We start from the raw sequence: 130,465 nt of genomic DNA on the forward strand, positions 1-130,465 counted from the left end.
GTAACTTGTAAGAACTTGTAAGAATTGATCCATCAGTGTGCCCTTGTGGCCAAGAGGGCCAATGGCATTCTGGGATGCATTAAAAAGAGCGTGGCCAGCATGTCGGGGGAGGTGATCCTCCCCCTCTACTCTGCCCTGGCGAGGCCTCATCTGGAGTACTGCGTCCAGTTCTGGGCTCCCCAGTACAAAAAAGATGGGGATCTCTTGGAAAGAGTCCAGCGGAGGGCCACAAAGATGGTGAGGGGCCTGGAGCATCTCTCCTATGAGGAAAGGCTGAGTGAACTGGGTCTGTTTAGCCTTGAGAAAAGAAGGCTGAGAGGAGACCTGATCCAGGTCTATAAATACCTAAGGTGTGGGGAGCAGAATGGCAAGGATGGACTCTTCAGTGGTGAGTGGAGACAGGACAAGGGGAAATAGCCAGAAACTGCAACATAAGAAGTTCCACACAAATGTGCTAAGGAACTTCTTTACAGTGAGGTGACGGAGCACTGGAACAGGCTGCCCAGGGAGGTCATGGAGTCTCCTTCTCTGGAGATGTTCAAGACCTGCCTGGATGCTTACTTGTGTGACCTGGTGTAGGGAACCTGCTTTGGCAGGGGGGTTGGACTCGACGATCTCTGGAGGTCCCTTCCAACCCCTACAATTCTGTGATTCTGTGAACTCAAACTCAGATATGTCTGAATTACAGAAGATTTAAGTCTTAAATTTTTGGTATGGCCAAAACTTGCAAAGAGCTAGGAGTCTTGTAATCTGGAGATATCTTCCAGGCAGTAGCATTAAATATTACTTGAATTTCATGTTACTGCTCTGGGACATCTAAAATTTTTCCTATGTGATCAAAGATGGAACTTAGTATATAGATCCTATACATGGGCACTGTCAGTGAATTTATTCCTACTGACTTATAAGAATCAAGACTGGAGATTGCAAGGCACTTTAAAGTCACAAGAAGAGCAGATAGAGTCAAAACAAAGAAGGTGAATCCTAGTTGATTTTTCTTCCTGACATTCATGGAAACATGGCAATGTTGGCAATGGCAATTCCACTTGACCGGAATGTAATTTCACTTATGGTCTATATACAACTTCCAGAAACTGAACTTTGATTCCTTTATGTCCTATGTCCTGCTTTGTTTTTTGTTTTTTGTTTTTTGTTTTTTTTTAAACTGCAGAGAGGTAACATAGGCAATGTCTTTTCTAACTAATTTTGCAGACAAGTTCCACTTTTTATCTTTTAGATTTATTAGACTCCTCTTCCTTCTTTACAGATATCAATTATCTTCAATCATTTAAGTAACAAACTAGCAGGGGTTAAAAACACTGGCCAACATAACTGCCCTAATAAAGAAGTTACATAAAAGTACAAATTCAAGCACAGCCTAATCAGTTTGAATTAAGCACATCAGGTTTTTTTTTTTTGTTCACTCAACTGGAAAGCTAACATTTGCTCAGCTTGGCAACTCTCTGTGTTTACTGGTGTCTGAACGTAATGTACAGATTTCTCCAGCATGTTGTTTGTTCAGTACCTGTGCAAGCATCCATTGGTTGGTTAGAGTAAGCTGACAAACTTCCAAAGGTATTTGGTATTCCCAAAGAAAATGATTTTTAAAAAATCATTAATGCTTGGAAGAATTCTGTTTTCTTCTATTTCAACTGTGTAAACTGATGTGCTTTTATTGTTCTTGAAGTTTTGATCCAGCCTCATTTTTCTTTGTACAACTCTTATTAGTTAAATTGCTCAATAGCTGTGGGTAAGCCTATCCAAAAAGGAAAGTCAGACAAGCTTTATGTTGGCCTATTTGGGAAGTAACCTACTTGGTTCTGATCTTGTCCCTGGTAAGGTTTTGGTGTAGGTTTGGTATGCTAGAATGAAATCTTGCATTTAGTTTCCACTAAAAGAAGCCTTGTTTTCTTATGAGAAAAAAACAAACAAACAAAAAAAAACCACCCCTAATCCAAACAACAACAACAAAAAACCACAACCTGCTAACTGTTCTAGTATTTAACAAGTTTTAAGCTCTAGAGAATTAAACTGACCTTGCCTTGACCAACAGATATTTGATATAAGTTCATGGCAAGATATGGCTGTTTTAAAAGAAAATGTCCCTCCTATTTCAAGCCTAATATCTAGATCCTCAAACATGCACAACTGGCATTAAATATTCAAAGAATTACTTGCAACTCTGTAAAGTACCCTGAAATTCTGAGATTTATGTTTTTAAAAATTAGTGCAGAACAGCTGGCTGTGCATCTGTAATACGCTGAGGTATCTAAAATTTTTTTAGTTTAACTTTAATCATCCTTAGTAACATGGAATATTTCTTCTCATTCATTCACAAATGATATCCTACTCTGAAGCACATCTGGCAATCTCTGTGTGAAAATAGAAAAAGCCAAAGTTACAGCAATTGCTCCACTTCTACATTCTCCGTGGAAACAAAGTTCAGCTGGAAGCACTGTGGAAAAGGCAGTGTAATCATCATGGTATTTTAGATTACTCACAACATTGTGTAACCCAATTAGGTTACAATCCATTTGAAGAAAATGTTTTTATAAGACAGTATTTTAAAGACAAAGGTGAATAAGAAAGTCTTAGTGAAGAATAAATATCATAACTAGAACTACCAGCGATCTTCTGCTCTTGTGTTTTCAAACCAGCATAAATTGTATTTCTCCTTGTGGTTTTTTGACAGGATATGTGCCAATGGAAAGTCTGTTCAGCTTTGAAAAACAAATAGCTTTGTGTGGCTGCAGCTGATGTTCACTGGCCAATTCTTAAGAAACATCTGTGACATTTTGGGAGCTGAAAAATAATACCATTATTTTTTAAGAGTTCTAATTAAGATATCAGACTAGGCAATATTTAGAATCCCATGTTATTTGATCACGTTGGCCTATTTAGACAAACTGCTTTGCAAAGACAAATAAACCAGCTACTTAAAATGTTCAGGAAACTCAGGTTTTTTTTTCCAGTGTTTCAAGCAATAACCAAAGCAACGGTCTTTTGTAACTAACAGCCAATCCAATGGTAGATATCCAAGTACCAAAGTCAGATATAAAGAATGATACAAGTGCCTGGACCACCATCACTAATAGCATAAACAGTACACAGTGTTACTTAAGCACAAATGCTTTCTTCCCTCCTTAAACTACAGACGTTTGGAGACTTGTGTTAAAGGAAATGAACACACAAAGTTTGAAGCATCTGAAGTTGAGATAGCGTCCTCCATAAGCCCCTGGCTTTACTTGGGTTTGTTTAGTTCATATGATTTTCATTCAGTAGATGTACTATATCTGTAAGACAAACTCAAAATTTGGAACATAGTAATACTGTGCTGTCAATAACCTGAGACATTTTAAAATTCTGTGCCATTTATTGAAAATTTAAAACAGATTCAGAACCAGTAACATACAGAGCCAGTTTATCAGTTAGCACCACAATGAACTTTACACTCTCTGCTGTCTTTAGCTTTTATCAGCACTGAATGTTAGGAGTGGAAAAGGTTAGAAAATAAAACTATGTTTGATTTCCAGAGGAGAAAGAAACAGTACTTTCTTGTCTTTGTAAATCTTGTTGTAGAGTATGTTTGGGCATGAACAGATCTCCTTTTGTGAGATCTTTCTAGAAATCTATCACAATTGCACACTTTTGGTGCTTTCAGTGCAGCTTTTTTTTCCACGGTCACTTATTTTATTTGCTGTTCCTATGCAATGGGCAACATACAAGCGTGTGATAGCCCTTTAGCTTCACTTGTGTTTTGGGATTTTTGTGCAGTTTTCCTAGCACAGCATATCTCCTTTGACTCAATCAGACTTCAGTTTCAGAAGGGGAATTGTGAAGTTGCCAGAAGAGATGGAACAAAACTTTCCCTTTAAGGTGGGGGCACGGAGAATACAGTAGTGCTCTGTGACAACTTGGCATAGCAGCAGGAGCGCTCTGAGTCCCCAGGCCCACTTCCTGTTCCCAGGCCGTGCTGTGCTCTGAACTCCCTCCAGAGTAGCGAGACACCCAACCACACTCATGCCAGGCAGCACCAAGGAGGATAAGGAAGGCATTTGCTCTTACTCGGGGAGACCTTTGATATTTTATGTTGTTGTTAAAGGGGGAAAGAATGCTTTCCTAGCTGGAAGGCAAATAACATACAGAAACAATTTTGCATGTCTTTGCAGCTAGTGTAGCTACTCTGACACTACCTGAACACTTCACTCTATTCCTGTTCCTATTCACATCTGATCTAGGGCTTAATGAAAAAAGTTAGATTAAAACTCAACCCACTATTCCTCTCCTTTCTTTGAAGATAACAGGAAGAGTAAGGCGCTAGGATCTAAGAAAGCTGTACAACTATTAATTTTATGTTGGTACCTTAACTCAACTTCCAATTCATTACCATTAATCAGGTTTAAAGCAACAAGAACAGAATGTTATGGCACAAAAAGAAAATAATCCCAAAGCCTTGAGGAACGGCAACTCACATGACAGGCATGTATAGAAGTTCGCAGCCAGGGCAGCAGGCAAGTTCTGTTAAATATTAGATACAGGGTCAGCTCTGGCATGCTCAGCTTCTCTGGCATGTTATTTTACATAATTAAAATTAAATTATTCAGATTTCTTTTCTTTCTTTAAATAGAGATGGAATTAGGAGCAGATCTGATGTTTCCTGATAGCCATAACAAATCTCAGGCATGTGCCTTTTGAAGTACTGTTTTCCTGCCACAATTTGTACATTTTCTTTCAGAATCTTCCTGTGCTGATTTACTCCTTTGTTCCCCTAACTCGTATCTAATTTTCCTCTATGCTTGGCATGGCTATGCTCCACCAATGTTCAATTACATGGATTCAAAATTAGCAATGCAAATCTATGGAGGTACTGCAAGCATCTTGCCATTTTCTTTTCTTAATAAGAAAAATGAAAATTGAACAGTAGAAAGATATCTTACATTTTCTGGTGAAAGTGTGCCACTGCACACTTTCTCTCTGCTTAGCCTACTAACAATGGCAACTTGTTATATTAGTTAATGTCATTTTTAGTGCAGCTAAAGAACTTTACCCATAAACACTGTAAGTAGATTACTACAGAATTTTACAGCTAGAGCAAGGAGACTTGGGACTAGGATTTTTCCCGGTTTAGCCACAGGCTTGTAGCTTTATTTTGGCCAAGGCACTTAATTTCCCTGGAAATTAAGCCAAAAGTGGATATCACTGTCTACCTACCACATGAGTTACAAGAGGGCAGATTTAATTACAGTTTTGGCATGTAGGAAAAAAAAAGCTGCAGGAAAAGTGTGGATAGTAAAATATTTTAGAAAAGTACCTGCTTACTGAAGTAACTTATTCTGAGTGGCCAATTTTCAGTAAACTCTTCTTTTGCATAATACTAACTCTGTTATTTATCAACCATCTTCATGTGTGCTCAGTATTTGGCATGCAGCATTAAAAGTAATAAATAATAATTAAAATTTCATCAAAGACACAATAGAGAAGGCAAGCAAATACTAAACAGAGTAATGGAGCATTGAAAAACAGGCTTTTACATCTCAACCCCAGTGTAGCTTCCAGCCTCATGCTGGGACATTGTTTCGGTACCGACACGGATGGAAGAGCAACTGCTGTTGAGTCACCCACATCAGTCCGTCTGGCACCACATAGGATCCTGCTGTCAGCACTGGCTTTAGAGAAGTACAGCTCCTCCCTGCAACACCCTCTCTTCTGCCTGTAGCATAGATACTGCTAGCAGCAGGCCAAGACTCTGGTGGTCACAGCAATTGTTAAGGAAAAACACTCCTGTATCCCTTCAAACAATGGACTTCCCCCAGAATTACCAGCCTTTTAAAAGATTTGGATTTCTCAGGGTCAGACAAGAAGGAAAACACTTCCAGACAGAGCTGAGCCCTGTTGCCTGCAGCAGTGGCCAGTGTTTTGCAGCTTACGTTTTGTATATGCTTGAACAAAACTGTGGAGGTATTGCAGGTTTACCTGCAAAGTAATATCTCACAGAAGGAAACTCCTTCTACAAATATTATTTTGTAGAAATTACATGGGCTTTGAATCTCAGTGTAAAACAAAAATTACATGGGCTTTGAATCTCAATGTGAAACAGCTGAACAGAAATCAGCAGTCTTTTACTGATGCATGAGAGGACACAGTTACACACCTGACTAGACTGGGCCTTTTCATCCCACCTTCATTCAGAAAATTCACTTTGAAGAAAATGGTTTTGCTAGGATTCAGCTGTCCATTCACTCCCTTTCAGCTACTAAATCAGCCAGTCTCATCTGTTTTATTTTCTGAACTTATCTTTCACCAGAGCAGCCTAAGTGGGAAAAAAGACACACAAAAAATACCTAACTACTACTTCTAAGAAAAACGTACTTGTTAAAAAATCCCCATCCAGATGGGATAATTGCTGCTGGTGCATTTCTAACACTGAAGAGCCACAATAGAGGTTGACCAGGAAACACACAACTTATATAGTGTACTTCCTGTATTAATTTTAAATGAACACATTTTAGGATGAAAGAAGGGTCATCTGAATACAAATTATCATTTATTCCATTAAGAATTACATCACTGGAATCATTAACTTGAAGGAGGCACATTCAGAATGGTAACTGTATGCATACAGCATGGTCATGTAGCAGAATTCTTATGGATATATTGATATAAACTCAAAATATGTCAGCACAATTTCACGGAAGAAAGAAGAAAGCCTGAGAACATTATTAAATGCAAAGCAATTACCACAGGTGCAGGACGTCCATGAAACAAAAAGTGTTAGATGCTAGGAAAAAGCATGATGAGAAATCTGCACAGTTCTCAGTACTGTTCCTTCACCTTCTGAGACAGGATTCTATAGTAATGAAGTCTTTGCATAGAACTATAGCACTTTTCTTGCTGTTTACTTTCCTGAAAGTGTACTGCCTTGCTTTGCAGTAAGTTTCTTTTTCTTTATAACTTTGTTTGATCCTTGAGTAGTTTTCTCTGAGGTCAGTGCTTGCCAATAAATGTATGATGAAATTTGTATTGATCAGAGGTTACTGCCAACCAGTGCCAACTGCAGTCATACCAGGAAAGTATGAACAGGCAGTGATCAAACATACGGGATAGCTAGAACTGGGCAAGAAATCTTCATGAGTCTAACCACAAAGTATTCAAAAAGAGCAGGGATATGCAAATTTCCCTGGATTAATAAGTAATTTCCCTGCCAGTGAGAGTATGTGAAAACTAAGTAATGATGTGAATGAAAAAAATAATCTCTAATTGACTTGTGATTAGTTGATTGACTGCTCATAAAAGAAGAGTAGCTGGCTTCTCCAAGGGCAGAAGTTGCAGCTAATAACAGGGGGCAGGGAAAAGAATTAGGGAACAAATTAGAATGGCTGACAGATAAGAAACAGGAAAAAGCAAATGAGTGTGCTGGCACAGGTGCAAGCAGACAATGCTGCTGAGCAGGAAACCTGTGTACTGCGGTGCTGAGGTAAAGGGTAATAAGCAGTATAGGACTTGGATTTCAATTCTTCTATGGGAGACAGAAATTTGAAAAATATCTTGAAGAGACAGCATGATGGGGCCTTAACCCGTGAACCTCAAGTTAGAGCTAATTCCCCTTCAAGCTCTACACAGGTTTTAAGCAGGAAAAAAAGGTTTGACAAAGCATAGGTTAGATGAATTCTCTCTCAGGAAAAAAAAAAAAAAAAAGAGATCTTAAAATCTTTAAGTAAAATAGGGGAAGATTAAAATTATCTATAAACAAATTTTTTTACTCCTGCCTTCAAATGGGCTCCTTCTTCCAAAGCTGGTCTAATACCACCAGCAATATGGTGGATTTCTAAGTTGCAGCAAATGCCAAACACTTCTCTCTAAGTCCCCAAAACTTCAGCTTGGCTTGTTCACTGCTTCTCTCCACAATGTCTCAGCTTCTCCTCTTGCTGAGCTCTCCTCTGAAAGCCCCATCCCGCATTCTGAAAAGGCTCCCTACACACATTCAGTTACTCAGTTACTTAGGGAGAAGCATTCCTGCCTTTCTCAAAGGTTCCTGACCTCCTCAGTTTCTTTTTAAAGAAGCATGACATATAACCTCAAACAAATAAAGCAAATATGACCCATTGCACAAGAATTACATGACAAAAAGATTTTGGTAATGGAAAGTTGCCTGTGCCCTGAGGTAAGATCAAGAAATGCAAATGAGCAACGCTCATGAACTCTGAAAAGATGATTAAAAGCCTAGATATAAAACCTGAAAAACTATTCTCCTAACTCGATTAATGCTGGCAAGTTTTGTTACATCTGTATTTAGTGGAATGGTTGAATTATTCAACAATTTCTACCACAAAACAGAGTTTACATTAGACTAAGAGGAATAACACTGATGTGGGGTAATCTTTTTGAACCATACCTTACAAAAAACTAAGACAGGCTTTACTCCTCTTGCTAATGCTGGTTGCAGCAGCCTGTGCTAGCTGTAGTGCTAACACGTATCATCGCCTTTTTGAAAGTCATCACTTCAGAGGCTAAGAAAAGTCATCTCATTACTTCAGGACAATACATGAGGCCACTCCACAATGCTACAGAGCAGTCATGTTCAAGGCTGCCCCAGTTAATGCAAAAATTAAAAAACTGCCAGTAGTTCTGACAATGTTTCTTCCACACTATTGACAACTGGGAGAATCCTATTCTTTAAGAAAGATGAGCTGAAACAAATTAATACAACATTTGGAAATACATTTCTACTTCTGAAAGCTTTCTAAAGACAACTATTGTAAGCTTTCTTCTTTTTGTGGTTTTAAAACAATGTGAGTCCAGCAACTAACTGATTTAATAATGTAAACACTGCATAATGGGATGCTCCTAGATTTTTATTTCTTTTTCTTTTTTTTTCCTTCCCACTGTGGCCTCTTAAATCATTTATTATTCATTTTGTAACCATTTCTTCTTATAACATGCCAGTAAAATTTCATCATACTCTCTGAAGCACCTGTAGATTCAAGTAAATACTGATCATAAACATCATTTTAAAATGTAATGTAGCCGCTTTGCTCTTAACATGAATGGTAGAACCTACAGATGGAAATAGGGAACATTCCAGCTCATTTGCACGTGCATGAAACATCCACTGAAATTATGTACCACTAAGAAATATATATATTAATATATAATATATAATAATATAATATCTTATAAGCATAAAAAGCATAAAGCATAAAAATCACTTAAGAAGTTACAGCATATACGAAGGGAATATGTAACAATAACATCTTTTAATTTTTATCTCTTTAAAAATACCTGGAAAAATCAAGTATCTGAGAACTGAAGCTGCATCTTGCTCTATTGCAAAGTAAAAATACCAAACACACATTACATAAAACAAAAACAAAACAGCTTTGCACTTGAAATCTGACTTTCAGAAGCACTGGGAAGATTTTGAAAATAATTATTTGAGCAGAGGTTTTTCCCCTCTTCTTTACAAGCACTTAAAAACAGATTTATGCTCACATGTTCATTATCAACTACAATCTAATATTAGAGAAAATATTCTAAAAAAATTCAGGCAATTCTGGCATTAATAAAATCAGGTTTCCTACAGCTCTATGCCTTACAGTTGAAATGCAACATCCTCATCTTCTTCTCCATATGGCTACTTCTGTAAGACCATATAATTTATATGTAAGTAATGTGATTAAAATGTAGGCCAACAGATACAACTACCGATTTTATTATAGAATATACATGTTATAATAGATGTCAACATTACATTTGGTTTTATAACCAAATTAATGTTCCTGTGTTTCAGAAATCAGTTCTGTGAGTTGTAAAAAATTATATTAAAAATTATGCTTTTGTCAGATATATAGGGCATAGGACAGCTCTAAGTTCACATCTCTCAGATTTTCTGTTGTATTTTCCTGCCCTGATCACCTTTAATCTATTTTTTTCTCCCACAAAAAAAACAATAGCACAAAAAACGTGACACAGATAAGAACAAAGAATTCCTTATCTCAGAAAAATGCCAGGGGGTAGACAGAACAGATGCAGCAAATTAAACCAGAATTCATCCAGAACTTACAGGTTAAATTTTAGAAACTGGTGAAACCTCAAGAGAAACCTGTAAAGAAAAGAGATTTATTATTATTTTTTTAATAAGCTCAGATGAGAGTCTTTCCAACTCAACATCTAGGCACAGCCCACCCCTAGAGCTCCATAAAATGGGATTAGCAGTGAATAGTAGCAGCCAGAAGTCACTTTTTTGTATTCAATTAAAAGATACCATTAGTTAATGTCAGTTGCTAAATGTTCCTTTGAAACATGCTTTTAATGTAAGAATGTTTTTAAAATATATTCTGGTAAAATAGCATCTATCTGCTCAAACATATTCCAAAACATAGCATAATGAGTCTGCTATGCTGTTTCTGTGGCTACTCCTACTGTTGTACAGCTCATATGAATGGAAACTTGTAAATTCATAATTTCAGTGAACATCACTAAAGGACACAATGAACTAATAACTTTGTTTTCAATATTACCGTATTTCTGCAGATAGAACTGACGTACTGACGATAGATAACAAGTGGTCTGTAAAGCAAGCAAGATGTTTGCCATGAACAACCCCATAGATCACAACCATGTAAAAAACATGCAAAAGCTTGTAAGTTCAGCAGGCAATGGAATACACAATTGAGAATGGAATTAGTAAAATAATTACAGGCTTTCGATGACTGATTTCTTGGGATATTAAGTAACTGTATTTTGGCCACCTTGTCATGAGAAGTTTTCTTTGTATAGAATGATTCAGTGATAAGAAACTCTCTCTCTCTATTTTTTTACTGTATATTAGAAAATTGTTGTATTTCTGCTGGAGTAAAGGTAATTTTTTTCCTAGTATCTGGTATAGTGCTATATCGTGGATTTAGGATGGGAATAACTTTGATAGCCCACCAGTGTACTAGTTGTTCCTGAGCAGTGCTTATAGAAATTATTGAAGACAATAAATTGTTTACCATTGTTTACCCTGGAATTGAGACACTCCTCAGGTGGACATGGGCACCTGACTCAAGTGCCTATAATATTGGCCTATGAATGGAAGGTAGTCAGCTGGTTTCCTCTTTTATCTCCAAATGGAGATCCAGTCAATAGAGTTAGTGCCGTTGGCAACAATTTTATCAAACCTTAGGTATTTACTTTGGGGCAAAATTAATTATGACATGGGTCCCAGGTATTCTATTGAATATAGATGTACGTTTGTTTAGATGGAAGCATGTATCCTGCACAAACCCAAATGTAGTCAGATGAACCTCATTCATATTCACTAGAGGGCTTGTCCCATTCATTCAGGGACACCTCTGAAACCATTCAGTGCTTAATGGCAAACATAAATATCCATGCCTATTGTAAGGCTGTAGTACCTTGCTAGATTTTTTTTTTTAATCAATAGAAGTAAACAAATCTTTTAACTGAATATGTGCTTTAAACACACACTTTTGAAGAAAACTATTAAGCTTCACCTCAAAAATGCCGTTTTAGTTTTTGAGCAAGTTTTATAGTAGAAGAAGGAAAAGAAATAAAAAATCCAAGAGCATTTATTGTTCTCAGAAACAGACTAAAAAGCAGAATTGGACAAAAAAATTCACATCAATCGTATAGTCTTCACACAAAACAAAAAAGATCTATTACATCAAACAGGACTTTAAAAAAAATGACAGTGTCTCACAAATGAATACAAATGCTATGTGCTGCTTAGAAAAATAATTTATTTAGCTTAAGAAATTTACAGTTTATGTTACACTAAACAATGAGTAACACTAGCAACTTCGAACCTGCAAAGAGACTATCTCCTGAGATATGATAAACTTGAGAGCTTACTTTTGTGAGTAGCTTGGAATACATCCCTAGTCCACAAAAATTAATGATTGATATTTTTAGTACTTCATTTGTACTTAACATTTTGTATTCCGATTGGAGAAAGTAAGTACAAATGTTGACACCAAATTATCATATGAACTATCCAGGCAGAGCCTTAACCGAACTTATACATTAACATACCTTCAGACTCAATGTCAAGGCGTCAGTTTGCAGCAATGTACTCGAAGCTCAATACACTGCTTTCATATATTTTGTAATCTAGATGATCTCAGCATTTAGTATTCTGACTGGTATTCAAAGCAAGAGTTGATTCCTACTTCACATTGGCATAAATTAGACACAGGCATGCTGAACTCAGTGCAGCCACACACAATAAGATTGGTATGCTAGTGTGACGTGAATCAAACCTCATGCATGTCACAGCAACACAAACTTCACAGATTGACAAAGTTCCATGCTCTGGAATATCACGGTAAGAAATTTCTACACATCATAAAACTTTGTTCCTAAATGTGTGAGAGGTGTTCTGAAAATCAAATTGTAGGCTTAGTTGTATGTGTATCCACGCAATTTGCAAAAGTAACAGCTAAGCATAATTCATTATGTAGTTCTCAAAACTGTGTGTTTTCTCATTATGAAAGGTAGCTGCTAGGAAAAAAAAAAAAGGAATAAAAACATCTTGGTAAGTTATCTTGGAATGAAACTGCCATATGATAAAAAAGCTGAAGGACTTGCAGCAGAAGTTGAGAATATCTGACAAGTAGTCAAAGCGGTACGCCTCGATATATTTTTAAGAATAAAATAAATCACATTATTGAAATGAAAGATACAATGAGCTTCTGCCTACATGTATGAAAATTCTCACTTCTGGTACTTTATTAAGTACATGATTTTGTGGAAAAACTAATCTGAAACAAAACATTTAGCAGTGAGTGTGAAATACAGCTGATACATCTTAACAGGTGAACCACTATTTGAAAACACCATAGTGGCCAACATTAGAGAGGGCCAAAGAGGTGCAATAACTCTGAATATCACAAATTTCATAATTTTCTGGTAAAGCTATTTTAAGTTAAAAACTTTTCATTATATGCAAGCTACTCCAAAAGTAATGACTCCTATAAGGACAGTCTGCCAAAACAGCGTCTGACATGGAAGTACATATGAAGAAAAGCTGTGTCACATTGCTTGCTGAGTATTTATGGTAGCCAAACAGTGGATGTGAGTACAGTGAGGTGATGGGTGGTGTGTTTCAGCTGTGGACACAGCGATATGGAAGATAAAACACATTCTGGACAGCCACGCATAGCTGTAACACCATGGAATGAAGAATGTCTCAATCAGTTCATTCTGTGAGAAGTGTTGAATTACAACCAGGGAACAGTGTGTGGAGGTGAATATCATCTTCAATGTGTTGGAAACAATGGTGGCAACATTGGAATAATGCAAAATTTGTTCCAGGTGTGACAAATGCTCACATAGGAACAGAAAGAACAGCACGTGTGAGTTTGTCAGGACCTATTGAACCAGTACAAGCCTGAAGATTATAGTATATATTTACATGAGGCCAAATAAACCTCAAATCCTAATTCTGAGAATTTTTGAGGAAAATTCTAGTTTTGAAAAAAAATCAGAGCTGAAGTACTGCAAACATTAGCATTTAGTTTGCTAAGGAAATACTACAATAAAATATGTATTTGTTAGTATGTATTTGTCTGCTCACTAGATGAACACATATAGTAGACTTGGAGATCTACAAAATGCAGTGAAAATATACCTTGAGAAAATATTCCTTCATCCTTTCCTCAAACTCATCATTAAATGCTGACTTCATTGATATTGGAGATGCCTCTGTCATCTAGATTTCAAAGCACACATCTAGCTTCAGTCATATGTATTTCAAAGCACAAAGGGTTAATTTTCTGTTAGATCAGTAAAGTTTTACAGTGTATGATCATACATGTTTATGCATGTCTATGACTGTAAGATATGTACGTATTTATGTGAATGGGACGATTCACATAATGTCTGTACAGCCATTAAAAGTCTGAACGCACCTTTACCATTTGGTAATCAAATTCGGAGGAACCTGCAATATCTCTGCTAGTTCAGCAATATCACATTCAGCAAGCTGCCTCTCTGGCACATTTTAGAGGAATGAAAAATAGCAATATGTTTATACAGACACACAAAATAAAACCTATGAGGCAGGAAAATTAAGAAAAGACAGATATACAGTTTTTTTGCATAGATATTCCTTTTCTCTGCTGAAAGTTGAATTTATATGGGAACGTAGTCAGTGAGCCTTTTACATTAAATCAGGGGATGGACTCCTTGCTGAACTGCTGGAAAAGGTCTTTCAAGATTTAATGTCTGGAAATAATCACATGCTGAGGAATTTCATTCCTGTATACCAGTCTCCATTTCATTTGCAGGTAGGCAGTTTAGAGGTATCAAACTGACCTTTCTGACTTTAAACCAGTACGGAGCATCTTGCACACATTCAATTCATTGGAAGCCTGAGAGTTTTGTAAAGTCATTTTACAGTGAACTGCAGCAGCAACTGTGGACTGGGAAATATGATGCAATATGTCCACTGACACATGTATTAGATGCCAAGGCAACCTGAGTTTGAGAATTTCCCAATCAAAATGTTACATCACAAGATCCACTTTGTTTCAGTTTTAGAATGCTAAATGGGAAAGGCACTGTATTTTATTTGAATTAAATAAAAATAAAAGATCTGGGTGAAAATTACTCATGCAGTAATTAACTTAGAAATGCTTTTAAAGAGGTATTGGGATTAGCTGGTCTTTTAGTTATCCCTAAATTAAGCAGGAACCGGCGGCATGAAATGATAAAACAGAACTCCAGTGACTGATTTTTTCTCACATTCCCAGGGGAAAACAAAACAAAAACAAAAACCACCCAGCATTTACTAGTAAGCACATACAGAAATTTCAGCTTCAGAAGAGATCCACCTTCAAAAATAGCATTACACAGAATAGATGCCCTTCTATCACATATAGGCTAAATGCCTATTTATTACTTTCTTCCACTAAGGCCATAGCAAGGTTGAAATTTGAACATCTGATGCATTTATTAAAATGCATCAAGCCAGCCAGCAGTATGTATGAAATTTTTTCAAGTCTGATATTCAGTCTATATTGCAAATAAGAGAATTTCCAAAGTACAGGAGAAAACTAAGCAAATCTCTCACAATAAGAGATGACTTGAAATGAGATAGGTAGATTTTTTCAGGGGCTTCAAAGACAGTTTGTATAAGGCAGCCACTCTCGTGAAGTTTCAGTAATGACTCTCATTCTGGAAAAATGAAGAGTTTCTTGACTTGGATACTTGATTGTTCTGTTTTCACAGAGATTTTTTTTTACCTATCTCTGGTGAAGACAAAACAAACAACTCCATGGTTTCTGATGGATTTACAGATACTCTGAGAGTCAAAATACATGACAAAAAATCTGCAAACTCCATAGTTACAGATGTTTGGATGAGATTGTGTTGTCTGTGCTGGAAATAGCACTGAAGGCTTCTTTTAAAATGGTGCACATATTGAGCTGCATAGATGAAATAGCTTATGCGAAAGATGCAAACTGTTCTCTTGGCCAGCAGTAAAGCACAGCTGATGCTGATCTTTTTCCACAGTAAGTCCAAAAGTGGGTTACTGGTGGTTTCTGTGAAAAGCCTATTGCCAGGACGTAATTTGGGCTGACATCCCAGTTCAGTGCTTATTTAACAAGGTGAGTGACACAGAAATCCAGGTTATCAGAATGATACCATGTGACCATCTTTAGCAAATTTCAGTATTACTTCTCAGAAGTATTTTAGATATCAGCAACTGTTTCAACTGAGGGTAATTTGAAGAAATACACTTCGTAATACTTGATTTTTTTGTTCCACTGCATATTTCAGCAGATCTCCTAAATCAGTTTGTAGCCTTTTCCTCTGCCTGAAGTTTATAATATTTCAGCATTACTGCAACAGTACTTATCCTTTATTATTTTCACTACGGACTCATAGTAGATTGAGTAAAAGCAATTAAAACATCCGAACAAACTTAGTTAGATAAATTTGCCTTTGCAGGAGCAATAATCGTTACAATTAGGCACATGTGATCTGAGGGTAGCTTAGCAAGTAGGCTTTATTTTAATAAACAAATTAAGAGTGGCAGAATTCACATTAAAAGAGATTATGTTAGTGGCAACAACTGCCTTCATAATTACTGTCATTCACTGGGCATATCAACTACTAAAATTATTAATGTGGAGTTAAGTGTAGAAATGCTTTTTGACACCCTAGTGCAATGTAGATGACAGATGAGAAAAGCAGTCTAAGATAAAAACGATTCTGATCTGAAGACAGATGAAATAACAGACGGCAAAAGAATCACTGTGCCTACTGAAGAAAAACACATACTGAACAGCCACTTGCCTAAATAAAGATAGCAGAACTAAACCTAAAACAGGCTTATTTATGCAGCTCTTGTATTTAAATATAGTACCTTAATGAAAATACACTAATAATTGATTTCCAAGAATATTTAGCTCTAAATAGCAACAAGAAGGTGCCTCCTTGATACTAAAAAAAATCGTCACATATTTTCTCACATACACGATACCAAAAATTCCTATGGTATTAAGGCAAGAAAACAGGTATCTCCTTCTTACAGGCTGAGTAAGGGCAGATTTGCAACTTTAGCTTTGGAAACATGGTCGCTATTGTTGTTAGTACAAATGATAAATGCTGAATGATGCTTTAGTTCAACCACAGTAACCTCTTTCAATGTTGTCAGCATTCCCAGAGACATTAGATTACAGATTTTTGAAAGATTGAGGTTATCACATTCTGTTCTGCTGTACCTCTGCATACAGCGCTAATATGCATTTCAGATTTAAAATCTCATTTAGTTCTTTACACAGAAAAGCAACGTACTCCTAACAGCCCAGTTATGCTTCCAAGTAAAGGGCTGCAATGACTTCTGCTAGAGTGAAAAATATTTTTGTATGTAATAAACAAATAAATAAATAAAGCCCAAGATGGACTTTTATTTAGGGATTGCTTTGATTTAGATGGAAATACCAACGTTTTGAAATTAAAACACCAAAAATAAGCTGTTCTGAAAAACAGCAAAAATAGCTGTTCCTCCTATTCCTCCTAGGAAAAACCTACCAGATTTTTTCTACATCTATTTCTAAATTTTACAGTTAGATAAAAATAAAAATAAAAAACAAACACCTCAGGAATCTGTGTTGCATTCCCCTCCATTTCCAGATAACTGGTCTGCAACTGACTTCAGTACTGGGAATATAGGCCTTAAAGAGGCACAGATATACTAGGTATGCAGTTTGAATGTGAGGAGATTTAGAGAACCACGGTTAACATTTGACTGTAACAAATAAATGGTATCAGTGTTACAATAATAGCTAGTTCTTTACTGTAATGGTAGTATTGGCATTTTCATTCATGAAAAATATATTCAGTGCTCCTTGGTGCAGCCACTATGCCTCTAAGCCAGAGATGAACTGATAAGTAGACTTTTTACCTCACAAATGGATTTCGAAGAATATAAGAAGAGTATTTTCATTGTTCTATGGAATTTCATCTTCAGCTGTCAATGAGACAGCTGAAAAGAAAGACCAATAATGTGACTGAGCTCTGAATATTCAAGGAATACTTTCACCATCACCAAAACATGGCTTTCACGAAAATTTTGAGAAAAATAAGAATATTGCTTTGTTTTGCTTTGTGATTCAGTTCTGCTCTATTCCACTCCACAAAGGGATGGAAACTCCTTGTTACACTGAGATTTATTTTTAATTTGAAGTGCATATAATACAAATCTACTCTCTTGAATATTTAGTAATTACCTTCTCCAAAGTAATTCAGATAAATACTCTTCTGTTTCCTGTAAATTATTAAAAAACTGAAGGACATTACAAAATGTGAAGGTTAAGTGAAAATTATTTGATGCCAAAATAAAGGCCCAGTGCATTTCTGAAAGCCCTATATTTAAACCCTGTATTCCAGAACAGCTTTATAAGCACAGATACTTGGTCTTAGCTGATTATAGCCATTATTTAATATATACAAATAAAGTAGCCTGATTTACCAAATACTAAACAGAACAAAGAAATAAAACAAATTTAGGTGGGGTAGGACATTTTTTTCATTATTGAAAACTTCTGTTATAGGAAAGAATGTAGGAATGAGTCACTGAAGGGTTAAAATCCATCCTGATAACCAGAAAGGACAGTAATTTTTAAGATATGACATATACAGTATGCTTTATACAAAAATAATCTGGTTTTCTACTTTAAAAAATAAAACTGGTCAAAGGAATATTATTTCAGGCCAATATGGAAAAAACATCGTTGCTTAAACCACAAAGGGACAGTTTCACATAATGTCATTAAAGGAACTTTAGCCTTCAGTAGAAAGGAAACAAAATTCACTTTGTAATATGAACCTCTATCAAAGGTGGAAGAGAGACAAATATTACATGCTATCTGAACTGCCATGCCAAGAGGGTAAATTTAAGAAACAATTTCCTGGCTTTGGAAACCATAACCCCTCTCATTAATGTGTGTCTGTGTGTGTGTGTGTGGTTTTATTTCTTTTCTTCTGTTCCCTCAACCCTTTTAGAAAATGTTAAAGAAGGAAAAAGAATTCTACTGTAAACCCAATCACACAGTCAAAGGCCAATATACTGAGCACTAAACTTACTAAATTTATTCACCTGCACTTTTAAAAAATAATCCAGAATTTTATGTAATAGCAAGGGAGATTAGACTGCTTATCCATCATTGTTAAATACTGTAAAGCAGAAGTGACGCTGCTTTAAGGAAAGACACCAGATTTCTGAGTTGCAAGTGATGAACAATGTACAGATACATAAAATGGTAAAAACAATGAACATCCAGATTTTTACAAATACCTTAGGAAATAGAGAGGATGTTATTTCTCAACATATTGCTTCTCAGCTGAGACATTTAAGTTCCATTGATTTTCCAGCAAGTGATTTACTTCAAAAAACATTCCAGCTTTAGTAAAGTGAGTAGAGCACACATTTTTATCCATCAGCAGCAGACTCTTTCCAAAATGATATACATAGCTTGCTCCAAAAGTAATGCCTCCTGTTTATTTTCATGGAAACTACAACAAAGATCACAATGACACTACTTCATAGAGCAAATTCTTGGCTATAAAACACTATTCTTCAACATGGTCACCACCATCAGTCATACGTTTTCATCAGCAATGAACACGAGCCTGCATGTCACACTCATAAAAACCTGCACCAGTGTAAGGTGATGTACAGTTGCTGTCACTACTGCTGAAACACAACACCCACTGCCTCCCTGTGCTCACACCCAGTTTGGTCTCTCTGAACTTTCAGGAAGTATCCATGAATATGAATGGATGCAGTTTTTTCTCCATAGAGGAATTCTGTGACACCCCTTTACTTCATCCACATTTCCATGTCAGACACCATCCTGTCAGACTGTCCCTCAGCTACAACATGGAATGGAATATTGGTGAAAAAGTTCAACATCTACTGCCATACCACCAATATCCACTTCTGACATTATGGGACAACATAATAAAATAGGAGGCATTACTTTCAAACCATCCCTCAGACTTAAGAGAGCATGATTTCTGTTTTATAATATATTTTAAAATGACTTTTTAAAATATTTTTGTCATAATTTTTAAGTATTATAAAATCTGCAGGCTGGAGACTTTCTTGCAGTTTTCTAATGTTTAAACAGAAGAAAAAAAAACACTTTAAACATTTCTAACTGTGCTCTGATCTAATTAAAAAAAATAAATTACAAATGTTGGATATACCATACACTTGGTTTAGTTTATGGTTCCTGTGGCCTGAGTTAAGCACAACTTCATTACGTCCATAGTCTTTGTAGACAATGACAGAAATTGGATTCCATTTGTCCTGTCTTCTCCAGAAGGGATTATTTGGCTATATGTTTGTCCTGCCCTTCCATCGCTGTTGAGATTAGAAGAGATGGACATGAATGCATTGCTTTCCAAACCTTTTGAATTAACAGACGTATAAAAAGCCAATGACAACACAACAATGCACATGCATTATATACATATGGAAGGTAAAGAAAACTTTACAAAATAAATAAGAAAAAAATCAAGTCCATAGAAAATGAAAGCAAATTTTTTTTTTCTCTACCATTTTAATATTCTCAGCAAGAAGTTCTATTTGAAACAGAAAGAATCCATATGGACTCTGTAAAGGCTATAGAGTCCACTGGGATGTCAGAAAACTTCAGAAACTTAAAAAGAAAAAAAAAAAATTCCTGTTTTAAGGTGGCACATAATGACCTGAGATGCCTATGGTGCTAAAAAACAGTGTTCTAGAGAAACACTTCCTAAGCATGAAAGAAGTGTACAAAATAATTATTGCAATGGTATTCATGTTACACAGTACTCTAATAGATTTGGTAAATTTTTAAGGCACAGCAGTAGTGATTCAATCAGAAGCACTAAAAAAAATGGAAAATAAAATCAGGACCATCAGAAGAACTGTTATTTCTTTTGACAGCAAATTCTTCTGTGATGTGCTGCTTGAGATCACAGTAATGCAGTATTGTACCATTACTGTTTAAAATAGAATCATCCAAACAAATACAATCATGCAATACTGCCAGCATGACATGTCTTTTCTAACTGAGAAGAAAATAGAATAAATAAGTGATCATTAAGCCCTGCTAGTAAAACTTTCACAGCCACTTAGCAATGCCCTTCTGTACACTTAATACAGATGAGTTGAGATTCAGGTGCTATGAGTGCTTTACTAGAGGTCCCACAATAACAAATTCGCCACAGCATCTGATGAAACTATTCAGAAGAATAATTCTAAACCGCTTGCAAGTGACACAAAATGAGCTTGAAAACATGATATGATTTAGAGGAAATTAGGCATTAATATTTATTGCTTCTTTCATAAATAATTGTTGCGAAGTGAAGGACTAGATTCATAAATGTACTTGTATAACACTATAATAACTCAATAAATATTAGGACAAACATTTTTTATGAATACTTCTGATTGTTAATATTATTAAATCTTTTTAAATAACACGTCAGCACAAGTCCGGTACGTGGGTAAATAAGCTCATATCAAAGATTAATGTCACAGTTCTTTAAATTCATAATATTTCAGGGATACAATAAATTTAGTTTAGAACTGCAGAGCAAAATGCAAAAGAATATCGCAGTCTCAGAAAACCTTTGGTGTACAGGTTACAGGAGCTGATCAGAGTCTCTTTTGGGACTCTTCATTGAAGTGTTTGGCAATCATTGAATTATTACGGATGTTTCCTCCTACAGTGGATGGAATTACCAGTTCAAAAAAAGTCTTCTGAGTTTTTGTAAAATGTCCTACTGCTTCCCTCTTCCTGCTTGCAGCTTCATTTCACTGATGGCAGCATTAACAGAATCTTCCTTGGTAGCATTTGTATCAAAAGGGATTATTCTCTGCATATGTGCTAAAAAATCAGACAAAAATAGAAACAAAAAAAATTACAACAATTAAACACCTTCAGAAAAAGACGTACTTTGCAGAGCATGACTATGTTTCATGATGCAGTAATATATTTTACAGAGCAGAATATATGTCATTAATAAGTATTCAGTACTAGTAATGCTACAAATTGACAAAACAGACTCATTTTTTCAGAGAAATACAATCCAAAGCTGTTTAATATCAATGTGGACAACATATCTTACTCATACAAAAAAACAAAAGAAACCAAACCATAAACTTCTGCATTTTCTGATATTCAGAACTTTTAACAACATCCCATTTCCATCTAATTTTACAATGCTTTCATTTATATAAGACAAAACAAACCACTCAGAAAATTCTTGAGGAAATGCCATATTCAATAGCATAAAGTCAGCAAGTGACTCTGACTCTGAACATTCACAGGATGCCATACCATGTATATTCTTTTGCAACTGGCCACATATAAAATGCTAAATATATTATATTGTATCAAAATCTAGAAAATATAAATTGGGAAACCATCTTATAATAAAGTGCTGGACAAAAAAAAATCCAAATATCCAGACAACTGGCAATTATTTGACAAAGGCAGAAATGAAGGGGAACAAAGTAGATGTTACATACAATATAATTTTCTTCAATGGCCTCTCCTCTATCATACAAATGTAAGAATTGTGGTACTTCTTGATTGTTTATTACAAATACCAAAGGGCAATTTCTGAAGAGTGCAGTAAAATTGTAGACATATATAATCACTTAGTAGGGATCACGTCCTCATACTTTAATTAAGAGGAGTGAGATGTTTTCATGTCCAAATGGAAAACAAAATCACTGTGTTTGCAACATCAGTAAAACAGTGAGTAAACATTTTTTGAGCATAAAACCTTCAGCATTTGTCCAGAATTACACTACTGTATGGCCTTTCAAATTAAGAAAAAAATGAAAAATCATACATAGAATTGCTGTACTGAATGAATTTTCATTTTACAGTTTCCAACCGTCCATGCTTCTTACCATTGAGCAACACAAGGTTGTCTTACAGCATCATGACATTATAATGTCTTTTTAATTTTAATTAAGCTACTTATTTATAAATCTCAATTCAAATTGTCTTAAAAGCTTATGAAAAAGTATATATAGAGGGATAAAGACAGGCATCAGGATACATTGCAGGAATTAGTTGTCATGGCAATAAAAATCAACTTTTAGGACAAATTGCTTTTATTCAACCATGATATCAATTGTACTATAGACCACGTCAAAACAAGAGTATTGTTTATCACTAGATCCAAAGAGTCAGAGAAGACTGTGATCTTAGCTACAGATTGGGAAAACTGGTGGCTATTTTATTCTCTATAAAGTCATAGCTAATGAAGCCCTGGAAAATGAATTCCCAAAAACAACAGAAAGCCAGAAAGACATGTGGCTGCTGGGAAACTATCCAGGCTAAAGCCTTGAAGTGATGAACTGTACAAAGAGAAAGGCAGGATCCAACTTTCAAAGCTAATGTAAAGCATCTGCAACTCCTGGGACCTTCATAATATAAAATTATAGAAAATTACAGTGATCATGAAAAACAGTTTCTGAGGATTATTCTTTAGATAACAACCAGTGCTGAGTTTTTAGACCAACTGTTTGGTCTGATAATATTGCAGACTGCAAGCTGTATCTAATGAAGTCCCTTGTATAAATTATATTATAGCTTACACATCTTCCTTTTTAAATACATGAGTATAGAAATAAAAGCTTAAATTTCCACAACATTTTTATATTAGCTTTTTTTCTTTTTTAAAGAAAAATCATTATAGTTGTAGTAATCCTTCAGGTAGAAAGATGTAGACCAAAGAAAACAGAATGCTAATTACTTTTCCTTTCACCTGCATGCTGAATTGGCAACACTATGTTACATACATAGAGAGAGAGATGCAGATTGTTTTTTTCTTACTTATTCTTTCATATTTTTTCCCTTTCTTCAACCAATTTTGAACCTAACTCCCAGGTTTCCCTCCAAAGATAAATTAAAGTATGCATCTGCCCTCTACCCTGATGCTCTTTAAATGTCACACAAAGCTGGTGTTAGGAAGTAACTTTTTTGTACTAGCTATTGACTATAATCTGTTAGTTTTCATGTGTCTAAGAGAGTAGGGATCCACTGTAACACAAAGGCTTGCAAACTGTTCTGGAAAAATGAATTGAAAAGAAAGGTCTTCTATTTCTGAAATAAGATGAATTAGTCATAGCAAATAGCTGATGACACTTACAGGTAGATTTATTAAAAGCTACAGGAGGTTTGGGAGCAAAAGACCTCGATCTAGACTTCACTGTCAAAGCCTCAAGTTATAATTAATTAATATCATTACTGAAATTAAAAGTTCATGGAGTTTATGTGACTAAGATGAGTGAAGTAGTTGATTTTATCATTTAACACTTACTAGTAATTACAAGAAAAGCTCCCAAATGTTAGAATCACTGCAAAATTTTCACTTGAAACTACATCAACAACTTCAAAATATACTTCAAAATTTGACTGGTGGAGAAGTGGTTCAGCATAAAACATTCAATCACTAGTAAGTGTTCGGGGAGTAACTCAAATGCATTAGTGCTCTGAGGCATCACAAAGGGATGCAAAATATGTGATGAAACCTATGGGAAACCTCTGCCTCCCTGCAATGACAGGTAGAAGCATACACTAGGACATCTAAAATGACATGAAAAATCTTAGACAGGCACCTGACTTGCTCTCCTACTTATTAATTAAGCATAAGTAATATCTAAAAGCACTTGTGCAAAAAGAATTAGCAAAATGAGAAATTAAAAACACTTTCATTCCATCAGAATCAAATAAAATCAGGGATAGAAATATCTTTAGACTACTGCCCGGTTTTAGCTCCCAGAAAATCTGACAAATGGATTTATAATAGAATGCAAATAAGGAAATAAAACACCAAGTATTTTCATAACCAGTTTCTTTCCCTTAAAAATTAATAGAAAAAGGTAAAACACATGTGCTGTAAAACCTTTCCAGCACCATTGTGAGACTTGGAATATATGAACTATGAAGATATGATTAATTTATGATTTAGAAAACACTTTCCAGAAGAAAAAACACAACAATCCCTTAATCACATCTAAACATGGTTTCAGAAGAAGCCTTTCGGAACTTTTGAAGATTTTGCAAATATTTCATAATGATCAACACTGAATCATTACTGTCTTCCATAATTTATTTTTCATCTCCAGAAAACTTTTCCAGTTGAGGGAGAGAAAAAAATATCCAAAACTGGCTTGCTAGATTGGTATTCAGGTTCCTCATATATTCCCTATCAGAACTGGAGCTCTTCTCTTTCCTCCCCCAGTGTAGAAATATTAGACTATTAGAAGACATATTAGAAATATGCCTCTTTCAAGGGCTTTTTCAGTTTATGTCTTAGCCAAGAATGCTCTGCAAGTATTGCAACTTTAAGAGTTAGGAGCATCTTACCTATAGAATAAGATAGAAAAGAAGTTTTAATCCTACTACCAGGCCTCAATATAGCATTAAGTCTCATTAAAGCTATAAAAGCAATGTGGGTAATTGTGATTACTTTTAAAATTTGAAAGAAAATAAGCAAAATAATAATTGACTGCATACACTACAGCATTCAACCCTCAGCCGCATGCCTGTTCTTGATAATAATAATAATACTGTCTCCTTTGTTAAGAAGATGCCTGAGAAAGATAATCTATGTTTTATCCAAATACAATCCTCTTTCAGTTTCAAAACTATAACCTACCATCATCCACTCCTGTGTGAGGCAGAACATCTTTAGCATTTGTAAGTCACTGGCATTAATTCTATCAAATATAATGCTCCTTGCTAGAAGAAAATTGAAATAGAATATAGTAGAACAGAGTAGAACAGAACAGCCTTAGTTGAAATGGAAATTATTTTTCCTTATTCAATTAATTCCTTTAAGTGATCAGCTGTATAAAAAATTAAGTCTAACAACACTATTCCTTAATTGACTAATTTGAACATGTTAGAAATATGTTGCATGGAGCTTACTGCACCTCATTCAGCACCTCTATTCTTACAAACTTCACTTTTACAACAATGCTCCTTCACCCACCATGTTCTCACTTAGTGCACGCCAGTTGCAACAAATGGAGTTTCTCCGTATGTTCTGCATTCTTCTTCAGAAGTGGAAGAGCAAAAACTGAGATCCAGCCCAAAATAAATTTAAAAGTACTGAAATCCCATCAAGTTTCATTCAGATTAAGCAATATAAACATATTTCTAGTATTTTGTGAGCATTCGTGCTGCATCTTCAAATTTCAACAAGTTTTTGCAGTGGAATTGCAGAAAAGCAGCAGGAAGCTGCTAAGGTAGATCTTTTGGAGATGAACTTGTTCAACATGCCTGCAAGGTATGGGTTGTCCTTTTTTTAAAACATACCCTTAACAATTGAGCTGTATTTAACTTGGAAAGACATTGACAGGTATTAAAGAAAAATGGGAGAACAACTTTGAATCAGGGAAAATTGTTCCTGAAGTACAGATGAGATCAAGGCTTTCACCCATATGCTTTGTTTCCACTGTTGTTATTCAGAAAGTTCTGCAAAAAGGTATTTAATCACAAGCTACAGAATTTGAGAGGAAAAGAAAGCAACTGTCTTCAACCTTACCAGATCAACTCAGGACTTACTGTTGGTGAGCAGTGATTTACTACAGTATTCATTCCATGACAAAGATGTTTGGAAGTGCAATGAAGCCTGAAATAGGACTTTCCATTACACAGAATGCACTAGGTTGCCAAAGCACAAACTGGTTATATTGAAAAGAAATGGAAGGTAGTATCCTTCAGAATAAAAGTTTTTGACATCCTTATGCTGATATCTGGTATGCTGAGAATTGTATATATACACATATAGGTATATGTGTGCTTATATATATGTATATACATGTTTTCTTTTCTGTATGTATACTCATTTTTTTCTAAATCAGTTCTGACACTCATGGAAAGGTATTCTTGCACCAGATAAAGATCTATTATATCTTATCTTTTATTGTGCAGTTCCTATCTGTATCAGAGATCAGGTAACCTCTAATGACCACAAGTTATACACATGCACTAGAAAGAATTGTTAAAAACTTTTGAAGTAGAGGCAAAATTAGTGAATTCAACTCTTATTATTAAGTTGCTGCACAGTCATGAGACTTAGAACATATCTTTAGCCTCTGAGAAGATGCACAGCTTACACATGCATGATTGTTCACGTAGAGATTGCAAAACCAAATTCTTTGGAAAAGGTCTGGCTGACAAACATACATATTTTATTTTCTAGTTAAAAATAAAGGTATAATTATGATGTTACAAAGTTATTCATAGAAACAGACATCTATCTGGTACCTAATGCTGAAATATAGAAGAACTCTTCAGAAAGTTCTAGCACTTTTTCTTAATACTTGTTCAAGTAAAACAACTTTAAAAGAGGAAAATATATTACCTGTTGTGGGTTGGGTTTTTTTTCCCATGAAACAATACTTACAACTAGAATCTGAGAGCAGTGAGCTGGACAAAAAGTTGTTTTGAGTTTGCCAACTAGAAGAAGAAGCAGCCACTTGTATACCAGAAATTTCGGCATCCATTTCCACATGGCTGCTGCATCCATCCTATGGCCAATTAAACAAAATACTATTTCATATCATTAAGCTGTAAAATTTTACAAAATACATGCTGTTATACATATCTATGCTCTGATTTCACACATTCTGGAGAATACTGATTTGAATTCTCCGATACGTGTTATAATAGATATTTGCTTATGAATTCTGTAGGCAGACAATAGGTTTTATCACTGCAAAATCTTTGAAAATCTTCAGCTGAGAAAACCACTGGGAGCACTGTTGTTGTTACTATCATCAGTTGCAATAATGTTCTTTTCTCTATCTACCTCACATCCACAGTGCAAGGCAAAGCATATTGGCAAGGCAGGCATCAACAAATAATGAAGTTTCCACCAATGAATGGTCTACATCAATTTACTAAAGTTCAACAATTTAGTAATAATAAAATTTAAATCCATTTTCCATGCCTCTGAGGAAACTCCAACTTCACTGATTTTTCATATCAAAGTACCTGAAGATGTTTTTTTCACTTTTGTTTTCTTTTAATCATTTAATAAAGTTTGAAGTCCAATGTTAATATTTATGGCTAGACCTGTACAACATAGCTTTTCAGTGAGAAAAGTCATTTGGTTTGCAAGCTATGAAAAGAATGTATTTTTTAAAAGCCTATTTGAATCCTTATTAACAATGCAACAGGTAGTCCACAGTTGTAATCAATAGCTTCTAATATAAGATTAAAAGCTTGCTTTGGTATCCTAATTACTCAGTTTCTTGAAATGAGAAAAGATAATAATGCACAAATGCATCAGTATATAAACCATACAGTTTTGCTTCTGAATTCTTATGATAAACACCCCAAGGGAATTTTGTTACAACAGATTTCAAATTACTGTTAATACTGATGCTAAGATTTGAAAACTGAACAGGAAATAAATTTCAATGCTAATTTAGAGATACAATAAGCTTTTGTCCCATCAGTGAAGAGATATTTACTCCTATTAAGACTAATAGGAATTACTACTGTGCTACCCTATGTGCTGATGAGAGACTTAGTACACAAAATGTACACAGCACAACAACTTAGTCTTTCCATTCTGCTTCCAGAAATGCTTTGTTATAGTAGAGCTTTAAAAAAAAACAAACAAGGCATGTACACCACGATCTGCTTTTTCTTTACAGAAATTTGCATTTACATAATGTATCTTTCTCACATGATTTTTTTAATACTTACATGCATTTAACTAAGTGGTCAGTTGTTTTTAGCAGGGAAACAGTCCTAGAATACTTTAATCTGTTCAAAATAACAATCTTTAGGTTTCTTCTAGCTTTTTCTTTTGATTTTGCATTAGTTGGTATTCTTTATTCCTTATTTTATTATTACTGGTTATATTTACCTCCTTTTTCCCTAATTTCTTCTTTAGCTACTAACAATTAGCTCATCAGTTGAAAAATCACCCTCAACGTCTGACGTCCTTTATTAGCTGAAACGTTACACTTTGACCTATAGGAACGCAAATTATGATTTTGCTGACATTCTAAGCAACAGGTATTTCACAGCCAGTGTCTTCAAGCAATATTATCTACCAAATATCTGTCAACTTCACACAGGAGAAACATAACACTGTGCAGAGCATGAATCAAAACCATCACAAACAATGAACTTTGATGTCCTCTAGACTACAATCCTTCACCAATCAATTTTAGAGACTCCCTACTAACTAACAGTAAACACTTTTTAAAAATGAAACAACAATGCATTTGAGTCAGTTCCAAGGGAGGGTAAGAAAGGCAAGCATTAAAAACGGATTTTTTAGACTAAGCCAGCCTGACCACTGCAATCAGATTAGCACCCGTCTGTTCCTTGTTTTTGAACATTCTGTTCTATTTGTAACAGCTGTGACAGCAATAAGGGCTGTACGTCATGCAAAAAAACAATTAGAACTGACTAAAAGGAAGTCATTAAATGCTCCTTCTTGTCTAAAGATAGAGGAAACGTCATTTTGGAATCAGCCTTTCACAGATTTTGAACACATCACATCAGTAAGCTCAGTCAGTTTAGGTCAATACTATATTCTGTTCTAAGTTGATTGCATTCCACTTAGATCTTCAGTATTTTCCAGATTTCAATGGCCACTGAATTATTAACTCTTGTAAAGGCAAGAGAAATTCCAGAAACTGCAGACTACTAGTAGCAATAGTCTGAAACTGAATCTGCCCTGTTCTTTTCATACAGAAGAACATGGCTCAGGTAGTTTCACAGTGTTGTCTTACAGCAGCAACTTGTTCAGCTAAAATACTCTATTTTATCTTTTTCTCTTGTTAAAAAACCTACTGTTAGGTAGGCTCATATTTTAGAAGAAGACTGCTGTGGAGGAAGCGGCGACACAAACAGCCTGAAGTTTTTTTGTAACATGGGGCATGATCCTACATTGGGACCTGTATGGGAACTGCTGAGTCACGGCCTGAACCTCTGATTGATCACCTGAGGTGAGCCACGAGTCAGCCAGAGGAGCACAGGTGAAGGCAATTCACCTGTGCTGCCGGAAGGGGTAGAGCCAGGCTCCACCCCTCCTGGACCTATTTAAGAGCTGACTACCAGAGGGGAAGGATCTCTTCTGGAGATCCCCTCTTTTGGTATCTTCTGGTGAGCTCAACCCAAGGGTAAGCTCTTCCACTTATTCTCTTTTTGTGATCCTTGTTTGCTTTGCCTTACTCTCTTGATAATATTGCGATTATAACATCTTGGTTATACAGGACCTCAAATGCCAAGAGACACACCTCACACTGTCAATAAATCCTGATTGCAATAGCAGAAAATTCTCAGTTCTCAATTCTGAACATTTATTTCAGCACTACTTGAACAACAACGTTATTTCTTACTTTTTTACATTACTTGAATTTCAACATTACCTTTAGCAAATCACTACTCTGTTTGCCTCAATTTCGTTTATGTGTGAAATCGACATGATTGTAAAGAATACAGAGATGAAGTACTAAAAAAAAACCAACACTATTTGCAGTCTACAAATCAATTAAAAAAAAAAAAAAATTCAATAGCTCTCTTAAACCTAAAAGGACAAGGGAAAAACAAACAAACCAATCAAAAAACTGCGAACATAATTTGGCAATTTGGCAGTGATACAACCTAAGACTTGAGAATAGTAAAGTACAGATTTGCTTTTCCATGGAATTTTTAAGAGTTTTTGGAATATTTCAGTTTATAACAAAGACAACAAAATGTCACCAAATTTTACAACTACTATAGCAGTTACACAAAACTTTGCCATTCCAGGAAAGAAACAGCAACATTCACATAAATTTTTAGTCTGTGTTTGCATCATAAGTTAATATACGCTAAATAACCTTGCGTTGCTGACTAAAAGCAACCACAAAACCAAAGTGTAGTACACACACTTACCTTGAATTGTTGGGCTCTTTGTTTTGAGCCTTCCAGCTGCTGCTGCAGAGAAGTCACTATTTCTTTATACTTTGCATACCTCTCCTCAATCATCTCCCTCCTGCAAAGGGACTCCTAAAAAAGCATTGAAATATATAAATGATATTGTAATTTGAAAATCAGTTAGCAAAAATTGGTTGGCTACTGCCTATATGGGTATCCAGGATTTTCCATGCAGCTCAGGTGAGAGAATCACTAACTTTCAGAGGCTGAAATACAAGGGCCATATGAAAGTATGATGTTTTTTATGTACAAAAGACTAATATTAAATATTAAAAAGTAATCCTTCATTGGTGATTGATTGTCTGGTGACTCTTTCCAAAATTTCATAGCTTCTAACAAAGGAATTTTGCAATGTATAAAAATTAATTACAGTTTTTTAGAAAAATGTTTTAAGTAACAACTGTTCTAATGACTATTATAATGTGACACTCTCTACACATATTCTGAATTGCTAATTAGGTTTTGACCTATTCCGACATTTGCTCTGGAAGTAATGATTTTTTATTTTATTATGTTTGCCCACAGTGTCAGAGGTGGATGTTGGTGGCATGGCAACAGAGATCGAACCTTCCCACCAATATTCCATTACATGTTGTTGCTGTGCAACAGATGGCAGCAGAGGGGCAGTCTGATAGAATGGCATATGACTTGGAAGTGCGAATGAAGCAAAGGGATGCCATGGAATTCCCTCATGCGGAAAAAAAACCTACATCTTTTCACATTTGTGGATGCTTCCTGAAAGTCTAGAGTTCAAACAGTGGGTGTGAGCTCAGCTGAGGCAGTGGGTGATGTGGCAACTGCTGTCAGCAGTGGCAACAACGAAGTGAAAGACAAACCTCATTCCAAACAGCTATGCACAGCTGCCAAACCATGAAATAAAGAGCACGTCAATCAGTATCTTAGCAGAACTTAGCTTATTTGACCAGAGAACTGTGTGTGGAGCTGAATATTGTCTTCAGTGTTTTGGAAATGATAGCAGTATTGTAGGAATATCACAAAGTTTGTGCCAAGTGGGTTGCACAAATGCTCACAGAGAAACAGAAAGAGCACTGTATGCAAGTTTGTCGCAACCTATTTAATTGACATGAACCTAAAGGTGACAGTTTCCTGCATCGTCATTATCAGTGATGAGATACTGTGTCACCATTATTAGCTGGAGACAAAAAAGCAGTCCATGGAGGAGCAACATGTGAATTTCCCATTGAAGAAAACATTCAAGATGCAGCTGTAAGGGTGTAAACTGATGTGCACTGTCTTTTGCAATAAGAAAGGGGTGATCCTTCTGGATTTCCTGGAATTCAGACAAACCATCAACTGTCTGCTGCTCTATGAAGCTCAAATTTCCAGAGTCAGGCCAGAGAAGGTGACAACTTTTTTCTTGCAACATGAAAAGAGCAGGCTCTGTATCAGTTTGAAGACCATACAACACGTTGCCAGTCTTGTCTGGACAGTCCTACCATGCCCACTGTACACTCTGGACTTGGCATATTCTGACTTCCATATGCTTGGGTAGGTGAAACATGAAATATTGCATAGGCAATATTTTTCTGCAACAGCCCATCATGGCAGCTGTGAAATAGTGGGTCATTTCCCCTGACGAGCACTGCATGCAGGCTCCTATTTATTGCTGGCAAAAACACACATCTATTGGTGGTGACTACATTGAAAAATACTGCTTTGTAGCTGAGAATTTGCTCTGTCAAACAGTGTTGTGCTCTTTGTATCTGCTGCAATTTCCATGGAAATAATTAGCATTACTTTCTGAGCAACCTACACATAGTACTAAACGTTTGCTTGCATTATGGAACACCTCACCTGTATTACTACCTACTACTAAATTCATGGCCTCAGTAAAGCTGAGGCAAAAAAAAAAAGGCTTTCTGTATGTTTTTGTCATATGTAATTTCATATATCTTGTTAACTGATTTATCTATACATATGGGGTTAACATTAGTTAATTGAAATAATTTAGAACTACTAAAAGAGTCAAGTGAAGTCCTTCTCACTCCAATATCTTTGAAATCTTCTAAGAGGCTCAGTTTCTCAGGAACAGACTCCAGATGGTCTAAAGCTACTCGAGTACTCTAAAGAAGAGAACACAAGAGAAAACATTAGAAATAAATAAATAAATAATCAACACTCAACTAAACATGCCCTTGCTACTATAATTTATAAGCAATTTTTCAAATTACTATAATATAGTACATGAAAAGTGTAGTACTTGTTAGCTTAATTACATACATACTCATAACAATGAATAATCAATCTCTTTTCATCTTCTCTCTGCAATGTCTCACAAAACTGAACCTGAAGCCAATACACAGTCTTAATATAAACTATATTAGACTGTTGACATAAGATATTGATTTCTCTGTTTTACTGATTATTTAGTTTAATTAGACCAAAAGTGATACTGGAAAAAGATATTAGGATTTTTTTCTATTAAATAATCACCTGGCTAAATCAGTTCTACAGAAATCTGAGTTCTTTTTATTTATGAGACTAATGGGGCTTCTCACGTTCCAGGAAATATTTTTTATCCTTCCGCTGCACACTTAGCTAAAAAAGGGCTCTCACCCCATTGTTAAATCCTGAACAAGGAATGGAAGACTCAGTAGGAGAAAAAACAAAGGCTTATCAAGAAGATGAACTCTAGAATCTGTCTCTTGTTTCAGATTAGATTTTATTCTTCACATAACATATAACAGAATAAGAATACACTAGAGTCAAAAAAATTAGTTATCACAGCTAAGAAGAACAAACTTTGCAAGGGCTGGACAAATAGTTTCTTCAAGAACAGTATAAAGAGTAAAAAACCAAATGGGAAAAAAAGCACTGACCAGAAAGGATTTTTAAGATTTCAAGAACCACAGGAAGAATTGTCAGAAGTGAAACAGAGTAAAACAAAGAAGCCTTAGACATTTGGTCAGAACAAGAAAATACAAAGAGAGGGAAAGTAAGGTAGAAATTATCTAGATATGAACCTAAAACATAATGACTTTTGCCTTTATACTAAAGCAATAATTTAACATCTTAGTTTTTTAAAAACTGTACAGGAATTATGTAAGAATGAATATATGAAGACATGCCTGGAAGATAAGTAAACCATTTCCTGACATGGGCAGCACTTTTGCAAAGCTGTTTGCAAAGCTGCCATCTGATTTTGACAAATGATGAAAAAACCTTGTAGGGACAGGAAAGTGCATACTTGTGCCAGTCTCTAGTGAAGAAAGCAGGGCAATCCAAATTCACAAAATTTTAAAGTCAGAACTAATAAGGGTTATTACTTGTAACAAGAAAATAGTACACCCTTCTTTCTCACATGAGTTGATTAGTAGATTTTCCATTTGGCTAGCTGTGCTTAGATCAAAATCATACATATTTTTTTAATTTTCATAAGAAATTCTGTATTTTAATATGTGACAATTTGCAATCATGTAGGGTTTTTTTTTCCTTTTTTTTTTTTTCTTTCTTTTTTTTTTTTTTCCCCAGCTTACAAACCTAATCTAGAGAGATCTTAAGGGGAATAATACTGTGTTTCCTGTAACATACCTGGTTTTTTACTAGAAAGGAATTACAGAACTTTCACGTATGTATTAACACTGAGTGTTAAAATGGTGCAATCTGGCAGGAGGACTAAATATAACATTGATGTGTTTTCACAGATTATAGCACATAATTGTTTTTAAAGTTGTAAAATACCTGTCTGTTTTTCTCAAATGTTACTATACCTCTCCACTTCAAAGTAAAATTGCCTAGAGGTATCTATCACTCTGATGTTTTCCTCTTGTAAGTACAACTTCTACAACAGAAAGGAAGTAATAATTCATATTTCATGATTCATTTACTTATGTTCATCAAAGCGCCGGTTTTCAACTCCATTAACTTATGATGAACTGTAATGTATGCTGCTTCTTCCCCTGGTACTGGCCTGCATGTGCAATTTTAAGGCTGGGAAATACAGGAGATACAACAGACTTTAAGCAATAAAAATCTCTACCTGCTCTTGTAAACATAATCTTAATTATAAGTAAATTAAAATACTGATTCACAGCATTCAGCAGTTATTCCTGGTATCACACGGATCTGACAGTCTGTGAAATTTTTGATTCCAAAAAGCAATTCCCCTAGTCCTTCAGAAACACACTTTTTCCTCACAGGGAAACAACAACAAAACCGTAATAGAACTCTGTATCTTTTTCTTCGTCCAGCACCAAATTAAACCATAAATAATTTTGCTGAAAGATTTTACTTGTGAACTGTAGGAAAACAAACATTAGGTATGTGATACAAAGTTGAAATAAAACTGTAGGGGAGACAGGACACAATTAATGTAGTGGTGCCTCAGGATCCAATTAAATACTTTCAATTTATAGAATATTCCTCTTCCAACCAGAATATTTTTTTTTTTAACCTGTGATCTACTCATATGAAAGGAACTCAGACCATAAGTGTAAGTCCATCCTTTAAGCCATTCAACATTCAGCTCCTTCTCAAAATTTCTGTGCCAAGACCCAATGTCAACACTGCCACTAAGTGAAGGAGGATGCTCATCATTTGTTCTTTTTAGGTACCTCCTAAATACATCCCCTCTATTTCACATACTACTTGTGAAAAAATTTAGTTGTGCCTCAGCTTGCTCCCATTAGAAATGTGAAACTACTGTTACTTTATTAATTCTCATCTGGAAAGCAGAAGATCAACCTCTGTGCTATGGGCATACTCAGTGCTTAGTTTCAGGGTCTTATCAACAGTGGATAAGGGACAATAAATGCAGCTTGAATTTCTGATAGTTTTTTTGGATTCCTATAAAATAATTGGCTTTGAGCTAACCACTACTGATCATGATCCAGATCATAAGGAAAATGATACAAAATAATTTGCTAATTCAGTGCTTAATAACTATCAGAAAAGATAAATCAACACTGATCATAATTAAAAAGAAAAATAAGAAATAAAAAAGCTAATTATTAATTCACAGTGTGTTTGCAACACCTTGCCTACTGAGTACAGCAGTGGGAATTTGTGTCAGAAGAGAAACAGAAATGGAGAAAGCTTAGAGAAGAGCAACAAGAATGACCAAAATTATTGAATGTTTTTTCCATGCAAGGAGTGAATAAATAGAAACATTCAATAAAGCAGGATTCTTCAGCAAAGAAGGCAGGTACCTGAAGAGAGAAATGACCAATTTGCTTAAAATCACAAATCACATAATGATAGAAATGTTTATATCAATTTTGAAAGAATATGTGTCCGTTCATGACTAAGAAGCCTCACTGACCTTTGAATGGCTGCAATCTGACCAAATGACTGAAAATAAAATATATGCTGCTCCTGTACATACATGATTCCCTAAGCATTACATTTTGGTCATTGTTGTACTTTGCCTGCGTTTACATTCTAAAATACTTGATGATCTTGAGGGTCTTTTCCAACCTGAGCAATTCTGATTCTGTGATCAGAATAACATACATAAGCGCATTCAGAGGAAAAAATATATTCCTTTTTCATAAAACTAATGAATAGAACTGTGGCAATGAACAAACCAAAATGGAAAAAGAAAAATCAATATTTCTTAGGGGAATTTGGATGAAGAAGGTGGCAACAATATCTTGAACAATGAGAGGGAGAGGTAACGAAACAGCTTTTAGCTGACCAACAGAAATTTGTCCAGCAATTTAGTGAAACACATAGCAATCTCTTCAGCATGGATTAAATGCCACACTTGTATCATTAATGACTACACTCCATTCTATTAAGAGAGATGGATTTAGCCATACAAGATAAAATGTAATAAAGGATATTGAATGCACCTGACACAGAAAGCAATTAAGCATTGTTAACTTTTTTCCAAGAAACTGGAAAGCTATATGCCCTAATACATACAAACAATCCTAAAGCAAGCAAATGCATCTGTCTGCTCATTATTTAAAGGGGAACAGAAGGTACTGATACAGTGAACTGATTGTACTGATAAGAGGAAAACCAATTGTATTGAGTGAAGCTGTATTCATGATATTTTATTTAACAGCAGACTCCTCCATAGAGTGCGTGCTGTTTATCCTTGTGTTTTTAAAATAAAGGCTATTTGCTTTGAAAGGGGGCATTTTATATTCTTAAAGAAGAATAAAACAAATTACTCATTTTCCATGACACCATACAAACACTTTTATATTTAAACTGCATGTGAACAGCTAATCCTCCTCCTATACTGATGCAAACGTCGCACGCTGTCTCAAGAGACAGATCTAAATCAAGATCAGATACACGTATTATTTTTAGTCTCAAAGCCACAATGCTAAACTCAAACAAATCAAAGCAGATTTGTGCATAGTTCTCGTAAAGTTTAGCTTTATAGTCAATATATTGAAAACACAAGCACAAACCAGAAACCAAACTTCACTGACTTTCACGTTAGTGTCGGTTTCTTTTTTTGAGGTAAAAATAAATGTCTATTTGAATAACACATATTTTTGAATATTAGATCTGACTTCAGTAACATTTAGCCAGTCCCCAAAGAATATCCATAAAAAGATTAACTGCAACTGTAATTTTAACTGACTGTAATGTATTTCATTAGGGAATTACATGCAATTCAGATGAAAGTTGAAGATGACCTATGAGGAATGTTGAAGGTGACCTATGATATCTTATTCTTAAATCAACTTTGCAAATGGAATACGTAAATAACAAGAGTAGGATGTTTCCAGCATGTTTAAAGATATTTTTTGATTTCCTTGTTAATCTACAAAACTGTGTAATGTCAGCTTCCATCTCCAGAAGTATACTGATCATACATCTTATGATCTTTTAACGCAAGTGTGGTTTTCTTTAAGAGTTCCTAGATTCATTGTTGACCTCTATATGCCAGGAAAATTTCACTCTAACTGGATCATTCTGTGATCTAGAACATCTTCCATACAGAGGAAAATATATATTTTTGTATCATTTTATTGCTTAACTATTCCGTTGTTTTGGTGATTTCAGCACATTAAGAAATAAATTTACCTTCACAAAGATAAACGTAAAACCTGGTTATACAACATGCATGTTCAATTGGTTTTCATTAAACCACATTGTTTCATTGAGGTTCAAAGTCCTAAGATTTTTTAAGCAAAAACTGCACTTATACTAATCAAAACCAGCATATCTTTGTTAAGAAAGCATTGCAAATGTCAAACTAACTGAACTTTCAATTCAGACTCCAGATGTTTTTGCAGAGGGTGGGCACCATTTTAATTAAGAGGGCTTCATGGATGCTTCCTTTCCCATTCACAGGAACATGAACCATTACTTTTCACATTCATGATCACTCATCATCCCTATGGTAACTACAAGAATTGTTTACATGGAAAAGTATTAGGAAAGTATTTCATGAATTTTCAGTTGTTAGATGCATACTAGCAGCTGGAAATGTGGAGGAGGTAGTGAGTAAAACCTTTTGGCAAGCCAGACCTATGTGAATCATCAACCAGCATTCTGATTGCTACCAGGGGTAAACAGAAAATGTTTTTGAGAATCAATTCCTTACCATTTACTAAGATTTTATCAAAAGACACCCAGGAATCATTACAGGAAATTTAAAAAAATATAGCTCAAGAGGCAGTGGGTGTAACATAATGTTAGTAGTACACATTCGTAAAAGGTAAAAAAGCTTCCTTGCCATTCAAAATGGTCACTTCAATTTTATGAAGCTTTGCAGGCTAGACACGTACATTTACATGTAATTTAATTTTTTTGTCACTAACATTATTTCATTAAGCCTTTCTGAATGCATTACAAAAAATTAAATCACACAGCCCTCACAGGAAAGAAGAAATAGCGTTCTCTCTTACAGCTGAGAAAAAATGAAATACGAAGAAGTGTTTTAACCAAATTAGTGTCAGAAAAGGAAAAAAAAATAGGAATTTGGCTTATAGATTTCCTCATTTTAATCAAATGTTGAATGACAATGAAAGAATTAAAAAAAACACATCAACTATGGTAGCACAATGTAATAAAGATTTTTACTTTTCCTAATAGAAAATCAAGCTTATTTTGTTTTATGAAAATATGGCAAAACTATTCAGTATTTTCCATATGTAGAAAATGCTACAGTAACTTCACAATACCAAAAGAAACTCTCTGTCCAGAGAATCTAAGGCCTATGTTAGGAAGAGTGTTGCCAGTAGGTTAGTCAGAATAGGAATAGGAATAAAAGAACAGGAAAAAATGAAGAGGGATAAGAGTAGGAGCAGAAAATTTAGGTTGGAGAAGACCTTCAAGCTCATCAAGTCCACTGTCAATCTGACCTACTGAGTTCCATTGTTAAACATTGTCCCTTAGTGTCATGTCCACGCATCTCTTAAATAAATGACACTCAGCACTGATGAGACACATCTAGTGTTCTACATAAGAGACATGGACATACCATAAAGAATCCAGCAAAGAGCAAATAACATTGTTTAAGGGACTGGACTGAAGCATCTCTCCTATGAAGAAAGGCTGAGAGAGTTGGGACTGTTCACCCCAGGAAAGGGAAAGCTCAGGAGGGATATCATCAATGTGTACAAATATCTACAGGAAGGGTGTAAAGAAGATGGAGTGAGGCTCTTTTCAGTAGTGCCTGGTTACAGGACAAGAGGTAATGGGTACAAACTGGAACACCAGAAATTGTCTGACCATCAAGAAGCAATTGTGTACTGTATGGGTGGCTGAGCACTGGCAAGAGAAAAGAGTTGCAGAGCTTCCTCCTGGGAGATTTTCAAAAGCCCCCTGAGCAATGGGGCCTTGCTCAGTGACCTCCGGAGACCCCTTCCAACTTCAACTGTTTCATGATTCTGTGAAGTATTATATTATTAATATCACCATGGCAGAACATAAAGTTATTAGATCAAGTTGCAAACCACACGCAATAACTATTTATAAATAAATATGAAACAGGAGAGGGTCAATAAATATGAAACAACTCATCCTGACTTCCAAGAACAGAGCAGTTTAATAAAGTTTACAGAATTCTCCACATTTTGCAGTGTTTCTTTCTTTAAGGAACTTTAGCAATAAATATATACATCAATATTTTAAACATTTGTTTAAAAATATACATTAAGATATTCTGATCATGCTTATATGCAATTTTTCTATTCTGTCTCAACACAAGTATATTCTTTCCAATGTTATGCCTTAAATTATTTTAGTAACTCATTTTTTTCAAAATAGTGAAAAACAGTTTTACTAAACAGTCATTTTAAAAATAATTATGTCAGTTTCTGAGGGAAGAGTGATAAGAATGTTAGAAATATACGCATACATCTTTAGTCTGTGGAATTTGTGCAGACTAATTGGAATATGTAAGTTAGAAAGATGTGAATTCCACTATTTTTGATTCCTACTCTAAATTCAAAAACTAGGCAAAAGACGAGAAATAAGTATAAATGGGAGAGCAATGCAAAAAAAAACAATTAATCATATTTTAACAATGTTCTTTAACAGAAAAAAAGATACAAAATGCTAGTGAAGAAAAAATTAAAGGTGGCGATTTTAGCAAAAAAAAAGAAAAAGAAAAGAATAAGTAAAATATCAAAGAGCAGGGAGAAGAGAATAGCTAAGTAGTAAGTGGAATAGCCACATCGGAGGAGCAGACAGCAGCAAGGAAGAAGGTAAGGAGAGCATTAGAAGAAAAGATGCACCTGGCTATGAGCAGCCAAAGTTATTGGTGGGAGTGAGCAGAAGGAACTGGAGACCCTTGGGAAAATTCTGTACCCCCAGTGAAAGGAAGTGACACACTGGCTCGCTGATGAAAGGAAAGGAAAGGGAGAGGCAGGCAGGATGACGCTGCTCCTCTCCCAGGCATTTGTATAAGATCAAAGAGCTGCTGTGTTCTGGGAGGATCAGAAGGCCTTTGATGTAATGGTAGTCTTGGCAAGACACTACAGAAGCAAACCAAGCACAGAAGTATTAACCCTTAGATTTTAAAAATTACTAAATATTCATGCATGCAAAGTGGGACAGCCATGAAATAATCACAAGAGCAGACTTTGCTTATTGATAGAAGCCACACAGAAAGAAAGAAAAAGAGCCCAAACTTGGACAGTGTCAGGCAGTCATGTAATCTCTCTGCACTGGGGACTGTCACCCTTTCAATTCTTCACCTAAAAATCAGAAAACTGATGCAACTTTGAGCCTGCTACTACAATAGAGGAATCTAGGAGCTTTCACATTGCTGAGTGTGTTCAAACAGAAATTTGTTTTACTGTTATTCAAAGCCTTAATTTCATTAACATAAAATATGACTTAAATTGAAACGTAGATGTTCACAGTGAAAAGGAAATTTCAGTAAAAAAAAAAATCTTGCAGAATACTTACAACATTAATGGAGTTATTCTGAATTTATGACATTATAACAAAAAGCCAAATAAAATCCAGAAAAGTCCAATCCAAATAATCTATGCAGGTGATACCCTCTCTTTTGGGTTCTCTACGGAAAACAGCAAGTTTTCTTACTATCAAAGCATATATAAGGCACGTATTCACAGGAATAACTGGTTGATTTCCAAGAAAATTTCTCAGTCTCTACCAAGGTGGAGGGAACTGACAAAGACTGTGATGTAGTTCACCAGGCAGCTTACCTCAGTTCATGACAAATTGTTGGCAGAGTATATACAAGCCTGCCTAATTGTCATGTAAGCAAACCATGATTAAGAGACACTTCTGAGCAGAACTAATTCACACAGCATTATGTGAAGCATCAGGACTCTCACTTTGAGTATTAACTCCCGACAAATGTGAAATGAACTATACAGAAAAGTATACCACTTTAAATTTTATATAACTGGTGCTCAAATACTGTAATGAAAACCTAAATAGAAAGGTGCAGTGCAAAAATATCATGCATCTTCAATGGCAATAAAAAATCCAAATGGCAACCTTTTTAAAAAAAAATATGTAAAAATTACATTTTGAATCAAGTAGTTTCATTATGATTGGTCTGAAAATAAATTTAAGAAACTTACCTTTTCTAAGGACATAATTCGTTCCTACAAATAAAGGAGAACAAGAAGTTAGAAAGCTAAGAATATAAATGAAACATAAGTTGAATAAGAAGGAAATGCTACTTTTAGTTTTCATGAAACTGTTACTTAGAGAGAAACTGCTGTATCTAACTCAACCTCTAACCCATTTATCAAACTATCTCACTTAAAACTCTGCACTAAAGGAAATTAAAAAGCAACTTCCCAGAAAAGAAGAATTTGAACAAAATTTATTTATACCAATATATTTTTTTTCAAAATAGCATATTTAAAAAAAAAAAAACAGCTAGATTTTCAATGTTGTAGATTTTACTCACACATCCCAGAGTTTGGCTTTCCTTTCTGATCACCAGTGGCTGTAAATCTAGAGTGCTTTGGAGCTTATGCCACAGTAGCATCTATTTCAATTTTCTTTAGTTTTCTTTAAGGTATTTATTTAGAAAAGTAAAATATAAGTTCCAGAGCATTATTCTGTTACCAGAAATTGCTTTGAAGAGCAACTAACAACATCTTGTTGCTGCTTAAATAAAGCCTAATGTCAGACAAAAACAAAAATAAAATGAGTTTGTGTCGGCTTTAGCACAAAATATGCAGAAGATAGAACTTATGTATATTGTAACATCGTTTCCCATTGAAAAGTATCTTTGAGAAATAGCAAGCTATTAAAATCCAGATAAAAAAAGATTCTGTCATTATGTCCTGACTTAATGTTGTATTTCAAGGAATTTGAGAATAAATATATTTAAAGTGTTTAGTTGAGCTCACCTGACTATTCAGTTGAAAATGTGACCATTAAAATATCACAAGAATCCTTACTTCCTTAAAATATTACCTTATGAAAGTATAGTTTTTTTTGGTGTTTTTTTTTTTTGTTTGTTTTTTTACTTTCTGGGTGAATTAAGTTAAGAATTCTTAAAATTTTTCCTGTTGTTTTCCTCCTAATAAGTGACAATTATTATAATAACCTGGATTTATTCCTAAGACATCCAAAGACAGACAAAAAACTATGATAAAATATTATACAAAAAACTAAATGTAACTTATTTTGAGATGTCCGTGTCTTCATAAAAACACACTGGGCATTGCAAACATTTATTTAAAGACTCTGGGAGAAAAGAAACCAAACTAATTACTGTTAAAAAAAAAAAAAAAAAAAAAAAAAAGGCATTTACAGATCTCAAATTTGTGGTGATAGTAAACAGCGGTTCAGATATAAATGTTTTCAGTTAAGAACTAGTTGAATAATAGTCTTAGAAGAATCAGCATGGCATAAGTAGGATGATTCCAGTGATAGAATAAATGTAGTTTTCAGAAAGACTCGAGGCTACCAAAATTCTGAAAACGGAGTAAATTCTTAGAATCTCAGCACATTTTCTAAACCACCATGTAATGTATTTGGAAATCTATCACAGATTATTTATGCATTATCAATATATATATATGTCCAAATTAAGACTATTTTGTCAAATTTTTTATATTTGTGTGTCACTAATTTCAAAGCAAATTAAAATGGCTTGCAATTGTTTTCACAGAGAACATGCATGCAGTTGAATATTGCAATCATGCATATTACAATATTTTCAAGAAAGCCATAGTTTGAACCATGGAACAACTTACACAGAAAGGAAGGAGAAAACCTTAAAATCATAGGCCTTAACATCAAATGACATAATAAAAGAAGTGAGGTTATTTGAAAGTGAGAATATTGAAAATGTTCCAGACTCCTCAGAAGAAAAAAATATATACATGAATATGAGAGTACATGTAACAACAGAGTGAGCATACGTGTAATGAGAGCATAGATATTTTCATATTTAATTATATAAACTCACCCAAATTTGCGTATAACACAGAAACTCTAATAAAAAATATGAAATCATTTCAAGATGCAGAACTAAGAATACAGTGATATATTCTTGTATTGGTCTCTGACCTTTTAATCCCTATATCAAAGAACAGCATATATTTACATAAAAAACTCAATCCTCACCATATAATACAAGACCACAATGAATATTGTATTGAAATATAAAAAGATTCATATCTTCCACTTTATGAAGTATTATTTTGCCTTTGCCATGCCAAGTTGCAATCCAACATATTCCCTAAGTGGAAGCCAAAGTGAAAACTGCATGTTCAAGAATCTTCATAAAAGTGTTCCTTTCTCACTGTCAGCTGAGGGCATTGCAGAAGCACTAATTTTACTTCTCTCTATTTGAATGAGAAATATTGGTTATTTTCTGGATCTTTAGGTAACTGTAAACATATTGCTTCCTCAAAAGGAAATGGGAGCAAAATTAATTCTATTTATTTAGAACCTGTTAAGCTTCATTAAAATCCCCTCAAAAATGAGTAAACTAAAAATACAATGAAAACCACATCTCTAACTCTGGGTAATATTCCAGGTAACTGATGCAGAGACATTGCAAAGAACCTAAAGATATCCTTGATCATAATTTGCCCACAGCAATGCACTAATTTCTCATACTTTTCCTTACACCTCTAGCTTTTCTATGACTATGGTCAGTGTTCAAGGTTCAAGTATGAAGAAATAACTCTCTCAGTCATGGTACTGACTGATCGCAATTGTTTGTCCATAGTATAAATGATAATTTTTCTGCCTACCTGTTTCCTCAACATGCTTTTTACACAGAGTCTATTTAGATTAAAAAAAAAAAAAAAAAAAGCATAAAGAATTTATATTCTTCATACAATTCTCTGTATATATGAGATGCTTATTAAGACAGGATCATAGAAATTGTACACAAAAAGATATCAGCAATCTCCTAGAGAAGAATGAACTGGTCAGGCCATAATATCTGAGAAATCTTATTCAAGCAGGCTATAAGCCTCTGGAGCAAGAGTATTATTTATACACTAGTGGTCATTCATATGCGAAATAACTAACTTCCAGCAGTCTACTTCAATTAAAGCTTTCATTCATTACTAACTAAACATATGCTTTGCTGAACTGGGACTCAGGGGAAAAAAAAAAGAAGAGCCATGCCACCTGGTCTACAAGAGTGCAAGTTTCAGCTTTAGGAAATGCTACAGTTAAAGGAACTCTCACCTCCACTTCCTATGCTTCGTATACTGAGGTACAATAGCATGGGGATTATAAAATTGAATCATATAATGGTTTGGGCTGAATCTTAAAAAACATCTAGTTCCAAATGCCTGCCTGAGCCAAGTTGCCACACACTACATCGGGCCCAGAGCCCCATCCAGCCTGGCCTTGGAAAGCTTTCAGGTATAAGGCATTCACAGCTTCTCTGGGCGGTCTGCTCCAGCACCTCACCAACCCAGATAAAAACTTTCCTCTTAATACTGAATCTAAATCTCCTCTTAGTGTTAAACCATTTCCCCTTGCCCTATCACTGTATGCCTGTGTAAAAAAATAGCTTCCATCTTTTTTTCTATAAACTCCCTTTAAGTACTGGAAGGCCACAATGAGGTCTCCCCAGAGCCTACTCTTCTCCAAGCTAAATAAACTAAACTCCTTCAAGCCTTTCTTCATAGGAGAGGTGCTCCAGCCCTTTGATCACCTCCTCTTGACTTACTCCAACAGCTCTACATCCTTCTTGTGTTTGGGCTAGCAAAGCTGTAAATATTCCACCACTATAAAATTAGAATATAGAAGAATGAAGTACACCAGATTGGGAAACCATTTTGAAACATATTGATGGTTCTGGACAAATTACTATCTAGAAAAATAATTTATGCTCTTGCTAAGTACTTCCTGAAAGCATGTGCATTTGAAGAATTAAAAACTGCTATGAAGCACTCAAGTACAAATAGAGCAGACAGAGCAGTACAAGTGACACACCTAAACAGAATGGCCAGTTAGTGAAGGACATAGTTGACAGACCATCAGAAATACACACGTGCACACAAGACGTTCATTTGATGGAACATTTCTCCAGTATAACATTACTCCTTATTCAGTTGGAAGGAACATAATTAGAACAATTTGTCAACTATAGTGCTTCACAGGAAAGTAGATACAGAATTGCTTCACATGAAAGGCGATCATTTTACATTGATGTAACTAGATATGCACCTGTGTAAACTGCTTGCGCAGACAAGCTCTCAGCCCTGTTGAACTTGAGCTGCCAGAAAGCTAAGCCAAATTTTTTGTTTGAGCAGGAAACAGCTGGATTGGTGTGTTGTGTAACCTTTGGGTCTCGCAACTTCTCTCTTTTTACCGGATCAAGCTGTTTCTACACTAAGCTTTTGATATTTCTAGCCCGCAAAACACATTATATTTATTATATGAGCAGAGTCAGCATACCTTAAAACTCCTATGGTCAAAAATCAGGTCAATAAATAATTTCATTTTCCTTAATAGTCATTCAGCTTCCTCATAAAAATTCTGTTCCCACTAACCTTACAGGATCCTCCTCCACTGATATATTCTTCACGTTGTATATAAACTTTCTTACACTGGGTATTGCTTGCTCTAATTTTTTGTTAATTTTTTTTTTCCCCTCCACATTCTGAACAAAACATGTATTACCCTTATAACTTCCCAAGTCTCACTACTGAGACATTCCAGTTTGGTTTTGCATTCCTAGACATTTTCATTTCAAAGGAGTATATGTTTTCTTTGACTGTAATGCTTTAATACTATTCCAGAACTGAGACTAGGCTCTCACTGTGAAAGCACAAATGTAAAGTAAATGTTACAGATGCTACACAATGACAATTTAATATATTGCATCAAGCTCTAGCATATATCAACTAATCTTTTCTTTCTCAGAAAAGTAATGATGAACACTGAATGTTTCAGAGGTTTTAAACACCTCAAATATTTTACTTTCAGTTTTATCTGGAGACACAGAAGAAAGCAACATACCCACAGAATCTAACTCAACCAATGAAGTAGAATTTAAAGCATTTCTGCAATTCTGTATGTAGAGTTGCACCACAACTATTTCCATGTAGTTTCAGTGAAGACAGCAGTAAGAACAGAACTTCAGTAAACACTGTGACATAAAAGAACCATTCTTTTCACAGAAGACTAGATTTATTAATTGGAGAGTGCTAATTACTTTAATCTTTTCTAATGTGCAACTTAAATGTGCGGAGAAACTCAACTGTGAGTTTTATAAGCTACCAGGTTCTTGTTTGGTTACATGCATTTCCCATGCTGAATTTAAGATACAGAATACAGCTTATTAATTTCAAGGGCAATAAAAAATGTAGCTCCTTAATTATATAAAAGGCATACCTGGAGAGCTCCCATTTCTTCCTCTCTTCTGAGCAACTTCTCTCGTAGCTCTGTAAAATAAAAAATGAAACTCATAAATTCCCCTTCTTGTCTTATAGCCTGACAGAAAAGGTACTATGTAAAATAGTCAGTGAGGTGTTTTGTTTTGTATAACATTTCTTTTAATCTGATTATACTAACTGATGAACTGTATCAGTGATACAGTTATTTTCAAGCATGACACTAATAAACACTCAAAAGATGATAGTTTAAGTAATTATAAGACTTATTTCCCTGTAGTTAAATCAATCGTTTAGTATATAGATTTGAATTTTAAAAATGAAGAAATTCACTCTGCAGAATTTCAAATTCTGAGTGTGGGTTTGGACAAGTGGTAGCCTTGCATGATTTCCTTGAGTATACTTCAGCATTATAATTGAGTTGGTAAAAATTAATGTCATAATACTAGCTTTAAAAAACAAAAGAGAGAGAAAAAAAAGAGGAACACATATGTGTAAAGGGTGTGTGAAATAGAAGGTTCCTCCACTTGACCAAAAAAGATTCATGTACTCAACTTAGCTTTATTTGAATTATAATGCACCATTTGACATCCCATTTTAATGACATTATTGTTCTGAGCAAAAAGAATATTACTACAAGGTTCTTTTCAAATAAGTTTTATGAAAGGTAAACTGAAGAAACTTCTGCTAATGGTCTCTAGACTTGAAAGGTCTCTATCTGAAATTATTTATTTTCAGAATGAACTCCCTATACTGTATCACTGCCTAAATTGTCGGTCCTGCAGAATACTTCATAAAATTCTGCACAAGAAAGGCAGATAGGTGTTAAGGTGATGTAATTTAACTGATAATATGTTCCTACATTATAAATTTGCCCTTTATGACCATATATTTTAGAAACAAGTTTTGTATCAAAACTCATGATTCCATTTAATGCCTCATGTAAGAAAACAAAGATAAAACAAAAAATAGATTAAATTAAATTAAAGCAACATATATTAAGCAGCTTTGTAAAAGTGTCTCTTAAAAATGCAGCATACTTCAACATTCTTTTAAATATGCCTACTCTTAAGGACAAAATATTTTTGCCTAGTTGACCTCAAAAGTTCAGTTTTACAAATTGCATGAAATGTAAAATATTTCCAATATTTAAATACTTATGGGGAAAAAAAAAAAAAAAAAATATTCAGTTTCGGAAAATAACATTACAGTGAAAAGATAGAGAAATGTTGTGCCATAAGAAAAAGGTAACATTAACAAAGATAATCATTATCCCCAGTGAAGGCTCCTTAAATTCATGCACTGAACACTCTCTGAGTTTCTCTAATGACACCTTTCTTTCTTAAAGGCAGTGGCTCTGTGCCATGAGTTTCTACATTTCTCAGCAATCCTGCTGTAACTACCTTTCAGTCCAAGGTAACCACAGGGTTCCAAGTAATATATCTTCATTTTCATGGAGCACAGAACCCATCAATTTATAGATTGTCTGGAATAATCAGCAGTAAAGGAAAAGCATTACAGAAGCTACCTTGGGCATCAATGTTTCTTCCCAAAAATGGAAAAAGATGAGAGAAATGTTTTTTAAAAATAAATATATTAATCAACTATTTCCTATTTTTTATTTCTAGCTCAATAAGATGCACAAAATCCTATGATCAGTTATAAGCTAAAGTCATTCAAAAAATCAAACATCAGTTGCATTATTAATAGTCAAAATCAAGAGCTTGTCAGAATACCTTGTGAAAAATTGAGGATCATACTTTTGCATAGTTCTACAGAATGAACAATGGTTACATGACAAATCTTCTAAGGTTCCTATCTGATTTAGCTGGAGCATCAGTGAACACAGGATGAGTTCCCTGACATCATACCGCAGGTTTATATTTATCCAATAAAAATTCCAGGAAATACAAAAGTTACAATTTAAAACATTCCATACCAATGACCTCTTTTCACAGTCTGTCTGATACAGAAACATAAAACATTGCAAAATTTTGCAAATATTAAACTAGACGCTATTAAATATATTCTATAGAAAGTTAGGATTTGCTGTTATTCAGAACTTAGACTAAAATATAAAAAGAAAACGTAGTTCAACTCCTTTACACTGGAAGCAATAAGCTGGGAAACAAGATATTGAATCTATAAAACCCTGACAATTTGAATTAAAAATCAGAGGTTTATTTCAGAAAGACACTGAATAAATTATAATTTGGTATCTGTCAATTCACAACCTCTCTCATCAAAGAAGAAGGCACAAACACAAAATTGTGTACATGTGGCACATGTACACAAAATTAGTTCTTCTCATAGTCACAAGCATATAGCTGTAGAAACAAAGGACTCTCAAATGTATAAGACTTGTTTACTCTGAAGTTGACATTTGCACTTCAGTTCAGTTCCTGATACATAACTAAGATACTGTAAGCTAAGTAAGATAGTTTCAGCCATCTGAAAAAGCAACAGATTACACAGAAAGCTGTACAGAAATTCATACAGCACTAAAAAACATCTGTCCATGAGACACTGTGGTTGGCAGAATAGCTTCCTAAGTCCCACTAGATTTTGACTGACTGTAGTGGAAGTTCAGCCAAGTAGCTTAAATGTAGTCATCTCCGTTTAGATAGCAATTTCAAAATGAATCTCACCACTAATTTCCCTGAATAAAATTTATCTCTGATGGAATAATAACAAGAACATATATATTGTATATTGGGAATTTGATTCTCTGCATTAGTTCTACCACCTGTGAAATGGAAAGTATGTAATTAGCAACCTAATGAAACTATAATTTCATTTGAAAAATAAAAACTTTCCAAATATAATGTTAAGCATTTTTAACAAGCTGCATATTTAAAAGAACATAGCCAAAGAAACAGACTTCACCATTAGTGGGTCAGTCAATGAGGAAGGCCATTACGCAAGCTTTGCATAATTATGTTATGGTACTCAAAGGGTAATCGCAATATTTCTATGATGTGGCACTAGAACAAGGAATCTAGGTTATTGTAAGAAAATAACAGCAGCTTAGAGAATAGTGTCAACACATATTTTTGTTCCATCAAGCTAAAATGAGCTCTTCCACAAAACACCTCAGGAATTTGTAATACATTAATAAAGATATTTTTGATCTCCCAGGTTTGCAACCTTGACAATTTGTACTTCATGTTTCAAACTTATGGACAAGCTCTTGAGAAATCACTTAATTAGATATCTTTCAAAATTGCTTTTATCAGAATTTGCAGTAGATTTATTTCACACATTTCCAGTGATTTTTACTTCAAATACACAACCTGTGGTTTTCAATCATCATTCAGATACATCACCCAAAGAGCTGCTGAAAAGATAGTGCAACATTCCTGCAGGTGCACAAGGCAGCCAAGCAGATTTCCACCAAGCGTGAAGGAATTTTCAAGCACCTGCATAAACCAATTTTTCCTCAATTAAGAATTTACTTGAGTATACTTACACATCAAAGTTTAATCATATATTATGCCACTTATAAGGTCTTCACATAATGATTCTGACATTAAGGCACTATTTTTGGAGGGGGTGAATTAAGCTGTTTCTAAGTGAATTACTTTAAACGTGTGTATCGTGAAAAAATTTGCTTGTCACTTGTTCAGAGAGATCTGCAGTTTTGCCCTGTACCTGTGTTAGCATGGTTCTGATGTATGGCTTCACAGCATCCTGACACAGGTCCAGGAACACTGGATACTAGAAGTTGTTTCAGCAAGTCTGGACATTTGTGCAGCCAAGCTGAACGCTACAAATCATCCTGGCACTAATTACACCTGAGACATAAAACAGTATTGAGACTCGCTTCAAATGACTAATTGAAATAGTTCGTGTAAGCCACTAAGGGAATTTCTATATAAAAACATCATCTTAAAAGAACTATACGGAAAAACGTTTTTATTGGAAACTTAATTTTTGCTAGTAAAGAACAAGGCCCATAAATTTAAAGCATTCCCTATTGTGCTTGTATAATCCTAAGTGAGATATCCTTTTAAATGGGAAACTGCATCACTTGAATGTAAAATAGAGTACTTCTAAAATATAAGGTATTACTATTCTGCTGGTTCATCCCCATCATATTCATATTTATTATTTAGATTTATATTAAACCTTTAAGTACGAATAAAAGGTAGACAGAATGAAAATGAAATATCATGCTCCTACTAGATTCTCCACATCTCCAAACTACAGTATTTCACCTATCATAGACTTTCCCCTTTTTTCAGTATTTAGTCTGTGCAGTCTTCAGATCATAAATTATTTTAGCACATCTACAGTACACATTACAGTAATAATAAATTTTTAAAAATTCTTAAAATTTAAATGATTTTTTAACAGCCTTTCCAACGGCACATTGTTCATGAACATAAAGGGTTTTTTTATGCAAAGATTCCCTATTTTGTTTAATCATTGCATATTTTTAAAAACATTGAACTGAAGAACAAAAAAATTATGGTGATATATTTTTTTAACTCGTGAATAAAGATAAAGCAGGAAGAAACTTCAACTATATTTTCTTTGGAATTATATTCAGAAGGTTAGTAGTAGACGTGACCAAACTCAATGGTCACTGTATTTGACTGGATTGTGCTTTTTTTTTTTTTTTTTTTTTACCTGCAGCTCTGCTAACCCTAAAAAGTCTCAAGTGAATTTTAATACTTGTTACAGTTTTCTAACATGTGAGCAAATGGTTATATTAACACTGGTCACATTAGACAGTCTTTAAATATTATAATTCAGATATCACCACTGTAATGACTGCAGTGCTCATAATGAGCACAGATAAACTACCTGTTATCTGTGTCTAAATCAACAGCATCCTCATAAACATGGATATAAATATATAAAAAAATTCTCTTCTGCTAAATTATGTTCCTTAATGAATTCTCACAATGTATTAGCTGCTGTAGTCTTTAGTAATAAAGAACTTGGAAATGGATATAGATGACAGAAAATTTGGCTGATATTTTTTAATAAATGAATTCATTTTTTGGTATACAATGTGTTATTTTTGCTATGAAACATGGCAATAGTTTCTTAAATCTACAATGGTGTGTTTGTTTGCATGAACCTGAAGCAATACCCACAGTCATAACAGAGAAAGGAGAAAAGGCATCTGAAGTTAAGAGACAAGTTCAGACTCCCTACAAAGAGACTTATTGCTATTCAGGAAACTGAACATACTGTGCTTTCTTTCTACTCCCTGAAGTTTAGGAATGTTTTGGATTTTTTTTTGTTTTGTTTTGGTTTTTTTTTTTGTTTTTTAATGCAACTTTTCCACGTTCACATCTCCAGTGCTTGCCTGCCCTGTATTCTTTTTCGTACAAAAAATTCCTTTCATTTGCCCCTAGAAGCTATTCTCATTACTTCTAACCTGCCATTTTCTGAACTATTACAGCATTTGACTTAAAATTCATAAATGAAAGTTAATACTATAAGAATGCACATGAAATTTCTATGTAGTACAAAATAGGTAGTGAAGATCTCTAATGTGTTGTCAGTATAGTTCATAGTAGTAGTATCTGAATGCTAGAGTTTATATTTTCGATATACATATTTCAATAGACAGAACATTATGTGGAATTGCTGTTAACACCTTTACATGTCAAATATGGCTGTCTTGAAATACTCAAGAATGTAAAATTGATAGAAGAAAGCATGAAAAATCAATACTGCTGCTGCCTTTGCCTTCCCCTCAGATTAGAGCTTTAGCTTTGAACATTGTCCTGTGTAGTTACACTTCAGCACTTATTCAACACAAAATCCAAACCACAAACAATTTTTTTTTTTTTTTTTTAAGTACAAGATGGGCTTTCCTCATGAGAAAGGATTCTTAGTGTCATCAAATATATTAAGATATTATTTGAATTTCACTGCTGGGAAAAGCAATTTCAAACTTCACCTTACTTATCACCAAGCATACGTATCCACAATAGAACATACATTAATTTGTAAATAAATAAATAAATAAATAAATACTGAAATGGATGTCAAATTATAAAATCTCTAACACTTTCTTCACACTCTCCTTACGCTGGCATTTTCTGACTGCAGTCAGAGAAGTGTCTTCTCACTTAAAACTATGCAGAGCTTCCCATTGGAGAAAAAAAAAAAAGATGAAGAACACTAAAAAAGAAAGGTAATTGAGGAAAACAAAGGAGGACATTAAGATCAACAGAATTTAGAATTACTTTGACATTCCAAAAACTTCAAGACAACATAAGTCACACTGAAAATGTCTAAGTAAATAGAAAATATCCTCCTTAATTATTTCCAACTATCTTTTCAGTTATTTGCAGTTAAACTGTTAAAATACACAAATTACTGACTGAAGTAATCAAAGAAAACGTCAAATATGACACATCACAGTAAAAAAGAAGAGATCCCTTTGATACTAATCTACTACATTTACTGTGAAGGAGAGAATAATAGTAAGGTGAACTGAAGCAGTTACTGGTCTTTTTTTTTTTTTTTTTTTTAAATTTGGGCAAGATCTCCTTCACATAAGAAAATTTGTTAGGTGAAGATGCCGTAAATCAAGTTAGTAAACAGTTTTTAGAAACCACACTGATATATTCAGCTCTATAAGAGACTGAGGAATAGCTCTTTTTCTTCTACAGGTTTGGAGGAGCATGAATTTGACAACCTGTGAGAAACAAAATCTCCAGTAGAAGCTGAAATAAAAATGTTAATGATGAGTTAAGTGTGATCACCCATACATCAGAAAAAGTACCTGTAAAAGGATGCGAATAAATGTATTAGGTTTTGCCTTTCCATTCACCAACCTCTTGCTGACCTGTGAATCATTCAATTTTAAGTAAATGCAGATACCATTTCCTTGCTAAATTACTACCACTAAGCATCTTGTGAATATTATCAATGCTTCTAAGGCATTAATGCCACAGTGTTTCACTAATGACTTGATTCTACTGTGTAGAATAGATGCTGTAAACTCAGCTGAAGTGCTGCTGGTTCTAAGTTCCCCAATTCCACAAGATGAAGCCAGATCCCATCATAAACTGCATTTGCTAAAAAGCATGAATGCTTTTGCTCTCTGCTTCTGGTCCTGCATTTCTTTTACACACTTTGCTCCAGCTGTAATATTTGCTGGACATCCATATAGGACAATTGAGTTTATTACAATGGGAAAAATCTACACTGAGGAAAAAAGGTTAACACATGGTTAATAGTGAGTAAAACACAGTTGCAAAGGAGCTCAATGATAAGCCAACACAAAATAAGGGAAGGAGTAAGAAATATCAGTTGGAGTGGTAGGGAAGGAAGAATTTAGCTTTTTGTCTGCATCAAGACATTAAATGGCCTAGCTGAATGTGCAACTGTAGTCTGACCCACTAACTCCTGATCTACTGAGGGATGCCCCTGCCCATGGCAGTGGGATTGGAACTAGATGATTTTTAAGGTCTCTCTCAACCAGAGCCATTCTATGATTCTATCTCATGATCGTTTTAGATTTCAGCATGAGCTGCAATCATGCCTCTGGATACAGTGCAGAGCTATTCAGACTGACTGATCAATGGCCTTTTTTTCTCCATATTTTTTATTTGAAAACATATTAAGCAGAAAATAAATCAGCATTACATAAAACAAAATATGATAAGAAATATTCTCACAGTCATGTCATCAGAATTGCTGCTGTTTTAGACAGAAAATACAGTTGAAAGTTTTCTGTCACTGCATACAAAACAATCTTTTGCAATTTTCTCCTGAACGCAGAAACATTTCCTTTCTGATGATGAATAAAACCTCCCTAAAGTACATAGGAAGAAACAGAAACTTAATTTGTTTTCATTCGCCAAGTGCAAGCATGAAAAGATAATTTGTCATTTCTTGTTTTAGAAAATTATGTTGATATGTTTATGGGCACAGCAGCTACATAAAAATTATGGTATGGCATATATAAATGACAAAACAGGAAATTGAATGCTACTTTCTTGAGTGAGTTCTCTGACTTAATATCCTAGGTTTTTCTTTTTCTGATGTTTATTATCCCAAACATATTTATGCATATCCACAAATTTCCTTTTGGCTGTATTTGAAAGGCAGTTGCATATTTTAATACCCAAAAATACAGAGAACTGATTTTGGATCTAACAGCTAAGGGCAAGTCAAATAAAGGTAAAAAGTTTTCTGAAGCAGCTAGCACAGTTCACTTGAATTGCAGGAACTAGGCAAAATGAGGAAGGCAAACAGCTGCAACACAGAAAGGTTTTCTAGCTGAGGACACCTATTACTTGATGTCAGTAAATCATTGGAGCTTAGAAAGGCCACAACATTTTCAGTGAAGGACAGCAGGTAAGATACAAAGCCCAAAAGGTATTGATCCCAATATTAAATTTCCCTACCCATCTCAGAAAAACGGAGACATTTTAGCTGGCTGGGCAATTTAATAAATAGTCAGGATAAAAAGTGCATTCAAAAAGTTATAGCTTTATGACACTTTGTCCTTAATAAATACTGAAACAAAGCTGTTAATTCTACCTGGTAGCCCAACGAGAACACTACACCCCAAAAACCTTCTAAGAAAGCATTTACTTCAGCTAAAACACATAGTACTCCACCATCAGAAAACTTTCCAAAATTCTTAGAAATTCTTTCTTCATAATTAAATAGCCATTAGCAAACACAGTTAATGCAACTCACAGTTACATTGCACCTTATCTCCCTCTCTCTTATCTTTAGCTTGGCTTCAATGCCTTTCCTTGATTAGAAATCCTGTTGTTACACTGCTACGTGGAAACTGATGAGATTTAACAACTCAACTGACAAATATTTTAATTTTCAACTGGTGACAATTCACTTTTTTATCTAAAATCCTATTTTGAAAATTGTAAATGCAATAACGTATTATTCTCTCCATGGAATCACTAGAAAAAGGCCATACTACAAAATTTTAGTAAATTTTTCAGAGAAAAGCATTTAATAAAATAATAAAAATTGAGAAAAAATATTGTTCTAAACTTTTTTCAAAAAACAAGGAAGAAAGGAAAATGTTAAGTTGCTTTTGCTTTTTAGAAACTGTTTTGTGCTTTTAATTGAGAGACTGTACCCTTTTCCACAGATTCCATAATTTCTCTCCTCTTTGTCTAGCAAAATTTCATGTTATGTGACATTTTCGCTGCCAGCAATTTACTTTAAAATATATTTCATGCAACACAAGGAGCAGGATTTTGGTTTTGTTTTTTATTCCTCTGTGTGACAATGTACACAATAAACAATAAAAATAATGTACAAATGAACACAGACAGATTTCAGTTTCAAAATAACCTTGAAAGTTAATTCTGCTATGTTTATCTAACAAGTTTTCTGACAGCATCTTCTCCAGCTCTATTCTTTACTAACTAACTCAATCAATTATTGAGTTTCCCACTGAATAAGAACTGCTTGACATTGCAAATGTCTGTCTTACAGCCATCTTTCTTAGTAGGTTAGGAAATTTAGTCCAAAGAGCAACAGTATTATTACTTCTTCTGGAATAAAATCCCTTTCTCTTGCATCTTACTGGCCTTTGCTGAGACAGTGCAAAGATGCCTTTAAAGCCATTTACTTAATCCAAAACAGACAGAATTGTCTGTTACAGGCCCATATCAAGTTTTGGAAAAAAAATAATGTGAGATATGCAACTCAAAGGTGGTCCACATATGCACTACACCAGGAAAGTACTGAATTTATGCAACCAAATTTAATGCACAAAGACCTGACACAACATGATCTTGACCCGGAGACTTAAAACTCTACAGTCACATTGGTGATTCAGATAAAGGAAGAAGCTACACAGCTTCTGAAGGTTGGAGCTTATGAGCACGCCCTAATTACAGCTGGTTCCTATATCAGTGGACTGATATCATTATTGCTGATCTTTCTTTCAATACCAGATGCAGCATGAGCAGTTCTTGTATCTGTCCAACACTTTAGTAGTACAACTCATGTAAGTTAGGTTATTAGAAGCCAGCAAATTATAATCAATTTGCACTAATTCCTAGATAAACCAATAAAAAGAAAACAAATTATTTTCAAAAACTAGATGTTTAGCAACAAATAAAACATGCACCAAATCATATTTAGTTCCAGTTTACCATTTGTTGAAATAAAAAAATCACAAATTTGTGAACTAAAAATATTTTACATTAGATTCAAATCCTATTACATCAGTTTAGAACGTGGAAATTGTATAATCATATTGTTAAATGCTGTTCAGATATGCCATTGATTCTCAGTTACCACTAGGATGAAAAATGTTCATTGTTATATAGTAATAAAAGCGTCTTTATTATAAATAATTATTTGAAAATCATAACTTCCGTCCCTGCAACAAGCATAATCTGTTGATTACAGCAAGACTGCAAAAAATTATTTTAAGCTAATCAAGGTATTTCAGTAATCACAATCCAAAATGTTTTAAGAACAGGTCAGAATAGGAGTTTCTGTGTCAGTATAGGATAAACACAATACATTTTAAAATACACTTATTCTCCTTACAGTTAACTTATTTCATTATTACATCTTACGTTATATCAGAAGTTGGTCTGAAGATGTTATGCTACATACCATATCATAGAATCACAGAATCATAAAATGACCTGGGTTCAAAAGGACCATAAAGATCATCTAGCTTCAACCCATCTGCCACAGGCAGGATCACCAACCTCTAGACCAGGCTGTCCAGATCCACATTCAGACTGGCATTGAATGCCTCCAGGAATGGGGCATCCACAACCTCCTTGAGCAACCTGTTCCAGTGTGTCACCACCCTCCGTGTGAAAAACTTCTTCCTAATATCTAATCTAAATCTCCCCATCTCAGTTTAAAACCATTCCCCTTGTCCTATCACTATCCACCCTTGTAAACAGCCATTCTCCCTCCTGTTTATAAGCTTCCTTCAAGTACTGGAAGGCCACAGTGAGGTCCCCTTCGGAATCTTCTCAAAGTTAAACAAGCCCAGTTCCCTTAACCTTTCCTCATAGGAGAGGTGCTCCAGCCCTCTGATCATCTTAGTGGTCCTCCTCTGTACTCATTCCAAGAGCTCTGTGTCTTTTTTGTGCTGGGGGCTCCAGGCCTCAACGCAGTACTCCAGAAGAGGTTTCATAAGAGCCAAATAGAGGGGGACTTTCACCTCCCTCACTTCAAAATAAAACATAACCCAACACAGTCCCTTTAACATTCTTGAAAACTATCAGCTCAGTAAACTTAGAAAATGAAGTCTCTTGTTTATCCAAAATAAGCATGAAGGTATGCAATGCAAAATTCCTCCAAGGTCCATCACAGAGGTCATGCTCTTTGTAAAAGGAGCAACTAGTATCATTCCTTAAGAACTGAATAGGAAAAAATAGATCACCAAACAACTATAAGATCATGACACAACCCACTTCCTTCCTTAGACTGATCCAAGCAAGAATGAGTTCAAAGACAAAAGACTTTGTTAGCCTCTGACAGTTGGAGATCATACTGCCTTTTTCCCTTTTCTCCTTTTGATGAATTGTAATTTCTCCCCTTGATAATTATGAAAAATGCTCATTCCTTAGAGAAAATCTTTTGACAGAAATAGTCTTTTTTCTACTCATGAATCACAGGTGTGAACAAAATACAGCTTCTGTTGCTTCTAAACAACATAGTTGACTGTCATTGACACCACCTCCTTAACACTATCCTGTGTCAAAACAGAGATAAGAAAAACATTCTAAACTCATCTTCCTTGAAAGTCACAGCATCTCTTAACCTAGCAGTGGGATGCAAAATACAATGCTGAACAAAGTGTTACAAAGGCGTAACAAAAAGTATTGAAGAAGAAATGCTGCTACTCTTAATGCATTACTAATGAGGGACAAAGGTGTATGCAGAGGAGAAAATTTCCGCTGCATTTTTTAAAAGAGTAATATTTTCAGTTTCTGATTCTGAAATTACTTTTAAAAGTGGTCATTTTATAATCTATTAAACTCGAGATTATGTAAGTTAATTCTGTCCTATCAGATCTTCTCCAATGAAAAACATGTGCTGTAGATTCCAAGGACATTGCACTCAAATAAAGTCACAGAATCACAGAATTGTAGGGGTTGGAAGGGACCTCCAGAGATCATCGAGTCCAACCCCCCTGCCAAAGCAGGTTCCCTGCACCAGGTCACACAAGTAAGCATCCAGGCAGGTCTTGAACATCTCCAGAGAAGAAGACTCCACCACCTCCCTGGGCAGCCTGTTCCAGTGCTCCGTCACCTCACTGTAAAGAAGTTCTTGCGCACATTTGTGCGGAACTTCCTAAAATGTTTTCTCCCAGGCCTTCAATAAACTGCGATTATACTTTGCAAGTGGAAATGTTTCTCCCTCAGTACACCTAGCCATCCTTTTCAGAAGATGATATTCTGAGTGCTTCAAAACAACAAAGACATAGTATTTATTGGGCAAGGAGTCCAATTAAAATCAGAGAGAAGAATTTTTGCTTAGTTTCATGAAGTATGTACAATACATACACTGATAAAGATATGCATAAAGTACATAAATCTTCCAGAGTCTATTTTTTCAATTTTTTTTTTTTTAATCTTTCTGTTACTCAATCTATTTCCTAATTAAAATGATTTTCTTGTTTACAGTCAGCATTAAGAGTAAGTACTGGTGACCAAAGCTCTATTCAGAGAGAAGTTATTCATACTGAAATAGAACTGAAACTTCAGTTCTCCAAATATGCAATATCATTAACTTTGGGGAATAAAGAGTTTTAAAGAGAATGTCAGCTGAAAGGATACAAAAGATGTTGAACAAATCAACAAGCTACACTGAAAAGTATATTCTAACATAGCATGACAAATCTGAGGCACACACATAGCATTAGTTCTAACATTAAAAAAATGTATTTAATATAATGTACTGTATATGCAATGTTTAAAATGTAAAAAACAGAAGCTTTGCTATACTGAAGCTCCTAGAAGGTCAAGGTCATGATTTCCGCTCAAATTCCAACATGCATGTATTTTAGTTGAAAATAACTTTGACAACTACAAAAGGTGGGAGGATCATTGAGCCCTTGGCTCAGTTTTATTTTCTGGAATACAGGACAGTATTTAATTAAACAAGCATCATATATTAAAGAGTCTCCTGCGAATTCCAACTTCTACACATTTCAACATATGCCAGGAAAGATTTTCTTGGAAGGCGTATGTTCCAGAAAAAGATAGCCTTTTCTTTTAATCACCTACTTTAACAACACAACATCTACAGGATTTGCTGCCTTCAGAAATAAATTCAAGATTATAAGTACTCCAGCACACTGACAAATATGACCAAAACTAGTGAAATCTCAGATAAGATGGAAAAAATCACAAGAGGACAGAGAGATAAACAGGGCCTGAAATCTACAGTCAATTCTATTTGCCTAGTAAATGTATATATACAATTTTTAAAAGAAACAGGATATTTTCTAAGATAATAGCTCCCAAACTGTTGAAGCTATTTATATGAGCTAAGGCTAGAAAAATACATCACTAAAACATTCATAACCAGAAATTAAGAATTTAAATCACACAAGTGTACCTAATGCCTAAACAATAGTAATTTACACTTTAGAAGGAATGAATGAATATGGCAAAATATTTAAAAGGTTTGGGTACATTTTCCAAAATATTGCCATTCTGCTTTTGATGTACAGACAGAGCTGATGTTTACTTTTCATTAAATCAACTAGTAACTTAAGCAGATCTAAGTCTGTAAGATCAGTTAGTGCTCCCAGGCTCAAATATTAACTTTCATTAATTTGACACTTCTACAGAAATTCAAAAAGCAGAGCCAAAAGCCTAAAATCAAGAAAACTCCTAGTTATTCAGAGGATCACAGAATATCCCAAATTGGACGGGACCCAGTAGGATCATCAAGTCCAACTCCTGGCTCTACACAGTTCCACCCAAAAAAATCACACCATATGTCTGAAAGGTTAGTTCAGATGCTTTTCTAACTATGGCAAACTTACTGCCATGATCACTTATCTGGGGAGGATGTATTAGTGCCTGACCACACTCTTGGTGACAAACTTTTCCTGATATCTAACTTGAACAACCTCTGTCACAGTTTCATGCCATTCCCTCAAGTTCTATCATTGGTCACCAGAGAGAGATCAGCGTCTGCCTCTCTGCTCCCCCTCACTTCACAAATGCTTTAGTGAAGAAGGGAAAAGACAATAGACTATGTATTCAAAACTGTTCTAACAAAAAAGAACAGAGAACCTTAACAATAGGAGTAAATTCATTCTTCATTCATTTGCTTCACTCTTGCTTTACCCATCATGTCATTACTGATTGTCTTTGTATTCCCTGTGAGCTACTTCTTCCATTCTTTTAAGTAATAACAGCCAACCAACATCTCTCCTTCATTTGGATTCTCTAACCATTGCTTTCTCCTTACAGTTTAACATCTTTTCTATGGTACTGTGTTCTCCTTTGGGAAAATAGCTTTTCCAGTTTTCTTTTCCAAGTCACTTATATCTACAAGTTTACACTCTATTAGCTGCATCACAGTTAAAAACTGGGCTTTTTGTAAAAGCATTTGAATTTTAATTAGCCATATTTTGTCTTGGAACATAGTTAAGGAAAAAAAAAACACTTTCTAAACATTTAAATGTATCACTTCATAAATCATGCTCTTGGATCTTGCACTAACAGATGTGAATTCTGTTATTTATCTTCTACCAACTTAAAAAGTAATTGATTTGTTGAATGAAAGTCGGTCACCCAAATTTAAAAAAAGACTATGTTTACAAGACTTTGAAGCAGGCAAATTAAATTCACATGGAGATGGTAAGTCCATTAATCTTGCATACACTGTCACATGCACTGTTATTAAAAATCAATGGCACAGCGATTCAAATTCAAAATTGATATAAATAATGGTACAAAAAAGCAATAAATGCGATGTCTGTTCTTGGGCATTAGGTAAAAGAAACGTAGTGATCTCAGGATCCACTTTCTCTACATATCAACAAATTTACTAACACTCCACATTTTGTTATCCTATTATTAGATCTTCTTACTAAACTCACTGATGATAAAAAAAAATGGTTGGCCCACAGACCAATATCTACGAAGGAGGACTGACTAACCAGCCCTTTCATCAACTATCTGTCAAAGCAGCACATTCGTTAATCTAATTTATATTTCTTTTATTTAATAATGTCCTGCATAGGTGAAAGCAATACAGGCTGCCATCTGCCAAAATTATTGGTTAGCTAGTAACCACCAGCTGCCTCATGAAATGAAAGAAATACCAGGAAGCTGGTCTCAGATTACCTGTGGTAAACCTCTATTGTATTTTAATTCCATGTTTCTAATTATTCATTCTATATGTCTGTTCTAAAGCACTGAATACTATTAAAAGTGGAGGACCCACTTTACTGGAAGGTCTGTGTCACCACAGCATCTAAAACTACATAAATACATTGCTATTAGGCAAAGTCATAATTTGAACTGTATTTATAAAGCTCATTGCCTATAAGACCCAATTAAATTAGAATAAGATTAAATAAATCAAATTTGCACTCATGAAGACTATGCTTAAACTGAACCTAATTAATTGGCTTTGTAAATGGAAATTTCTGCTTCCCTTTTTCAATCCTGCAACACAAATTCTGTGGCACTGTCCAAAAACTACATAACAAAAACAAACAAACCGCAATACCAATAAACCACAAAACCAAAGTTTCAGAACTTCAGAAATATCTTAGACAATCTGGAATCAAATTATATCAAGAAAACAAGTGTAATGAATTGATAAAGTAGTTTCTATTTACCTACAAGCAGTGTTGGCTATTTCCCCATAAACAGAATATCCAAACTTAAAAAGCTCTATTATCTCTAAACATGTAAAAAATTAATGATCTTTTAGGAATACTTTCAAATGAAGATTGCAAACGGGATACTTTGGTAAAAATCTATCAAAGCAGCCAAAGCAAGTTAGCTCACTTGATCTCTCCTCAGTTTGGATTGTGCATAATTGCAAGTAACAAACAAATGCTCTCTCTAAATGGAAAGCACAAGATTACTTACTACTTTTTGTGCTTATTGAATAGCATTAATTTTGACCATTCTTGTCAGCTTAGTATTTACTTATAGCTTTGCTTATAGCTTAAAATTAAAATACAGGATATCAATTTTTGAGAAAATCTGAAGAAAATATATGCAACAGAATTAAAAACTAAATAAGGTTTGCTTTATGCACTTAAATTAAAAATGGGCCGGAGGGAGATTATCTTAGCAGATAATTATTCAAAGAACACTAAAACAGTATTAATATTATAGCAGGGTCTTGGAAATAAAACTATAATGAAATGAAAGACAACAATGGGAACATTTAAGCCTGAAAGATCAAAGCATGTTCTCTGTCAATGTTCTCCGTAAGCGGAGGTAGAAAATGCTGGCAGGATCTTACTGCTCCTGTAAAGAAAATAATCTGTATCGTTCTACAAAATATTTACAAAAATGCTTTGCTTTTATTTGTTAATGTTACTCTTGTTTCACTATTGTTTATTTTTGTTTCAATATTTCACAAAACGTTTTCAACAATAATTAAGACAGCCACCAGAAGCTGTAAATAAACTTACTTAAAAGCTCGCACTGACGTGAATCTACACCAAATCTAAATACAAAATGACTAAAAAAACAGACCAAAATGTAGTATTTTGACAAAATATGGGCTCGTCATTATCAGTACTGAGTTCTGAATAAAGGCCAGAACAAAGTTTTAAGAGAAAACGCGAAAAAAAGAATATTTTCCAATATGATATTCTGATCCCAGAAACCTGTGTCAATTAGCATGCTTTCTCGAGCATTGGGTTCACTGTTTGCATTCTTCTTTCTTTATGGAGACCACTTCTTTTTCTTTAATCATTTTCCTCCTAGCTCTAAACTATCCACATTTTTTTGATGCCTTATGAGACTTGCTCCTCTGCTGGGATAGTACCTTAGAAAAAGAGGACTATATACACACACATTTATGAGATAATTAGTATTCTCTAAATGTTCAGCACAGGCCTTGAGATAACGAAGGTAATAAAGCTGGTGAGAGTTCTGTAGCACAAGCCTTATGAGGAGCAGCTGACGGAACTGGAATTGTTTAGTCTAGAGAAGAGGAATCTTAGGGGAGACCTTACTGTTCTCTACAACTACCTGAAAGGAGGTTGTGGCAAGGTGGGGTTTGGCATCTTCTCTTGTGTAACTAGCAAGAAGACTAGAGGGAATGGTCTCAAGCTGTGACAGGAGAGATTCAGATTGGATCTTAGGAAAAACTTCTCTGAAAGGGTGGTCTGGCACTGGAATGGGCTCCCCAGGAAGTTAGCTGAGTTACCATTCCTGACAGTGTTCAAGAAATGTCTAGATGTTCCGTTGAGGGACATGGGTTAGGTGGGGGAATATTGGTCGTAGGTGGATGGGTGGAATAGATGATCTCTGTGATCTTCATCAACCTTGGTAATGTTGTGCTAAGATTAAGCCTTAATGGTTGGAATTAATTTTTTCATAATAAATGCACTTCCTGTCTTCTTCCCATGCAAAACTTCTTGCTCCAATTCCTGTTACCTTATTCTCAGCATCAGTTACATTACACTTTTTACTTGACCATTATCTTTATACAATGGTACCTAGGGGCAAACAATTATCACCAGTTACTACTGGAATCCTAGAATCACTAAGGTTGGAAAAGACTACTAAGATTATCTAGTCCAATCATCAATTCATCACCGCTAAACCAAGTCCCTAAATGCCACATCCTAATATGCAACGTCAATCTGCCCTAGAACAGCTTAAGGCCATTATCTCTCATTCTATCACTAGTCACCTGGGAGAAAAGGCTGAATTCCACCTTGCTATAACTTTCTGTCATGTGGTTGTAGAGAGTGATAAGGTCTTTCCTGAACTTCCTATGGGAGCATGTATACTTAATGATTGATTCTGGTGTTGCCAAGATCCATGATGTATGAATATGCATACAGTGTGCAATTTCTAGTTAATTTTCCAGGTTCCTGATAAAAATGTAGACGTGGAGTTCTCTTTCAAAAGCAGCCATGACAGTAAATAACAAATATCTTTAGAAAAACCTTCAGAAATTAGGAAGTGTCTATAAAACCTACTCACTCAACTCAGCAATATATGGATTATTATCAACCAAGACTGCTTTTCAGAATTTTCCATTTCACCTAATTTTTTATATAACAAAGATCGACTTTTACATTCTTCATTACTACCAAAGTACTCTGACAGTGAAATAAACTGTTTTTGAACATGAAAATAAAGGTGTACTGTACAAAATTTATGTTCTGAGTTTGCTATGATATTCTGGTTTTATTATCAAAATACTGTTGGTTGAATAAATATGTTTCATTAACTTAGAAGTAAGTGTAAGTGAGCTTGCAGGTATATGAAAAGCAGGATGATGAAAAAATAAGATATCCTTATTTTCATAAAGCACTCACCTCAAGAAAGGAGCTCATGCTGAAAGTATGTTTATCTACTCCTAACAGCATGCTGCTCAAAGTCAATCTCCAAGAAAACTATAAATAGAAAGCTACAAGTACTGAACTGAGATTTAAAACTGGCACTTGGCTTGAGATAGCAAGGTCCATCCTTATCAGAAATTTGCAATGATCAGTAAAATTAGACTATTGTTTTCCTTTCACAACAAACACAGATGGTGCAGATGCTGCCACCAATCCTGTCATGCTCCAGAGTAAAAATTACACGCCAAAAGAGGGGGAAAACTATGTATACGTAGTATTCTATATATAGTGTCATTCATTTAGAATCAAAGCTTGTCTTACTCCACTCGGCAATACAGAAGGATTTGTATTTTATCAACTAGTTATTACATCTGAATGCACAGGAATAATAACTAGTACTCGTAAATCTTTCTTCCTTTTAACAAAAAGACAACTAGCAGCGTACCTCTCCTCTCTCTGTAAACTTCTTCCAAAAGTTGTTCTTGCTTTTTTATCTTTTTGAAGAGAGACTGATGTTCAGACTCCTTCAGCTGTGTAAAGTGCTTGAGATGTTGTTGGCTCTGCATCAAGTAGCGTCGCAGCTTTTTTTCTTTACTTTCTCTCTCCTTCACCTCTTCGCACAGCCACTGCAGCTTAGTCTACATTGAAAATGGGGACAATAAGTAGAATTCCAATAAAACTACTAGGACAAAGTTTAATTGAACAAATTATCTTTGGAATCACAGCTTACTCATTTGTAGCTATTACTGCATAACTATAATAGAAGGAAACACTCAGATATATTAGAAGGACCCTCAAGGAATCTCAACAGAGATATATTTAGGCTGATAATTGTATGCACAAAAGCAATACACAGATTTTTTTCTTTTCTTTTTTTTTTTTTTCTGCTGCTGTACTTAAGTAAGGAAATTCACATTTAGAGCTTTATGCAGACATCAAGAGCTCCTCCTGAACTTAACGTTAATAATGCGCATTTCATTTCCCAGTTAGTACAAAATGTTCTTCCAAACACCTTTGTTAAATCATCCTTCTTCCAGGAGGTCAGCCACAATAGGTAGAGCTTCACAGACATCTTTCTGCCTCCACACAAGATCTACCTCTGTCATTTTTATCTAGTCTTGAGAAATTTCCACAGTACTATTAATGTAATTTGCTATTCATTCCCAAAAAATTTTCCTCAGTTGAAGTATGGAACACCAGAAACATACACAGCACTTAGAGAGTGTATATAAAATGAAAGTCAGTGAAAAATTATATTTTAACAAAAAGTTAAAATAAATGTCCCTAATACATTCAAAGCTATGTTTTTAAAGAATTTTAGCTACAAACAGGAGATGTTCAGAAAAATGCAGGAAACAAACTCCGTATTTAACATTAAAGTTCAGAAATCATGTTCAAAAGTATTTGTATTGAAGAAGATTTGTACCTTCTAGAGACTAGTAATCTGGAGAAAAAACTAGCATTCAGAAGAGAAAAACAAAATTAATTCTCAAAAAGAGGCAGTTTGGCAGAAGTAGTTGAAAAAGTGATTACAATATTTAATTATACTACCAAAAATATCAGTTCCAAGGCCATTATTATTACAAACAAATTTTGCCACTCCTTGGACTCAGTGTAAACAATTTCATTCAGAAATTTAGGGAAAAAAAAATCAGAAGACTTCAACTTTTGAATACTCATAAGCAGTTGCAATGATGCAGAAATGCAAATGTGGATAACTATTATGGCACGATTGTCCCAGATTTATATTATCTTTGTTTTAATTTTGTTTTTAACAAATATAAATAACAATATTTATAAAGAAAAAAAGGAAAAAGAGAGGGATGACATCTCAAGTTTTCATTCATTCTAGACTGTTCCCTACTAGCTAAAGATACTTACAAAAGAAATGTACGCAAATGATTATTAGGTACACTTTGAAAAGTCTATTCAATATAGAATCAATCATAGAATCACCAAGGTTGGAAAAGACCTAAAAGATCATCCAGTCCAACCGTTCACCTATTCCCAGTAGCTCCCACTAAACCATGTCCCTCAACACAACATCCAGCCTTTCCTTGAACACCCCCAGGCTCGGCGACTCCACCACCTCCCTGGGCAGTCCATTCCAGTGCCTGACCACCCTTTCTGAAAAGTAATACTTCCTCATGTCCAGCCTGAATCTCCCCTGCCGTAGCTTGAAGCCATTCCCTCTGGTCCTATCACTAATGACACGAGAGAAGAGGCCGACCCCCAGCTCACTACAACCTCCCTTCAGGAAGTTATAGAGAGCAATGAGGTCTCCTCTGAGCCTCCTCTTCTCCAGGCTGAACATTCCCAGCTCCTTCAGCCTCCCCTCATATGGCCTGTGTTCCAGACCCCTCACCAGCTTTGTTGCCCTCCTCTGAACACGTTCCAGGGCCTCAATATCTTTCTTGCAGTGAGGGGCCCAAAACTGGACACAGTACTCGAGGTGCGGCCTCACGAGTGCTGAATATAGGGGAACAATCACCTCTCTGCTCCTGCTTGCAACGCTGTTTCTGATGCAAGCCAGGATGCCATTGGCCTTCTTGGCCACCTGGGCACACTGTCGGCTCATGTTCAGCCGAGCATCAATCAATACCCCCAGGTCCATTTCCTCTACGCAGTCCTCCAGCCACACCGCCCCAAGCCTGTAGCGTCGCCTGGGGTTGTTGTGGCCGAAGTGCAGGACCCGGCATTTGGCCTTGTTGAAACTCATCCCATTGGCTCCAGCCCAGCTCTCCAATATGACATATCTGACATAAGTGATATGACAATATCACTCTTTAAATTATAAAAATACATAACATCTCTTCTTTGATTTTATCTTTATTATTTATAGCAATAGCCTCTCCTGGTCTACACGTATTACTTGAACCATATATCAGCAATAACCTCAAATTATCTTACATGTACACCTTACACAAAGCAGAAATTTTTATGTATTCCACAATTTCTTTATGATCTGCTTTGATCATTAAAAGCTGAATCCTTTTAAAAGATACTGGATAAGAAGCATATCTTGGAGGAACAGGAGGGAAGCTGCCAAATAGTTGTAATTCACCAGTCATCACCTCAAAATAGTTTTGAAGCATGAATGCAATTACATTATAGAATTCAGAAACTTTAAACAAAGGTGGAAAGGAAATTCCAGGAATTCAATCAAATAACATCTAGATTTAATAAAGAGGAGCCTTATTCCAAATTATTTCTTGTCTCATTAAATATAAACCTGCAGAATAATCTACTGACTGTCTCAATTTATACAGTGGGAAACACAGATCACTGAAATCACTGTAGCTACTCTTTTTTTTTTTTTTGTAAATTGTTATTTATTTGGCTATAGTGTTTCTTGTCAATAGTAAATCCGTAAAATTATTTTATCAGCTGAAATAACAGTCTGGGAATATCATAACTGCTGACAAAGGAAAGCTTTTGCAATTTTTCCCCTTTTAACTGTCTTTTCAAACACACTTTCTAGTGTTTGTGTGATTATGAAGGCTGGATATTAGATTGCTCAGCAACAATTCAGACAACTTGACCATTACCTTTGTCTCTGCTAACCAACGATGAGGATCATTCAGCACTGTCGGTGTAAGTGATATTGCCTGTAGAGTAGGGAGAAAGAAAGAAGTATGCATTAAAAAGGGTATTAGAAAAAGAGAAAATATTCTTTCCAGCTTACTGAAAAATCTTCAAATAAATATTCCTTGCTATAAAGTCCAGCCGGGAAATCATATCTGTATATGGTTCAGTAGAACTGTTTATCTATAAGCAAGCCAGATTTAAAGGTAAATTATGCAAACTCGCTGAATCATAGAATCATAGAATTGCTCAGATTGGAAAAGACCTTAAAGATCATCAAATCCAACCACAACCTAAGCATACTAGCCTATCAACCCTCTGCTAAATCATGTCCTTGAGCACCACATCCAAATGCATTTTAAACACACATTCAGGGATGGAGACTCAACCACCTCCCTGAGGAGACTATTCCTGTGCTTAACCTCCTTTTCTGTAAAGTATTTCCTGATATCTAACCTAAACTTACCCTGGCACAACTTAAAGCCATTTCCCCTCGTCCTGTCATCTGTCACCAGTGAGAAGAGACCAACCCCACTCTCTCTGCAATCACCTTTCGGATATTTGATATTTGAAGAGAGCAATAAAGCCTCTTCTCAGCCTCCTCTTCTCCAGACTAAACAGCCCCAGTTCCTTTAGTCACTCCTCACAGGGCATATTCTTCAACCCCTTCACCAGCCTTGTTGCCTCTGTGGAATCAGTGGGAAGAAAATTGTGGCACTCACCCCAACCAGCAGTCTTATGCTGGGATTCCACTGTACGAAGTTTATTACACACAGGTAGATCCAACATACATGGGGAGAGTCAGGGCAAGCAAAGCTGCATTGTTTTTTAAGAAATCTGATTCTCTGATATTATCCTTGGAAAAATATGGGATTTGGCTGAACCAGAAAGTAAAGACTTGGAAAAACAGTTGCATTGCGCCTTGTAGCATGCACACAGAACAGAAATGAGGTTAACCTGAGCAGTCTGAACATGACCATGCCACCTCCTAAATTTCATGACACTAGCAGCCATTTGCTGATCACACTGCCTTCAGAGACTTACTGGGCTGTTAGGGTGGAAGAAAAAGCAACATTGATGGTACTTTTGAAAGCCTTTTGCCAGTAAATGGTTTACTTTCAGGAGACAAAGTAAAACAAGTTCTGATGAATTCAAAGTTACCTCTTGGTATCTTCATAATATCTCATTCTAATACCCAGTACTCAGCAGCTGTATCTGTATCAGCTAATTATCCCTAGTCCTACTGTCCCTAAATTATCTATACCAATTGAGTGGTATTGCCTTAGCAGATTTTGCTACAATCACCCATTAAGAAAACAATGAGAAATGCAGCATACTGAAAAACTTAGAATTACTTTGAATTTCTCCATGCAATCCCGAGAAAAAATCTCACAAGCAGCATCAATTTCAGTTCCGATCGTGGTGAGAATAGATTCCTTTTCCATTTCTAAATGATGCAGCTGAACCTTAAATTGCAGTCTTGCCTTGTCCACCCTTCTCAAATGATCTTCTTCATCACTGATCTGTTTATCCTGCAGTTAAAGAGCAACAACAAATTATTGCATTAATAATGTATTAATGTATTAATAATGTAACCTGCATAAGCAGCTATATAACTATCTTCCAATATTATAATCACGCTACATCCAGACACTGAGTATAGTTCCTTGCCATGGAATATTACACCTTTTCATATTACTCAAAATCCTCAGTTGATTCTCCATATTCTCCTGGAAATCAGTTGTGAACAAACTGCACTAAACCCAACCCCAGCAATCATCAAGCCTGATTTCATAGACAAAACTATGTATTCTATCATTAATCTATTTTAAAAAAAAGTTTTTTAATCTATTTTAAAAAAATCTTTTTTAAAAAAAAGTTAATAAAATATTTATTAATTAACTTCTAATCTTTTGCCCTGGAGCTCAAACAGGCATCTCGTCAAAAACACAGGACCCCAAATGAAACTTGAATTGACAGTCTGCATGTCTGAAATGTATTCAAAGAATCTCTATTAGTGATTGGCACTGAGAAAAACATTTCAAAGATAAGCAATCATCTCTGTCTAAAAAACATATCTTCTTAATACTACATAAAGTCGGAGCTAGCTTTCAGCTCTCTGCAGAAGACTACATACCCTTCTACAGCCACATTTCCTGACCAGTAGACATTATATGATTAAAATCTTAACCAAGAAAAAAAAATATTGAATTTTCATTTGAAGTACTTTGTACTAGCCTGACGGAGTTGAACTTCTAAAGCACTTCTCTTTAGAACGGGAGCAAGCTAAAACAAAGTTCAGTTTCCAAGTTCATAGCCTGCAAGTTTAAGATTACCTCAGAAATGAATGTAATCATTGCAATGATGAAAAATAACATTAATAAAATTTTTCACAGAAAAATAGAAATTGAAAACCATTTTTATTCAACACTAATCCTAAAATTCAATTAAACTTCTGCCTCCATTTTTTTAATCCGTAGATATTTCACTACTAACTATGAAAATGCTGTCACATACAACAGAAATTGTAGCCTATCCAATTGTACCCCTAAAACAAATTACATTAATTTTGTAAATATACTAGTCACAACCAAAGAGTAGATACAGCTAATGAACAGAAGAGAATTGGAAGAGCATAATTAGATATTTGTTAGTTTCTCAGTTACCCATATATAAGAAAGACTTATATTCCTACTCTGATAAGTTTTTTTTTTTTATACTTCACTTATAAGCAGTTTCAATATATCTATGGAGGGATACAATTCATAATTCAGCACTGATTTATATACAAAATATGTACTACAGCATCTGTTACTGAATGTGCCTATGTTGGGGTGTTTTTTTTTTTTTGCTAATTCTATAATTCTACATCTAATTCTATTTTCTATTCTAAATCTAATTTTATAATTCACTTTTATTTTAGACATTTATCTCAAGTTAAAAAAAAATTGAGACTAATTATGTTTACCTTTTTCTCTAGTTCATGTTTTACAAACTCAAATTTTCGCCTGAGTTCTGTATTTTCTTCTTCACACTGGGTTAATTCTTTTGTCAATTTATCACATTCTATTTTTATCTTCTCCAGTTGTTGACTCTGAGTCTTGACTATGCTCTTCTGTTCCACAAGTTCCATCTGGAGGTAAAAGATAAATAGATGACAAAGTCACTATATGTACTACTTTCCATCATTCTCAGACAGTTGAGTTTCAAGACTATGGAACATAATCACAGAATGATAATTAATATTAAATGCAATCAGTTATCTGAATATGGCAAACATATCACAAAAATAATAATCAATTAAGGAAATACATTTCATACAGTGAAAGTAATTATATACAATGACTTAATATGACTTTGTTGTTATTATTATGATTTATTAGTGCTGCCAAAAAAAAAAATTAATGATACAGATTTTTTCCTTTGCAATTTAGTGTTGTCCTGAACTTTACCAATAATGCAAATATAACTGCAAAACCAGGTCACATAGCATTGACATTCTTCTAAGCTAAGTACACTGTAAATTTCTGTAAGATGCTGTATCACTGTACAGTCTTTTTAAAAAAGTAAGTAGAAGCCTCAGACTCTGCATTTCAAGTCTGTTACACTCATCAGCTGACATCACTTAAAGAAGCTCAGTGTTTATGCAAATTTTCCATTACTGCAATCATTTGGAATTAGAAATACCAAAACTCATTTCATTGTAAGAATACTAAATTTATATCTGCAGGGAAATAACTTCAAAGGTTTGGTTGCTTTTCCATTTCTAGAACTGTGTGTTCTTAACACTATTCGTAAAGACGTTATAGAGGAAAAATAGGAGAAAAAAACATCTAAGGGACCTAAGAGCCCAAAGTAGTTGAGTGAATAAAATATATCAGTTTCCAGTGGAAAAGATGAGACATGCCTTTCCTCAATTAGATATTTGCTTCTCATTCATCTGACTGATTTGAGAAATTCTCCAGAACTATAAAATAGTAAATTAAAAAAAAAGAACAACAAAACAAAACAAAGAAAATTACACAAACATATCATTATCCAAAACCAGATTTAATATAGTTGAATTGCAAGATGCAGTTATACACAAAACCACACCTGCAGAGTAAATTCCTGAAGAGAATCAGGACTATAAATATACATTGCTTGCTCTGAAAATAATACCTCTTATTTATTTTCATGAAAACTACATCAGATACGAAGAGCACAGTAACACTATTTCATAGAGCAAATTTGCAGTTACAGAGCTCAAGTTATCAGCATAGTCTCTATCATTAACTGTGCATTTTTGCCAGTGATGAACAAGAGCCTGCATGCAGCACTCGTAAAAATCTGCAGCAGCGGAGGTGACCCACTGTCACACTGTTGAAATGAACCATCCACCGCTTCACTTTGCTCACATCCACTGTTTGGTCTTCACAAATGTTCAGCAAGTGTCAGTGAATATCAATGGGTGTTGCATGCAGTTTTTTTCTGCAGGAGGAATTCAATGACACACCTTGGTTTCACACACACCCCCATGTCAGACACCATTTTGTCAGACTGCTCCTCTGCTGCCATGTGTCACACAGAAATAACATATAACAGAATATTGCTGGGAAGGTTCAACCTCTACTGCCACACCACCAACATCTGCCTCTAACACCGTGGGCCAATATATTAAAATAGGAGGCATTACTTTCTGAGCAGCCCTGATATATTATGTTGGGAAAAAGATTAAGAAAAATGTTTTTTACAATTCAATTTAAACACAAAGACAAGCCTGCAACACCTAGAATACTTCTAGTTAATACGTTTATACACTTCTCTTTTCAGTTTCCTACTAAAGGTAAGTGTATAATAAAGTGTATGAAAACAAACAATCCAAGAAACAGGTTCCTCAATCATGTTACCTTTGCGTCACAATTGAGAACATTAATTTTTATGAATTTCTAGTACACTTGTGGCAGATGTGTTCATAATTTCACTGAACTGGATTGAATCCATTTTCTGCCTCTGATTACTTTCAGGAAGAAAAAAACACCCATTTGTTGAATGCATATAGAAGTTAATTAAGTAAAACAAAAATATAAATAAATATTTATGTATACATATGTATCTCTTTATAATGTTAAAGATTAATATTTGAAACTCCTGTCACAAGAAAATTTTGTATTTCTTTTTTCTAAAGTTGCAATAATGCTTTTGAAAAGCAAATGAGGGCAGGTAGCAAAATTAGGGGAGAGATTCTTCTGATCACACATAACAGTTGGAAACTGCAAAATAAACTACTTCATTTCCTCTGCTTCATTTATCTACCATTTAAAAAAAAAAAAAAAAAAAAGAGAGAGAGAGACAGAGAGACATTGGCTAGGCCTCCTTTAAAAGATTCTAGAAGAAACAGAAGATCTTAAAGTACCGGAATCTCAGTACTGAGAGAGTAAGATCCTTCTCACCACTGACATCATGTATGTTGCAGTAGTCTGTAGAAGCACATAACATTTCATACACTACCCCCCTATGTTAATGCCTCATTAAAACAAAAATTCTTAACTACTTTGTAACTTCTCAATCCAATGCAGCAATGCAGCAAATCAGATGAGAATGAAGCAGAAAGTATCATGCAGAAGATAGGATAAAAGAACTTTTCACATCAGGAATCCTCTTCAAATTAGGCTTTGGATCTTAAGAAATGCATTAAATTTGCCTTTACCGCTACTACATCCCTCTCAACTTTTATATTTCAGACTTTACTATGATCAACTTTTGAACAGGGTTATGTTGTACTGTTGTATAACCAAGATGTTATAATCACAATATAATTGTGTATAATCAATAGATATCAAGATGTTATAATTGCAATATAATCAAGAGAGTAAGGCAAAGCAGACAACGATCACAAAAAGAGAATAAGTGGAAGAGCTTACCCTTGGGTTGAGCTCACCAGAAGATACCAAAAGAGGGGATCTCCAGAAGAGATCCTTCCCCTCTGGTAGCCAGCTCTTAAATAGGTCCAGGAGGGGTGGAGCCTGGCTCTACCCCTTCCGGCAGCACAGGTGAATTGCCTTCACCTGTGCTCCTCTGGCTGACTCATGGCTCACCTCAGGTGATCAATCAGAGGTTCAGGCCGTGACTCAGCAGTTCCCATACAACTGTTTTTCACAGAAGTGCTTACAATTGCTTACAACAAAGGTTGAAAAAAGATTATAAATAAAGTCAAGACTATCCAGGTGATAAGAAAAGACTGTTGGTTATTGGGCATAAAAACAGTGCAATGAAGGGAAAAAAAAACAAACAAACAAAAGCACACAAAAAAAGAATTTAAAAATCATGCTAATTTTAGCTTAACTATGCACTATATGCACTATTAACTATAGAAAAATCTATCTATAAAAGTGAAACCCAAATGCAATCTAAAGGCTAAGAAACTATACCACCTGTACCACCACAACCTCCTCAGATCTTCTCACAAATTAGCTATTTTGATTAGCTATTTTGTTGCTCTCACAATGTTTGAATCAATGTTTGAAATTGTTGTGTATTATCACTGTGTGCTCCTAAAAACAGCTACCTACGCAAGTATCTTACAAAATTCATTTCCCTCAAGCTCTCTGCTCATCTGTGCTGAAGCTGTAAAAAATTGTATGTAGATTAAAAAGTCTAGGATAAAGTCATAGCTCTGTAAATGAAAAAGAAAAAAGGAAGTGAATTCTCTTAATATTCTGCTAAGTCACAACTGTCAGGATCAATATCAAGGCCTTTACTATAACACTGACCTTTCCATACAAGGGAAAAACAGACACAATCAGTTCAGGTTTCGATTACCACCATCCAGAATACATTTCCCTTGACATCAATTGCAATTTCATGCAAAAAAAATCTTATTTGGACAGATCACTCATATAACAATGCTAGACACATTATAAAGTAAGTTCCCAAAACATTTAACATTTCCTGTCAAAATATTTTCCGTTTCTAATGATCCTTCCACTAACAGCTACCCAGTGTCTGGTTTTTTTTGTTTGTTTGTTTTTTGTTTTTTTTATTGCTGTCTTCATTAAATGCTCTGTTATACAGTGCTTAACATATTATCAGTTCAGTCATGAATAACTAACCACTCTTTTCTAAGAAACATCAATTCTTAACTGCCAAGATGTGGAAAGCATGCATTTTAACCTACTCTGTGTATTTGTGAGAAAAGAAATTAATTTCTTTATATTACCTATGATGAAGTGTATCAGCAATCACTACAGTTTTAAGGATTTTATAGCTTCCTGTGGTTAAATGAGTTTAATTTTTATATGGCAAATTTTTAATTAAAAGTATCTGATGGAACTGAGGAGAAATATATATTTATAGTGCTTCTGAAGCAGACTCAAATTATGTTGATAACCTACCACCTAACCTGAAAACCACTGCCTCCACTGACATGAAGACACAAAATGGAACACAGAAAATACTATCTTACATATGTATTCAATCATATAATCAAATTGCTTAAATAACAGTGCAATGTATAGCTCATATAGAAGTTCTCATACAAATGTCAATAATTAATGGCAGTTTAGAGCATCCATTTCAACTTGCTCAATTCTAGACCACGTTCAATTCTTGACCATGTAAGCCACTAAAATACTTGCTTTCTTTCCAATGCATAAGCCTTGAATCAGGACTAAAGGATGTGACCCCAAGACATTAGCTTGTTTCTTACTGAATAAAATTTGGTACTTCAGAAATTACTACACATGTAGTGTCACTTCCTTGAGAAATTGTACAGAAATTAGAAATTCTAAGAACTCATCAAAAAAGAAATGATCAAAATTGATCTTAAGTATTATTTGATCACTATGTACATTCTGAAAGTGTTTCTAAATACAGTGACGGTACTCCAAAATTGTGCAATTTAAATCTTTAGAAAAATGCACCATCTCTGAAATAAAGCAAGTAATCTAACAGGGCCATGATGATAACTTATTAAAATAGTAGTTGAAAAAGGATCAAATGATGTTAAAGCACTAGGGCTTTACACATCTCCTCCTGTTCTGATCACAGATATAGGTAGCCATTACTTCCGAACTAATAAAAACTTCTGCTCTAAAACTACTATAAAAATACAGTTTTTATGAAGACTTGCAATAACATGTGTTAAATGTTTTACAACACATATTTTACTACTTTAATCCCTCAAAAGAAATAAAATAGATTGCTTATGGAATTATACAGGATACCTTTAGCATTCTGATCTGAGAGTCTGCATCATCCTTTTCTTGTTTAAGGAGTTTTGTAAGCTCTTGAATGTTTCGTTCATGTTTGATCTTAGCATTATGTAACTCTAATCGAAGTTCTGCTGACTCCTGTTGATAAACTTCTCTTTCCATCTTCAGCTGTTTATTAGCTGAAGTCATCTCTTCATGCTTAGATTCCTGATGTTTCTGGAGTTCTGAGAGGCTCTTATGTAATTCCTTTTTGATTTTTTCTTCTTCTGCTATTCTGTTTGTAAGCTCCACACGCACAGCACTCAAATTTTTTACATCTGCTTGCATTTCTAAGAGTCTTTCCAGGTCTTTTTCATGAATTGAGTTACTACTTGCAAGCTCTTGCTCCAAATGTTCCTTTTCAGCTTGCATCTGATTTTGTAGAAAGATTTGCTTTTTCAACTCATTCTCTAATTTATTTACAGTACCTCGAACTTCCTTTATCTCTTCTTCCAGAGATAGTTGTTGAGATTTCATTTCATTTAGTTTTACCTCTTTGCAGTGAAGTTGTTCTTCCTGCTGGGCTCTTTTTGTAAGCACGTCATCCAGTTCTTTCTGAAGGCTTTCTACTTGGTGTATTGCAGAGAGAAGTTGTTTTCTGAGGTCATCTTTCTCCTTGAGGACCTAGGAAATATAAAAAAGAAATCCAGTGACAAATAAAGTACTTAAAGAAAATCATTGGAAGCTAACATCTAAGTAGAGTGCTTTGTTCTGCAAAAATTTCAGAACCTGTAGACTTTGACAATAAAAGGTATCACTATAAGCCTAGAGTTTGAGAAAAGTTTAAAAACACAATGGAATTAAAAATATGCCCAGAGTGTCAAAATCCGTATAGCATTATGATATACTAGCAGTTTGACATACACAGGAAAAACAAATACTATATTCAAATATGTGACCTGAGCATACTACATTAAACAATATATAACTTCATCATTTAAAAATTTACAAAAATAAGCTACATTAACAGCAATGTGAAAAGAAAAAAAAAAAAAAGCAACTTTCATAGCACAACTTCCTTCTTTACAAGAAAAAAAGGTTTGATTAAGGTGCTGCAATACTGGCTAAAGAACAGAATTTGGAACTCTGTAATATTTAAAAAAATATTGCGTTCCTTTTGCTATTTTGTAGTTCATTAGAAAATTTAGTCCAGAATGTAAGAAGGTGGATAGTTTAAGTTACAACTTGCATAAATAAACTTATATTCATTTCTGAAAGTAAATGTGATGGTTACAAATAAAAACTATCTTACCTGATTATTTTTATCCATCAGTTCACTTATAGCTTCATTTTGTTTTTCCACCTCACAATCCAGTTTCTTACACTTCAGTTTCCATTGTCGGATGGCTTCCTGTGCTCTCACCTTCAAATCTTCTCTTCTTTTCTCAGTTTCCAGCCTGAGTGTCTCTGAATGCTTGAATTCAGTAAGGTACCGTTCTGCTTCCTTGGTACTCTCTTGAACTTGATGAGCTAACTCAGCAGTCTGGAGTTCTGTTTGCCTACGTCCATTCTCACTAGCCTTGTAGCAACTCTGCATCTCTTTTAGCTGGTCTAGCATTTTTTGCTGCTGCTTCTTCCTGTTTTCCAGGTCAGATGTTAACGCCTAAAATCACCACAGTAAAATACAAAAATTTCAACACTGAAGATATACAGTATGAAACCTTATAAAAAACAACAATCATACAGCAATGCTCAAAATACATTCCTATATAAAAAAGAATTGTTTAAAAGATCTCTCTGATCAGGAATAAATACCCTGTTAGCTCACAGAATCTCCCTCTGAAATAGTAAATAATTTCAACACTCAATATAAAATACACAGCCATTTTATCCTATATTTTACTTTTGGCATTTATTCTTCTTCTGATTGTTCATGTTGTTTTTTGTATTTCAAGTCTGAGACAAAATTGGTGACCAAGATCCTAGTATAATATGCACTAAACAAACAGAATATATCAAAAAGTAAGATATAAGGAAATGGACATCAATATATCGAGAGGAAAAAGAAAACTAGCCAGGAAACAACACCAGTCATCACAACAGAACTAATCTATATACAGGCTAGGTATTACCCAATTTTATTGGTGCAACAGAAAGAATAATAGTTTTATGGAAGGAAAAATACAAAGAAAATACAGCAGCTTGCTGGATGTTTCTAGAATAAATAAAACAATTCTTTGCATGCACTTCATTTCAGCATAACATTCTGGAGACATCAATTGGTTTCAATACTGAATTAAATTTGACAGATGAAATGAAGTAGGAAAGAAAAAAAAATGTATTTTAAAAATAATAACTGCTGCTTATCATGAAACTAGTGATATTTCCCAAGACAACCTCATAAGTTAGTAAAAATGTTTTTCATAAGTATTCTGTAGGGGCACATTTAGAAATCAGTTACTGAAGCTTCACTATCCCAAACTAAATTAAAATTCAGATTGTAAGTAAGAATTTTATTAAGAATGAATTTTATTAAGGTTGTCAATAAGATTAGTATTCCATATTTCAGGCCTACTTAGACCACTTTATGCTATTCAGTATTTTTATTAATGACTTAAATGGATTTATTAGGCCTACTCCATTCAAAGATATCATCAAGCTTTAAAGGATGGAAAAACTTTAGAGAAGAGGATTAGATTTCAGAACAACTGAAACAAATTGGAACTGTCCTCTGAACTGAACAGAGCAATTCAGAATGGACAAAGGAAAACTATTTTGCCTAGGAACTGATAACTGTCTTTACAAATGCACATAGAATGACTGTTTAGTCAGAGGGCAAGGTTTTTCTGTTATTTTTTTCCCCCCACCTCCAGCCAATCATTGCCTCCGGAGAGACAATACATTGGATATCTTTCCAGGATAGCATTTACTGTCCTGGCAAGAAAACTAGCAGGTGACAGACTGTGGCCCTGCCAGAATACACCACAGACTGGAATGTATTGACACTAAAGGCAAGAAAAGTCAGTTCAGCTTTCTATTTGTACCCATGATGTAAAACTGGAGTAGGGTGATCCACTTGCGTATCAGTTGTTCACCTGTAAGATGAACATGCTCACTCTAGACACAGCTGAGATTAAATTAATAAATATGTTGACACCACATTATCTAGGTAATAAAGTAAATATAATAAATAATAATAAAGTAAATATTATGCAGGTGGCAGAAAAAAAACAACAGGAAAATCTCCTCGATTTACAATTCTATACATCAGAAAAAGACATACACGATTTGTTTTACTACTGACTCATAAAAAAAAAAACAACCAGATTATCACTTCACATTTCATGCTTTTCTGGAGACACTACAGAAAACATCCGCCTAAAACAATGTACTATTCAATTATCTGCATCATTATAAAAATATATATTTAACCAGAATTCCCCCAAAGAACACATTTCATTGGTACACTACAATTCCCACAGACACTTTAATGGAATACGAGACTAAGATTAATCACAGAAAGCAATGCTAAATTAATTAGTTAACATTCATTTAACAGAAGTCTCAGTCTCCAAATTATTGATTTCTAGTAACATGAAAAGAAAATCAGAAACATTTGTTTTCTATGCTTATGTTAAAACAACTAATTTATCAACAGTAGCTAATTTGCATGGGGGGGAATAAACTTTGACAAGGATATACTAATATAAATGTGAATTTACTATTAAGGAAATAAGATAGAACTTTTCAAAGAGGACATAAGCTGAAAAATTGCAGCATTTCAACTTTTCACGTAGCTCTTCATGTAAAACAAGGTGAACAGAAAAAGACTATCTCTCCACAGCCTTTATTTTCATATTTCTATAACAGAACTCCCAAATGTACTGACCTGTACGTCTGAATTCCTTTTGTGATGTACAAGACCCATATGTTTGTCTGTATGTTAACATTCATGTTCATTTCAAAATTCTACCCAATCTGTAGAAGTTTTCCCTACTGGTATTTAAAACATTAAATAAGCAATTTTTCAGATATGCACTGCTGTAAGATATGTAAAATTCTTTTAGTAAAAAATCTTGTATGAAAAGATATTTATTATCTATGTACATAGAGAGATTGGTTACTGGTAATTGTCCAAATCCTCTTTCTTCGTGTGGCATATGTATACCTTCACTTTACAGGAATTGGCATATACAAGTATCAAGCAGAGATGTTTGTATCTGCAGTAGTACACCTCACACACCACTGTCCATACTTAAGTGTCTATAAAAAGTGCAGGTTATGGTCCTGTGTTTTGGTTCCTTGGAAAATTCTAGCACATTCTCAATTTCTAGACATTCATTGAAAAATGGAGAATTCGTGGTAAATACATTCAGCTACCACTTCTAAGGTAACAGTTACAGTTAAGTAATCTCTTTGCCACTTTCTATTATCTGTCTGTACACCTCAACATTGTGTTTGACTTGTCTACAACAAAGAAAAGCTAGAAGTTCTAAAATAGAGTTTGACTGAATCACTTATCTATATGTTCTGCTATATGATCAGAAACTACTTGCTTGAATAAGAAGCAGGTCCGGATCAATGCCCTGAATGGTTCCAAGGAGATGCCTTCCTGTATTTGCCATGACCACATATCATTAATGTCTTAGTTATAATCTTACTATTAGTGTCTTAGAACCTGCTTCAGTCTTTCTTCGTTGGAGAGGTGCTCCAGCCCTCTGATCATCAAAACTTTCTGCGCTGCCCGGGAATCGAACCCGGGTCGCAAGAATGGGAATCTTGCATGATACCACTACACCAGCAGCGCAGTTGACAATAATGCTACTCCTGGCATTAGTACCTAGGGATTTTTTTCAAAAGAGAATTAATTTTCTTGCAATTCTTAAAAATTCAATGCATTTATTTAGTTAATCCTGGACTACAATAACTTAATGCTCAGGAGATTTGAACACAAGTGTTATTTTCAAAACTGATTGAAGTTTGTATCAGCCCTCAGAATGCAACACCAGTAATACTTCAGTGAACAGACTCCACCTAGAGATGATGCAAAGAAAAGGGGATTAACAAACTGAAAGACTGGTGCAACATTAACTCCACATAAAACAGTTGTGTATTTAACAGTTCTAGTTCACTACATATCCAGAATCCCAATATCATAGAATCATAGAATCATAGAATCACCAAGGTTGGAAAAGACCTAAAAGATCACCCAGTCCAACCGTTCACCTATTCCCAAGCTCCTACTAAACCATGTCCTTCAACACAACATCCAGTCTTTCCTTGAACACCCCCAGGGTCGGTGATTCCACCACCTCCCTGGGCAGTCCATTCCAGTGCCTGACCACCCTTTCTGAAAAGTAATACTTCCTCATGTCCAGCCTGAATCTCCCCTGCCGTAGCTTGAAACCGTCGTAGATTGAAAAAATATAAGACTTATCTTCCAACTTTCAAAAGAAATTGTAGGCAAAGATCAACATTTTCTACTTAGAGGTCGTTATTTATCTATAAAAGAAACTAATCATCATAGGCCTTAAACATGTGATTAGTTCAGATTTACAGTCCCCTAGCTTGACTACACACTGTATATTTGACCTGCATTTTCAACCTCGTTTAAACCTATCACCATAAACAGCAAACCAAATTCCATGGTAGGAACAGAAAATAAACCACATCGTGTGTTCAGTGCAATAATCCTTAAAACATTTATGAACATTTAAAATGAAAATGAAGATAACTCATTTCATACAATGACATGCTTTAAATCAGTTATGTGCAAACAATCTATAATAAGAACTAAATAAGTCATATTTCACTTCAGCCATGCCTACTATGTTAGTCACCTAAAGTACGAGAGCTGCTTTGAAATTAATGCTTTCTATTTTATGATGTTAGCCCACAGCATCAGAGGTAGATATTGGTGGTATGGCAGTAGAGGTTGAAACCTTCCCACCAATATTCTGTTACATTTTATTTCCATGCCACAGACAGCAGCAGAAGGGTACTCTGATAGAATGGCATCTGACATGGAAGTGGTATGAAGCAAAAGCATGTCTTTGAATTCCTTCATGCAGAAAAAATTACACTCACTGACATTCATTAGCACTTGCAATTATGGAGACCAAACAGTAGATGTGAGCAAAGTGAGGCAGCGCATGGTACATTTCAGCAGTGGTGACAGCAGGTCATCTCCACTTCTGCAAAATTTTACAAGTGAAACATACAGGTTCCTTTTCATCACTGGCAAAGATGCAGAGTTAACAGTGGTGACAGTGTTGAAAAAAGTATTTTGTAGCTGAGAATTTGAACTACGAAATAGTGTTACTGTGCTCTTTGTATCCGATGTAGTTTTCATGGAAACAAATAGGAGGCATTGCTTTCAGAGTGACCTATGTAATTTTTACTGAATACACGCTGCAAGTATTTCATCACAATCTGAACTGAATCCCATATGACTTGTACTCTATCTAACCACGAAGAATCATTGATCCAGAAGGTTTCAATCCTTCATACAATCACAAGTGCTAGTGGCACTGATATGCAGAGGCATATGTAAATGTAAAGATTGAGCTGAAACACCTTTAAGTTAGATATGCGACTTCAGATACATTTTAAAATGTGTACATGTTAGTCACTTTCATAAAGTTTCTGAAGCATTACTTCAGTGTTTACAAATCACTGATACAGTACAGATACAGGCTGGTAAAGGCATGGATTTCTCATATTTTGTAAGAATAAATTTATAAAAGTTGTATTGAATGATTTTCAGATATCTTGGTTGTCCTGCATAATTAAAATAATGCCTAACACCATCATCTTTAATGGAAGAAAAGTCATAAAATAGATTTTAACAAGGCTAAAAACATCACTCAATCTTCCTAACGCTGAAAGATTTTGATTACTAAAGAATTCTAATCTTAAATAAGCAAATCATTGTCTCTTTCTCAGGAAACTTGAAATATGTTAAACAAACTGTCTGCTGTTACACTCTAATAAACAATATTATAAGACCCCACAGACCTAATTAGAATCTAATTAGAATTAGAGAAATCTTGAGTAAATCAAATTATTTCAGAAGCTTAAGAATTTGTATATGTGTATGAACTAGCATATACAGAGAAACTAGCTTACTGTACTTTTACAATTTGCAAACTTTGTTTACTTCTTAAACCTATTAGTAAGGTTGAATCACTTTCTATTTAGTTTCATAAAGAAAAACATATTTAAAATAATTACATTTATTTTCAAGATCAGGTAAACCAGAGCAATTAAAATTAAAATTCTCCATGAAATTTAAAAATTAAAGATAGAACTCACTTCTAATCATGAGTTTAAGAACACGAATATAATCTTTCTCATCCTCTCCATTTTACATCACATTGTGTGTTTATGGTAACAGGGACTAAATGTACGGCACAACTCAAATTCTTGAAAACAATGACATTTAAATAAATGACAAGAAACTTCTTATATCACATGTACACCAGAAGCAAACAGTTACATCCTCTCCACTAATCAAAGATAAGTTTAACTCAATTTAAACAGGAGTGCTAGCTTCCAACTGAGAATCAGACTATCTGATAAGAGCAGCTGTTGGAACAGGCTTGACAAATGCTTTGTTAGTACATAAGTTTAGAAATTCATATCCTTGTTTCCTTGATGTCTCATTAAAATAATACAGAAAAAAAACCACCTCTATTTTCCTGTTGCTGCTTCTGTAAGTGAATGGCAGTGGGAAGCAGATAAGAAGTACAAAGTGTTTTCTGTTAAGCTAATCAGAAAAATCAGATTTCTAACTTGCAGAAATGACAGTGACCCCTATCTGAGTCCTCTTCCATCCATACTTTCACAGAGCAGGAAATTAGTACTAGAACATCATTCTGACATTCAAATGGCATGTTCTATGAGAAGAAGTTTTAAGAGATATTTTTCCGTGTGTTTGTATCCCATTCATTCCTGCCACCCAGGTAACTGGAATTTCTCAGGCACTACAAAATAACAAACAAACAAAACAAAAAAACAAAAAAAAAAACTGTGTGCTTCAAATAATCTATTGCCCAGCCAGAACACTAACGCTGATGGGCTCTCCAGGGAGGTGGTGGAACTACTATCCCTGATTGTATTTAAAATCTGTTTGGACATGGTGCCCAGGGACATGATGTAGTGGAGGGTTGTTAGAGTTAGGATATTTTGGTTAGGCTATAGTTGGACTTGATGATCTTGAAGGTCTTTTCCAACCCCAATTCTATGATTTTATGGGCAGTAGGGAATGCATTCTGCTTGCCTTCTCCTTTAGAGGAGCAGCCCAGGTGTTTTTTAAACCTGCTCACAATAGGCAATTTTCAAACAGCATCTTGGAACTTATTTTGACTTCAATTTTTCCCAATGCAATTTCAGGTATTACGTTTAATTTAAACCAACAAAGAAGCTGACAATAGAATGGTATGAATACAGAAAACGTAAAGAGTCTCTCCACACCTTAAAAGAGTAATTGTTCTGTAAGTGTCGGAAGGCTGCAAAAAAAGGCTCCTCAAAGCCCTCTACAGGATAAACAACTCCAACTCCCTCAGTCTGGCTTCACAGAAGAGGTGTTCTAGTCCCCTGATCATTCTTGGGACTCAGTCCAACAGGTCCATCTCTCTTTTGTGCTAGGGGCCCAAGAACTACATGCAGTAGTTCAGTCACTACTTCAGGTAATGTTTCATGAGAACATGCTAGAGGGAAAGAGTTTTTTCCTTCAGCTTGTTGTCCACACTTCATTTGATACAGTCCAGGATACAATTGGATTTCCAGGCTGCAAGTGCATGTTGCTGGCTCATGTTGCATTTTTCAATCCATGAATACCTCCAGAATCTTTTCGTAGGCTGCTCTCAATCTAAAAATCACTCAGACTATATTCACATGTGACACTGCCCCAACCAAAGAGAAGGACCTTTCTGAAATGTCTGTCAAGGACACTCGGGACTGTCAACTGCACTATTCAGTTTGGTGCCTTGTGCACACTTCTGAAGGAAGGCGGCATTTAATTCATGTCATCAGTGAAGATATTAAACAGTCTCAGAACTGACATAGACGCTTGAGGGACACCGCTCATCAGTGGTCTCCACTCAGACACTGAATCATAGGTCACAACTCTTTGGTTGTGGCCAACCAGACAATTCTTTATCCACCAAGTAGCACATTCTTCAAACCCATGTTCCTCTAACTTAGATGAAAGGATGTTTTATGGGACTGTCAAGTCATAGAATGGTTTGAGTTGAAAGGGACTTTTAAAGATCACCTAATTCCAACTTTCAGTCAAAGGCAAGATCATCTTTCACTAGATCAGGTTGTCAGGCTACTGGTTCCACTTGACCTCAAGTACTTCCAGGGATGGGACATCTACATCATCTATAGGCGATCAGTTCTTTCCATCCTCATAGATCTTGTGGATTTTTCAGTATTATTATTATTAGCATGCTTATTTATCATCACTATTACCCTGCATCTATTAGTGAAGAGAGGAGAAGTTATGATTTATTTTTGTTAATATGCTTCTCATAGAACAAGGTATTTCAGTTTGACTGAAATTAAACTCACAGAAGTAACTCCATGAACTGCTATTCATGGTAACAGCAGATAAAAATCAGATCATCTTTTATTTGGACATGAGAAGAAGGCAAGTGATACAAATCATGAATTCATGTGCAACAGTGAATTCTTTGGTTTATTAAAAAAGACAGGAGAGAAAAACTTCTGCAAGCTCAGATCACCTTTCAAACTTACTCATAGAATAAACTCAGTAGAGTTTGAGAGTCACTCACACTCTAATCTGGCTTATAACATACCTTAAGCATATGGGAAATTATTTACAAAGAAAACTTACCTCTATGCGCAATACAAGCTGTGCTTTCTCCTTGTCCTTATGCTCCATGTGTCTCTTTAGCTCTTCTATCTCTGACATTGCTGTGTTATGAGTCAGTTTTGCTTTAAGCTCCAAAATATGTTTCTCCAGTTCTTGCTTTTCTCTCTCATATCTTTCAGCTACTATAATACAGTGGGAACAGAATAATATGCCCAGTAGAAACATGGACTCGTGGAAAATTATTTTTTTCATTTTACTTCTGGCAATTTTCTATATGTGACTGTTACAAGGCTATTGATGAATCTGTGAAAAATGGCTATAATTAATGATAACCTTCCACTGAATAAGACCAGTATTTCAGGGCTTATTGTTTACTAATCATTTTAGGGGGTCTCCCCACTCCCTAATCCTTGGGGAGAAGAAAATAAAACAAAAAAACAAGTAAAATAAAAAAAAAAAAATTCCAGAAGTTTCAAGACAAAGATTTTAAACAACCTGAGTGTGAGTTCCAAGATGGTATTGTTTTCTGTGAATTATGTCTCAATACTACAACTACAGGAAAAGTTCTTGACGAAAATAAGCTGTAAATATCCTAGGCCAAAATTTCAAAAGTCTTTAGAGGTAAAGAAAATTTCAGTTTGCATACACCTTCCAAGAAAAAGAAATAATTCAGTAAACAAAAATAATTGCTTGATTTTTCATTTCTTCTCCCTGTCTGTTTTATACATCCATTATATTTCCCTACATTTTCACAACACTTGCTATAATCATAAAACAAATGCAAAAAAAAAAAGTGATTTTCTTGAACATGAAAAGCATAGTAATAAGTTCTCTTTTAAGCCTGTACACTAACACTGAAGTAACTCAATAAAGAACACTAAAATGACAATCCTGTGTTACTTCTGAACCTAAACCATGTACACAATTAATCATTTTGCAGTAACCTATTTGAGAGTTAGGAATCTGACTACCTGATTTACATTTCCATGATCAAGATAATTCAATAGCTGAGACATGAAAACATAAAAAGTCATTAACTAAATTAATTTAACATTACCAAAACACTGGACTTGGAATAGCTGTTCTTCTATGATACTGAGTACCACATATCTTTGCTAATGAGAAGAAAAAGACATTCTCCAATGCATTTTGATTACATTTGAAAAGTTTAATGCCAGACAGTTATCTAACAAAACAGCAAAGGCTTCACTAAGGATATAATTTAATATACTATTACATGTTGAAATTGTTTAAAATACTTTTCTTCTAAATATCATTTCCCTAGAATTCTAAAAAGCTGCAATTTCAGTCATGACTGAATGATACTGGATTATAAGGATAATATTCCTAAATACTCTGGAATATGATGGTACTTCATAAGAGCTTCTACCAAAAGCCAGCTACAAAATGGACATCTGCTATAATTTTCAAGTTGACAGGTTTTAAACTGCAAATGTAATGAAAAGGGAAATTTCAAAAAAGAAAAGAAATGAGGAGTATTTAGGAATAACATAAAAACACTATCCAAAACAATTCTCTCCAATAATCTTCATTTGTTTTAACCACAGACATCAAGGTATTATATTCCAAAATTGATATTTATTTGTTAGAGTATTTATTAACTTCAAAGTGAGGATTTTATAAGCTGTTTTAGTTGAAACAGCAAAGGAACCTCAATTAACTTCCAGGTTGATTAACTAATTTGCAGGCATCTAGCACCAAACTTGAGAGCTGTACCTGTTCTAATTCTCCTTTCATCTTCTCGCACATCCTGGGAGCTCTGATGGTGCATAACCACACTTGAAATTTGACGCTGCAAGTCTGCACGATCTTCCTCTGCTCTCAAAAGTTGGGAACGAAGATCTTCAATCTAAAGCAAGTATTGAAGTATCAGACATTTGACAGAAAACAGAATGAAAGTGTAAATAATATACTTTTATTAAATTGTAACAAACATAATAACTGTACACAACGTTTATAAATAAATCTCAATAGTTCTGCAGATAGTAAACAAAAAAAGATAATTTAGTTCCTAGTTAAAGCCACAAAGTGTTTATTCAATCAAAATTAAAAGGATCATTTAAATCCGTTATGGCGACCATGGCTGAGCATTAATTTCTCCAGACTAAACAAAATAATATCATTTTATATGTTTTAATTGTCTTTTACATTGAAAATATATGTATAAGGTTATATGTTTTATGTAAATTCTACTCATTAAATATATAATATGCCAATTCTCAAGAAACATACTAGCCTTTTATATATTTTACTCTTTCTCTTATATACAGTTACAAATGTTTAGGTAAAAGGACTTTTTTCCTAATGCTATAATCATCCAGCTTTCCGCATCCTTAAGATTCTACTTTATCTGCATCAGTAGGCATCATACAGAATACACTTTGGATCATTTTCAAGATGGTTTGCTTTCTTTTTTAATTTTTTCCTCATATGGTAGTGCACAATACAGCAAATACTGCTATGCCACTGATGTACATGAAGTCATGCACTTTGCATAACAATAATCACTAATATAGAAGTTGTTCTAGAGCATACTATGAAGGGCAGTTACAAATAATGTGTTAATGCACTTGAAAAGCACCATGACTGCTATTACTGTTCTTATTAATACATGAACATACATCCAAAAAGGTGTATACCTGTATTCAAATCTTTCTTTCTGAATCTCCTTCCATCCTTTCCAAAAGAACATTATCAAATATGAGATAAGAAGATTAATCAAAAAGACTGAAATAGCCAAATATGAAAACTTCAGTATTTCCATCACACCAAAGCAGTTACCTGATGCAAAAGAGCTTCTCTATTGCTTTCTGATTGATTCAGCTTTTTCTGGGACTGCTCCAATTCTTGCTCAAGCTTACAGAAAATGATGAAGAAAGAAAAGGTATGTGTGCATCACAGTACAAAAGTGCTATTTAACTAGTTAATCCTGGCACAAATTAATTTGTACAAACTATAATTTAAAATAAAGTATAATATATACCATATTTTTATTCATCCAAATCCTTAACACAAATTTTCATTTGTATTACATCCCAGATATATTTAAATCATTAAAAGAATGTTTAACTTACAGCCTATGTTTTTTTTTGCATACTTATCTACATAACATGAAGATGGTATATAAACTCCAAAACAAACAAACAAAAAGAAACAAAATAAACAAAGAAGCATAAAAGCTACTTTTCACAGGGCTATAACTTAAACAAAAGAAAAAAACTAGTATTAAAAGAAATTTTAAAAACATGCCAGGATTTGTGGCATACTTTCAAACTCAGAAAATAAGATGACTTAACATTTGAATCTTTGCCATATAATTTATTCATAAAAACGTCAAAGATGACAATTTGTACAACTGGTAATTGGTAAATTCTGTGCTTCTCTGTACTGTGTTCAAAGTTCAAAGTTGTATTTCAGTTTTTTTGGAAACAAGATGACTGAGAAACTGAAGAGCCTGGACTTTCATACAATTAGAATTTTCCCTAAAATACTGTGTCAAGGGAATGTAAGAATGTATAATCAAGGTAGTCAGGAAACTGATTACCATTCCAAAACCAGAAAACAAAAACTATGAAATATTTTGAGAACTCTTGTCAAAAATAACTCAAAGATTGAAAAGATGCATGTGGAAATAAAAATAGTTTTTCAAAGCGGGAATTGTTATCACAGACATAATATCCCTTTTGTGAACGCTAAGGAGGCTGGCAAATGTGCAAAGTAAACAGGACGAGTATTAATGAAATTAAAAGAATAACAGAATATAAAATGCTACATCAATTGTCTTGTGCAAAGGTTTAGCATGGAAATTATTGACAAAAAGTTTAAAGTTTATATAAGAGGGGGAAAAAGCTAGCAATAACATAACACTGCCCTTGCAACCTGCAAAAAAAGGAAATAAGCAATTTTGTTTTCTACAGATGGTAAAAAAGAAACAAAAAAATAGTTCAGAAAGAAAAGTATTAATAATCACTAGTTTGCAAAATAATGAAACAAGCATTAATTGCTGAGATGAAGAAAAGTCACATTGTAGAGCTGCTGAAAATATTTGAGAGTTAACTACATCTATTTGACTATTCGGAGACAAATCAAAAAAGAAATCAAGGATAATCTACAAGCTTGTCCGTCTGGCAAGATGGAGCACTTGTAAAAGAAACAGACTGTAACTAAAGAGTTTAGTAAGAAAGACCTAAGTTTACTGTAGTTGCATTCCGTGTGTCTGATATAAAAAAGCAAACAAGAAAAACTCCACTGTATTATCTTAAAGAGTAAAGAAAGGTTTATACTGCTGGTTTATCTGAAGGACAAAGAATATACTACAGCATATGACGTTATACAGTAACTTAAACCAAAGAAGAATAAAAGCAAGGCTTACTTGTTTCTTTTCACTTTCATATTTCACAACTTTATTTTTCACAAGTTCTTCTGTTTCTACTGCTTTAGCATCCTGCTTCTTTAAAGCCTTAAAAATTGAAAAACATATTGTGAACTTCATTTAAAAAGTTAGAAGTCTTCCTTTTAAGTACATTAAAATGAAGCAATCTGCCTTGCATTTAAGAACTAAACGAGTGCTTTTTGAGTAAACGAGTGTCTGAAATTTCCAGGTGAAGTCAATGCCTATTGTCATGAAAAATAACAAAAAAATGCTCATGCATACATAGGCATACTGGGCCACATACAATATTACAACTAGCATTAACATCCTTCTGATCTATAGATCCACAGATGCCCAAGACTGACCCCAAACACTATGAAGTGAAAGACTAAGAAGTTGAAGAGACCCCTTATAGATAAACTGTAAAAATATCAGATGAGGAGAATGTATTCTCTAGTACAGAATATGCAATTACACTACATATGACGCATTGAAGTGAGGAAAACCCTTCTATAAAGTTGTTTGAATTCTGACAGATGTTTAGAATTGTAGTGTTAAAGCAGGATTAACTAAATCATTCCTGATCTAAAGCTCGTTATGCTTTACTTCAAAAATAAATAGACAAACCATACAGATTTTTCCTGTCCCACTTCGAACTGAGTGTCTAAAACCACCAACATAAATTTTATAAAGCATCTTATGAAAATAAAACTGCTTTGACTACTAATTTTGAAATATTGTCCTTCTATAAACCAACACTATTTACAAAATGTAGCTAATTACTGGTAAAGAAATGCAGCAGACATCACAAGACATATGTAACACAAAAAAAAAAAATCTTAAGTATTGCATGCCATAACAAACTCATCCACTTCATTTGCTATGAATTTGACTAATCGCATCAAAAACTCATTTCTTCGCTATAATACATGACCAAGCAGTTTCCAGGCTAGCCACAAAATCAATTCATTGGAGATCTTAGCACACAGCTTTTATTTTGATCCAATATTACAAAATATAAATACATCTATAGCCTGCCCAGAACAAAAAGCTTTTTTTCCAGTCTGTTCTTTCTAAATATTTATTTTACATCGTAAAGGAATATTTCCTTAAAGAAATATCCCTAAAAGTGATTCCTGTCATTAGTGCAATTGCAATGCAATTTTGAACATTTTCTACTTGCTGTATACTGGGGAAAGTTTGCACTTCATTAAAAATTCAACTGTAGAAGCTTTAATTTCATAAGTAGCTTTGTAGAGAAATAAATGGATGTCTATATTTCTCTTAACCTTATATCCTCATCTCATAAAATGCATGGATTTCAGTATATTTTGGCTTTCTCTCCTGCTTGAACAGTTTATACTAAAAAAAAACAGATTGCGGAAGCTACTTACAATGTCACTGAAAATATTATGCTACATAAAGAATTAAGGTTTCATTTTACTGATTCATAATCAGATAAATCACAATCTTGCAGTATTTAAGGTATTTTTCTAACTATTCAGTACATGTTGAAATTCGTCCTTATGAGTTACCAATATAACTCAAAGTTGCATTCAAATCTGACAGTTTCCCAGCTTGGTCAAAAGGACTCTGGGAAGAACTCCCCTAAAGCTATAGCACAGGGAAAAAATAACAGCTAATGTTATTACTGTACGTAAGGTGGTTGTTGTTTTACTTGTAAGTGATACGTACTAGCTGCAATTCTGTGTCATTTTTCTAGCAAAATTAGAAGCACTGCTATATACAGACAACTGTTTGCCAACCTTAATTTTTGCAGTAATTAATTGTAAATGTAATTAATTGTAAAAAAAATACATTTCTTCATGTGCTGATTTTGCTAGGAAAGTCAGCATATAAAGATAATAAAATTCAGTTTAAGGAAAACTAAATTGTAGCTCAGTAAAAGCTGAACTGAATTAGAAATCCTAGGAAAGCTTTCAATGATGCCCCTGTAAAAGGCAATAGTACATTTCTGCATCACTAGTACATCCAAATTCACAGAAGAACCACAGAAATCAATATGTCATTTCAACTTACCAGAATCACTGTATAATATTTAGACTATTAAACAGCAATAACATCAAACAAAAAGGCAGACTTTCATATCACTGATACTACAAATATAATGTTTGCTTTTATTTTCTGTATATTGTTTTTTTAAAAAAAACTACCCATAATCGTTTTATTATTAAGAAAAAACACTTCAAATATATCAAAGTTAAAATACTATTAAAAAAATGAGATGGTATAATAAAATAAAACATACCTCACATGCACTGCTTCAACTGTGAAACATAGGTTTTTCCAATAGGTACCAGACAGAACATGAGTTAAGCAATTAGAACGTCATTAAGAATGGGAAATATTTGGTCATCCACAACCAATAGCTCTTACTAATGACTCAGAAACTATGTAGGTAAAAAATAGCACTATGCTATCTATTGCCCTCCTTCCTAATTATCTCTTACTGGCTTATGCCAATCTTGTTCTCCTCCATTGAAGATTTCTCTGCAAAAGGTTTAACTTCAGAAATGAAGACTTACATAAAAATGTAAAAGACACCATATAAAGAGCCAACAACTTTTTTTTTTAAATTTCATTTCACAGAATCATTAAGGTTGGAAAAGACCTCTAAGACCATCTATTCCGACCACCAATCCACCCCCACTGTGCCATGTGCCTCAGTACTGTTTCTTGAACATTTCTTGACCATCGCCAGGGACAGCGACTCTACCACCTCCCAGGACAGCCTGTTCCAATACTTGACAACTCTCTCAGAAAATAAGCTATTCATAACATCCAAACTGAACCTCCTCTAGTACAACTTACTTCTTGTCTTATCACTAGTTACCTGAGAGAAAAGGCCTACCCCCATCTCTCCACAATTTACTTTCAGGTAGCTGTAGAGAACAATAAGGTCTCCTCAGAACCTCCTTTTATCCTTCTTTGTTGTCACCAAAGAGGGAAATGGGGGAATGAAAGGGTCAAAAAAATAACAAGTAGGAAGTGGATGCTGAGTACAGCAGTTCCAATATCCTTCCTGATAGTTTCCTAAAAACAGGCAAGCGTGGTCCAGGGAACTTAGCAAAGCAGCACTGAAGCCCCAAGGAGTGGAAGTAAGTCTGCAGTCATTAGAATTACCCCAACAACATCCTTTTTTTACAGGGATTAACGTGTAGGCTGGCCAGTAGATAGCTAGCAAGGAGGTTGTGTAAACTTGTTAGGCCCTGGAGGGAGCCACAAGGAAGCAGAGAATTTGTGTGTAAAGACATCTTTATAACATGGTTTCAGGATGGACCATTTAGATGTTCTGCAGTCTGCTCAGTCAGAAACAGGCTATCATCTCTGACAGGCTAGATGAACTTTTGAATTAACCCAAGGGAGCAATTCTTATAGGTTTTTATTGTTTTTTTAAATAGACTTTACTGTCATGAGATAGTACAAGAATATCAACATACGTTATATAGCTCCACTCACTGTACTTCATCCGTAGTGCACTAAAATCCACACTATTAATAAGAAAATCATTTACTTGCTACTATAAGTATAGTAGAAAGTATAGGGGAAAAGTATAAGAACCGTGGTTACAGAGGTCTCAGCAATCTTTTCCAAGAAGAAAATCTTCAAAATATGACATTTAAAGTTTATTTTTAAAAAAAAAAAACTTTTCTTCCAAATAAAAATAGATTTGAAAGTAGCGCACAGACCACAAACTGAAATTGGCTCTTCCACAGTGAAACTGAACAGTGAAATAAAGTCATATTAGACAAAATATGCAAGCAGACCAGCTTCATGCTTTATTTAAAAAAAAAAAAAAATTAATCGGAATGAATTTTTTTCCCTTATCTGCCACATTAGGAGCTAGCACTGGTCCAAGTATTTTACTATTTCTTTAAACATCTTGCCTAGCTATTTCAGAGACATTTGTATGAGACCTGCTCATGTTCCAAGACAGAGACGCAAGTCAGACTCAAACTGCAATCAAAGCAGAAATTACTAGCCACAAGTGGCACACCACACAGCAAAAGGGCAAATATCAGTCATACATTAAAACATCCAGATGTGTCAGGGTACAGATAAAGATTATGTTTGTTTAAAAGGGTCATAGAGAAGGACACATAAAAATATAACTTTCAACATTTTTGACCATCGCTCTACCCATCCTCTATTTAAAGTCCACCAGCTCTTCTGCACTTCACAGTACGTGCAGTAAGATGTACCCATAGTCATTACTTTAATATAATCAGTGCATTCAAAACATTCTATTAGGATGATTCTGTACACCTAAAGTGAACAATGCACGCTCCTTAGGTCCTGAAGGAATTGGCTGATGCAGTTGCCAAGCCACCCTCCATCACATTTAAAAGTTTTTGGTCATCAGGAAAAGTCCCTGGTAAATGGAAAAAGGGAAACATCATTTTCATTCTTAAGAAAAGGAGACACAATAGAAGGAAGAGAGACAATACAAGGAAGGGATGCCATCCAGAAGGATCTGGACAGACTTGAAAAGTGAGTCCATGAGAACCCAATGAAATTCAACAAGGCCAATTGCAAGCTGTTGCACTTGGGTGGAGGCAATCACAGATTTTTTTTTTTTTTTTTTTTTTTTTTGAGAACAGCCCTGTAGAGAAAAACTTGGTGGCCCTGATGGGCAAAAAGTTGGACAACAAGCCAGCAGCATGCACTTGTAGCCCAGAAGGCCAGCTGTATCCTGGGCAGTATCAAAAGGTTGGTGACCAGGTATAGAGGGAGGGGATTATCCCCACACTGGCCCATACTCATAAAGCCCCATTCGGAGTACTACTACAGCCACCAACACAAGAAAGATGTGGAGCTGTTGGAGCAGATCAAAAAGAGGTCCGTGAAAATGATCAGAGGGCTGGAGAATCTCTCCTGCAGAACAGGATGTGGGAGCTGGGCTTGTTCAGCTTAGAGAACAGAAAGTTCTGGGGAGACTTCATTGCTAACTTCCACTACTTGATGAGAGCTTATAAGCAGGAGGGAGACTGACTTTTTACACAGGCAAAGGGGAATGTTTTTAAACTAAAAGTGGGGAGATTTAGGTTAGATGTTAGTAGAAAATTCTCTTCTCAGAGAGTGAAATAGTTGTGGAGAAGATGTGGATGCCCCATCCCTGAAGGAAGTCAAGGCCAGGTTGAGTGGTCAGCCTGATCTAGTCGGTAGCAACCCCGCCCAAGGTAGGAGGGGTGGACCCAGATGATCATTAAGGTCTCTTCCAATCTTAGCCATTCTATGATTCTATGAATTTCATCAAAATGATTCTCATTTGATCAAAATTCATAAAGACAGGCATAAGAATTAGCAAAGTCATCCAGGATAGCCATTACATACAAAAGGTGTTTTAAGGCTATTTTTAAGAATATTTGATCTTGCTTTAGAAAAATAGGGGTATATATGCAAATGAGTGTTACTAAGTGGATGGTGCTTTCACATTCAAAACAAAGCAATAAAGAATCTCAAAATAATTTTAATTTAGACAAAAATCCATTTTGGTAAAGTATCCTATGTATACATGCCAGCAGCAATGACAAGATGAACACATTTGATGTCGTTTCTAATTTGAAACAAGTTTATATCACAGATAGAAGTGAAGATGGGTGACTCACACTAATTTCAGGTTTTCTTTATAAGCACTGCTTAAGTAGACCTCGAATACACACCAACTCAAGAAATATTACCAAGCACAGAGTCAAAAAAAAAATGCAAACTTAAAGACGTAAAATTTTATATTTGAAGTTTTCTTTATAGCCAGCATATAAGCAGATATATTCTTCATTAATAATCAGTTCATGGTGCTAACAATGAAATACAAATAAAGTTTGATGATCATGAAAAACACAGACAAAGAGAAGTCAAATGGAGAAAAAGAAATAGCAAAGTGTCATCACGTTCAGTTAAGCTCTGAAAATATGTAACTAAATAATCTAGATTTAGGAAGATGTCCATCTTCAGATGGTAAAATACTGACAAGTAGTGGCCAGTTACGGGCATCGCACTTTCCCTTACAGATCACTATAACATTTAAACCTCATCAGAATTTTTAATTAAAAGTAATGCTGATGAAATCCAAAAGTTAAATTTGATTTGGTTTAGTTTGAGATGCACAGCAAGCAAAATAATGAAAAAACTGTCTCACCAAATTGCCACAAATACTTTAAATAGTATTTATTTGTAAATTATCCATACCATATTGAATGATTGGATTTTAGATCTCAGTCCAAACCTTATCCCCTTCCAGTAGTGTTACTTGTAAAGCATGTTGGAGAAAGAAAAAAAGATAAAAAGAGACTTCACAGCATTAAATCCATGCAATGGTCACCACAAGACCGGAGTTTTGCAAAGACTGCCTACTTCAAATACAGGATGTAAAAGAATTTATAAGAAACCATGTAAACTGAAAAATTTCTCTAAGAACTTTGCTCAAGGACTTAAGTGAATGACAAACATAATTCTTCTATACTGTAGAAAAATAAATACCTTAGCAAAATACAATTACATCAGTGCAAGTAATGAACAAATGAACAAAAAGACTAGTACTCAGCTTACAGATTCATTGTTGAAACGACAATCATGTAAGACTGTTCACAAATTTTAAATGCTTCACAGTCATAGGTTTCATTATTCATTTTATTTGGTTTATCGAATAAAAATCTATTTATCTCTATCACCCCCATACAAAAGAAACACAAAGAGAAAAAATACCAGTTCAAGAACTCAAATTCTTAGATTGTTTTGGTGCTGGCATTTTTTCCTCTCCTTGTTTTCAATTCAAAACAACATCATTTCTAGACTTTTTACCTCCGTAGAAATTTTTACATTCCTATTTCCTGTGTAATGTATATTCTATAAGGTAGAAAATATTTTTCCTCAGAAAGTTTTCTCATACAACACCTTCCCAGTTTATATTACACTGAGGATTGTATTAGAGTATTACAACACGTACAGAGTTCATATTATTTTGTTCTTAAAAAGAGAACAGTTCCAAAATTAAGCCCAACCTGGTCCAATTTGCCAGCGTGTCAACTGAAGAGCTCAACCTAAGAAAATGTTCCTAAGAGCTCTGTTCCTAAGAAATATAAACACTATCCAGAATTCACATAATTTTCTACTTGGAGGTTGAACATAACAGCCTTGATATAAGCAGCAGGAAGAGTTCTACTACTACTGGAAGTGTAATGGAAGTCTTTGTTTCAAATCTAAACTGTCTCCATTTTCTTCTGCAATCCATTAAAGAGTCTCCCTTTCATTAAAAAAAAAAAAAAAAAAAAAAAAATTGTCACTAGAATCTATTTCTTCCACTGAAGGTCAGAAGAGCCTGAAAAAAAAAAAAAATCCTCCATTCATTGCAATATCAGTAATCTAATTTTCACTAGGACCTCAAACAGTACGTCCAGTCAAAGAAACCCAGAAGCCATGATGGAAAAAAAAAAAAAAAAAAAAAAAAACAACACCCAGAAGGAAGATACAGATACAGAGATACAAGCCCCTTCCTGAGAAAGTGAAGACATTCACCAAGAATGAGACTCAGAAAAGTTGCAATTATGAAATACTGGGTGTGGAATAAGTCTGTTCCAGTCAGGACTGGCTCTGAATCTTGGGTTGGGCTAACCTTTAATAATGAAAGTTTACCAAGCAAACTAATAGGGGCTAAACTTTCCTGTTAGCTTCACAAATGTTAGGGTCTGAATACTGAATTTTTGTATCATAAAATCTTGTTTAAACAGGAAGGGAAAACAATTCCCAACTCCTTGGGAAAAACAATTTAAAAAAATGTGTACAACAAAATCGCATTTGCAGGAAAGATTAAAATATTTTCACATGCAGCTGGAAAGCTTAAAGGAATGGAAGGTTAGGGCAACCACTTTGCATTTAATATTCATTTTGCATAGAACACAATAGATGAGCTATTTGAAAGAAATATATCTAGCTTAAAGGTTTGTGATTCACACTGCCAATCGTGAAACTCTTTGAAATATATTTGAATTCATTCACTTGAAAACAGATTTTCCTTGCAAGGAAATAATCACAGTATCAATATATCTTTATAGATAAAAGTCATTACATTATTAAGAGCACAAAGGAAGATTTTTCCAATTAACAGATAACACTATCAGGTAGCAGCAAATCCTCTCATAACGCATGCTGCTACCAGATTGAAGGCCCAATCAAAAGAAAAAGTCAAGTAATAGACATAAGCATATTGAAGATTAAAATCCCTATGAAATATTGCATCTTCTGAAAACTGTAATAAAGCACACTTGTTCATATAAAAGTTCATTTCACCCACTAAGATATCAATAGGGAAAAAAAATGATGCGCTAATTTTGAAACAGTAGTAGAAATACTCAGAACATATTTATTAGTATTTTAAATTCATATTTTAAAAAGTATGTTATCTTCTTAAATATGACCTCTTTGAAGAGTCTCTAGTCTCATATGAAATATAAAGCACAGGTCTACCTTAAGGCTCCTCAATATCATGGCACAGCATAAAACTGCTTTCCAAAAAAGCACATATACCATCATTAAAAATAAAAACATCAGAATTATGGATTTCTTTTCAACTACACCTTTATATTAGAGATGACATTGTAAATAATATCTTAAGGATTGGAACAACCTGATCTTAAAGGTCTCTTCCAACCTAAGCCAGTCAATGATTCTATAAACATGAAATAATTACAGTACGTTGAGATTCACACATTTTCCAAATAGCACTATAAGCAGAAACAGAGGCATACTTGTCTTACATTTCATAAAGTAAGCACAAAAGGACATTATATTACAAATTGAAATTACAGAAAAGTATTAACATTTTTATTTGTCTATTAAACAATGTTTTATACTTCATCAGATATTTGCTCTGACCTAAACTGTTTGAAAAGCACTGAAAAGCCAATGCAGCGTATTTGATTGCCAGTTTGACAGACACAGGGTCATAAAGACAGCAAGATCTCAATTTGATCCTGAGTATCAGGAGTTTTCATTTGATCTTGACTATGGAGAAGTTTTCATTTGTATACCTCTTGTAATTGAACAGACATCTGTCCCAGTTGGTCCTGGCGCCTTTCTATAAGCTGTCTTTCAGCACGCATTTCTTGTTCTATCTCCTGAAGTCTTCTCTCTACACGTGTTGATACCTTCAAAAGGAAAAAAAAACTTGCAGGAAATTAGGGTGCATTTCAACCACATACTGAGATAACAATAGAGAAAATAGTAAAGAAAGGAAAATGAAATAACTTATTTTATCAAGCAAGATTTTGAACAGTATAGCAAATAACCAGAGTTACAGCACTGAGTACTCAAGATTGCTGTCTTGTTAGAAATACCCTCCTCGTTCATTTACATTACTTTTTTGCAAAGTGGTAGTTCTAATAAAGCATTAAATAAGTCAGTACCAAAGCTTGGTAGCCACAATACATAAATTTTAGCTTCTCAGCTGCCACAGGCCTAATCTATAGAGAGTCAATTCCTTCAATCCCCTGTATGTAAAGCAAACCAAAAAAATTGCTTCATTTTCAGAAACCCATGAGTGACAAGCAGTAAACAAGAAACAAGTACAGAAGAATAATTGTGTGATAGCACAAAATATTTACATAACTTTAAGAATTTTTCCCAATATTTTATCAATTGATATACAGAGGAATATAAGTAAAAGTCTGTCATTTGTTAAAGCAATCTGTAATTCAACATCAAGCTGCAATCCTTATTTTTGCTTTTCAAGCTGCTAGCAGACAGCACCCTCTTGTGGGCAGCAAATTAAATTTATATCATCTAAGCTGAAGATTAGTTAGGAAAATAATTATGTTTCCTCCCTACTTCAAAACTAACGGTTTTTAAGAGTCACTAGAAAGCAGCTCAATTACCAAATGATATTCAAATAAAAAACAGATTTAAAACACCATTCAACTACAAGTTTCATATATATGGAGTGAACAAATTCTCACTAAGCATGCTTCTATTAGCATATGCATGCGTATGGCTAGAAAATTTTAAGAACACGGTTATGTAGCAAAAGTAACAATTAATGACATGCTTATGCTCTGATCTTCATGAGTACTATAAAAAATAATACATTCCTTATATCTTTACAAAAGGAATGTGTCAGTTACAGCTTAAACCGTTACAAATTAAAAAACTGTTCTAGGAATATTCAAATGAGGAAATATTGAAAATTGAGAAAATAGACTGATTATTTTTCCAGAAATTGATTGGTAAATATGTAAGGGCAAAGAAGAAACTTCAGCAGCAACTTTACAATCACTTCGGACTGTTAAGTATCTCAGCTGAGCTGCATGAGGTTGTTTCAAAATATTTTATTTTTTACTTTCTGCCTTAAGCAAATTGGGAGCTTCTCACTTTAAGTATGCTCCTGCATTTCCTATATTTTGTTTGCTTGTGTTTTTGGTTTTGTTTTTTTGTTGTTGTTGTTGTTGTTGTTTTTTAAGATAATTTGCATACACTACTTTTGGATATTTGTCCAACTCATTTCCTCCATATACTGGAGCTTTTTCTGCACATGATGTTATTCCATAAACATAAAATTTGCACTATCACAAGCTATTCCAACTAGATAGGTTGCTCTAAAAGTAATGCCTCTTATTTACTGCCATGGAAATGACAACAGATAGAAACACCACAATAACACCATTTGATAGAGCAAATTCTCAGTTACAAATCGTCATTTTTCACTATAGTCCAATCATCAACCCACGCTGTGTAAAAGTCTTTTACTTCATTCATTGCCTATTTGAGTATTTCACATATTAAAAGCCATGCATGGGACTTGATTTATAACAAATGTCCTCTCTTCTGGTACAGTTTTTGTTTATTCACCACACAAAGTACGTATTAGTACCAAAAATGCAGTTCCTCCAAAATGACAGTTACCCAATCTACACTGGTGCACACATAAGAATTGTGTTTCCTGGTTTTGTAGCCTTTCTGATCTTCCTCAGTTTATCACAGAACGCATGACATGCAATAATAGGAATAAAGACAGAAGAAAGATTAGAGCCATAAGTAAGCAAGTAGTAAGCAGCACACGAAGAAGAGACTAAAACTCAATTATCTTTTTTTTTTATCCCAGATGACCCTAATTCAAGACAACATTCCTACCATAACAGTATGTATCTTGTCTTCTAGATCAAAAGCCTTAGCGTAGACAAGTGATTCACTGAAGAACAGTACAAGGAACATGGAGCTTCTACATAATAACATGAAATGCTAAACTAAATAATCATATTTGCCCTATATAAGAACATGATTTAAAGATACCTTTTCAGCACTAGAGACTAACTGAACAATACTCATGATGCTAAGTGCTCCGCCTCTGTGTTAGGCTTTCATTTAGCAGCAAATATCTCTAAAAGTGGATTTGACTACTAAGAAGCCCCCCCTACCATTGCCAATCAAGCACAAAGTAAAGAACGTCCCATTTAAAACCAGGGTGACAATGCCTGTCCTAGAAAATGATGTCTCTGCAGCCAACTGCAGCATTATTGTTTTCATTAGAAGTGCATCATTAAACGTTTCAGCTTCCAAAGCTTTATTTGGGAGAGAAACTATCATCCTTGAAAAGAATTACTCTTCTTTTTCTATTCCCCTTATAAGTAAAAAAAACTAAGGAGAGCGTCCTTGTTATACTGTACATCTCTCACTTTTTGCTTCACTCAGATAAAATCTGTGACATCCAATTTCTAGTTTTGAAAACTTGCTATAGTAGGTCACAAACAAAATACAATTTATTTCTTTCAAAAATGAAAAGACAGTGGCTGCCAGAATTCCAGAAGATTGAAGAGGAGGGTTAGTTCCTCTCATTCAAAGGCACAGAACAGCTGTACTCTGGTCAGCTGCAGCAGCCATTTTCTTGTGAATAGTCCTGCTTAAAACTTTAGAGCTTGTTAATTTCCTGTGACATTAGAGAGGGGAAAAATAGTATACTGAGAAGCAGACCACAGCAAAAACAGTCTTGCAAGCATCTAAGAATTCCCTACCAGATAAACAGAGCTCACATTCTAACAAGGACACCCTGCTAAATTCCTCTAAGAAGGCTGAAGAGGCAAGTCTTCCTCTGCTGATTAATTCCATCATATTAAGTGGTATTGATAGATTATAGTCTCTTGAATCTCTGCCCTATTTCATCTGCACAAGTACAATCATTAAGCCTGTTGATGCCAAGAAGTTGCTCTTGCCTACAATACTGGTATCAATGACAAATGCATAACTAAAGACCTTGCCAGATCATTTACTACTAATTCACGCAATTTTAGAGCAAGATCAGCCATCTAGAAGAAAATAAGTACACTCAACACAACGCTTGCTCCGAAAAGTAAGTATTGCTTCTGATATCGAATTAGCATGCACAAAAAAACATAGACTCAAGTCTGAGTCTGGAACTACCTTTTCCTAACTAGTGGTGTTCTCATCTTCTCTCGTGCCTGCAGCAATACTCTGATTTGACTTCCAACTCAAAAGATTAGAATTAGTCTCCTTCCAGCAGATACAAGAGGCAAAAAAAGAGAATCACAGCTGCACTGTCTCCTTTGCTACATTTGCCACGATGCTAAGATCATATTCTCAAGAGACTCATTCATTTCAGAAGACTGCACAGATCATAAGGATTGAAAAGGATAGGGAGAGGGGAAGGAAAAGGAAACCTCAGATTTCATGGTTGTAATAGAAGCTTCTTTAACATGGAAAAATCTATCTCTCAAAAGGTATTTTGCACTTATAGAAATGTTCGAAAGAATGTTCAAACAGCAGCTTACGCCAAAACCAAATTTTTAAACAAATTCACTGCACACCCACCTGTAAAACATTCACTTTGACTTTACACAAATAGCCAAGATAAAAGCACTTGTTCCGCTGATTTTATTAAGGAAGGATAATATTACAACAATCTTGTCTGGCCTGGAAAGGATCCTGTTCAGATATACATACTAATACACGTTGCTGAGTACCAGAGCAAACAGTAGCCCATATCTTGCTTAGAATATTAAATATACATGATCTTTTCTTGGTAGGCACACTCACCGTTTCTTGTTTTTGGGACTCCGAGAGCTTTTCAGACAATGCCGCTAGAGCCTCTCTCATTTCTGCATCAGCCCTTCACAGAAAAATACAGGTAAGCCTTAATAATCTGCAGCGCAAAAGCTAAAGATCAACTGGGTTAATTTTAAGCAGCAATACTCTTGTGGATTTTTAGGCTACTTGAATTCATTCTACAGCTTCTAAATTCCTAGCATAATTGGAGACCAGCCTCAAGTGGAAAATCTGTAATAGAAAGAATTTCCATTTCTCTAGTGAAGATAACAGAGCACCTAATAATGATTCTATCTAGTTTGAAATACCAGACATCAGGTCAACAAGTACAAATTATGAACACGTCAACACAATCCTTTTGAACAGGACTAGTTCTTACTGAGAAGAAGAGTACTAATTCCTGTTATTGTTATTAGAAAAAGCATCATATGTTGAGACGGCATGTACTGAAATAACCAAATCATTATGGCCTGAATGAGAACTTGTCCTCACGAAACTCCAGTATCAAGAACATAAAAGGAATGTTTTACTAACAGAAACTCCCAAACCCTTTTCTGTCTGTCTACATATAAAAAAAGGGAACGAAGCTACATATTTTATGCAAATCAGAACTTGTACTTGCTATTTACACTTAGAAATACTGCACAAGAGGATATGTAACAAGCCATTCATAGTACTAGTTGTACAGATGTACTGGTACAGCGTACAGATGAGTAATTTATTATTTAGAAGCATATAAACTATTTTCTCCATTGTTCTTCACATGCAAGTTATATGGTGTATACCTATCTCTTCTTGAGAGCTCCCGACTGATGTCATCTCCAAGACGAACTTGTTCACTACTAATATCGCGAAGAGACTGGTGGAAAGAATGCATCTGTAAATTAAAGTACATAAAGTAAGCCAAGGCTTAAGAAGGCTTTTATCTATAATATTTCAAAAGTACACCTATACAAACTTTTAAAAAGAAAATATTAAATAGAAAGCAGCAGATAAAAATAATGTCTGAAACAACTTTATATGAACTGCAGATCAGCCTAGATGAAGCCATTGTGCTTCTGTTTCTATAACCCTTCACAACACTTTCTCATTTACATTTGATTTTCAGTCCATTATTTGCTAAACAAAGCTCCCAACCATGTTTTTTTCTATGCTTTCATTTTAATTACCCGACATTGCATCATCTTTTTAACTTAATGCAAGGCAAATTGAAAGATCTGAATGGTTAAAGTCAGGACAAAATTTCCTGTTCATACATGCTAGTACAAATGAGAAAGAGTTCTGCCCAGCTATATGTACTGCTAAAGAAAGACAGCATGTAAAACTGCAAGTGACCAAGCAAAATACTGTGATGTTTTCAGAAACTAGAATCTACAGAAATTTTCATTACTTTTGACATCACACTATTCACTTTCTTTTAAATCTATGAATTCAGAATTTTATGAAACTTATTACACTGACTGTTACAAGATTACCGTCTAATAAAAAATTGCACAGAACACTGACAATATTTCATTGCTGAAACTTAGCCTCCTTAGCTTCACCATCAAAATAACTTTATTTGATGTAAAATCGAAAACCTTGATAGCTGCATATAGTCTGCTCGGGAAAAGAACTCTCATTAGCAACTCTCATTAGTACCTGATTCAAATTATCAGTCTCGTTGACAAATCGAACACTTGCAGATCTAGACCTTCGATGTCTATTGCCCTGTGAGTCTCCATAATCCCTGAGAGGAGAAGTAGGCACGAAGTGGTGGATCCCTTTAAGTGATAAAAGATGAGGAAAAAAAAGAAAAGACTTTTTTTTTTTCCAAACAGAAAATGTTTAATTTTGCTTTGGGAAAAACTTGTGCTTCATCTTGCGAGTATGGATCACATTACAGGTAGATTACTGATGTTATGTAAAATTCACAGGCATACTTGTTTAGCTCTCCCCAGGATTCTTCTACAGTTGAAATATTTTTGTTACATATATTTATACATATACACACATGCACAGGAAGGGTAAGGGGAGTAGGTAAATTATTTCCTCAAATTTTATTTGTCTGAGCAGTGGCTTCTCTTCTGTCTGGATATAATAAAGCTTCAAACTAGAACTAGAACCTTTAGAACTTACACTAGAAAAAAAAAAAAAAAAAAGAAAATTTTAATGTTTCTCCTAAAATGCATTTAATGCTATTCCTGAAATGAATATTCCTCCCAAATACATATTTTCCTAAAAATAATAATTTTTCCAAGAGACATGCAATAGTATAACCTATGGAAAAGTTCATCATTTTATCTTTTCCTTTTCCACAGAGTATAATTGTGTATAATAGGTACATGTCCATAGTCTTTTATTTAAAATTCACATTTTCTTTTGCTGTGAAGTAATCTTCAAAAGCTACAACATTTTGGACTAACTTTAACGTACATATACCTAAAACTCATGCAGCAAATAAGGCAATTTTCTCCATGGAAACTATCAACAGTTGATTTAGATTTCTTGAGATACCAGAAAAAAAAATAGACATTTACCAAATAAACAACTGCTAATACTGCTAAATGCTTAATACAGGTCACCCAAATTTCTACACTGAATTTTTTTGAAGAAATCAATGACCGCTCTTCATGTCAGTATCTTTATACAGTTCTATTGCTAATTTCCTCTTTTCATACAGTAATAATATTTAAGTACATTCAAGCACCATAAGTATTTTACCTGACACAGTTTCCCCATCCAAATCACTAGGGTATAAACTTGAGAGAGAAGCACTTCTCATTCCAGAATTTCGGGTTAGTCGTTGACTTTTTAACTGACCTATAGACTGTTCCAATGTTTCTTTTAACTGCAAAGAAATCAGTTTACTGAAATATAAACAAAGACATATACAATAGCATGAAAGTAATCTTCAGTCATTAAGATAATAAAAGCTCTTTTTAAGCCAAGTTTCACCACGAATTACTAGCATTTTTCTTGGTTATCTCTCGTACACATAATATTCTCCTAGCTGTAGTAAAACAAGTTTTCAACATTGGCAGTTTCAGACATTAAGTTTCTTAAAATACAGATGTAATGCACCAGGAATACTGAAAAGAAAAAAAACAAGCATGGCTACTATAAGCCAACTCTGGTTTTAAGCCTCTCACTTTTATCACACCTTTATTTGAAAATCCAAAAAACCTGTATTTCTAGAGGATCATCTCTCCTCCCCTAAGAGAAATACATGAACAGTACTTAAATTACTACTTTAATCTGCAGAAATTAAGTGAGTTGGATCTCCTTCTGAGTGGCGCTTTTTTTCTAAAGCTAAAAACACTATTTTAAATCTTCACTGATCTTCAAGTTTGCTTAGGTTCTTTCTAAAGTGTTTTCATTATATTATTTTATCAGAACTCAATCACTAAGAAAAGCTGAAGCCAGAGATAGGATCTCCTAAAGTTTCCTTAAAAAGAGAAGTTACTTGAAGAAAAAAATAAGACAATGCAAGTACATTAAAGAAAAAAAAAGATTACCTCTGCACTCAGTAATTAAAAAAAAAAAAAAAAAAAACATCGTATGAAGACACCAGACAATCAAAACAAGAACAGCAACAACTCAGTCTTCAAATCTAACCTGAACCTGAAACTGACTAATCTTGGATCTCTAACAAGGGAACATAAACTCTGAATCAAGCTACAAGTGCTTAATTTGCATGCTTTACTCTGTCAGCACTAATTTTCATTCCCTCAATATGAAACGAGATACAAAAAAGTAAAAATAAAGAAGTAGTGACACTGTCAAGAATTAACACTCTGGTTAAAAAAATTAGGTGTTATATACATATATAAACACATTTCAAGGTGCTTGTATTACTTTAAAAAAAGTTATTAACAGAATAAAGAGAGGCTAGTTGAAAAGAGATACTAAAAGGGATGTGTTTGAACAAAATAGCCTTTATAATCACTAATCAAAACTCCATTCCTTGATACTCCCGTATCTATCACACCACCATTTAAATGAGAAATTCACTAAGGTTTTTTCTTAAACAGCTATAGTAGAAGAAAGAGATGCAATACTTCCTGATCCCAGCTACATTTCCACATATGTACTACAGCAAAAAATTCTGTTTCAAAAAGGGAGCAGAAAATGGGAAGCTTTTTTTTTTTTAAGCACTAATCAGATGGTATTTTCTTTACTACTTCAAACACAGGTAGATGGTTAGTCCCTAGATTTCTCTTCAATTTGAGTCATAATCAAAAGCCACCTAACATAACAGAAAAGATGAGTTATAAAACTAAAAATGTTTGAATAATGTTTCACCTTGATGTCTGCTAACAGAAAACACTTCCAGAATAATGAACTACATTTAGAATCAGCATTTATTAAAAACCATGTTAAATGGGTTCAGTCATCACCAGAAATTCAATAACTACAAAAAGATTACAAAGATGCAGAGTTCAAATAAGAAAGTCCATGAAAGTCTCATCTCTGCTGACCAAGAAACAAACTGCTAGAAAGGCCTTCCTTCTTTCTTTCCTATAGATTTAGGATTTCTTCTCCAATTCCCTCCGCCTCCATGTATAAAATAATACTGCCTTGTATTCTAAGTTTCAAGAAAGCACCAGTTACAATTTGTTTGAAACAAAGTTATAAACCGCTCTTGCCCTACAGGCATTAATTTATTTTACAATCTCTGTTCAGACATCTGCTTTCAAACTCACAGAACCCTGGTGTGTAAGAGAACTTCTGTTCACCTGAAATTTAGAGAAAACTGGTTGGTAGGTTCAGAAGCTATTGCAGAACCATAGAAAAAACTACTGAAACAAAAGGTACATGTTCTATTTGCACACTGTACTTCCCAGACTATCATAGTACATCTACTTGGAATCTATAAACCAGAAAAGTAATAAGGTTTCAAAAACGGTCAGAGTTTCATTATACAACAGAAAACTAAAGTTTGGCTTAGGCTGCTCAAGTAACTATGAAAAGTTAACAACATCTACTTAACTCTTGATATATTCTACCCATTGCCACCAAGTTTTCGACTGTAAATGCTGCTAGGAAAAGATTTAAGAAAAGATAAACTGAAAGTTGCTCACAGTTGCTATTGCTTCTGTTTGTTCCTTGTTGTATTCTCTGTATTGCCCCAGCAAATGGTCAACATGTCTCAGGTTTCTGTTGGTATCCTTAAAAAAAAAAAAAAAATTTAGTTTGAGGAAGAAAAATCAAATAGAAATCTCCAAAAATCTAACATCACTGTTGTCTTTACTATTCCTGATTTATGAATAAATTAATGAAACAAATTGTTTCATTTTTTGTTGTTGTTGTTTTTAAAGGGCCTAAGCATTCAAAAATTCCAAACCCTATTCAAGAAGCCAGAACCTGAAGAAGTACAGAGGAGCTAAATGAATAAAATACAATGTGGTGGGTTGTTTGTTTGTTTTTTTTAAAACAACACACCAGTAAGGACTTAATTCAGACAAAAACAGCGTAAATTTTCAGCCACTCACCAGAAAAAATATTTTTATACAGAGATCTTAAAGTAACTTACACGTATTTTGCTGGCAAAATAGATAAATAAATTCCTGAAGATGAGCACATTTATCTAAAGTAAGGAAGTTCACCAAGCAGACAAGGGAAAGTAGAGATACAGCAGATAAAGCCACACTTTAAAACCTTCATGAAGAAATTAAAGAAACTGTTACTAAGGCTCTTAGGTAATATTTTCTTTATGGCAGGAAATCAGCACCCTATTTAAAAGGCAAAACTGTCAATATAAATATACTTTCTTAAAGTTTATGGCAAGATTACACAGCCCTCAATTTATTTATCATTTATCTATGGCATGGACAGCATTTATCACAGCTTACAGCTTTCTTTACAAACTGTTTATATACTTTAAAACAGTATTTCGTAAGCAACCTGTAAAGTGCTTGCTAACGTATGAATCTTCTCTGTAACTTCTTCAGCACCATAGTTCCAAGCTCTGTTGTGAGATGCTTTCCTCAAAGGTGGCCATCTTCCTATTTGAGCCCTAAAAAAGTTGTCTGAATCACTGGATGAATCTGCCATCAGTATCTTGAAACCTAGGTTGAAAGATCAGAAAACGAATACTAAATCGTTATTGTAACTGAACAAATCCAAGCCATACAACATTTCCAAAGCAACTTCATAGACTATTCAAACCACTACATTAGCAGGATGTATCTTAGAGGCGCATCTATCAACTGTTCCTCAGTTATTATGCTTGTTCACATCACGCAGTAGAGGCCAACATGCAAGGAGACCTCTTTTGGACAGAATTAAACCACCAGACCTATTCTCTACACTAGCAGGTGTTCAGTACACAAGCAGAGATCATAGCTGAAAACAAATCATCTCTGTAAAATATACATCAGGAGAGCAAAACAACTGATGAAGCCCTCATATGACCAGACAACTAGGCACTGCAATCTTTTCCATCCAAACTACCCTATCAAAATCATTCTCCCTTTGCCTCACCCTCATTTCTAAGCTATATTTAGGTTGACTTTGCTCAACTAATACCACTGATTGTGTGAAGTAAGATTAAGAAGCGGTGTCTTTAATGACTCAAGAAGAATTCGAGACATTATGATAGAAGGCAAATGCAGAGTCTTTAAAAGAATAGAAAGGAAAGAAAATCAGGGCCAAAAATGACACACTAATCAGCTTAATTTTAATATGTGGAAAAAAAATAAAATAGGCTATTTTAAGTTTCTTTTTTTGAGAAAAGCTATTTTACTAGAAAAGCAATGTGTGAGTTGATATCAAATCAATTTAGCCAATAATGGGTAACTAGAGTTCGTTAAAGAAGAAAAAGGCAGTAGAGGTTACCTTTGAACAAACAAAGCATTAAACACTCAATACATATACAAAATTAAGCTAAAGAAACATGAACCAAATTAAGCTTTAAAAAAAAAAAAAAAACAGAAGTTGAACATCAGAACTCAAAGAGAAGTTGTGTCACATAGACAAATAAAGTGAGAACCTACAGTAAATCTACTACATATTTTCTTTAAATGACCTGATAATAGAATGGAAGGTTTATTGCATTTGCAGAAGCTTATAGACGCTGGCAGAAGAATCAGAGAAAAATAAAAAAATATTTGGCAGACATTAATCAAAGTTCAATATGCACTGACAATGTAATGTTCTAGAAAGAAAAAGATGGGGGGAAAAAAGCTACTTTCAAAAACAGTGAAATACTACTACTTTTACCCACCCTGCATTCAACATAACCCTATTGCTGTACTGAGGTTAAAGAAACCTGCTTGAATCAAACTCAAAAATAATTTGAGGTAGAAAATATAAGGCTTGTGAGGAAAGAATGGGGATTAAGAAAGGCAGAGTAACGGAGAGAAAATTGGAAGAAATTGTTAGAAGCTGGGATCAGTAATGACGGCTGTAGTAAAATCAAGTAGTAACATTAAAATTGAAACCCTGTAAAACTAGGTTAAGATAGAGCTTTTTTTCCTCAAATTATCACACAATGCAGCAGTCTGCCTAGAGTTTATGGAGTTACTACCATTGAGATTTATGCTAACTATCTTTGTGGAGAAACAGTCTGAATCTAAGTATTTTGGGGGAAAAAGGAAAAAAATGACAAATTTTTGAATTCCTTTTGGTCCTGTAGCAGATACAAGTAAAGATATTATTCTTCTAGCCACTAAAACAGAAGTTCCCCAAAGAAACCATGGATGAGATTTAATTCTTACACTGTATATTATACACATGCCAATTGATGTTTTTCCAGAGTCTTATTAAAAAGATATAAATTTGTGTCTGCTAGACTTGGATAGAAACTTTTCAAATATGAAAGGAGAATAAATCAATATAATCAGTTCCTGCTTAAGTACACCAATATTCCCCACAGCTGTTTTCTGAAGTGAGCAATTTATCTCATCTTTGCTCCCCTTATCTCACTAAAGCACACTCTGACTGCCAGTATCAGCAATCACTATTCCAGTATGTCTCACTCCAGTCAGATGAAATGAAGTCTAAATGAGGCTAAGCAAGCATGAAAACTGAGTACTGGGAAAAAAAGGGAATACTAGATATTTAAAAAGAGAGAATAAGAAAAGAAATAAAGCATAGATAGTAGTAACGATGTGGAATAATTTTAGTTTTTACCATAAGGTCTTGCTAATCACTATATTAAGCAGTATTTTCCCCATCAATCTTTACTGGAAACTCACACAGACATCAGCACAATCTGTATTCTAGCACACAAACTACCTGCATCACTGATAAGCATAAAAGAAACTTCTCTCTCTCTCAAAAAAAAAAAAAGAAAAAAGAAAAAAAAAAAAGTCTTATCACTTGTTTTGGAGCAATTTTTAATTCCTCTCTAATTGCACTCTCTGGGCTTTTTTTTTTTTTTTTTTTTTTTTTTTTTTTTTTTTTTTTTTTTGCTTTTTGTTCTTTTGTTTTGTTTTGTTTTTTGGGCTTTTTTTTTTGTTTTTTTGCCCACTACACACAGGAAGCAGCACAATCACTCAAAACGCAGTAAAGAGTGGATTCAACAACCATTTTCCTCAAATCAACAAACATTTTCAGCTTCAATCACTTGGTGAAAAGATTTTTAAAACCCCAAGCAATAGAGAGATGCTATTAATGGCCATACTAAGAATAAAGCACAAGACCAGCCCTATGAGAGATCAGAAACCCAGCCCTGAGTCATTAATCCAAGGGAATTTACTCTTTATTTGTCCAAAGGCCTTTGTACCACTATATTTTCACCTATCATTCTTACATTTGAAGCACATTCATTTTTAATAATCATAGCAAACGGCTGATGATCAGTACCTGCAACATTTTATCTCAACTACAAAGTCATACTAAATGTTGTTTCAACAAAATTAGATTCTTCAGAAGTGCAGTTCACAGGAAACAAATTATTTTGCTCCTTAAATATGCAGAAAAGCATGTTACACTTGCTCTGTACGTAGAATATTGCACAAGAAGTATATTCAGAGTTCAAGAAAACTAACCTTACTTCATGCAAGTCATACAGCTTGTCTGCGAGCTCAACAGCTCCAAGAGAAAGATTAGGCTTAACTCTGACTTCCATGATGTCACATTTCTTTCTAAACCTAACAATCCCAAAATAACATATTTTACAACATCATCAGTTTCACATTAGTGAAAGATTGGTTATTGAATCTCAGCTGACAGGAAATCTTTAAGTTTTCCCAAATTCAAAGGAACTGGGTCTCTGCACACCGTTCTACATGCACCTCTAGTTAGATGAATATGGGAACTTGTGGCAGAAAAAAGGTGTTGATAAAATACAATGAAAAGGAATAACTGACTAATGTGCTGAATCTATAATTCTGAGAAGTGCCTCAATCATAACAGCCAAAATCAGAACAGTTACACCACTGAAGAAAACAAAAGGGAAATGAAGATTTACAGTAATACAACCGATGGTGGTTTTCAGCTGACCAGAATTAGCTCGTTAGGATACTAAGTGACTAAAGTACTGAAGAAAGGGAAGTGACGGAAACCTAAAAGGAAACACTACACAGACTTCAATAAAAGTTCCCATTTACAGTTATGTAGCACTCCTCCTTAGTATAAGTCACCATAGATAAACTGCAGACACTTTTAAGCTGCAGAAGGATTGTTTCATATAAAGCAACATCCTCATTTTTAAAGGAATTACAGAAGTAATTTTGGTGGGTTTTGTTTTGTTTTGAACCTAAAAAAAAAAAAAAAACAACACCAAAATCATACAGAGTAGAGATCTGTACAAATATTCCGTGTAGACATTTGCTGTATTAATTTAAACCAGAAAAGAGTATCATCACTTCTTTCAAAAACCTTCTCTGATTGCAGCTCATAACCATATAACCTACTTGACAGTAAGAAACATTTGTGATCAGTTTTGCATTTTATTTTGATCTTCTAAAGTACAGTTAGTTTACCTAGACAGGCCGTAACGTTTCTTGCAGTAAGAAACACGCCAGCTCTCCCAGGCGCCGTCCCTGCTAACACACAGTGCGCCCATTCCGCGGGGACGTTCCTGCAGAGACCCGCAGGGCACAGCAGCACGACGCGCAGCTTCAAGCAGATGAGTTAGGTACACACAGCCTGACGGCTTCCCAAGCGCTCCTATTTGTTTATCCACACATACGCTAATCCATCACTAGGTAACTGAGCGTAAAGCCGTGAGTGAAGCCTAAGGGTGAACCACATAAGGACTGAGAACGGTTCCAGACAGGTAGTGCTTCTGTTTGTGCCTAAAAATTTCAGGCACCCGATGCCACAAGGAGACACTCCAGCACCGTGCATCCAGGCACCAGAACTACACCAACACGTGACACCGTATCCCCTGAGCTCTTCAACACCGCGGCACAGCAAACGATTCTTTCATACCGTTCGCACCAAACACACTCACGTAACCCAGCTTTACCGACACCCGATCCAACCCCTGAGGAACCCCGGCCACCTTAGCTCCTCACCCCGCACCTCACGCACCGCCGTCGCTGCAATCCCGCGGGCCGCCCGCCTGCTCCCGAGGCCCCGCATTGGCCCCTCAGGAGCCACCCGCCGCCGTCACCGCGCCGCGCAGGACAGCGCCTCCCCACGCGCCACTAGAAGCGCAAGGAGCAGCCCCCAGCCCTCACCGCGCCGCCGCCTGAGCCCCACCTCCTCGGGGAGCTGCCGGCCCCTTCCCCACACACGCTTCCCAGCCTCCTCACCTCGCCGCTATGGCAACTTGAACTAGCCGCCTTGATACCGGAGGGCAGAGCAGCCTTCCGGGAACTCAAGCAGCCCGCGAGGCTACTATGGGAAACGTAGTCCTCGAGTTGCTGTTCGGCCTTGGGGAAGGAAGAACGGAGAACTTCAACTCCCAAGAAGCCTTGAGAGGCAGCCGGACCAGGCGAGCGGCGGACACCCGCAGGAGGAATAACTGGAGGCCAGGCCCCGCCCCTCCGGGAGCCGTTGACTCTTGTGAGGCCGCGGCTGCGGGGGGGGAAGTGGGGTCACTTCCCACTTGTCACGGCAGCCGCTACGGTGAAGCGCAGTCCGTGATGTACGGCAGTGTTTATAAATGTGTTTAAAAAGTACAGTTTTACAAAATATGCATTAACGTTTACAAACATTTACATTTTCTAAACATAATGTAAATAAACAGAAAGAGAACAAACAGAAGCTGTGGTTCTGCTGAAACAGATGCATGCTCCATACTTTATACACAGGAGGAGGCTGGAAGCCTGGCTGATCCACTGAAAAAATGAGTGTGTGAGCTACCAGCAGGCTGTGTGTCTGACAAGGAAGGCACCTCCTTCCTTCTCCCTCAACTTTTCCAGACTTGTGTTTTTGAGCAAGGCACCTCACTGTTCACAGATGCTGCATCTGCTATCTGTGTGCAGTAAAAAGGAACAAAATGTTACAGACTGCTGTGCTGCAAAGCCTCGAAGAGAGAAATGAAATAACATGGACGTTAAATGCAACTGCATGGAATTGATACAGAAGATCTTTTCAGCTTGGGAGGATGATATGTAAGAAATGATATGTAAGAAAAAGAAATTATTTAAATGTGCATACAAAGCTTAAGAAGCTGTTTAACTTTTCAAGCACAAAACATTTTTATGTTGTTATATGAAATCATACGTATCTCAATATTTCTGTTGCAAGAGTTACCTTATAATGATTGCTTTTAGAGAGGACAGTGTGGTGTATTTCTCCATAAGGTTCGTGCTGGCTTTTTATTGCTCTTGTTCTCTGCTTGAGCAGGTGGGTAGGACCAGGTGATGTCCAGACATCCCTTCAAACCTGAGTTCTGTGATTTTGCACTCCTTTCTGAATGCGAAGACACCGCTTTCATAGTTCTTGCCTCCTAATTGCTCAAGTGTGAGAAGCAGCTCAATATCAGTATTCTACCTGAGTGTATTTAAAACTGACATACCTCAAGCTTTACCCAGCAGTACCTCCCAGTTAGTCTTCAACTAACTGAGAGCTTTATTTTTTTCGTATTTTTTTCCCCATGAAATAAAGGAACAGGAGAAGCACAAGATTTTCTTAAATCCCACAACCATAAAGTTTCATGACTACCTGTTCTTGAAGTTGGAGATAAATTGGTTATACAGATTTGAATCTTCAAGAACCTAGAACCGCACATTCATGTAGCTATTTGACTCTTGATCTAGTAAGTGGTGCTGTGCCAAAGCAGCGTCTTCAATACAATTTCTTTTTTACTGACCAAATAAGAATTATTTTAGTTACTAAAAGTAGAAATAGGTAGTAGCTGGCACACTTGCATGTGTCTGGAATGCGTGGATGAATAAGAAGAAAAGTATTTATTCCAGTCTTTACTTAATAATCTCCCTTTTTTGAGCACTTCCTCATACATATATTACAAGATTTAATTGTTGATATCTTGTAATCCCTTTGGGAGTTTATGTAGGATAGCAATTGCTAATTGCTTCTGTTGTGGTTTTTCTGATTTGCATATAAGCCATATAATGAGCGCAAAGATGCCCAAGATATCATATCAGATCGGCAGCAAAGAGTAATGTTATTTCTAAATAAACTCATTGCCAAAACAACGGAATTACTAGTCTTGATGTATTGAGATACACACAGGATGAACCACCATTCCTGTCACAAGAGGGAGCATCTGTAACAGTGGAAAAATGTAGTTTGTCACAGCTTGTCATGGTTAAAATAATAGGAACTGAGAAAGGGAGAGCTGAAAAAGCACCAGGAAAAAAAGAAACTGCAATATACAGTAGTTTTTCAAGAGATTTTTCTGTTTTGTTGATTTATTAGGATTGGAGCAATGCTCTATTGTTCTTGGAAAAATATTCATTGTTCAAAACCTCTTCATTTCCTTATAGTGAGGGCATACCGGATTTTCAATGTCCGTCTCTAGAGTTCTATATATAACTGTATGTGTATCTATGTATATGCACATTATATATATATATCATTGAACATGTATATATGTAAAATGTGGGTGATAGTTATAATACATTATTTTAGTATAAAAGAAAGGAATATTTGTTTATATTTTACATGGGATGACAAGCTGCCATTCAATTTGAAGTGCTAAATACCATCACTTCTCAGGACTGGTGTGGTCAGAACTAGTGATTCCTTTCTACATTCTAAAATACTTGCAGTCTTCCCTAAGCTAAACAGTACTTTTCCACCATTCCTATAATAGTCATGCTTCTAAAACCTTCTATTTTCTTCACTATCCACAGAGTAATCCTCAGTTTTTCTGTTTCTGTCTTGGCAATTAATGCCCAAACCAGATACAGTACTGCAGACAACTCAATAAATGCAAAGTGGAATAACTGTGTAATATTCTATTTTTTCCTGACATCCAGAAGGTGTCTTCTTGCATGTAGTGACTTGCATTTTCCTCTTCCTGTTAAGCTATCAAAGTCATTTTAAAAGTATGATAATATGATCTAGAATTTACAGACCTCCCTAGCCTGGGGCCATATGTCGTTTTGCAAACATACTTTTGGTTTCGCCATCCACCAGCTTGTTAGAAAACATTGTCTAGAGAGACCAGAAGGTGTCTAGGGGAAGACAGAGCATGGCTAGCAGGATGTATCCCTCTGTGCTGGGTATCAGGGCAGCAGAGCAGGACAATAACAGGAACCATCTCAACACTCCAGCCAGGAGCAGGGCAGATGGGGCACAGGGGCAGCCCTAAGCATTGGGCACCTGCCTGGGCACAGGAACTGGCTGGACCAGGCTGGGACATCAGCTGGATAGCTGGCCAAGTAATGAAATAGGGGTACAGTAATGGGGTAGAGAAATTGGCCGGGACAGAGCCCTGACAGTGTGAAACACTGATTGCTGACCTCTAGCTGACAGGCTCCTTACATATTTCTACTTATGTGAGAGACTACAATGTCATTTCAGTTAGAGCAGAACTTTTCTGAGGGCTAAGCTAATGCCTGTGAAATCACCCCGTGGTTAGCAACAGCCTTTTTCTCTGAAAATCCTTAGAGTTCTGAACATGTAAGCCCAAGTCTCAAAGCCCTGGAAGAAACGCACCCAGACTTGGAGTTCTCCTGAGGCTGATGTCACAACTTTTGTCGTATTTTCTCCAAGGCTATCAGGCTTTGAATTAGAGGAATTAAATTCTTCTGACATTGAGATTCAAATCCAGAAACCATGAATCGAACAGTTCTTACTCCTTTTGAAATCTACTCATAACATCTACAACTTCAGTACCAGCCTTCACAGAATCACGAAATCACAGGATTGTAGGCATTGAAAGGGACCTGAAGAAATCATTGAGTCCAAGCCCTCTGCTAAAGCGGGTATCCTACAATAGCTTGCACAGGTAGGCATCCATAAGAGTCTTGAACATATCCATAGAAAAGGACTCCACAGCCTTTCTCTCCACAACTTGTTCCAGTGCTCCGACACCCTTACTGTCGAATTCTTCTGCGTGTTAGTATGGACGTTCAAGTTTTAAGCCATAACTCCTTGTCCTATCACTACACACCACCAAGAAGAGCCTAGCCTCATCCATTTGTGTCCCACCTCCCTTTATATATATATAAACACTGATCAGATCCCATCTCAGTCTTCTTTTCCTGAGGCTGAACAGACCCAGGTTATGGGGTCTTTCCTCATGCTGGAGATGCAGACTCATCATCATTTCTGTGGCCCTCCGCTGCACTCCTGCTAGGAGATCCCTGTCTTTTTTGAACTAGAGAGCCCAGAACTGGACACAGTATTCAAAATTTGGCCTCACCAGGGCACAGTAGAGGGGGAAGATCACCATCCTCAGCCAATTGGCCACACTCTTCTTAATTCATCCCAGGATACCACTGGCCTTCTTGACCACAAGAGCACACTACTGGCTTATGGCCAACCTGTTTTCCACCAGGACCCCCAAGTTCTTCTCCTCAGAGCTCATCTCCAACAGGCCATCCCTTAACCTGTATATGTAGTTATTCCTCCTCATGTGCAAGACTCTACACTTGCCCTTGTTAAACCCCATCAGGTTCCTTTGTGCACGACTCTCCAGTCTGTCCATGGTAGCACAGCCCTCAGTAGTGCCAGCTACTTCTCCCAGCTTTGTGTCATCTGTAGGCTTACTGAGGGTGGACTCTGTCCCTTCATCCAGGTCACTGATGAAGACATTGAAAAAGATTGGACCCAGAAAAAAACCCTGGGGAGCACCACTAGTTACAGGCCTCCACCCAGACTCTGCACAACTGATGACAACCCCCTGAGCTCTGCCAGTCAGCCAGTTCTCAATCCACCTTTCCCTTATCTATCCCACATATTCTAAGTTTTGTAACAAGGATGTTCTGGGAGACAGTATCGAACACCTTGTTGAAATCAAGGTACACAATATTCCCTGTTCTCCCCGTATCTACCCAGCTGGTGACGACATCACAGAAGGCTAGCAGGTTGGTCAAGCATGATTTCCCCTTGGTGAATCCATGTTGACTACTCCTGATAACCTTCTTCTCTTCCCATTGCTTGGAGATGACATCCAGAACAAATTGTTCCATCACCTTCCTAGAGATGGAGTTGAGGCTGACTGGCCTGTAGTTTCCCATATTCACCTTCCTGTTTTTGAGGACTGGAGTGATACTGGCTATCCTCTAGTCTTCAGGTACCTCTCCCATTTGCCAGGATTTTTCAAAGATGTTAGAAAACAATTCAGCCATTTCTCTCAGCAGATGTTGGTGCATCTCATTGGAGCCCATGGATATATGTGCATTGATTTTGGCTAGATGCTCTCTGACCAGATACACTTCAACCAATGGAAAGTCTTCCTCTACCCAGACTCTCTCTCTTATCTCCAGGGTCTGGGATTCCTGAGGGCTAGTCTGAGCAATAAAGACTGAAGCAAAGAAGAGATTCAAAATTTCAGCCTTCTCAGTGTCCCCTGTTACCAAGGCACTCACTTCATTTAGTAGGGGACCCACATTTTCCCTAGTCTTCCTTTTACTGTTGACATGCCTAAAAAAACCTTTCTTGCTATCCTTTGCCTCCTTTACAAGGTTTAATTCTAAGAGGGCCTTACCTTCCCTTGCTGTATCCCTGCGGGGCCTGAAAACACTCCTTTATTCTTCCCAGGTGGGCAAGTCCCCTTTTCCACATTTCATGGACTTTCTTTCCTTTCAGTTTATCCATGAGATTCTTGTCCATCCATGCTGGCTTCTCGCCACCTTGACATTTCTTTAGCCTAAAGCCATTCATTGTTGATATTTTTTACCTATTATTAATAGCTGGGAAGATATTTATTCCTTCCATTAACACTTCCTGGACTACTGTGGTTGCCATGGAGCAGCTGACATACCAATGCTTCTGTTGCCAGTTCTTGTGCTCTTACTTTTCTCCCCACTGAGTAAAACTTAACTTTGCCTCAGTGACTGAGGAATGAAACAATGTAGTCATCCTCTAGTTTAAGAGCCTGCAGCAGAATTACTACAGATAGCTAATAGGAGGTAGCTTATTAGTAAAGGTAAGTAACATAAAGATATCTTTTGTACACAAAATGAATAAGTATGATCGGGTTTATGAAAACCTACTGAAATGACTTGAGTCAAGGGACTGCCTATTGTCCACCAAAAAAACTAATATTCTTTTGCTTAGGCCACAAAAAGTAGTACATAAAAAGTAACACTGGACGCAGAATAAGAGGGAGGGAGAGTTTTCAAGAGAGCACTCACAATAGGTTACAAAATATCACTCCATCAGTGCTACCTTTAAAGAGGGAGTACAGGTCCCCATTCTCTTCATCTCACTGGTCCTTGTTTGTTGTGAAAAACGTGGACTCTTCCGTAGTACCCTTAGTTGCATTGGATCATCAAGAAGGTTAAAAGAGAACAGAGATTAAGCTGAAAGTGGAATTTAATGCTACAGCTCGAAGTTGACAAGCTGCTGCTGGACAGTGTCAGGCAATATTTTCTGTGTAAAAAAAGATGGCTTTCAACTATGGCTCTTAGTCACTGCCTAGAAATTAAGTGTAGTATAGACTCATGGCAGCTAAAAGCATTGATCAAGAGAAGACAGAGATCTCTCTAGTGATCTATTCATTTTGCTAGATTATTTTGTTTTCCTCTGTGTCAGCCTGTGTCAATCATTTATTTCCCCAAGTCAAAAGGAACTAAGGAACTGGGATTTTCATGTCCTGTTGCTAATACAGAATGCAGTATCCCTGGCACAAGCCAGCTATTCTAACAGTAAGAACAAGAAAATCAGCAGAGAAGTTTGATATTCTAGAAAAACCCTGAAGGCAGCTGAAGCATGCTGAATATTACAACACATGGTATGTTAGAAGAAGTTGACTAGTGGCTGATTACGGTCTTTGGATAAAGGACTCAAGCTGAGCCTAGCTTTACTTCACTAAAATTTTATTCTTGTTTCATTTTTGCTGTATCTATATTGCATTTCTAAAAATTATGACCATGTCTAATTTCTTACTGTGAGCAGGTTACTTCTCTCTATTTCCTCCTTCCTAGACAGTTACAAACACTTTTTTTGACATTTGGTTGACATTTTTCTTGTTTTGTGCACAATATGTGCATGAAGGAAAAATGAGTGGCATTTAGACTCAAAAAAAAAGAGTAACAAGTATTGAGGCAAAGAATTAATGAATTTTATTTGAGCTGCCTCATTGAATTCAACAGTTATATATTTATATTTTTAAAAATATTTGTTTTTAGGAAGCATCACGTGTGTATGAAGAAAGCTAGAATTAATCTAGTATTAACCAGGTCTTTTCAGCTTTCATTATGTCTGTCAGATGCAGGTCTGACTGCTGTGATATCTGTGCACTTTGTAAATCAGTGTCCCTACCAGTGACCACTTGAAACGACAGTGGTTCCAGCTTGTTTATCTCAAGGTTGGGTATTTTCTTTCTCATCTTATGTGAAAGGATTTTATCTTTTCAGGTAATCTGAAAAAAAAAAAAGTTTCTCTTTCCATTTTGCTCTCTTTTATCATGTAGCTTTCAAAATCACTTTTTTCAAATTTTTAATGCTGTTTTTATCTACTTTACCGTATTTATTTACGTATTTACTTTACAGATGGGGAATTTTTATCTGGTGAAAAGCATTGAATTGTTAAATGGTTAAGCTTGGAAGGAGCCCTTAAAGATCATATAATCATTTAATTACTAAGGTAGACTTCTAAGACCCAATCGTCTAAGTCCAACCGTCGACCCATCAGCACTGCGCCCACTAACCACGTCCCTAAAATTACCCATTCAAGCTCGAGCTGCTGTTCCAAGAGACTCGGTATTGCTCAGAACAGCCCCTCTGTGCGGCAGAGGTGCTGGAAAACGAGTGCGGCGTCCACAAGTCACTCCGCCGCGTTAGAAGACAGCTCGACGACATCGTCCCGCAGCCGACCGCGAAGGCGAAGCGGCGAGGCCGTCCGGTGCCGGGCATTGCCGCACAGGGCAGCAGCGGCCGCCGTCGGCAGGTGGCCCCGGATCCCCGCGGCTGCGGGAGGCTCTGCTGCACCGAAGAGCGGCGGGAGGGGGCCGGGGAGCGGCTGCCCCGCGGGGAGGGCCGGAGTGGGCATCGGGGGCCAGGCGGGGTAGACGGAGCTCTCTCCGTGCAGCGGGCGAGCACGGTTTTGAGAGCCGTCCGCTGGTCCCACTGCGGGAAGGGGCGGGTTGTCCAACAGAGGTGCCGCCTCTCCCGAGCTGCTGCTCTCGGTGGGCTGTGCCCTCTTATCTCCTCTGGAAGCGAGGGGCAGAGTGGGAAAGGGTGGTGAAAGATGCTGTGGCTGCCTGTCGCCTTCCAGTTGGTGCTGGTGCTGTGCAGCCAGGGCACGGAAAGGTGCCCGTCAGCCTTCTGCGAGTGCTCCGACTGGGATGACTACAAAATTACTTGCAGGGACATCCACTTCATCCCCAGCCTTCCAGAGGACACTCAGACCCTGTGAGTAAGCTGTGGTGGGTTAGGAGAGGTACGAGCTTGTTGCAAATATTCTTATTTTGCAAGCATGAGATGCTCTGAGTAAATGCTCTGTGAGAGGTGTCAAGTGGGAAAGTGCTGTAACTCACTTGGGCAGTGAAACACGGTGGGAAACAACAGTGAAGAGAATCTGTGTGTGCCTGGCAGACCTAAGAAAAGTGCCCCTCAAGCCTTACAGAGCTGTGAAAAGATTCTTGATTGCTGGACTTCAACAGTACTGGGTATGAGATGGTAAATTTAATGGCCGGACTGTGTGTGAGCAAAGAGGGGAAGACTGGATTTTGTATATCCTGTGTATGGAGGAGGAGAAAGGGTAGATCAAACAGTTTTAAATGCAAAAAGAATAGGACTTGTATGTACTACCTTGCAAACAGTTTTCTGTAAGTTTCTGAGCACTTTCAGCATCTTTGTTGAAGCCTGACAAAAAGAATCCGGGGTGCCAGTAATCCCAATATATTGATTGGAAAATAAAGTACTTCAGAAATACGGAAGTGTGGAGAATGTAATACTGCAGCAATTTTGGGATGTGCAAAAGTGATAGACATTTCAGAGCAATTCAGGTACCCAGAAGTAGTGTTCAGTTCTATTCCTGTTACCTTTAAGGTATCACACCTGGATTCCTGCTAACAGTCCAAAGTATGTCATGTGCCCTATCTGTCAGCTCCATATCTGTGTATGGGACAGGAACTGTGGGGAAATGGAAATGACAGAAGTCGTCTTTAGCAAAGTAGCTGAATGACTGTCTGTGTTTTACTTTCTAAGTCACAAAAAGTTTCTAGTGTCCAAGAGGAAATTCATTTATTAGCAAATTACTTTCCAAACAAATAAACTTTAACTCATTTAACTGTAAGATAAAACCATTAGAAGTTGATTATTTTATGTCTTTATAAATATTCTTGGAACTTTATTTTAAAAAATGAGCCATTAATATATTTGAAGGTATTTGAATGGGCATTTGAATTTTTTAACACCTAACAGTAAAGGCTTAGCAAGTTAATCATTTATCTGGAAAGACAGAGAATAATGTCTTGATCTATGATGTTTACATTGCTTATGTATGACTTTTTTGATTGTTTTGTTTTTATTTTGTTGTGATGTTGCTATTTGGTGTCTTTTTTTTTTTTTTTTTTTTTTTTTTCCTTCCTTTCTGGATAGTACAGTGCAATTATGCAAATATTGCAATTGATAAAATTTTAGATTAAATATTTTTAGACATTATACTTTTGTATATATGGTTTATTTATCTTCAACATGCAGTCAGGTTACTGTATGTAACATACAGTAGGTTCCCTGAAATCTACCGTGACAAGGTAGAAAATAAAGCAGCTTCAGTTTACAGGAGAAATATGCTTTCGCATAGGCTTTTAAAATAGTTGATAGTAACAATGAGATCACATAATGGAATTGGATGCTTTCTCTGGAAATGCTAGTTTGAGGACTGAGAAGTACACTCTCTGTACACAGCTTCAGTGGGCTGTTGCAGTTCTAGGGATATAATTACCAGTTTAAACACTAAGGAACACAAAGATCATATGCTGCTGCTTAAAAACAAAATAAAACAAGAACACACAGTGAAAATTTTATTTCCATGAAAAGAAAAACAATTCTGCTAACAACAATTGTAATTTTACGTTGTGTAGTAGAAAAGGTAAAACATGGAATGTACAGCCTGATTTGAAACTAGATAAGAAAATTCTCCAAGGAAATAAGGAAAACACAGCTCTTTTCAAAGAAAAAATGGCCTTTTAGAATTTGGTTTGTAGTTTTCTCTCTGGATCAAGCGTGCACATTTTCTCTCTATTATCTGAATGACAGAAGTCTGATGTATATTCTGTTGTCTCTTGAAGTAACTTTTCCTTTGTGTGTCTGAAATCTCAAAACAGCTTATTTTAAAATTTTCTTTTGTGGCCATTCAGTTTTGTAGAACTTGTAAAAAAAAAAAAAAAGAAAACAAAACTGGGAGACTGTAGTGAATCTAGGAATGCTTTGCCAGTTTTCAAGACGATAATTCTTTTCAGTGCATGGGATCTTGAAACTCCAATTAAAGTTTCATTCCAATTATTCAGTTGGGGCTGTTCTCATTTCTCGGTCCTACTTTAGGTGAGTGGTGTGAGCTGTTTTTGTTTTTAAACAAGTTGTGCTTATAAGAAATTACAAAAATTGTATATTTCCAAATTCAGCTAGTGAAAAACTGTTGTGAACTTCAGCCAGGAAAGAGTTTTGGTTTTAAACCTATTTTAATTAATTTGTCTAAATAGAGTTGATGTGGTTGCTTATCCAGAGTGGCTGAGTGCACAGATATTTTTCTTGGAGTTGCTTTTTTTTTTTTTTTCTGTACAAGATTTCAAGATTTCCTTCTTTCCCCTTTCCTCTTTCCTTTTTATCTATCTGTGTAGTATAGATAGACCTTGCTTCGTTGGTTGATGTTGAGAATTATATATCCATACCATGCTATTGTAGGAAAGCAGGTCTAAGCAGCATTGAAATATTCTACTAAATAACATGAAATTAGGTATCAGTTCTTTCATGGCAGTATTTTCACATCTCTGCACAGCTGGCAGCTGGCCTTGTCTGACCTCACATTACCCCATTCTGGCTCTCAATTTCTTCCACCATTCTTGGCTCTACTCCTCCTTTACACCATGGCAGGATGTATATAGTAATGACGAGATCCCTGTCCCAACCTCACAGTTGGCAGTGCTTTTCTCTTTCACTAGCACAGTGCTAGGGCAGAGCACTTACTGTTAGTATCACCTCTTCCCTGATTCAGGTTGCTCCTAGTTCTTTCTCCGATTTTTCTAGTAAGGTACATGTAGATATCCTGTAGTCATGATGAACAAGATGCCATAAATTCATGCCATTTTTATAGCCTGTTATTTCTCCTTTATAGTCTACCACCAGCAATTACAGGTAGCTGAAAAGAGAAATCCTACTATTCCCCCTGAGAGAGCCTAATTGCCCTTAAAGTAGAAATTACACAGATCAATTATAGGGTGATTGAAACCTATAGTTTACTGTTTGATTTTCTTTTATTTCCTATTTAATATGCTATGGAGGCATTGATTTTAAAGCCAAGAGAATGCTTTTTGGTCATTTGTTCTGGCATTCTGCATGAAAAAGATCATAAAACATAAAAAGATCATAAAACAGATAATTAGAGCTCTTGCTCTTTTGTTTGTTTGCTTCTTTGTTTAGAAAAATCATCTACTGATTTTAAAATAATATTAACAGTAGTCACATACAACTCTTGACAAATTGTTCAAATGGTTGAGAATCCATGATTTTTTCTATTTTGGCTACTGTTGTGTGGCACAAAGAATTGCACTTAGGTACTGAATTTTTCACTTTCAATTGCCACTACTGAGGTGCCAGCCTCTCCGTATTGACTCCAAGAAACTCAGGCTTCTAATTTTGATGCTCTGAACTGCATGTAAGGACAGTGCCAGAACTACCCTAGAGCAACTAGTTGGAATAAATTGTTTGTCTCAGAAGATGAAAGCTGTGTATCTTTGTGCCACTAGACATTTTGCATTCTTCATCACACACACACACACACACACACACACAAAGATTATTTGTATTTGTTTTCAGTAGAAATTCAAGCAGTTCTGAAGTAACTTCCTGTGTAATTTTTTCTAACAGTCCTCTAGTAAATCTTAATAGTATTATAACTGACTTTTTTTTACATTTTTCTATGTGTTCATAATGTTTGTCGTATGTTTAAAAAAATAATAATAAAAGGGGCTTCAGAGATCTTTCTCAATTTTAAAGTTTTTCTGGTCATTTACAGATGCCTCTAAGATTTTTTAGGCTTGTTTCATTTCTGTACGTATGATCGCACCGCAGAGGTTTTCTTCATCTCACAAAGTCAGATGTCACTTTTTAGTTTGTACAGAACTTCAGGAAAATCCTTAAGTGACGTTTGAAATATAATTAATAACTAAAGCATGCTGTTCTGTAATCTTTACTCAGCTGGTTAGATTCCAATCCTTATTCCCAAATAAACCTACAGTGATTTCAGTAAAACTGGTCTTTATTGGAAATGCAGCTTACCGTATCTACTTTTTAATTCATACGTCTGAAAAGAAAATTAAATAAATGAGAAAAAAAAACCCTGAAAAATAAAAGCTGTAGCGTATGCAAATGGTTAGGGAGTAGGGCTAGCTGGAAAAAAAAGACCTAATTTTTAGTGGAGAAGATGAATATTTTCACTTTCTGTGCATCTGTACCAAAAAGGTAATGCTGTAGCTCAGAGTTGTGATTTTCCAGTCAATACAGATGTACTTGTTCAAAATTATATCAGGAACAAAAATCTTGTTCTGAACTACACAGATTCCAAAGTTGTCATGAGGATCATCTCAGCTTCAGCTGCACTGATAGAGCCATGTGCACGTATGACAAAATATTGCAATGGAGATAGCCTCTGAAGATATCCATGAAGAATATTTTCTTTGTAATTGTGTTTACTCATAAAGAAGAAATAAAATTATTTCCTGTTTTAGCCTTTGTTCGCTCTCTTGCTCTGACAGACACTTCCACTTTTCCCAGATTGCATCTTTTCTGATGGAGGAAGGAAAAGGAATTTCGCCATTGCAGAGCTTGTGCAGGAACATTATATTTTGTATAGTTTACATTACCACTGTGCAAACTCCCTAATTAAATGTGTAAAGATACGACTGCATATTTAACATGGAGTCTTTTTATACGTGGACTCTTTTGATACTGTTTTGGTAAATATTTCCTTTCTGATAAACGTGTCTGACTTCAAAGAAGTTTACTTCATTCATTCCTGAGGGAAATTGTATGCACTGACCCTTTGGAGTGTCCTAGAACATAACAATTTTAGAATTATTTTACAATGGATATAGGAGTGACATTATGAGCCCACTCTTTTATTAATTTTCAAAGGTCATGGTGAGCAAGGGAAGTTCATGATGTCTGAAAAAGGCAAACATCATGCATACCATTAAGACTAACAGGAGGATCCGGGGAAACAAAACTGGTGACTCGTATATATGTATGTACTCTTGAACATCCTTTTTCAGTTGTTATATATGCTACATTTTCAGTTAGGATCTACACAGTGGCAAAACAATTACATTTGTTTTGTTCTTTTCTTCTATCTTAATAATCCCCAACATTCATTTAGCCTTTTTGACCTTTGCTGAGCAGCTGGCAGCAATTATAGGCACTTAGTGGTCCTCTAATTAGAAACAATGGTAGCCAGCAATTACAGTCTGTTCTTCTAGGAGATAAACCTCATCTGAGGTTTTCTGAAATTTCACATTCCCATTTGAAATTTTTTTAAGGCTGTTAATAGACTCTCAACTTGCTACTTTAGAAATGCATTTGGAGTGTGTTCCTGTGCAGCCAGAGCGAGGCAGGGGGCCCTTTTGAGCAGTGGGCTGCAGAGGGGCACACAGTGCCAGGTAGAGCCGCTCTAGAGCTGGCCAGAATAAATCACTCTGGTTTTTACAAAGCATTTGGGTGTCAGCTGACCGATAAAAAGCTTTCTGAACAGATGTTACTAAGCTTATGCCAGGACTTTTAGGAAACTATTATTCAATCTTTATGTTTAAGTATCTCACTGTACATTAGAAAAAATAGCTTATACTTCCTATGATGTGACACAACCTTTCTTATATATTGCCATTCAAAACATCAGTTTTCATTAAATTACTAAAGGTAATTGTTGTATATTTTATTACATTTCTTCTCATTTCAAAACAAACTCAAAAGAATTCTGTAACAGTAATCATTGATGCTCTCATTAGATCCAGGCAGATCACACACTGCCTTGAGATCAAGAGAGAACTAGTACAATTTTAGCATATGTCAGCAGCTCATTATCCATGTTGAAATTTAAATTGCAATAAATTCACTCTAGGTGCTATCACTGTGCTTACTTCAGTCAGGAGCATTGGATTTTACAGATTCCCAAATATTATTGCTTCTCATTGTCTTGGTTAAGGTATGAGGGCGCTGGAAGGACTGCAGAATCTTAAGTAGAATAAAACCTGCTGGCACAAAGTGGGATTTTTACATATATGAACATTTTTATTTCTTAAGTAAAATAAGATATTTTTTGTGCTCTTTAAAATGTTGGGTACAAATTAAGAGACACATAAATGTAGCTGACAAGTTGGTGTGCTATTAGAAGTCTCCAACTAAATTTCTTAGGGGTTTTTTGTTATTCTTCGATGTAAATCCTGTAAATATTGAGGATGTCTGAGGGCTGAGTCCAGGAGAACACAAAAACACATGTTTAAAGTTAAGATTTTGAGGAACTGAAATTGTACGCTGTACTTCTCATTCCTGTTCTGGTAAATCAGCACTTGACAGTAGCCTGTCTGCAGTACATGTGAAATTATTCCATTATAGGCGTTTAGATTTCTTTATAACATTTCCTGAAATGATCCTGTTTTCAAAACATAATCACTTATTTTTTAAAAACCATGTTTAGATTCTGTAAATGCATGTTATGGTAATACCAAACATTTATTGATTTTGCAAATACATAAAACACCTGTGTGAGTCAGATTTGTGAAAAGTTGCTTTCTTAACTGATACCAACGGAAAACGTACTATTCTTAGCTGTTAGCAAAATACTCTGTAAACATCTCCAAAATAGACAGAGCATTTTCTGATCTTTAAGCTTTTTCTTTTCTTTTAGATTTATATCAATAAACTCTGTTCCTCAGTCCAGGAGAAAGTTGTTGTGTGCATCTGAAGAGGAGTGGGTTGGAAATTAAATGTTAAAAGAAAACAGTGTAATGAAAACTGACTGCAGCAGCAATTCAAGATTCAGTGAACTGTATCACTTACAGAATCAAACTGCTAAACATCTGAAATATTTTCTGAAGTTAGAGTTTTCAAGCCGGGGCGTAAAAACCTATTTGAGATGATCCCAACTAATTTTCATTTTAGACAAAGAAAAGACAAAAATTAGTTTCTACTGGCAAATTACCATTGTCTTTTGTAATCATGTGAAGCACTGTCATTTAAATAAGCCTCTTCTTAACATCTACAAAATAATCATTTGCAATCTTTCTGCTTTTGTGTTAAGCAAACTACATATATAATTAAAGCATACTGAGATAATGATTATTTTTACTCAGAATAGGAATGGTTCTTTTTTTGCACTTGAACGTTCCTAGCACTGGCTGTGGTTCCATGCCATTACAAAGGAAGTCAGAATGATGTCAGAAATAGTCAGAAATATAAGAAATGGGGGGGGGGGGGGGGGGGGGGGGGGGGGGGTGAGGTCGTGTATGGGGTGGGGGGGG

General features: G+C 35.3%; 2 protein-coding genes and 1 non-coding gene across 6 annotated transcripts in view; 1 reads left to right on the forward strand and 2 right to left on the reverse strand.

Moving 5' to 3' along the window:
* Positions 1–19,600: 19,600 nt before the first annotated feature.
* Positions 19,601–115,124, reverse strand: CEP128 (centrosomal protein 128). Of its 4 annotated transcripts, XM_042872953.1 has the most exons (25): positions 114,960–115,124; positions 110,158–110,321; positions 109,335–109,421; positions 106,975–107,101; positions 105,913–106,034; positions 105,057–105,148; positions 104,263–104,335; positions 100,251–100,367; positions 91,204–91,290; positions 89,613–89,687; positions 88,548–88,680; positions 86,832–86,992; positions 78,282–78,632; positions 77,003–77,653; positions 71,767–71,931; positions 70,154–70,330; positions 68,762–68,821; positions 65,659–65,851; positions 46,716–46,765; positions 41,468–41,491; positions 32,483–32,560; positions 30,435–30,548; positions 26,938–27,061; positions 21,245–21,389; positions 19,601–19,876 (listed from the first exon to the last, which is right to left on the reverse strand). In XM_042872953.1, exons 2-24 carry the CDS (start codon positions 110,305–110,307, stop codon positions 21,283–21,285), a joined length of 3,318 nt encoding a protein of 1,105 aa, XP_042728887.1. In that variant the 5' UTR covers positions 110,308–110,321; positions 114,960–115,124; the 3' UTR covers positions 19,601–19,876; positions 21,245–21,282. The 4 variants fall into 4 exon arrangements, with proteins under 4 accessions (XP_042728887.1, XP_042728878.1, XP_042728896.1 ...); XM_042872944.1 differs by lacking the exon at positions 19,601–19,876 and having other exon boundaries at positions 20,861–21,389; XM_042872962.1 differs by lacking the exons at positions 19,601–19,876; positions 114,960–115,124 and adding an exon at positions 114,183–114,215 and having other exon boundaries at positions 20,861–21,389.
* On the reverse strand, positions 81,706–81,776 carry TRNAG-CCC. The gene has a single exon. It is a non-coding gene; the product is annotated as a tRNA-Gly (tRNA).
* A 7,855-nt stretch (positions 115,125–122,979) lies between the features above and the next one.
* Positions 122,980–130,465, forward strand: part of TSHR (thyroid stimulating hormone receptor) — a 47,187-nt gene continuing 39,701 nt past the window's right edge. The window contains exon 1 of the mRNA XM_042864808.1: positions 122,980–123,143. Within this exon, the coding sequence (XP_042720742.1) occupies positions 122,980–123,143 (164 nt within the window). The remainder of the gene's footprint in view (positions 123,144–130,465) is intronic.

Source organism: Lagopus leucura, unplaced genomic scaffold, assembly GCF_019238085.1.
Source record: "Lagopus leucura isolate 7727_CA_CO unplaced genomic scaffold, USGS_WTPT01 Super-Scaffold_1, whole genome shotgun sequence".
Lineage (NCBI taxonomy): Eukaryota > Metazoa > Chordata > Aves > Galliformes > Phasianidae > Lagopus > Lagopus leucura.

Coding starts and splice junctions, on each gene's coding strand:
- CEP128 (XM_042872953.1), bottom strand. CDS start 110,307: ATGGCAGATTCATCCAGTGATTCAGACAACTTTTTTAGGGCTCAAATA. Junction 70,331..71,766: donor AACATGAACTAGAGAAAAAG/GTAAACATAATT, acceptor CTTTAACTGCAG/GATAAACAGATCAGTGATGA. Junction 68,822..70,153: donor ATTGCATGGAGAAATTCAAA/GTAATTCTAAGT, acceptor CCTACTCTACAG/GCAATATCACTTACACCGAC.